Source organism: Lytechinus variegatus, chromosome 1, assembly GCF_018143015.1.
Source record: "Lytechinus variegatus isolate NC3 chromosome 1, Lvar_3.0, whole genome shotgun sequence".
Taxonomy (NCBI): Eukaryota; Metazoa; Echinodermata; class Echinoidea; order Temnopleuroida; family Toxopneustidae; genus Lytechinus; species Lytechinus variegatus.
Window position 1 is genome coordinate 15440713 of NC_054740.1, and position 133833 is coordinate 15574545.

General features: G+C 34.1%; 3 protein-coding genes across 3 annotated transcripts; 1 reads left to right on the forward strand and 2 right to left on the reverse strand.

Annotated features, from left to right (window-relative positions):
* Positions 1-8187: 8187 nt before the first annotated feature.
* Positions 8188-38051, reverse strand: LOC121407120 (C2 domain-containing protein 3-like). Its single transcript, XM_041598053.1, has 29 exons — positions 37926-38051; positions 37335-37436; positions 29571-29657; positions 28659-28763; positions 28134-28213; positions 27404-27450; positions 26874-27032; positions 26323-26451; positions 25612-25706; positions 25008-25145; positions 24395-24544; positions 23583-23687; positions 22735-22924; positions 21955-22104; positions 21439-21714; positions 19915-20061; positions 19301-19412; positions 18737-18901; positions 18004-18115; positions 17261-17457; positions 16731-16881; positions 15799-15841; positions 15183-15310; positions 14663-14728; positions 14007-14199; positions 11176-11332; positions 9041-10426; positions 8767-8878; positions 8188-8388 (listed from the first exon to the last, which is right to left on the reverse strand). Exons 1-29 carry the CDS (start codon positions 37998-38000, stop codon positions 8209-8211), a joined length of 5037 nt encoding a protein of 1678 aa, XP_041453987.1. The 5' UTR covers positions 38001-38051; the 3' UTR covers positions 8188-8208.
* A 637-nt stretch (positions 38052-38688) lies between these two features.
* Positions 38689-58869, reverse strand: LOC121406955 (C2 domain-containing protein 3-like). Its single transcript, XM_041597858.1, has 17 exons — positions 58736-58869; positions 53628-53802; positions 52600-52697; positions 51664-51772; positions 49450-49529; positions 48592-48794; positions 48232-48346; positions 47403-47664; positions 45477-45687; positions 44570-44683; positions 43986-44057; positions 43310-43544; positions 42601-42799; positions 42015-42255; positions 41402-41560; positions 40747-41008; positions 38689-38759 (listed from the first exon to the last, which is right to left on the reverse strand). The coding sequence occupies exons 1-17, from the start codon at positions 58794-58796 to the stop codon at positions 38689-38691; spliced, it is 2667 nt and encodes an 888-aa protein (XP_041453792.1). The 5' UTR covers positions 58797-58869.
* Positions 58870-66498: 7629 nt separating this feature from the next.
* Positions 66499-89837, forward strand: LOC121407129 (homeobox protein Hox-B7-A-like). The gene is made up of 2 exons (XM_041598065.1): positions 66499-67471; positions 88519-89837. The coding sequence occupies exons 1-2, from the start codon at positions 66856-66858 to the stop codon at positions 89073-89075; spliced, it is 1173 nt and encodes a 390-aa protein (XP_041453999.1). The 5' UTR covers positions 66499-66855; the 3' UTR covers positions 89076-89837.
* The last annotated feature ends 43996 nt before the right edge of the window (positions 89838-133833 follow it).

Genomic DNA, 133833 nt, shown 5'->3' on the forward strand with positions numbered 1-133833 from the left:
CAGTTTAAAACTTTTGTCTTTCTTGCACAAATGGTAATACTAAATGATCCTTCAGGAAAATGTTGATTCTACAATAAAAATGGCCCATTCAGGACCAAATGAATTTGGCAATACCCTTCTTGTTTCAAACATAAAATTTATGATTTTGGAGGTATGATAGTATGCTTGATTTTTAAATATTTTCTGATATTTATTATTAAGAGACCAATTGTGAAGAAACTGGGATAGGTTAATCAATATTCAAGAACTTTAGTAAAATGACATGCAACTCCTGAACCAGGACTCAGCATCCAATCAAAATCAAGGTTGCCATGGTAGTTGCCATAATGGCAAAGTTGCAACAGTTGAAACTCTTTATGAAACGGGCCCCAGGAGAGCTAAATTTTGACTTCAGAGTCGCGATGTACTCCAGGGAGTAGAAATTTTGCAGACTTAGTATATTAATTCAAGAAGAGGGTTAATGATATCTCTTTATTTTGTGTTATTTTCAAAATCTTTGTAGAAGCCAACTATTAAGAGGCATACACACCTCAACGATGTACTATACTCCTTATGATATTGAATATGGTAATCCATGTCTTCCATAATAATGTGTCGGTTTTTTTAAAGTCCTTAGTTACTCAAGAAGTGTTGAGTATTTTTGGTTTCTTCTGATATTCGCTACATCTCAAAAGTATCATGTTATCATATGAATGTACATATATATATATTTTTGAAGGCTGCCTTGTACAGTACGTAATTGTCACACAGAGAGACAAAGTATTTATAGTATTAATGTATACATGCATACATCCATAGGCATTCGGATACTGCATTTTTAAAAGATTTATGTACAATTGGCATGAATTCGTTTTGGGACAATCAAGGACCATGTGAATGCTATTTGCTTTCAGAAGTTGAAGTTTATTCATTGTGCTGTGGAATATAATGTAGTCTAATAAATGTAACAATTTTGTCCTAATGAGAGCAAGCCAATCTAATACTTAATGTTTGAAGTCTGAATGTTTGTTTTCTGGTAAACAGAAAAAGAAAGGTTAACTTCCAGGCAACCAAATAAATTACAACTTCCATTTTGTTAGCATACATTAGAGTATTGTTTCATATAACATATTTTCCAAACCTAATTAGTAATGATAATGACATATGGCATTCTTTTGGAGAAGTAACAAGATCCTTTCTTTGTACCGGTGTGTTGGCTCAGTTGGTAGAGCGTCCGTCTCACAACCGGGAGGTCGGGGGTTCAAACCCTGGCTGCGTCATACCAAAAGACATTAAAAGATGGGAGTTGCTGCTACAGTGTTTGGTGTTCAACGATTAAAGGGATAGAGCCTCGTCGATCTGGCGCTGCACAGTGGCTGCCGGGCCCACGATCAATTGGGCAAAGCAAATTTTCGGAGTATTTCATGTCATGTCTGTTTCGAACAATAAATTGTGGATTTTTTCATTTTTTTTTTGGTACAAATCCATGCATAATAAGTGCATGACCATTTCTAGTTTCAAATAGATATACTTGTGATATATGTATATTTGCTTTAATAATAAGGGTCGTCAGGTTTTAATGTTAGGCGTATTTCTATGTTAAATTATCAATAAAGATAGTGATGTTAGCTTTCGTTTGGGACTTAAAGGCAGGGTGAATATGATCTATGTTAAAAGCAAGAAGGCTGCACTACTTAAAATTCAAGATGATCTTGTATATGGATGATCATGATTACGTTGGTGTTACTTGTGAAACAGTGAATCACTGTGTGAAATACTTAATGGTTCTGATAATAGTTATTGTAAAAATGTTATAGACTTTGTGGTGACAGGCTGAAAGTCCAATGTATGATATTATTTTTAAAAAAGTTAAATTAAAACCATGTATGAATATTTGGGTTTAAACTTTGGCAGACCCCCCCAAAAAAAAAAGTTTGATGCACATGTATCTGTGTGCTCTAATATTCATTTTATTTGAATTTTGGGATCAATTGCACACTTCAAATGTTGGTCAATGTGCAAATGCAATAGATGATAAAGATTGATCATATTTTGTGATTGATTGCAAACTTAGTGCTGCATTTATTTATGAAAAGTCAAAGAAAATAAAAAATGTGCTGATTCACAGATAGCTCTTCATACTGGAGTTTGTGAGTGCTGTGCTAAACATTTACCTTTGGGTATGTGTCACAATTGGCTGCCCATACAAAAATCTTGACTTACTCTCTCTTTGAATATTGTATTTTGGAGAATGATATGAATATAGTAATAAAGTTACTATTATTATGTATGAAGTATTTCATAGAGAATGTGCTGGTTGTTTATGTACATGTATTTATGATTCAATATTATCACAAAATGGATTATTTAATTATTTAGCCCTTCCTGTATTGTACAGATTTGTCAATAGTTTATTTATCATGTATAAATTGTAAATTATCTCTGGAATTTACAAATATAATTGAAAGAACATTATTTTTTTAATTGTCACATGTTATCGCACAGTGTATATGTTAATATTTGTATTGACCAATTCATTTTGATTTATCAATTTTATTAACTTAAGATTTGCACAAAAAATGGGCAATCAGGGCATACTAATGTGGAATTTAAAATTTTCTCTTCTGTTGAAAGAAAGAACAAAAAAGATGTTTTGTCACTTGTCTTAGTAAATATGAATAACAGAATGAACAAAATATAATTGACATAATAATCAAAAGAATGATTTGGGAATACAGATTCTGTACAGAATCCATTTTTTTTTCTTCATTTCTTTGTATTATGCATTATCCCAACTAAAATTAATACCAATCATAAGAAATGGTGAAAGCATTATTAGATGAAACTATTCCATGAAAGCTGAGCCTTAGATTTTTGTGTAATGTTCAATTCTGTTTATATTTCAGTAAAGAAGGCATTACCCCAAGAGTCTCACAAAGTGTTCTCTCTATCAAGAGAGGATGTGTGCGTGAGCATTTGTTAATTTGAAAAATAATTTGGCCCATTTGATTTTTTCCAAAAATATATTTGCCTTCTCAATTACAAAGTACAGTGTACTTGTTTTCCCTAGTTGAGATCAATTTGAATAACTGCATATCTTAATGTAGGTTCAAGTTTGGATATTTTTTCATTAAATCTCACCAACAATAGGCAAATGATCATGATTTTTATGATTTTTATTATTCTTTTCCCTCAATGTTTTTTCTCATTTCTGTTGTCAATGCAGGTACTTTGTTTACTATCAAAATAGTATTTTTGTCAAGTGCAATATGCTATTATATTTTGTACCATTATTTTAGTTCATCTCCAGTTATCCAATGCTTGTTTTATCCATTTATTTCAACTGTTTAGTTTTTCTATTTTATGCTTTATTAGTTTTGTGATTTAAATTTTATTTGACCCGAGTGAATCTAATCAAGAAGTAGATTTAAACAGCAGTTTCTTTGTTTCTCAAGGTTTTATCAAGTACTTTTGAACTGTTTTTATGTCCTGCCCAGTATTTTTAACTCAAATGAAGGGGCATCAAGAAAATCACCTTTATTTTCATCTTGGTAGTTACTGGTGATATAATCCAACAGGAGGCACAATAAAACTAGTGAAATTCCATTAAGTATGGCACACATTCATTGTGCAATGCATGTGATTTTTGCTATGAAATATTACTTATAGTGACTCATTTGTGGTCATCAGAGCTGTAAATGAAAAAATGTTGCATGTGATAATATTGTACGATCAACGTTGAGACAGAGTAGTCTTCATTTTGTTCTTGAAATGTCTGAGAATATGATTATCAATAATGCAATGAACTTGAATGGCATAAATGTATGTATAAGATTGAATTAATAGGTCAATATTTCAGGATTTTTTTTCAGTAGTTTTTGTGGCAAGATAGATGAAAGTAGAGAGGGGGAGAAAGAGAAAAGGGAAGGGATAAAGAGTGTAGATTAAGAGGGGTAGGTTGAGGGGGAGGAAGAGAAGAGAGGAGAGAAGGGGTGGAGAGCAGGGAAGAATAATAAAAAGAGAGGGGCAGCAGGAAAAAGCAATTGTGATTTTACATCTATAGGAATAAAAGAATGAAAAATAAAACTTGGTCCCGTCATACAAAGAGTTGCGATTGATCTGATCAACCACAACTAGGGAAAGCCAGCAGCAACATCTAAAATGCAAGTTCAAAATATTTTCTAGATATGCTGTATACCGGTATTCATACATCCATTGACTTCTTGAAAATTTAGTGTGCTTCTCTTTGTTTTAAGGACATTGTGCAAATCACCTGTAGAAAAAAAACTGACATTGATGGATTTTCATACAGTTGAGGTTGATCAAATCAATCGTATCTCTTTGTAAGACAGGGTCCTGGCCTATTGGGATTTTTCTTAGGGTTTCAGCTTGGGTAAACTTAAAGGGCAGAAAGCTAAATGTTGGTAAGTTTCACCAAGTTATCTCGAAAATACATGTCACTTGGATAACATACAAGACATGTATAACGCCACTAGGAACTCGCATGTTTCAATGAATGATAAATTAATATTCTCAATTTATTCAAAATGTTTGTACAGATCATAGGTAAATAGTCTTTTTTTTATACAGCAATTCAATACAAAAAATGGTTTTTACTTGTACAATTAATTGCTTAGCTATAAACATATGATGAACGATACAATTTTTTGTTTAATGGTAATAATAATAATATGCATTCATATAGCGCCATTTATCTAGAAATATTCTATTCCGAGGTGCACTGTTATTAATATCATTACCACTGCTTTAGCTTGAGCTGCCTTTCAGCACTCATGCATTCAAGGAATTAATCCTGCCGGGTACCCATGCACATCACCTGGGTTGAGTGCAGCACAATGTGGATAAATTTCTTGAAGGACGCCATGGCTGGAATTCGAACCCACGGCCCCCTGTTTCAAAGTCAGGAGACTAATCTACTGGGCCACAACGCTCCACATATGGTATATAACTGGGTCTTTTCTAATGGTTTTAAATTAGAAGTGCGACAGTGAAAGTAAGAAGAATAGTACTTAAATTAGACCATTACTAGTAACATAATTTGATGAAAAACTTGGTGAATGTTGACTTTCAAAAAAGTTTTGAAGAGACCTTAAAATAATTTGACGATTTCTTTGTTCTAGCTAGTCATAAGCAAGAAAAAGGCAAACAGTTTTTGTGCTGGTCTAAATGAATAATAATAATAATAAAATAATAATAGTTACATTTATAGTGCTTATAACACTTTGTTTCTAAGCAAATAATCAACAAACGGGGGCATAAAAATGCATTTAATTCCTTCGCACACATACACATTATATGAGATGTTATTGTGTGTACCAGTACAGAGGGATCACACATACTCAATGATCAGGATTAATATCACTAGCATACCTTTTGAAAACCTTTAAGAAATACATTGAAATTCACCCAAGATCAGGAGTAAAATGTGAGGTGATCTTGCACACTGAAGACTTAATATTCAAGGCAGATAATATGACACTATCCAATATAAGTTTCAGATCAATATTCTACTTGCAGCCAGCACTGGCCTCAAGCTTAAATACAGCCCTATTTATAGCTTAGGTGGGTGTTTCATAAAGGTGTTCTTAAAGGACAAGTCCACCCCAACAAAAACTTGATTTGAATAAAAAGAGAAAAATTCAACGAGCATAACACTGAAAATTTCATCAAAATTGGGTGTAAAATAAGAAAGTTATGACATTTTAAAGTTTCGCTTTATTTAACAAAACAGTGATATGCACATCTCGGTCGGTATGCAAATGAGGGAACTGATGACATCACTCACTCACTATTTCTTTTGTATTTTATTATATGAACAAGTGGAATGCCTCTGGCCGTCTCACCTGCATCACGCGGTTCAATATAGCAGCAGTGCTGACTTTGAATACAACTCTAACTCGCACAAGATGTTCAGTGATACATGGTTACTCTTATGTCCACTTTTTATGAACTAGACCAATAAACTTACAGAGATATGATGGTTATTCAACAAAAAACCCCAACATGGCCAAAGTTCATTGACCTTACATGACCTTTGACCTTGATCATGTGACCTGAAACTCGAACAGGATGTTCAGTGATACTTGATTACTCTTATGTACAAGTTTCATGAATCAGATCAATAAACTTTCAAAGTTATGATGGTAATTCAACAGATACACCCAATTCGGCCAAAGTTCATTGACCTTTGACATTGGTCATGTGACCTGAAACGCGCACAGGATGTTCAGTGATACTTGATTACTCTAATGTCCAAGTTTAATGAACTAGACCAATAAACTTTCAAAGTTATGATGGTAATTCAACAGATACCCCCGATTCGGCCAAAGTTTATTGACCCTAAATGACCTTTGACCTTAATCATGAGACCTGAAACTTGCACAAAATGTTCAGTGATGCTTGATTACTATTATGTCCAAGTTTCATGAATCAGATCCATAAACTTTCAAAGTTATGATGGGAATTCAACAGATATCCCCAATTCGGCCAAAGTTCATTGACCCTAAATGACCTTTGACCTTGGTCATGTGACGTGAAACTCATGCAGGATGTTCAGTGATACTTGATTAACCTTATGTCCAAGTTTAATGAACTAGGTCCATATATTTTCTAAGTTATGATGACATTTCAAAAACTTAACCTCAGGTTAAGATTTCGATGTTGATTCCTCCAACATGGTCTAAGTTCATTGACCCTAAATGACCTTTGACCTTGGTCATGTGACATGAAACTCTAATAGGATGTTCAGTAATACTTGATTAACCTTATGGCCAAGTTTTATTAACTAGGTCCATATACTTTCTAAGTTATGACGTCATTTCAAAAACTTAACCTCAGGTTAAGATTTGATGTTGACGCCGCCGCCGCCGCCGCCGTCGGAAAAGCGGCGCCTATAGTCTCACTTTGCTTCGCAGGTGAGACAAAAATGAAATATTTTTATTTTCTCATCATTGTCATGTGAAATGAAGTTTCATTCCTCCCTGAACACATGGAATTCCATTATTTTAACATTTTGTGCTTCAGGCAAGGAGGTCCTCATCATCAAATTTGTAAAAATTGAAATATTGTATAATTCAAACAATAAAAAACAAAAGAAATAGTGAGTGAGTGACGTCATCGACTCTCTCATTTGGATGTAACTGGCTCATTCATAACACTATTTTGTGAAAAATACGCAAAACTTTGAAATGTCATAACTTTCTTATTTTACATCCGATTTTGATGAAATTTTCAGCATTGTGCTTGTCTGATTTTTCTCTATTGATTCAAAGCAACATTTTTCTGAGGTGGACTTGACCTTTAAGTTACAAGTGACTTTATGAATAACAACAGACCCATTATCAGGAACTAAATTGACGCCTGTTAATATCTGGTAAATATCATTTACCACAAGAAAGGATTAACAGTCGATCATAAAGACAATGTATCTTACAAAAATATTTATGACACACCCAACAGGTGCTATTGTGAGAATAATATTTTTCATATCTCTGTTAAAATCAGTGAGAAAATTACTCTGGAAATCTCTAGAAACCAGTACTAGTATCCTCAGATCCATTTATCTTCATCTCATCTAAGCTACACTTGCTTACGAAGCAATATCCAATGATAAAAGCTGTTAAACATCATTCACATCTCATTAAACCAATAAAAATTCTTATAACAAGGTGGTGGGGCAAAATGTTTGTCACCCTTGCTTTAATCATGCTGTATAGCATAAAGTAGTTGGTAATTGGATGACTACAATCATTCACACATGACACAAAGAAATAATACGACAATAGCAGGCTTTTAGTGGGTATGCTACCTACATTCTTCTTGGCATGAAAAGAAGCTGTCAAAAGAGAGCAATTCATAATCTAATTCATTTATCCTTCGTTTTCTTCATTTTCAAACTGAATACTGTGTAAGAAAAAAGATGAAGGAGGAATACAGCAACCTTTGCCAAGATCTTTCCCCAAAATCTGGAAAAACTCAGGGAAAAAAAGGGAAATCAAGTCCGCACACTTCTATCATTGACTTGAACACTGAAAAAAAATCCTGTTACAAAAAGGGGAGAGTTTTCTCTGATAAAATGTTTTCAGCAATGTGACCCTGGGTCCTGAGACGTAGTAGAGATAATGTCATAGTAATCATCTCTGCCTGGTAGAAGAAAAGTAACACCATCTATCTAATTTTATCAATTCAGAAGATCAGCATTTCAGCTTCCTAAAACTTAGCAGAGAAAATCTTAGCGATTCTCTTGGCTTGGTCAGCTGTAGGTTGTTTGTAGGAGAACAGCAGCGGAGTACGAGTTGTGGCTTGTGACCTCTGTTGACCTCCCGAACCAAGGCGTTGTGCCATCTCTTGGGCTGCCTCAAACTTTGCTCTGTCTCTGGCATTCAATTCCTAAAATACATATACCAAATTCCATTTACATAATGTATCAAAACAACACGGCACTATCCTGAGTGATGTTATTATTCATGTGTTTCGCAAACCCTGCTGAACAAGATTACCTTTATAAAATGTTAATTATGCAAGGACTGAATGAAAGAATGAAGGAATGACTATACATAATTGCCGAGTCAAGCTATACAAGGATCATTTACTGTGGATATTTGATGTGGGATGGTACTACAGTCAGACTCAAAACCAAACGCAATTAAAAATGAAAAATGGTACGTCATTGGAAATGATTTGTCGGACTGGATTCGGTTTCTCCAATGTGTCTAGCATGAGACAGTATGATCAGATCATTAGGGAATTCAATGAAAAACCACTTACATGGGACGTTGGACCAGATACAGTATTATAGAGCGCCCTCATTGATGCTTCAAGGTCAGTGGGTGGCAAGAAGAAATCAGGGAGTGTGTTACTAATGGTGTTCGTAAGGTGTCTGGGAGAAATTCAGGTTAAGGAAAAGAAATATATCATATATAGTGTGTACCTGCACCTCCTTCTAATGGTTTGTATGAAGATTTGAATAAATTTCTCTTACTAGTCATCTTCTTAAAACTGAAATAAAAAAGTGTGACGTATATGATTTTAAAAAGGATACTCCTTTGGTCTGACTACTGCTGCTGCTGCTCTTTCAGCATCCTCTAACTCCAGTTGCTGTCTCTGCAGTTCAGCTTCTTGAGCATTCAGTGTCAAAACAATGCCATCCTCCACAGCATCATCATCATCAAGATCACCATCTCCTACTCTCCCACCAATACCATCACTGTCATGGCTAGCGTCTCTCATCCCTCCATCATCAGGGCTACTACCGCTGGTACCGGTAGATGATCTTGTCCTTACCATGTTGGAAGTGACATCTGTATGATCTGATGCACTGGTGGTATGGTCACTTTGTGTTGCCAAATTCTGCAGGTCATTAGTTCTATACCCCTGCAAGACATTATCTTGTTCAGCCTGGCTATCATCAACCATGTCCTTGTCAATCCCATCAGAGCCAGCATGGTGGGTGGGGTCCATGCCTTGATAAGACTGCAAATCTTCATGCTCCTCAACTCCTCCTCTACCATCATGGAATCCATCACTGATTTGGTTGCCATGGTAATTATCTTCCATGGCATTAAAGTTGTTAGAGTATTCCTCTACATCAGTCCTACCACTAAGTCTATCAGTGTTTGTCAAAAGGTCATCTACATTTCTAGATTTGTGTTGACCATCACTATGAGAATGTACCTCATCCTCAACGGTATTACTCTGAGAGGAAGATGGGAGGAAGGGGCGAAGTCTGGATGATGGTGGGCTTATGACATCATCACTGAAACCATTACTGAAGGCTGGTGATGATATGTCATTCAGTGGTCTCACATAGACCATGCTGTCTTCATAATCTCCACCTGCAGCTCCATCCTCCAAGAACTGATGCCTTCCATCACCACCATCTCCATCATCATCACCATCATCTTCTATACCACCATCATCTCTCCTATTGCTATAATCATACTTTAGGTCCATCATTACTCTACCACTACCCCGATGATTGTCTCTATCTTTATTGGTGTGGCCATGCAACACTTCATCCGAGGGATACCCTTCCGTGCTCCAGTTACTAGTTCTATCATCATCATCTCTTGATTCAGTTCTCTCTACTCCATCATCGAGGACAGTTCTATGACCTTCAAGATGATCTTGATCTCGGTATTGCTGGTGATGTTGATACTGATGATCATACTGCTGTTGATGCAGCTGATGGTGATTATTATTGGCATTCCCATGAGACTCTGTGTGGTCGTCAACCACATTATCCAAAGTTCTAAACTCTCCTCCCTGCTTTGCACCTACACCATTACTATCTCCAGAAATCTGCCTCCTCTCTGCATCACTACCAGCATTACCATGATGAGTTGCTGGGGTTTGAGATGATGTCTCTCCTCCTGAAAGTTTGGTCTTGAGATGCTGGTGAAGCTCATCTAATTCTTCCATGTTTTTCCTGAAAAATAAAAAACCTCAAAAAATTAAATTCATTCATCAAACATGACATATTTCCATTCAAATATTAACTGTGTTCTACTGAAAACCACTAGCCAAGCTTTAATCAACATCAGTTGGGAGACACTGATAGTTTGCAGTGAGATTTTGAATTTGCTGGAAAATCTTACCATCATTATATTTCACCATCTTCTCAGAATTCATGCTACACTTAAAGTGATTGGTTAACATTGGTTTGACTTTAACAAAATCTGAGCTAGAAGGTCACACTTGTCACCTGTGTCTGTGATATGTTACAAAAACGAAGCCCAGAAAAAATTGCATTCGAAAATAATTATTTAGTGCTTCAAAAATTGAAATATAAAATGACCGGAAACACCATCTTAATTTCATCCCATACACTTATGTGTACTATTTAGGTGTCTATAAGATGCCTATTTACAAAATCGGGGTTTGCCTTGTAGTTTTAGCTTTTCATTCTCAATAATGGTTGTTTTCAGGGTTTATTAGTTCTAATACATGCACTTGTACACATGTTTCATCTTGGTTTGAGAATTTTTTAAATCGGCTGCTCACAAAGTTAAACAATACCTTTAAGCTCTTTTTGTCACTCAAACCACTCTTTGTAAAGCTTGGATGAATGTACATTGAATATCATGAGTGTGTTCACTATTCAACAAATCAAAGTTTATTTCTGAATCAAATCATTATTTACAAGTCTCTATTGGATATTGAAGAGAGAAAACAAACCTGAAGTTTTCCAAGAGGTATGATGATGATGGTGTCCTTTCTGCAAGATGAGATTGGTAGTCACTCTGTTGTGTTTTTGTCGCTGGATGATCCTGAGTGATTGTGTGTTGGATTCCATCATCTGATGATCCTGTATCTGTCTCCATTCTATGAAGACCTAGGGTGAAATAGGATACATATACTATGGTGTCTTCTAAAAGACAATTCAAATGGGAAAACTGAAAATGTATGAATAAATTGAATTGGAATAGACAGGGCAATTCCATCAGGTATATGCTTTCTAGTTCATATGAAAGGTCTTAATGCTGTCAAACTATTACTAAAGTAGTTCTTGAAGTATGAATGGACATAAATGGGAATTGGATGTACAAAAAAATTATAATTTTAAGGACCGAACAGGTCTACATACATAAAATGATGCAACAACAATGAATGCTGAGAACCAAAGAACATTCATGAAAAATATTTAAAACTATAGATTAATTTAATTAATTAATTTATAATTGAATACTTAAAAACTTAGCATGACTTTCACATATTCCAACGAGAATACTAAATTTAACCATGGTTTAAATCTGTAGTCTAACCACAGGAAACAAGATCTGTAGTAGTCTAACGATGGAATGTGAATAACAAATCTGCAATAGATTACAAGCATATTCAGTCCTCAAACTATTGAAAACTGTCTGGGACTGACAAATAGAAAAGCATTCTTGGCCACCTGACCCTAAAACAAGAAGTCTTGTTACCATTAGAAACATAACAGCAAAGAGAACTGAAAAATTAACACTTCAAATTCACAACATGAATATTGTAGTTTTAAGCAGTTCAAATATATGATAACAAGCTGAAGTTTAGAGATTTAGAGATGGTGAGAGTCAATGGTCAGGAGGAAACAAGTCAAAGATATTCTCATATAACTGATCTGAAAGGCAAAGTATATAAATATAATCAATATGAAAAAGCAAATAAACGAATAGATAATCATGTTCAGAGCCCAATGAAATATACTACTATGACCACTTTGCCACCAAATAGTAACTTCCTAGGAATCCTTGATTTTGATTGGCAGTTGAGCTTTGTTACCACAGGAGTTAGCAATGAATGGCATTATAGTCACTTTTGTGTAACAGAGACCTGGGGACAATTTCATGAAGTATATAGTCAGTGATTTTGTAAGACAACTGTTATAAGCTACCGAAATCCTTGCATCTGATTGGCTCAAAATGAATTTGTTGGTGAAAATCGCTGACAAGATACTTCATGAAGCACTTCCCTGTCCTGTAACACAAAGATTAGCGATTAAACACCAAATGAAGGAGCATACAAATACATATAATTGCATGTGCATTTTCTCAGTAGGCTGATTAGGAACCAATCAAAATTGCTCTTTCAAAATTGTGATTACAGGCTAACCTTCACACTACATGGCCCCAGGAATTGTTTCATCAATAATTTTGTCCCACAAGTTGTCAGATCTGACAACTTTCTTTGATGCTGATTGGCTGAGAAGCACTGTTACTATGGTACATGTCAGATAAAATAGGTCTTGTTGGATTAATCCCTTGAATGCACTGAGCCCTGAAAGGCAGCTCGAGCTAAAGCTGGGGTAATAATAATAATAACAATGCCCTTCGGAATAGATTATTTCTAGATAGATGGCGAAATATAAATGCCTACTATTGTCATCATAAAATGTCTGACATGTCCAGTCAGTCGGCAAGCCCTGAAAAAGTAGCTTCTTTTATCCAAGTGATATTCATGACTATAGGGTTTTTGCATTATTAAGGAGCTTGGTGCGAACCAAAACACCTCTTTTTATTCTGCCATTGCTGCTCTAAATATTAACCAAATTTGATGTTTTGGGTATCTTTGTAAAGAAGAATCATTCTTTCAGGTCATGAGTTTAGAATTTTTAAAAAATGTTGTAATATAGGGAAAACTTTTGATATAAAACATGAAACAAAATGATTTTTTTCATGCAAAAACTGTTGTTTTCACACTTGATTTCTGTTTGAGTACAAATTATTTTTAGATCATAATAAAGCTGAAGATCTACGCTTTAATATGATATAATTTGTATAAGAAGATGTATCTTAGATGGGTCAGCAGCCAGCTTTTCATAGGCCAAGTACATTTAGCAGCTCAAAAACAAGAATACTGCACTCTGATTGGTCACAGAGACCACACACCCACGCAAATTCCAATGTTCCCCCACACTGGGCCTCTGCAAGGTCACTCTCACCATGTGGTAATCTCTTCAAATAACCCGCGCCTGTTGTTGTGAAAACATTATTCAGCCAATCAGAACTCTGGATTTTATGTTACTCAGAAATTTTAGAAATCTCGTCTTGCATCTTGATGGAAAAAGCTGGCTGCTGACCCATCTAAAAGATGCCACATATCAAGAGTGACATTGTAAGAAAGTATAGAGTTTGAGCTTTCTGATGATATAAATAATGTTGGTGCCTAAAACACAAAATGTTGCACAATTTGCAAGTGAAAACAGAGGAAGAAATTTCTGTTTGATGCATCTTTTCTGGTAAAAAAATCACTTATTTATCAAAATATTTTATTCAAAAGAAATAACCAATATGAAAGAGTAACATTCACTCTTTCTAATGGTACAAAAATAATCAATTTTACTCCAGGAGAAAGTGGTTAAATTCTTTGAGAAAGAAAGTCTCACAATTCACGAGATTTTGCAGGGACATGAATTCAGCCACGAGAGGACTTGGATAAATCTGGCCCATTTGCTCATTAACACAGGGGCTTGCCGACTGACTGTGTCCTTTAATGAAATGCTCCCCAGATCTACTGCAAAGACTTACTTCTGAGTCTCTCTTGTAGTTTACCATGGAACTCCCTGACCCCTTGTAGATGCTGTTGGAAGTGATCAAGACTCCTTGCTGCAGGATGAGAGGATGGTAAACCACTGACAGGATGGTTGGAGGATGATGATGGGAGGAGGTATTGAGGAGGAAGGGGTGCACGACTGAAGAGATTGGAACTGTTTGGTGATCCCTGAGGTGGAGAGAAAGTACAAATCAATTATTCATTACAACAATCTATATTGGTGAGATCACAAAGGGACAAGTGTTAATTAGGTAAAATACAGGATATGGAGTACTGGCACTCTATAAAATGGACTTGGTGAAATATTTAGTACTAACCTATAACTTTGGGGGTAAAACAATATTGAGAGTTCTCCATACAACCAAATATATGCCTTCAAAGAAATTTCATTTTTGTGTGATTAATGGCTTAAACCTTAAGGTTGGGTAGACAAACATTGGTTCTTTAGGCAATTGAAGATTATTTTAAAAAGGTGTGTCACTCACTTTTCATTTTGGCTGATTAACAAGAAAATTACCTTTAGGCTAATTTAATGCCAACATAAAAACATGTGTAATATAATAGCACCTATAATGAAATCAACTTGTTTTTTCTTACAAACATACAAAAGACAGAGGTATTGAATGCTTACCAATAATGCTCTTTGTTTTGGAGAATGCCTCAATGGTGATATAGATTCCTTTGGTGTGATTGATATCTGCATATATTACACATATAAACAAGAGGTTACTAAACTCTGAAATTATAAACTATATAGAATCACGAACAGATTTAATCTTAGAAAATTATTGTCATTCACATCACTATTTTCACCACGTCTGATTATCATCAACTTCACAATCATCTTCATTATCATCAACATCATTATCATTATCATCATCATCATCATCATCATCATCATCATCATAATCATTATCATCATCATCACCATCATCATCATCATCATCATCATCATCATCATCATCATCATCATCATCATCATCATCATAATCATCATTATCATTATCATCATCATCACCATCATCATCATCATCATCATCATCAACATCATCATCATCATCATCATCATCATCATCATCATCATCATCATCATCATCATCATTATCATCATCACCCTCACCAACACTATCACACCATCACCATCATCTTACCTTGATCTGTCCCAGTGTCTGGCCTGAGAAGTCCATGATATTATACCAGCCATCTAGAGACCTTATACCTGCCAGCAGGGGTCCTAGATCTACTGATGTGAAACCCAAAACTCGGTCACAAGTTGAATCTAATAGAATGAAGGGAAAATTAAGGGAGTTTAACAATACCTCTATGCTTACTGTAAATCATTCTATCCAATCACTTCCCATGTCTTAAAAATTTCTAGATAAAGATTTCTTCCATGGACACATGACCAAAGCTAAGACTGGTCTCAATTGTCCTTTTGTCACAGTCGAACCAATGAAACTGACTCTAAACTGATCAACTGTAAATCTTTGGGAATAATGAATTATTCATATCATTAATGTATACTGATCATGCCTGTCTTGTCTTGGGTTTGGTTGCCATATGCAGTCTGGTATTATTTTCATTGTGTGAAAGTAGCATTATTGTAGAAAAATATAGACTTGCAAGTAAAAACTAGATTACAACACATTGACCTTAAAGATTTTATATATTAAGAGCAATATGACATATGAGGTACATGTATATGGGAAAAAGCAAAGCTCAGTGAAGATAGATATATCTATTCTAAAGATAATATAGGATTCTTACCTTGCTTGCTTGAGATCTGGTGCCAAATCTTGAAAACCAGACTCTATAAAATAGATAGACAGAATAGCAAAGGATCAATACAGCAATACAATAAAGATGTAGCAAATATGAAGGTTGCTGATGGAAAACTGTCATTGAATGCTTTGAGCAGTATATATGAAAGCTAAGGGAAAACTAATGATTTAGTCAATGAGAGGCAATGCCATTAAATAGTGACCCTTTTCTACTTCCGACCAGTATTCTCCCCCAACCCCCCTCCATTTCTTGTACTTTTATTCATGAACTGCTTCAAACGATTTCAATTTGAGAGCATTGTAAACTTTAATGTGATAATAACATATAGCATAATAGCATAATAAAGTGTTAGTTTTCCTGCAGCCTTTTCAAAGATGCCTTCAATATTACCCTGGCTCTAGTGGCTGTTTCTAGCGATTGGTGCATGAACTAGAAAACAGACAAGAGTCACTTCAGGAAAGTCCCTCATATAGATGGTGGGATGTACATACATGCACTTTTTTTTCATTTCATTTCATTTATTGATTCCACTTTTAAAACAAATATCATAATATACCTATCAAATGTGGTCATAAACATAGTGTATCAATGATAAAATTAAGTATCTAACATAAGTTTTTTTTAAGCATAAGGTACACTACAAATGTAAAAAAAGTGAGGAAACCTAAATAAAAAGCAGAGCTTGTAAAAAATTAGGCTCCCAATGGGGGAAAAAAACTGAATTGCCATGTGATAATATTTTTTCTTTTTCTTTAAGAGAGAGATATCAAATTTGTAAGGGTAAAATAATACTTTTTCTGCAATGGATCTTCCCTGCAATCAGGTAGATTTGAAAGCAGTGAATATAATATCAAAACAGAAAGAAAGTGAATACAAGAAGAAAACAATACACCATGGGTAAATTGCATGAGGCATACCTGATTATCCAGTAGCTGAGGACTGATAGCCACATCTCTGTTATATTTCCACTGAGGATTGTTTGAGTTTGGTACGGTAGGAGTAATGGCAGGAGATGGACCAATGGCTGACTGGAAGGTTACATATGAGCTTGGAGGAATGGATTCAGCCCTAGAAAAAAAAGGTAACCATATTGACATTTACATCAAAACTAAGACTCTATTGTCATTCATGAAACAAATCTAAAAAACTTAAAAAAAAAAAAGATTTATGAACAAATCATAAAACATTATAAATACAAGAGAATTCAAAACTTATTCAGCATATACAAAAAATTTGTTTGGTTACAATGTCCATATATAAGTGAAGATAGTGGACTGGTAAAATTCACAGGAAAAAAAAGGATAGAAAGGCATATGATCCTGCAGTAATAACTTTAAGAAAATTAATGGGGATGGGTAGAGTAATTAACCTATAATGGAAACAATTTATACATGAAAAATAGGAATTAATTTAATGGGTCTGTGATAGGAAGGAATCTAATTTATACCTTGATGGATCAGTAAAGTCACTCAGACGCATGGCTCTTTCCACTATCACTGTCATCCAAACTGGTTGATTCTTCTGTCTATCCCCTTCCTCTTCATTCACTTTCTCCTGCACTCCTTCACTCTCTTTGGTGTCTTGATTGGGTTGTGTTTCTTCATCAATGCTTTCATCATCCCGTATTCTCTTACATAGATCCGTCTAAATGAAGAGGTGAAAAATATTACTGGAATATATCATTTTGGATTTACAACAAAAAAAGTTCTGACTTTATACTAAAATTTAAAGGAAGTCGACAATGTAATCTCATAACAACCAGTATGAATTTCCATGAACACCATAAAGTTTCATTAAATTCGTAAATCTAAATAAACAAATGATTTCTGCCAAGATTGTAAAAACCGAGTTTGCATTTATTTCAGATAAGAAAAAACAGTTCTGTAATTAAGCATACACAAAATACGATGGGGAAACAAAATGAAGAAATCACGATCACGATAAACATATCAAAAAATAAAAAAAATAAATATTGTTTCATGTATTCAACAGTTTGCTTCCATGAAAACACGAACATAAAGAAGAGAATGCAAGATAAAATTTTGTGAAATTTGCAAGAGTAAAATCCTCACAACACTATATTAAGTTTATATAGCGTGTACAATTAAGACTAACATATTCCATACTTGTAGTATTTATATTTGTTCATCATTAATTAATTGCAATGTATGTAGTAGAAAACTCCATTACCTGATGAGTTGTTCCTGGCTTCTGTTCTGATGTGACTCTCATAGTAACATGAGCTCTGAGACATGCCCCTCCCATATCAGCACACCCTGGCTTGTACATAGGAAACACACCACTATTAATATCAAGATGAAAAGTAAGAATGACAATTGAAGAATTTGTAGATCATCAGCATCATAAGATAAGACCATTATAAATGAGAATTCTTCAAACATTCCCTGTATTGGACTATTTCTAATGTAAACACACTTTGAGTTGAACTATACAAAACTTATTTTTATCAAGTATGCAAACCTAAGACCATATCAACTGTGTCAAACAACTTTCTCCTTACATCACTTTTAACAAGAGGACATAAACTTAAAACAAATATTAAGATAAAAACAAGTGGAAGGATAAGATGTCATCATGTAAGTTATCCTTTGTAAGAGGATAAATGATGGTGATGATGATGATGGTGGTAGTGGTGTTCTTGTTGTTGTTGAAGGTGGTTGTGGTGATGATGGTGAAGATGATGAGGCGGATTATGATGATGATGATGAGGAGGAGGAGGAGGATAATGATACTAATTGTTGGAAAGACAGTTTTCCATTCCATTAGTCAGGATTTCTAGCACATAGGAAAACAATATAAGTGGAAAAATACACATAAGCAACCAATATTGGTGGAACTATACTTGGGAGAAACCAGCATATTCAAGATTCTAATATAAAATTCAGATGAAATAATAACTGACCTGACCCGACGCCTCTTGACCCTTTGATGACATAGAGGAGAAAGATCAATGTAAGCACAACCTATCAGTTTGTCTCTATGCCGAGGTCTGGCTTTGCTTTCCTTATGGAGTTCAGTACTGTAGCTCAGCCACAGCTGGACCTCCAATTGTTCCTCACGTAAGTACCTACAAAATAATGGATTTAATCTGGTTACTATCTGACGGTAAGATTAAGCTTTGTTATGAAAGTTCAGATATCACATACCACTATATGGATTTAAAAAAAAAAAATTTAAAATGGGGATTTTTGCACAGAAAACTTGTATGTCTATTGTCTGCAATCTGTAATTAGGTCAGGAATTCATACTTTTGCAAGTGGCCCTCCTGAGTCAACAGCTGGTTTTTAAAATTCAATTTCAATGCTTATCGGTTCACTTTATTTCTGTTATCTGCATCAGAAAAATCAGCAAAAGTCATTTTGAAATGCAGATAGTTGGTCGTCACTTCATATATATCAAAGGAAAAAAGCAGTGGTGAAATGAAATTCCAAGCATACACTGAATAATTAAGAATAGGATTACTTACCAAGCAAATGGTGATGACTGATTGGTATGAAGAACATGACAGTGTTTGAGATCAGCACAGAGTTGACCTTCTCCTGTCTGATCAAGGTAACATAGCTTGGAACATACTGCACCTATATTAGAATGAAAGGGTGAGTCACATTAAAAAAATGAGTGTATATTTTATATTAAGGTCTCATGTCATCAGATCAATGATTTCTTTTTAAATTAAAAATCACACATGACAATCTTGTGTCTGATCCAGGTAACATAGCTTGATATACACTACTCCTATGTGAACAAACAAACAAATAAGTATATGACAATGGAGATGTAAATTCTAAAATATGCAAAAGTCTTTATTAAGGTCATAGGTCAACAAACTTTCATTAACAAATACCACTAACTATACCCAATCTGTTTCATGCTAAAAATCCTGCAGTTACATAGACAAAATAAATAACAATGAAGGCGTAATGTAAAATTTAAAAATAGGGCATATCCATATTTGTGTCACAGGTCAAAGGGTCAATTTCATTTTATATGAAATAAAAATTGAGTTCTGGTATAGCTCCTACAAATTAACATTAATTCCTAATATAACTAGTGGAAAATTGCACAAAGTATGTGACTCACCTTTGTCGTAGAACTTATATCTGATGTAAGCCTTGGTGTGAGGGTCAAGCTGAGATTGACCAGGTCTGAGTGATGACTGGACAGGGAACCAAGCACCATCAACATCAATGGTCACTTCACAGGATAATGAACTAGATGACCCTTGTTCTAGGTGAATGGATTATTAATGATTATAAATGTGTCAGGAAATGTTATCAAGGTAGGTAATTATTCTGACAACTTTATATCATTTTCATTAAGAATTGTTTCTTTGAGATTATTCGCAAGATGTGATCAGATTATATCTGATATATAAGTATGTCTAGTGGGGCAAATTGGGAAGACCTTTTTCACCGCAAAGAAAAATTGCTACACCAATACTCGATGAATTGGATTGGATTAGAATCAAATATAGTTGCAATGAAAGACAGTAAAATGCTAATATAAATTAATACATAAGAAAAATGTGTTTCTCAATAAGGCAAGCAAATTATAAGAATTACCAACTTGTGGGAAGACCTGAGGACCATTTCATAAAGACTTTTTTCAACAATTTTCACAGACTAATTTGCTCGAAGCCGATAAAAATGCATAGATTCCCAGTAGCCAATAACATCTGTCTGTGAAAATCACTGACAAAAATCATCATGGATTGCTCCCCTGTCCACTACAACTGTTTAATTTGGTATTAGCTAAGAGCAAATTTTCTCACATTTTTTTATTGATAGTAATTTGTAAGGAATACAAGTGGAATGCCTCTGGCCGTCTCACCTGCATCACGCAGTTCAATATAGCAGCAGTGCTGACTTTGAAAACTACTCTAACTCGCACAAGATGTTCAGTGATATATGGTTACTCTTATGTCCACTTTTTATGAACTAGACCAATAAACTTACAGAGATATGATGGTTATTCAACAAAAAACCCAACATGGCCAAAGTTCACTGACCTTTGACTTTGATCATGTGACCTGAAACTCGCACAGGATGTTCAGTGGTACTTGATTACTCTTATGTACAAGTTTCATGAATCAGATCCATAAACTTTCAAAGTTATGATGGGAATTCAACAGATACCCCCAATTCGGCCAAAGTTCATTGACCCTAAATGACCTTTGACCTTGGTCATGTGACGTGAAACTCATGCAGGATGTTCAGTGATACTTGATTAACCTTATGTCCAAGTTTCATGAACTAGGTCCATATATTTTCTAAGTTATGATGACATTTCAAAAACTTAACCTCAGGTTAAGATTTTGATGTTGATTCCTCCAACATGGTCTAAGTTCATTGACCCTAAATGACCTTTGACCTTGGTCATGTGACATGAAACTCTAATAGGATGTTCAGTAATACTTGATTAACCTTGTGGCCAAGTTTCATGAACTAGGTCCATATACTTTCTAAGTTATGATGTCATTTCAAAAACTTAACCTCAGGTTAAGATTTGATGTTGACGCCGCCGCCGCCGTCGCCGCCACCGGAAAAGCGGCGCCTATAGTCTCACTCTGCTATGCAGGTGAGACAAAAACCCTGATGCACTCACCCTGGGGTCCATCATCCCAGATCTCTTGGGCATCCTCTAGGACCAGACTATCAGGACTCCATCCAACCTTACGTCCAGCATCAATGACCCTCTCACGATCAGCTTGATGTCCAAACTTGACCGCTAGCTCTACCCCTCCTGCTACCCTGTCAAGCAGCTTGGGGTGGGGCTGGGGTGTGTCATCTGGTGTGTCACTCAGGGGGTCATGCTGCCTAGGGTGGGGTGTGGTGTCCCAACTGATGGGTGGTAGACTGATGGGAAACCAACCTTCAAGACCTGGATGGGGGAATATTTGATGTGTTAGAAATGTATAATTAAATTTCACAGTGAAAAATCCCATCTCTGCACCATAGAGAATTATATTTATCTATTTTTCTGAACTATGTATGGGAACAACAAAAATTAACTGATGCCAATGTGAAGTATAAGTTTAAGCTTTTTTCTTTTACATTTATTTACATTCTAAACTGTCTACAAATGATTATATATTAACATGAAAACATCCCTATTATTTACCAGTTCTGTTTGCTAACAGCTTGACAAGTGGGATAGTAGCTGAACCAATCAGTATATCTCCAGTGTCGGCAATGACCCGATGACCTCTCATACCACCTCCACTTCCTCTAAGTAATGCATCTTCAATATGATGTGGTCTCTCACCATCACCTGTAGGTCAATGTTGAAGATAAAGTAATTACATGAAGTACATATGAAATTGAATGATATGAAAAGACACAAAATGAAAAACAAGAAATTACAAATAGCAATAATGTCATATTTTACCCAGGAAAGCCATTTCAGTTAAAAAAAACTGTTCTACCAGCGGGCCCTGCTTAACATGACAATATTATTACAAATTTCTTGTTCAATGAATTTAATGGAAATGATATTATTGAATTGGTCCCTCTTCCTGTTCCTGCATCTACTTTAAGTATGTTATCATAATATCTGTCTCTGTCATTCAAATTCAGTTTGAGTCTATGGAATTATTCTATCTATCTTTTGGTGACTTTTTGTTTGTGTCTCTACACTTACCCCTCTCTTTCCTCTCCTCCCTCTTTCTCTCTCTCTCTTCATCAATCATCCATCTGCAAGCCTTTCCCACTCTCTGTCTGTCAGTCTCTCTTCCCCTAGTGACCCTTTCCCACTCTCTGTCTGTTTGCCGGTCTCTCTTCCCCTTATGACCCTCTTTTCCATCTCTACAACTTTCTTCCCTCCTCCAAAACATTCCATTTCTTCAAAAATAAAATCATTCCACCTGTTATTTTTCCTTCCTATCACTCTACCACAATTTACCTGCTCTCAAACCAGGTACCTGATGCCAAACTTGTAAGATGAGATCAGCAGATTCTAATGCCTCAGCTAGACTCATCACATCATCATCTTCCCCCTCCCTGGGAGCTAGGAGGAGGGGGCATGGAAGCTCTACATGATGGTTGTAATCTGGACAGAAACTCCTGGCTATGGTTCTTGTTACACGCACCTCCTAAGAAAATGAATGAAATGATGAGTAATACAAAATATAACATATAACATAAATTTTGACAATACTTCTGAATTTGCATCTCTGTACTTACATATCTGATCACTCATTGAATTTTGATATTCAACATTTTCAATTAGTGCATTCTTTTAAGATCAAAGACGGAAATGTAAACTCGAACTACTGTCCATTTTAAAATAAACTAATCGCAAAATTGATAAGTTGATTTCATACAATGAAGATATTGACACAATACTGCATCTCCAATTTTGCAGAAATGTGAAAACTTGTTATGAAATGTATACTTCCCATAATGATTAATGCAGTATTATACTTCCTTCAGTGTGGAGCAAGGAAATTGCAATGAATACTCTATTCAGCACGTCAGACATGTAACACAGGAAAAAGGGAGCAATAAGTTTGAGATGAAAGAGGAAAAAAAAATAGTGTGTAGGTGAACAAAAGAATTTTCAACAACTGACATTGATCTTGAATGGAGCAAGTTTTATCAACACAAACCTATTCTGCCATAAAACAAGAAGAAATTGAATGTAAAGAGCAGTAAACAAGAATCTCTTAACTTTAGAGCCTGATAAATAATGACTTCTTCTATATATGACCATTTCAAATGGAACATTAGTGTATATCCCATGAGACTTACATCCTTAGCCAAGAATGATAGTTGTATCTTGATATATGCATTGACTCCAACCTCACTAGGATACTGCATACCATTGTCATGACGAGCTAGAGATGTTGCTGCAGACTGCACAAAAAAAAATACACGTTATTAAGCTTTCAACTTTAAATATGGGGTTTCCCCCCCCAAAAAAAAAAAAAAGGTTTCAATCATTATATAAATTACATGTGGAAAAACAAAAAATAGGAGCAATTCTAACAAAAGGAAGATAATGGACGTATGCATCTTTATTTGATGATCAAATTCATACAAGTAGGATTAATTTTCAAATGAATATCAGTTTTTACCTGAAAACTCGTTTGATGATAGACAATACAACAACTTGCTCTGTTTCCTAAAGCTTTTTATCAATAACTACAAAATTTCTATAACAAATCAGCTACTAGCCAAAGAAATGCCATGATTTCAGATTTGATATTTATCAAAATCATGACAAGCTCTATTAGAGGGGATCCAGTACTTGCAATACAATATCATAACAACTCTGCCATACTTTGACAAACGGTAGTAAGAAACATATTAACCTTAATTGAGAATTTAATGTGTTTACATTCTATAACTTGATGTCTTCATCCAGGTCAAATTTTTAAAGAAAATGCTGAGCCTGCTATGAGATATGGCTGATTGACCGTCATGCTTATCCATTAAGGTCTATGTAAATGACAGACACATTTTGCCATTATACAGGAAATAGTACTCATTTGACTTGCTTCCTTTTGTCAAAGCAGGGCAGTACAGTATACTGAATGAAATATGGTAATCTAATAACAAACCTTGAGACCACAAGCTCTGTGAATAGTGAGTGCTAAGGATACATGAGGACCCCCAGCTGTAGCACCTATCTCTCTTGATGGATTGGTTCTGTGTTGGATCACAGTCTGTCTATAGCTTACTGTTACATCTAATAGTCCACTGTCATGAAGCTATGGGCATTGACAAATGAAAAAAAAAATCATTATTATTGCAAGTTATTGTGATACAATGGTATTCATTTTAAAATCAAATTTATGTATAAAATGTCAAAGACATTGTAATTTCCTGAAGAATAGACATGATTTGGATACTCATTTGATAAGTTAACTATTTTCATTTTCTATTTCTATTAGTAGAAATCAGCAATTGCCCCCACTTTTCATATGTTACATTTGATTGTGATGGATATTTTCAATGTCGGATTTTTTAAAATGTTTATTAATACCAACTTTCTTCTTTGGTAGACTTGGCCTGTTCTCCTGTTTTACAGATAAATCATATAGAGGAATACAATTTTTTTTTTATATATCCTAAAACAAATTAAATGAATTAATACATTACAAAGTCTGCAATATGAGTTCAAAGTTCAAATTCAAAGTAATTAATTTTCAACAAAAAATCTGATATATTTACCATTGCACCTGTTTCATCTGCTGCCCTCTGTTGGTCATCTTGATGAGTACGAAGAGGCAATGAGAATGTCTGGACACTGGGCTCACCTCTCCTCTGCATGGTAACCATGGCACATAGCTTGGCTAATGGTAGGGTAGCCTGAAAAGACAAATATAGGGAAATATTGACAAGAGCCTCTTGTTTACAACATACTTTAGAATAATGAGTTACATTGTAGAAGTCCATCATTCAAGCTTTGAAGAGTTGTTACTTTTTTAATTCATGAAGTAAAATTTATCATACAACAATGAAATAGAGTAGGAAAAGATGAGCAAAACAACCAGTCATTATCACTCATGATAGGGATTAATCAAGAACAAATATTTTGATGAAATACAAGACATGCTGTGAAGAGCATAGACTTATAGGTCCTGATGAATAAAGGTTTTACCATAAAAAAATTGGGAAGATTAGCATAAAACAGCCAATGACTCTGACACATTAAACAACTTTTATAAAAAATAACTTGAGTTTTCTTCATTGAAAGGTTTTATGCAACAAGGCCTTAGGATTCTTTTCTGTCCATACCCATGAACACCACATTTTTCAGATTAATCTCACAAACCTTAGCAATGACTTGATCCCTGACGTTAGGGTAGTAGAATCGACACCAAACCTCAAATGGTATACCTCCAGCATGGCCTCCTACTCCTGCACAGGCTGTAGGAAAAGATTTATAGAAACAATAAAAAAATTCTTCAGGGTATGGGAACATTAATTGATAATTCATTACGTGTTAAAAATTCATATGAAAAAGGGGTGGTATTTTTTTTAATGTTTTCATTAAATCAAAGTTATCTGGGATTCAAAAGTATTGACAGTTATAGTTAAGTTGCTATGATTATGGTAAATACCATGGAAACCTAGATTTGATTGGCTGCTCAGCCCTGTTACCACAGAAGTAATGGAAAGGTTTTGTAACTATAAGTCCTTAATGAAATAGATTCCAGATAATGTATACACAGACAAACAAATGTTCAAACATGAACTGTAGAGCTATTTTCAAATGGCTTAGCAGAGTATCAGGGGTGTGAGTGGTCACAAATAAAACGATCTGAAAAAAAAGCTAGTGTTGAAAAAGTCTGGAATAGAAAGAGCTCCCATACTTTCTTGTACAGAGGTAAGCCAAAAATAGGCTGAAATTAAGCTGGGAAAAAAGCAGCTAAAAATCAGCTGAAAATCTGAACTCTCACACCCCTGAGAGTATCAAATAGAACAAGAATGCTATAATCAGTATCATTCTTTGGTTGGGTTGAAATGTTATTAGCAGTATTACCTGTGAGAAGTTCCCTTTGTACTGGAGTGCCTTGAACCAAGACTATCCTATGTCTGCATACATCATTGAATACAGGATCAGGAACACATAGAGTAGTAGGAGTACGGTGAGGTCTGAGAGTTAGACTATCTACAGGACACAAAAAGAAAAGGTATTGTGAATACGGTGAATAAACCAAATTTTACCGACAAATTAAACACACAAAGTCATATTTATGTAACATATTAATGATTGAAATTCGAAATGTAATTGATCATTTAGGATACTTGGAACTGATTATGTGTAGATATGATGTTTATTTAAATCTATAATCCTCTTGAGAGTTACATAATAAGAAAACTAGTGTAACACTTGGTTACTTGGTCCTATGTAAAAACTAGCTTACACTTTGCTATGTTTCTAAACATTTTATTTTCAAAGGTCTAATACTGAAAAATCAAGTAAGTATAAAGACATCAGCCTGTTACAAAAAAATTATGTTTTTAACATTCTACCCCAAAATCACAAATTAACTGGAAGCAATACCAAGTAAATTTAAAATGACAACTTACTGTCTTGGAGTAGACCTCCAAACTCCTGCTGTTGCTGTAATTGATGTTGTTGATGAGGAAAGTGATATTGAATGAAACAATCAGCCTCTCCCCATACTGAGTCTTCAAGCTGAGGCAAACCCTGGATGCTTTCAATGACTACCTCAAAGACATGTTCAACTAAAACAGAGAGAGAAAGAACGAATTAATGGAATATGAAAGTCAATATTAATTGACAAATAGTGTAAATCATGTAGAAAATAAGAGACAAGAAGAAATAGTGGAAGAGTGAGGATACAGAATGAGAAGACAGAGGGAGAGAGAGAGAGAAAGGGGATTACAAATAAAATAGAAGATAACAGACAGATATAGAGGATAAGCACAGTATCAGAGGAAGAAACTTGAGAGAGGAGAGAGACAGACAGACATGATAATCACATAACAAATTGGCAAGATAAAGAGACTTTTACAAATCTTGTCAACTTTATATAATTCTTTAAAAAAAAGGCATGATCAATTTATATCAAATTCTGATAATACAATATTCTCACCTGCGCCTGTGTCTTCTACTTCTTGATCGGCAGTGTGAACACTAGCTCTGAAATAAAAAAACAAAAAAATTAAACGTTATATAAATATTCAAATATTCTTAGAACTTTTTCTCCATCTAAAAAATATATTCAAATGATAAATAATAAAAATCTAGATTTGTCACATAAGTATTAATAGGTTAGAATATATCACTGTACACAGTACACCTGAATAGTACAAAGACGTAAGCCCAACAGATAAATTTGCATCATAGATCATATGTCCTTTCTCACTGCTTGTTTATTACACATTCCTCCTTGTTTACAAATTTTGCCAATTAAAATAGTTCATAGTACATTTCTTAAAGGTATCTGGTAGATGTCTTGTAAATTACTAGTAGATTGCAATTTACACATTACTCAGTGAGTGAATTACAGGAACCTCATTGTAAATTACACTCAGAGAATTTCCCGTAATGTACAACCTGTCAATCAATCAAACGCACCTGTGAAGTTGACTGACCTACTTCTCCTCAAAACCAGTCAAAACCGGTTTACAGATGAAGAAGTGAAGTACTATTTTATCCATATTCCAATGCTGTGATAATTTTCAACAGACTTACAATGACTGATATTTTATCTTTAACATAATGAATTAAAAAGAAACAGCTGAATACATCAGATAAGAAGTGTAAGTATCTTTTGCAAGTAAAAGATCTTTATTCAAAAATCAAAGAATAATTGTGTTCACCTCTCTCCATAGTGCACTGGTCTCTCAGGTACATCAGTAGCATCTCGTCTGATAGATTTCAACCTCTGTAAAGCAGAAACCTGAAAAAAGAGAAAATCATTAACCAAATTAAGATTGATTATCAGTTTCAGTTGAATGTAGGGCAGGTGCACAACAAAACTTGTAAAAATAAAGCAATAATAATTATGATGATACTAATTAATAATAATGATAATAAAAATAATAGTAATAATAATAATAACAATCTTTAATCTAATAGCTTTTATATAGGACATATATATCATCAACCATATCAACCATAATACATCAAGACGTCTCTATGCTCTTTACAGATATATTATAATCCCAGTCATCTGGTCCTGGCATGCCCACATACAATGATAATTTCCTATGTGTATTAATTACAAATTTGGGGCACTGCTGTTAATTATTTATGGGACTTTTATGTATTGAATGCATAGTAAATAGGCAAGAATGCTCCAATGGAAATTTATTATGCATATACATTATAACATACATCCTTACCTGTTGCTGTGATCCTAGAGCTAGGAGTATGGTCAGCTGTCCACAGCGCTGACCAGTGAAGGGGTCATTTATTGGTATTTCATTGTCTACAGCTACAACAGGATACTGAACTGGAATAAGGGTTATAATATGAATAAAGGTAAAATCGTCAAAAGAGAAAACATTGGAATTCAAATAATGTTTTTAAGATAAATAAGCAATTTTCATTAACTCTTAATACCCCATTCATATATGCCTAATATATATTTAGCTGCTATATTACTGCTATAGTGTGTATTTTATCCCTAGTCTTAACACTGTTGCAATGAGAGTGTACAAAAAGAGAAAATAAATTTTTAGTTTTACTAGGAAAAGCCTTTCCAATAATACAGTTAATTTTCCTTGCTGACATCAAGCATAGTCCCCTTTTTCCCCTAGGGAAAAGGTGAACTATTTCTTTTTCTGCCCCCCCCCCCCCTCATGCACACTCAAGATGCACGCACTGTACATGGAAGCTCAAGTCATATTGTGTGCATCTCTCACTGATGAGCCAGGTCTGCAAAGCTAGCTATCATATATCCAAACAGTTATAAATCACATTAACAGCTTTCATACAGTTCATGGTTTTCTCATTGCAATATTTTAGCAACATTGTATTATGTCTAAATTTGGATATGCACCATTGTGTCGACAAAACAGCATACTCCTCTTATTTTTTCCAAAGGGACAGTGTATACAATTTCATAATGTAAGATTAAGACATTGACAAATTTACTATACGTTTCATTGAAATGAAAACTATTGCAATTGTTTTTAAAATGGGACCTGGTGACTAATCAAAATATTTTACATTTTAACAGTTTTTTGCTCAGGCAAATTAAAAAAAAATTATATTTTGCTATAACAGATCCCTGATTCGAAGACAAGTCCTACCTGTGACTTGAGCAATGTCTTGCCAATTCTTTGGTCTCTATACGACATGTAAAGCTGATGTAAAGGGAGCTTGGCAATACCTAGTAACTGTGGAAAAGAATACCAAGATTTCATTGAATATGGTGGTATTAAACACAAGCATTCAAAACATGGATGAAATAAAGTTTGGAATGATTAGCAAATGTGAAAGAATTGTTACGATACTGCAACAAATAACAAAGAAGATTTTTAAATATAAAGTTTCAATTTTCCTTTTTTTTTATTACAGGAAATAATTATACATAAATAAAACAAATAATGATCTTACATAAATCTCTTGAAGTGTCCGATGTAAAATCCCGAAGTGATGATACTATATCCAAGTAATAATCCAAATGATAAAATCCCAGTTGACTGGCGAAAATTCACAATGATGGCGATGATGAAACTGATGTTGAAGTCCGATGAATAATAAAAGTCACTGTAACGAGTTGAAATGTCCGTGAAGACGATGTTGATGATGATTAACAGTCAATTTCAGCAATCCATGGGTTGAAGCGTGTTCATTGAACAGGTTGATGATGTTGATGATCTCGATGAGAACTGATAATTTCTCTCTCAAAATAACTGCAAACAGTTCATTGATGCATAAACTGCTCTGATCTGATCTGGTGAAGTGATCTCATATGATGTGATGATCAAGTGATCTAATATGATGTGATGTGATCTCCTGCTCTCATATGATGTGATGGTGTGATGATGTGATGATAATCTTGAAGAATCCGCCAGCTTTATATAGTTTGCAGCTATTCTTCTAGAATTCACTATTAAGGAAGGTTCTAGCATTTTCTTTAAAAAAACTTTCTCCTTTCAGGAGCAGTCAAAATCCAGAACACTCTTGAATGACCTCATTGAAATCAAGAGTGTCAATAGCATAGCTAAGCCTATTGTTCCTAATCTCTATTCAGAAATAACAATACAACTCCTTGGCCTTTTAAATAGGCAAGGCCTGCATAATAAAAAGACATTCTTGAATGTTCTTTACAATTCTTGGCTAACCTTAAAGGGAAATAACTAATAGATGAATGTAATTGCTTTTACAATTCTTCTAAAATTATTCTTATATGTAACACCTCCCCCACCGGGAAAAGAAAGCTTTACCGTAGTAAAGGTTTCTTTATGATTACTTTTTCTTTTAACTGTTCAAAGTCATCTTGATAAATCATTTACATTTATCGTGTACAAAAATATAGTACTTAACGAACATGTTAAAATAAATGAACATCAAAGATGTTTTCTTCAAATGACACACTTGGTCAAAATCATGAATAATTTCACTTTTTATACTCTTGATAGAGCATCAGCAATTACATTATTCTTTCCCTTTATTTGTACAATTTTCAAAGGGAATGGTTGGAGCATTAGGCTCCATCTATACAGTCTTTGATTCTTTGTTTTGAATTTCTCCAAAAACACAAGAGGATTATGATCTGTATAGACTGTAATCTCTCCATTGGTTAGATACACCTCAAACTGCTGAAGGGCTAGTACGAGACTCAGGGCCTCTTTTTCAATAGTTGAGTACTTCTTCTGAAATCTATTGAGTTTCTTAGAGAAGTAGCACACTGGTTTTTCGATGCCTTCTTCATCTTCTTGGAGCAATACTGCTCCTACTCCAACATCACATGCATCAATTGCTACTTTGAATGGCTTTGTGAAGTTTGGAGCTGCCAAAATAGGCTCATTCACCAAAATGGCCTTTAATTTCTCAAATGATCTTTGACATTCGTCAGACCAAACATACTTCACTTTTGCCTTCAGCAGGTTTGTCAGAGGACTAACCACTGTACTGAAATTTGGAACAAATTTCCTGTAGAAGTCGCTCATACCTAAGAATCTGAGCAATTCTTTCTTAGTTGTGGGAATTGGGAAGTCTAAGATAGCTTGTATCTTGGCTTCTCTTGGTAGCACTTGCCCTTGACCAACCACATGACCAAGATATGTGACCTTTGCCTTGGCAAATTCACTTTTCATCAGATTCACTACTAGATTGGCTTTGTCCAGCCTGTCAAACAGTGCTCTCAAATGATTCAGATGATCATTCCAAGTATCACTGTATACTAGGATGTCGTCTATGTATACGACACAATTGTCAAGTCCGGCAATCACTTGATTTGTCAACCTTTGGAAGGTTGCTGGGGCATTTTTCATTCCAAAAGGCATGACTTTGCATTGAAATAAGCCTTCGGGTGTGACAAAGGCTGATATCTCTTTGGCTCGGTCAGTCAGTGGCACTTGCCAATATCCTTTAAGCAAGTCTATCTTTGTGATATAGGCAGAATTTCCAACCCTATCAATACAATCTTCTAACCTAGGAATTGGATACGAGTCAGTCTTAGTTACTGCATTTACCTTCCGGTAATCAATGCAAAATCTCTGAGAGCCGTCTGGCTTTGGAACCATTACAATGGGAGAACTCCAACTACTCTGACTCGGTTCGATTATGTCATTATCTAACATAAACTGTAATTCCTTATTCACCATTTCCAACTTGCTTGGATTGAGCCTATAAGGATTCTGTTTGATAGGTCTTACATCACCTACGTCTACATCATGTACAGTTAAAGGTGTACGACCTGGTTTGTCTTTACATACATTCTCATATTCTCTTAACAGGCCAGATATATCATTTCTCTGATCTTCAGGCAGGTGTTTTAATGCCTCATCCATGTTTCCTAACATCTCTGAGTTAGACAACTTTACACCACATGGTTCGTTCTTAGATACATCTGTATAAGACAATTCATTATCTGTCTTTTCATAGCATTCTTCTTCATGTACATTTACATGTTTTTCTTCTTCTTTGACCTGTGTTGTACCTATTGGCTGACTAGCCTCTCGCTCAAAGTATTCTTTTAACATGTTTACATGACAAATTCTTTGAGACTTTCTTCGATCAGGGGTACTGATCACATAGTTGACATCATTCAATTTCTTTTTGACTATGTAGGGACCACTAAACCTAGCTTTCAAGGGCTCACCTTGCAAAGGCAACAACACTAATACTTTGTCTCCAGGCTTGAAACTTCGCTCTTTTGCATTTTTGTCAGCTTGAGCTTTCATTTTTCCCTGCGACTCTTTCAAGTGTTCCTTAGCCACATCACAAGCTTTTGAGAGCCTTTCTCTAAACTTTGACACATAGTCTAGAAGGTTTACATCATCATTCTGAACCATAAACCTCTCTTTGATAAGCTTTAGGGGACCCCTAACCTCATGACCATAGACCAATTCAAATGGACTGAAACCTGTGGACTCATTCGGGGAATCCCTAGTTGCAAACAGTAGGAATGAGATCCCTTTATCCCAGTCATCGGGATAGTCTTCACAATAAGCCCTAATCATGGTCTTCAAAGTCTGATGATAGCGTTCTAACGCTCCTTGGGACTGTGGGTGATAAGCAGAGGACTTGATCTGCTTTATTCCCAACTCCTTCATAACTTGCTGAAATATTCCTGACATGAAATTTGACCCTTGATCAGATTGAATTTCCTTCGGCAGACCGTACCTAGTGAAAAACTGCACTAACGCCTGCACCACTGTCTTTGCAGTGATACTTCTCAAAGGTATCGCCTCTGGAAACCGTGTAGACAAGTCCATAATCGTCAGGAGAAATCTGTGACCCGACCTCGTTCTGGGTAAGGGTCCAACACAATCAACAAGAACCCTAGTAAAAGGTTCATCAAATGCAGGAATGGGTATCAATGGAGCAGGCTTGATAGAAGGCTGTGCCTTACCAATAATCTGACATGTGTGACATGTCTTACAGAAATGCACAACATCTTTGTGCATCTTAGGCCAATAGAAATGCCTCATAATTCTATCTTCTGCCTTCCGAATACCGACATGACCTGCCATAGGTAACTCATGAGCCATTTTCAGAATATCTGTGCGGTAACAAGGAGGAACTACAACCTGGTGAATTATACACCAATCTTCATCAGCTGGTCTCCGGGGAGGTCTCCATTTCCTCATCAAAATGTCATCTTTGACATAAAAGCACTCAGGAACCTTATCAGCCTCAGCCTCAGAACATGCTTTTTGTGACAAGCTTTTTAATTCTGGGTCTGCCTGTTGTGCCTGTACTAGGGAGGATTTACTAAACAAACTATCATTGTTAGCAACAGAGCCTTCAACACTATCCCCATTCAAATCCTTGAAAAAGGTTTCAGCTAACCAGACATCAGTACTCTCCTCTACATCAGCAGATTCCGCATCATCCTTTTCAGCTCTACGAGTCTGAGACCTAGTAACAACAAAATCCGGGAAAATCCCAGGAAAATCTTCCTGCAACAATTCAGTTTCAGCTACCTCAACGGGCTTTTCCGAAACCACTGGAGATGCAACAACTTTATCTCCAGCCAAGTCGTTACCTAACAAGAAATCAACACCTTTCATGGGTAATTCTGGAACGACACCAACAGTCACAGGACCACTAACTAGGTCACACTTTAAGTCGACCTTATGCAAAGGAACCGACATGAAATTTGGGCCAATACCTTGAACTAAGACGTTGGCATTCTCTGAACTCTCCGGAGGAAGAGCCGAATCCCTGGCACCATCAGGGACTGTGCAGCCCCAGTATCCCTAAGGATCACCACTGACCTACCAGCAGCACCAGTCGAACAAGGGGATACTTCACCATCATGCAAAAAACTTCTAAAAGTTTCATCAACCTGTTTGACTTTATCAGCAAATACTAGAGAAACACTCTCAACATCTCGATTGGGCTCTGATGGAACAAACTCCATCGAGGGAACACTTGTTTGCTTGACAAAACCCATGTCTTTCTTAACTTTGGTTGGCATTCCAACCAATTTCCAACATGATTCTTTCAAATGTCCCGATTTATGACAATGAGTACAAATTTTGGAACTACGAATCTCAGACCTTTTGGTTGATTCTGTGCCCCCACTAGCCTGATTCTTGTTAGCGTCTTTGTCCTTGCTTGCATATTTTCCCTCACTAGGTTTATTGTGGGATTCAAATGACCCTTTACCTTTCTTTTTCCAATAATTCTTGAAAGGAGGCCTATCTCCACTACCCTTATGTGTGACCTCAAATTCATCAGCTACTATGGCTGCTTTACTGACTTCAGTAACTCTATGGTCATCTAAGTGAGATTTAATGCCAAAAGGAAGACTCTTTTTGAATTCTTCTAGGAGGACAACTTCCCTAAGGTGAACAAAATCTTTGTCAACTTTCAGTGATCTGTACCACTTATCGAACATCATTTCTTGTTCCCTAGCAAATTCAACATACGTCTGGCCTGATTGTCTTTGCATGTTCCTAAATTTATGTCTGTACGCTTCTGGTACCAACTCATATGCATTGAGAATTGTTTCTTTTACTGTAGCATAGTCACATGATTGCGTTTCAGAGAGTGAAGAATAGACTTTTGCAGCCTTTCCAACAAAAACACTTTGAAGGAGAAGAGTCCAGTATTCCTCGGGCCAATTCAGTCTCTTGGCCACTTTTTCAAATGACACAAAATATGTATCAACTCCCTCTTCATCAAATTTTGGCACAAGGCGAATGTTTTTCGCCACATCAAAGCCTTGGGGAGGTTTATCTTTAACAGAGTTAGTATTTGCATGAGCTAACTCCATTTCTTTCAACTTTAACTGGTACTCCAATCTCATTTTCTCCATTTCAATGTTTTCTCTCATTTTCATTTCCTCCTTTTCAAGGTTTTCTTTCATTTTCATTTCCATCTCAAACTTTGCCAGTTGAATCTGAGCATCATCTGAAACAGTAACAGAAGTTTCAGACTCCTCTGTAAGCTTCATGTGACTAGATAACAAGTCAATTATCTCTGCCTTCTTTAATCCTGGGGCTAGAGATACACCCAAATGATCACAAACTGTTATCAAATCATCTTTCTTCAGTGACTTCAAATGATCATATGACAATTCTGTCTTTGCAAGAAATTCTTCAACATCAAATGTAGCCATAGTGAATATACACAAATACAAGCAAGTAATAACACAGTACAGTATATTCTAGAACTTTCCAAAATGTTTCCAATTCAAATTGGCTTTTGTTTTAAATTGACTTTCGTCTCAAATTGGTTTTCGTTTCCAGAAAAACTGTTTTTAGTTTCAAATTGTCTTATACAAATTTGGTTTTCGACTCCCGGACAACTGGTTTTAATTTCAAATTGGCTTATACAAATTTGGTTTTCGACTCCCGGACAACTGGTTTTAATTTCAAATTGGCTTATACAAATTTGGTTTTCGTTTCAAATTGCCTTGGCTTGTACAAATTTGGTTTCCGTCTCCCGGACAAGCCCCCAAAATTATTTGTTACGATACTGCAACAAATAACAAAGAAGATTTTTAAATATAAAGTTTCAATTTTCCTTTTTTTTTATTACAGGAAATAATTATACATAAATAAAACAAATAATGATCTTACATAAATCTCTTGAAGTGTCCGATGTAAAATCCCGAAGTGATGATACTATATCCAAGTAATAATCCAAATGATAAAATCCCAGTTGACTGGCGAAAATTCACAATGATGGCGATGATGAAACTGATGTTGAAGTCCGATGAATAATAAAAGTCACTGTAACGAGTTGAAATGTCCGTGAAGACGATGTTGATGATGATTAACAGTCAATTTCAGCAATCCATGGGTTGAAGCGTGTTCATTGAACAGGTTGATGATGTTGATGATCTCGATGAGAACTGATAATTTCTCTCTCAAAATAACTGCAAACAGTTCATTGATGCATAAACTGCTCTGATCTGATCTGGTGAAGTGATCTCATATGATGTGATGATCAAGTGATCTAATATGATGTGATGTGATCTCCTGCTCTCATATGATGTGATGGTGTGATGATGTGATGATAATCTTGAAGAATCCGCCAGCTTTATATAGTTTGCAGCTATTCTTCTAGAATTCACTATTAAGGAAGGTTCTAGCATTTTCTTTAAAAAAACTTTCTCCTTTCAGGAGCAGTCAAAATCCAGAACACTCTTGAATGACCTCATTGAAATCAAGAGTGTCAATAGCATAGCTAAGCCTATTGTTCCTAATCTCTATTCAGAAATAACAATACAACTCCTTGGCCTTTTAAATAGGCAAGGCCTGCATAATAAAAAGACATTCTTGAATGTTCTTTACAATTCTTGGCTAACCTTAAAGGGAAATAACTAATAGATGAATGTAATTGCTTTTACAATTCTAAAATTATTCTTATATGTAACACCTCCCCCACCGGGGAAAAGAAAGCTTTACCGTAGTAAAGGTTTCTTTATGATTACTTTTTCTTTTAACTGTTCAAAGTCATCTTGATAAATCATTTACATTTATCGTGTACAAAAATATAGTACTTAACGAACATGTTAAAATAAATGAACATCAAAGATGTTTTCTTCAAATGACACACTTGGTCAAAATCATGAATAATTTCACTTTTTATACTCTTGATAAAGCATCAGCAATTACATTATTCTTTCCCTTTATTTGTACAATTTTCAAAGGGAATGGTTGGAGCATTAGGCTCCATCTATACAGTCTTTGATTCTTTGTTTTGAATTTCTCCAAAAACACAAGAGGATATGATACTGAGAGCACTTGGCAAAAATTGTATCAAGTGCTAGATACATGGAGCAATTGCATATTGATTTCATATCACTTGAAATTGATTTGAGTTGTAATTTAACCACCCCTCCCCTAGTTTGAGGAAAAAGATAAGTTTGTAGTTCTCTATCTTACCTGGTCGTGTTGAGCAGATGTCTTTTTATCCCAGACTTCAATCACAGTGAAATTATTTCTCATTCTCTCCAGGAGTGACTGGGTCAGAAACACTGGAGATACCTAAGAGAGCGAAGAAAAAAATAAATGTTGCAAATACATCTAGTTCTTCTTATTCATCTGTCTCTGAGCTCCTGCCCCTTTATGATTGATTTACCTTAAACAATTATTTTGCCATTTACTTAGAGAATGTTTCACTTGATTCAAACCCATCCCTACTCTATGTAGTTAAATAAATTGTATTTCATAAATTTAAACTTGATTAGTTTCAAATTAATATTTGATTCGAACCAATTTCTACATATTTTACAGAAACAGTACCTTCTAATTCCATATTCTTTTTTCTTTGTCTTGTTCTTCATTTTCATTATCTTTACATACACATGTTTCATTACTGAATCAGTTAAACAATATCTCCTCTTACTAACGATCTTCAACAGGCTGCAATGTCTTAGTGTTTATTCTCTTTCCTACATTTGAAAATAAACATGAATCAATGAACTTTCGCCCCACATAGAAACAAATAGGGAAGATCAACATGGAATGAATTACCTGCACATAGTCAAAGTTTGGTTGAGTGGTTCCCCAACACACATCAGACCTAGCTGCATCATCCAACCAGAACATACGACCAACCAAGTAGGTATTATGCACCAGTCTGTCTCTTCCTCCTGGGATGTATACATGATATAGGAAGAGCATGTCTGGTAATATCATATCTTTATCAATCATGTTTTTCTTGTTTATGTGATATCAATAAAAAAAATCTTTTTTTAGCTATAACTGAATACATGAACATAAAATATGAATGCTTGTTGCATCTGTCATTATCATTGAAATCTTTCACCAAATATAAATTAAGTGATTCATGCATATCACATTTTTACATAAATGTACCCTAAATAAATATTTTATACATCTTTCTACAAAGCTCTTTCAAACAATAGTCACTTAATCACATCATCCATAAAAAATTTCTCTTTTGAAACAAAATATCTTATGTGACCATTTTCAAATTATATCTTTGGTAAGCTCAGAATATAACAAAACTTTCCTAAAATTATCAGGAGAAAATTGGGGCATCCGATTTAGCACTTCATACTCAAGTTAGTCTGAGGCCCTGTAAAAGAAAGCTTATTGATAAATTAAAGGACTGATTTTCATGATTGATTGCATTGACTTACATGTGTAGTAAAAATACCCTCTGTTAGAAATAAATCTTCACTAAGCACAAATTTCCCCTAAGCAAAAATCCCAATCACAAAATGTACACGAACCTGAAGTATATTGTAAAGTAGGATGAGGTCTTGGCATACTATGTCCTGGTATAATGGGGGTATTTAGATGACCATCTCTTACATACAGCAAAGAATGGAGAGTTAGGGCCTGTGGTGGAGAATGATTACATAAGAATTTATATCGAGGTAAAAAAAGGCCATTAAGAAAATATATGTATAGGGGCAGACGGCAATTGGCTTTTCAAAATCTTTGGAATTGCCTATGAGCCCAAATATATTACAATGATTTTATTTAATATGTACATGGAAATAAACATTAATAAGGTTGAGAAAAGAGAGTCCACCATGTAAAATCAGGAGAATATGTCACCATGTTTGATATTTGTTTTTATTTATGAAGGGCCTCAATGGAAACCAGCTTGTTGTTGATTGGGCTACCCTTCTTTTAAATATTTGAAATAAAGAAATAAATTCTTAGACTATAAAACCAAAGTCATTTTGACCTGAAATATGAATAGCCCACATAAACTGCAATTATCAAATTTTCTGAAAATATGAAGAAAAAAGTTAGTAATAAATGTCACAAGCGGATATATGTATAATACATGTATACTGCATAACTTAATCCCAAGTACCTTCATGCATAAGAGCCTAAAATAGGTAAAAGTGGATGGTACAAATTAAACAAAAATTATATAACACACCTCAAAGCCTTCTTGGTGTTTTGGAGATGTCTCCCTATTCTTCATCTTGGTAGATTGGATAATTTGATCATTGGCATATTCTCCTACTAAGTTGTCAATATCTGGTCCTTTACAGGAGAGAGAGACAGAGAAGGTAATAAATAGTATATTTTAATGGCATAGTAGATGAATACTGTAGGGAAAGGCAGGGTAAGTTGAGCATAGGGGCTTTAACCCCACCACTTTGTTTTCAATTCTGAAACAAAAAGTAATTTTTAGAGGGAAAAATACAAATTTCAGTCAAAAAAGTAAAAAAGGGTGTAAAATAGATAAGTGCTTTTACCCACACATGTCTTCAAATATATTATAGAAATAAGAGCAATATTGTTAGTCCAAGTATGGATTCCCATTCTTGTCATAGTCTTTTACATGATGAATGCATAAGAAATGTGTGGATGTGAAAATATCACAATAAGTTTGGACTGGGGTAATTTAAGCCAAATCAACATGGGGCAAGTTGAGCCATGGTAATTCTTATGGTGATTTATAATAAAAAAAATTTAAAAATGTAAAAGCCATTGATATGCAGGCAGAAAGGAGCTAATTCACATGACAGTTCTTTTACTTTTAGAAGATGTTAGTATTTATAGAGAATTAGCAAGTGAAAATACTTTAAATGAAAAATTGACATCCTGGTTCTTCCCGCATACATTTTTTTTTGTACATAGTTTTTGTGGCTCAACTTACCCCAGACGGTGGCACAACTTACCCCACAGATGGGGCAAGTTGAGCCATTTGACATCGTTTTTTTCAAAGGTCACGATGACTTTCAGTGTGGGGGTAGAAAGTTATATATAGGTGAAAAAGATTTCCCAAGAATCAAATTTAAAGGCAAGGTACTTATTTCTACAATATTACCAGTCATATCAATTCTAACATGCAAAATGCAAAAAGTGTCACAACTTACCCCGCCTTCCCCTACTATCATATTCATTTATTTTGGTTATTTTACTTTTAACTTTTTACATTTGGTTCTATTTGAACTATTTCTTCTGAGATAAGATTTTATCAACCTCTATCGACCCCGGATTGGGTGTATGAGAGTCTTGACATGAATACATTTACATAATGAATATGTGCATAAAAATGAACAGATTTATGATATACTATTGTTTGCATCGTGACAGAATATGTTGCAAAAAAGCTGAATAACAAAAATTAATAACGAAATCTACTATAATCTATCTGTTGTGTTAAGCACAATAATATTGCAAAAACATATTGGGTGCTTATATTCACTTTTTAACATTTTGATACAAAATGTTACAAAAATGTGACTTCATTATTAATATAGAATTATATAAGAGTAGTGCATATTCAAGCAAATATTTTACATTTTACTAGATTTCCAAAGGAAATACTGAAATAATATGATATCACAAGGAAACGAACCTGGATGACCAAATGGAACAGCAGCCGATGACTTCCCAGTTGTTCTATACCGACTTCCATCTTTGGCCTGGTGACTTTTAGGTGAAGTATGCCTGGATGATGGCTGTGATGGTGGTGATGCATGCCCTGTGAGATGTGTTAACCCCATCCTACGGTCAGATGAGGGGAGAGGTACTATCTTAGCACCCTGCATCTCGGCTACTCTGGTCTTAGTGAGAGCAGAGGCAAAGTCCTTACTGTCTGATGCAAGCTCTATACTTACCTATGACAAATTGAATGAAGAAAAAATGATAATATACCCAAAGAAGTGATGCATCTCATACAACTGAAATAGGGAATTTCTACTCAGTAGAAGAAATATATATAATATTCAATTGTATTCATTTGCCATTATAATACAAAACATATTATCATTGGGATTCATTTAAGATAAGGCAATCTACAAGTCTGATATCAGGAGTATAAGGGACTCTAAAGGACTCTCTGGGACACCAGACATTAAGTTTGCATATATACATGCACAATGCCATGTAAAGTTAATTGGCAATTGATGTTTAATGCGATAAATCCCATGTGCTATAGGGATCAATGGAGATTTTTTTCATGACAATTCCCATTTTTCAAACATTAATTTCATCTGTATATATTCACTTACTGAAATAACACCAATCATGTTTCCTTTTGGACTGGTATCCTGATCACTGGTCTCAGATGGAGAGGTCTTATCCTTGACCGGTAGATCTGAGATGGTCACTAGGTCTGGACTTTGGATGAGTGACCTCAGAGGAATACTGGCTACTCCCAATATTGTTGGCTAAAATGAAATGAGAGTAATGAGAAGTAGATTTACAAGCTGTCTCTGAGTACAAAGTGATCTCAATTTTGGTTTTGATTAATGAAAATAAGATATTGTATAGTGCAGCCACTACTCAATTACATGGATACTCTACTGTGCTTTGAAATAAAACTATTTTGTTATACTACAAAATCTGAAACAATCTACTTAACAGTTCCATGCACAGGCGAGTCTTCAATAATGATTTGAAAGCAAGATTAGAATGGGACTTCTATTATGATGGAAATTAGTTCATAGTTTAGGAGCTACAATGTTGAATGCGCAATCTCCAAAAGTTGCTTTTGATTAAGTATATAAGGTAATTTAATTAGAGCATTGTAATTTATATGAGGTTGGCTGTATTTAAAAAGAAAGAAATTCTGGCAGGTAATTAGGAACTTTGACATTAAAGTGATTTATGATTATTGCTTACATGTTTATCTCCTGCAATCTTGGAGAAGACCTTGAAGACAAGGAGTTGCTTCCACCATCGGTCAACTGCTTGACCATCAAACTGGACAGGAAACACTGACCGATGTCCAAAAATTACTTCCTTACCAGATACCTTCTTAGAGACAACTCGCATCAGTTCTGTTGCCATGGCGCCAGTTGCTGTTCCATTCCTACCATTTGATGCCTCACTGACTGGGAACTGGTACTCCACAAAATAAGTTCTAAAATAAAGTGCATATAAGGGCCAAACATGATAAACCCCAATCAACAGTATAATTTTCAATTCCCTTTCACATGGCATATATCTTTCTTGTTCATGTTAATCAAGAACATCTTAGATAATACTTAGAATTATCAATACATGTATCTTAACTAGAGTAGAAGTAAAATATCAGGAACACATGGAAGGGCCATTGCTGTTCATTGCTGGTCCTAAATCGTGGGCCTACTGTCATCAGCATGTTAGTATGGTAAACATTGCCCTTTGGTCCATAGTAATTTAGCATTGGTCAAGTGTCTGCAAGGGATAAGATCATCATGTACATGTATCAAGGATATGTACTTACATCTTTTTCTGTGTTAATGGTCTTGGAGGTTTGCCCTTGATCCCTTTAGATCCTCCCTTCCCTGTCCGAACAGGGATCCGGCTTGTTGGTTCTGATCGGAGAGTAAGCTTATCAAGGGTTACCCTAGCAACATGGACACGTCCAAGAAGTGTCAGTCTCTCTACACTCAGACCAGTGGCAGGATCAGTCTCACTATGACCTTCAAAACAAACCAAGGTATGATATTCAAAGTAGAGCTAATTCCTTTATCTTAATGATTATTTTTAGTTGACTTAACTAATACAGGCTACTGAAATCCTGACTATGATTAAATAAAAGCAAATGCGTTATAAAGCATCTCCTTCAATTAGTCCTGGATGACTCTACAGAGCAGAGGTATACACAAACTCTATATTCGCAATAAACTAAATCTGGGGCCAACTTCAAGCAAAAAATGAAAAAAAAAATAAAATAAAAGATCTCATGTCATTTTAAGGACAAAGTAATGTGGGTTTTACTAAATGAAAACAAGATATTAACTTATTTCTATATATCAACATAAAATCAAGAAAAGATTAAATCACCTGGCTCTATACTTTTTTGCACACTGCCAGAGTAAAATTTATGATAACAAATACTGGAGGATATACAAAAATAACTAAAGTAATAAATAATGACCAAAAGAAATAATAAAGAGGAATAATCTCACACAAATTGGAAACAATATTACCTCCATGATGATGACAACGATCTCGAGATGAAGCAAGGGACCCTGATGTTCTTGATTCACTCAATGATTGGCTGGTATCATCTCTCTCCTCCTCATCTTCCATCTCAATTCTTGATCTCCTTGAGTTATCATCATCTGCTTTATTAGGGTCTAAATAACCATTACTGCTGGCATCTTCCTGTGGCAGTCTTGGTGATGCAGTATCCACGGTCTTCCCTTGTTTGGTTCTCTTTGCCTGTTGTTAAAAAAAATCATTATTCCTCTCTTAAATCAGTAACTAATTACCATTTACTACCCAAAATTACACTTAATAATACATAATTTCAAACAAGCACAGGTAATAAAAACAATTATAGTTGTCAAACATTAGTGTTTTCAATTGATGTATAGGGCAAGCTAGGTTTTTACGAACCTTGCAATAAATCATTAAATAACATAAAGATATTCAAGAAGAATGTAGTAGCTCATTGATTTTGAACTTTGATGATTCAATAACTATGTAAATCATTCACAATCTGATATGCTTGTTCTGCTTGAATTAATCTATGAATAGCAAATTAAATAGCTTTACTATATTTTTCTCCTTACACTTATGTTTTTCAGGATCCATGGGGGATGCAGGATTATGATGTTTGCTTGACATTGAGTAATAAAAAGGATGAAAAGATCATTTTACCTTGTAAGGCTCACTGTCATCACTTGAATCTGAGTCTAATAGATCAGCCAGACTCTCATTACTACTGCTTGCCTACATAGAAATGAATTGCATACAGAAATTACAAATTAAGTTACTTCTTGTAATAGTGAATATGCCGGATAGAATTAAACAGAATTTACAAGGGCATGAAAATTATATTGAGTATTATAGCAAATAAATAATATCTGAAATATAGAATGAAAAAAAAGAAGTTATTTTTCATTTTTTTTACCTATTGCCCACTGGAATCAGCTGATCCCGGTACAAAGTCCATGGGAATCTCAGAATGTAGTAGCAAAAAGGGGATAAGGAGTTTGAGGTGGGCGGCTTTAAGAGGGAATGGCCTAAAAACATGAAAGATGCAACAAAATGAGCAACGTGGACAAAGGGATATGAGCAATTGGTGCAGGTATGAGGTAACTCTTGCCATCCCTGTTCAAAGAAACAAAAACCTATTTCAAACTTTGGTTATTTCTACTATTTCTTTCACTGTTTCTTTTTCTCCTATTCTCCTACTTTCTTTCACCATCAAATTTTCTGATAAGCAACATGTTCATTCTTACGGCTCCTTTGTAGAAGAGTTCTTCCAGGATGCTGTTGTCATGAAGAGGATCCTCCTCCTCACTATAGACATCATCACTGTGAGATGATACACTCCCTGGAGGTGAAACACCCGACTGATATGGGATAGATAATAGATAATAATGATAACAATAATGCATCTTATAAAATGCCCATATCCACAATGGTACTAATTGTCATTATAACCCTGGCCATAGCTGGCTTCTTTCAACATGCCTTGGTGTTTCAAGTACTGAATGTTCCCTCTAGGTACACATTTACTTCACCTGGGTAAAGTGCAGCACTATATGGATATATTTCTTGCTGAAGGAAATAACACAATGACTGGGATTTGAGCTTTTGACCCTCTGAATGAAAGGTGAGAGTAAGAACCACTAGACCACAACACTCCTACAATATTGACTGTTTTATTCACATCCTTTTTATCAAGACATTAATATCAGTTGGTATGACATTGATTTACATGTGCTTCACTCAAAATCCAGGGGAAAAGTGATCCAAGTAGGAATTTATTCCTTGAAATGATTGCAGTATACTGGCACATTCATGCTTTAATGGGCATGTGGTCCCCTTCGAAAGGGTAAATGATGGTACAAATTGCAAATTGAGTAGATTGTTTATATTTCAGTTACCTCCTATAATCAGTGCAATCATGCATGAAGAACTGTTCATGAGATTTGTGTAGGGTACTAAACAGTCTGAAATCCAATTAAAAGTAAAAGAATTTAAATTCCTGGCATGATCACAAGATGATTATTGGAAAATAGATACAAACAGGTAGAGTTAATGCAATATTAATCAATGCCAAACTGTTAACAAGAATTAGTTGCCTACAAATCCCACTTGTGTACATTAAATAGTGAATGTATATATCCTACTACAACTTACATGTAGAGCTTTTAGGTTTTTAAGATCCTTAACATTTAGCACATCTCCCACAAGAAGTTCTACTGCTCTGTTCTCTGTATCAGCATCTTCTTCATCATCCTCTTCATCCACTAGGTTTCCAAGGGCAACAATAGGGTCACCATCCCTGACCGGAACTTCATCTTGCTCTCCGTGAAGGAGCTCACGAAAGAGTTCACCAGTTGAACCTCTCCTAGGATAAGACAGATGAAAAGAATTTTATCATAAGTAATAGGCAAAAGCTACTTCAATAATAATAACAAAGTTCTTGTATAGCACATATCACATTATGGCATAACATCCCTATGCACTTCCAGTGGACTTGGGTCATATTACCCTGGCTTGAGACCCGCAGCCTTTAATACAGCACAGAGCTATTTCAAGGAATAAATTCCTGCAGGTACCCATTCACCTTACCTGAGTGCAGCACAAGGTGGATGAATACCTTGCTAAAGGAAATTACACAATGGCTGGGATTCGAACCCACGATCCTTTTTCAAAGTCAGAAGACTAATCCACTGGGCCACAACGCTCGACAATATAGATTCAGTTTTAATAATCGAGTATAAATTGTGTAAACAGACAAATACATTTGTAGCATTTTCATTGATGTCAATAAATTGATGTATATAATTATATTTTAGAAGGAAAAGGATACAAAATAATTCATATGGGCTTTGCAAAAGTGGTTAAATAGAAACTGGATTTTTAGAGGCATCAATCTCCTGGGAAAAGACAGATATGATAACAATTATAGACAAAAGTTATATACAGTTCTAATAATTGTGAATGAATTATGTAAACATAAAAATACATTAGTAGCATACTTTTAATGGATGTATCATCGATGTATGTAATAATATTTTAAAAGGAAAGGGATACAAGATAATTCATTTTGTCTTCGTGAACAAGGTTAGATAGAAACTGAATTTTTATGGGCATGAATGACAATTTATTTGAGTTCTTTGGACCTGCCATTAACAATCCGAAAGGAATGAACCAGACTCAAATCAAGGTCCAGAGTCAGTCTGATGGTAAAATCATTGGTAAACTACCAATTGGTCTGCACCTTTTGGCCCAAATTCAAAAGGTGGTTTTGAAAACCCACGGCTGACTCCATGGTTTATGTAGATTTCCTGTATAAATTACGCATAATTTGGCGTGTATCGGGCGCGTGTATGAAAAATGTCCAATGCTGATGCGCGCTTTTGTCGCAGTGCGCCAGTTTGACGCCTCTTACCATTTTTAGATATGCTATAGTATTCATGGATCCACTCTTAAAACAGTGGACTCATGAATACTATAGCATATCTAAAAATGGAACAAGGCGTCAAACTGGCGCACTGCGACAAAAGCGCGCATCAGCATTGGAAATTTTTCATACACGCGCCCGATACGCGCCAAATTATGTGTAATTTGTACAGGAAATCTACATAAACCATGGAGTCAACCGTGGGTTTCCAAAACCATGTTTGTGAATTCTGGCCAGTTTGTCTACTTTCCATTCAGTCTCATCCCACATTGTCTAATCCTATCTAACCATTATGACAAATTACCTCTTGGCAAATTAAACATTTTGCCTACTTTTCATTTAAGCTTTACCCATTCTGTCCACTTGGGCTAACACCACTTAGTCTATATGGTTTGATGATTTTTTTATTAAGAAAATGTTAATTTGACAAAGTGCAAAATAACTTACATGACATGGAAATCAGACCATCTCGGCATTAGATGAAATGATTTTTAGAATTTATACCAAGTGAGTATTAGGTCAATTGATGATTTGACCAAAAAGTAATTATACCAAATTGATAGAAGACCAAGTGGGTTTAACCATGATGGTGTCTGACAATCTGATAATTAGACTATCTGCTAGTAGACATAGTGGACACAAAGCAAATCACTTACCTTCTGTATTTCCTCTGCCCCTCAGCAACTCCGCTCCCGTCATTATCCTGTGTCCTCTGGCCTACAGACGCTTGCCTTCTTGTCGAGTGGTGACCTAACTCTTCTTTGATCATAGCATCTCTCAGCTTCTTGCCTCTATCAAGCAAGGCTGATATGAGATCTGGATTCAATTTGTCTGGGACAGTGTTGCCCATTTGATGAGTGGGTAGTGATCTAGTGTTGTTTGTGATTGGTAAGGTTGATAGTGGTTTCCTAGATAGGTCTGTGGAAGAAAAAAATAATAATCTTGGTGGATGTTTCATGTAGCTGTTGAGAAAAATACACATAACTTTCTAAACAGTTGAATTTACTGGATTGTTGCTTTCCTAATTATTTTTTTATGATGTAAACTAAGGCTGCTAGAAAAAAACATGATACTGATAACAATATGACTGCAAGAATAGAAAAAAAAAATACTTTTACATAGCACAAGTATTTACTATCCCCCTCCCCCCCCCCCCAAAAAAAAAAGTAAGAAAAACCTTGAAATCATCTATTCTTTCAACCTACTTGAAGTCATCAGAGGCATTTTATAAGGATATTTGTGAGTTAAGAATAATTTTACACACAACTAGAATATATTTCTTGTAGATAAATCAGATTCACTAAACTAAAGTTAAATTATGATTTTTGTAGATTAAAATTTATTTCATTTATCAAAAAGCATTTGAAGGCAAACGTTACTATTTATGAAAATTTGATGAGGGGCAATATGGAGTTTAAGCCAGGATGATATAGAATATAATATTTGGCACAAGAACATGACCCCCACTCCTGTACGATAATTTACCTTGTTTGGCATCCAATGGCATCATGTGACTACTCTGAGATAATGGTTTTGATAAATGACCAATACCAGTGCTGTAATCAGACTCAAGATCCCTAGATGCTGCATCAGAGTGAACCTGAAAAAGAAATCAGAGTTATCAGGAAAAAAATAAATTGCACCAAGCACAATGGTAGATGACAAGTACAACAGTTATTTGCAAGCTTAAATTTTTGATGAGCAGGTATTGATATATGATGCTCAACATCTGGAGATAATATCAATGCCATCAATCAGTATCAATAATTTTTGTATAGTAGGTGGACCAAATTACAAGAGGATTATTTTCACACCAACTCAAACAGTCAAAGAGAAACAACTAACCTTAGAATTGCCAGATGTGAATGGGCCCTCTGTAGAGCTTGAACCAGGAAATATCTTCTTCTTCATACCTGATCTAGAGGAAGCATGGGATGAGGTGGAACGATGAGATGTCTTAGATCGGACACTGTCCTGATCGGTAGGCCTAGAGGGGGCCATCATACTAGCATCAGTTGTTGGGAGCGAACTGGAACTATCATAAGATGCTATCATCGTGGATGAAGAATTGATAAATGAATAAAATTAGTTACTGCAGGGAATAACATTGCTTCTGAACTTTGATTAGAAATTGGTTACAGAACACAAAATCTACAACATGAAATATATTTTGTGGAGCAGTCTTTAAAAAAAAAAATGTGGAGCAAATTGCAAAACCATACCAGGAATATTATGTTTTGTATTTTGTATTAAGACAATTTTATGTCTTTCAGTCTTCGGTGTGGTTCCACTTATGTAAAAATATTGTTAAATTTCAGATAGATCTTGTTTTTCACCACTTTCTATGCTTATTTATCACATGATTTATTGCTGGCTCCCTATCAGTCAAATATCATCTAATTTCTATTGAAATCAAACTTTTTTCTGCAATTGTCAAGGTTTCCCAAAATCTTACAAACACTCAGGTAGTAATACACCATTATTGACACACTCCTGAATAAAAATTCTTACAATACAAACAATACATAGATATCTACAAATTTTGAGAACGTTTTGTTATTAACCACACAAATACTTATAATACACCTTATATCTTTTCATGCAAGACTCACTAGTTAAGTAGAGCAGTTTTCAAACTGGAGGGCTACTTTAGGTAATTTGACAAATATTATTATTAATGTTATTACTTCCAATGGTACTCACTTATAAGAGGTTCAAACATCATAGCAATCTGTACCTCTGCAATTTTCTGGGAATCTTTCACTGAAAATACTGGATATGTCCTAAAAGGTGAGGATAATTCATTTATATAGGTAATCAGGTGCTGACTTTCATACATGTAGTACTATTCACATTGTCGGTTACTACTTTGGTCTTGAAGTGTGTAGCAGGGTGTAAATGAGACAGTGGGTGATTTCAGGTTCAGTGTTAACCTTTTGGTGTTCAATTTTTACACGATTATAACACCAAACATAAAATGAAGATAGTCCCCAAAAGTCACTCACTAGTTGTTGAGATGTCAATAATGTGATCTGAATCAGTTTTAGAAACTCTAAGTTTTGGAGCTAGGGGAAGCAATCCAAAATTTCAACACCAACACCAAGGCCAACATCGGACTTAAAATCACCCAATGAGATAGAAAGTGTCATAATTAAGAACAAACTGAAGCAGCATGATGCTTTATCCTTTGATAAATATTATTTTTCATATCATGCTGTAAATCAATGTTAAAAAGTATTTGTCTTGTTTCGGCTTGTTTCTCCATTAAAAAATTAGAGTAATCACAAAACTTCTATATTCCTTGCTGCTAAAAAATGCTCACTACTGTAAATGGCTATTGCTGTAAAGAAAACAAACAATAATAATCACGATATTGCTGAAGATGTTGGAATATCTCTTACGCCAGAAAAGTGGCTATTATAGAATGGATGAGAAAATCCCTGCAATCTGATTGGTTGAGAGCTACATGTATGCAAGAATTTTTACTGGGCTGCACAAACGATATCCCGATAATCAAAACGATATCCACTGTAAACACGCTATCGCCCGAAAAGGTCATTGTGATGTCATCGCGCATGTACTGTTACGCTTGTTTACGTCAAAATTTTGAATTTTCGATCAAGGCAGTATGAATCAAATAAAAGATGCAAAATGATATGTAAGTACAACTACAGTACCGTAATTATCATAGGGATTAAAACTGCCCGTACTCGTTAGTTGAGAAGTCCAGACATACGATCTAATGTTAGAATTAGATCTACCGCCCTGGGCTGGATGTGCACAGGCAAATCTCCAGTGCAGGCCCAGGCAGGCGCTGGCCCCTGGCGCGGCCCAGGCATACACTCACAGCTATTGGAGGTCGGAGGCTGCCTCATCTTGTCAATGCAAAGCTGTATCTGGTATTTTGGGTATAATAATGCCTTTGCGCCAACATATTATCCAGTTAAGCCCATATTTATGTCTAGGGTTATCAAAGTGTCTGCATTTCATTTTGGAATTTTCATGCATCTGGTAAAAAAAATAATGCGTCCGGTAATTTTTTTCATGCGACCAGTACATTGAATTTACTGGACGCATGAAATTATCATGCATCCGGTAAATCATTCATTTTTGTGGTTTATTCAATATTTTTTTCCATTCTATAAAACAGATGATGCATGGGTTTCTTTCGTGGGTCAGTGGAACAGTGTGCACGCAGTAACTTTGGCATTATGGTCTAAACCCACGCGGCTGCGCCTTGTGGGTTAAACCATGCCAAAGTTACCTTGTGCACACAATTCCTACTGATCCACTCTAACCAATGCATCATTTGTATACTAGTTCATGGCTTGGGATTGCTTTTAATACATACCCACTGATTGGTTTTTGTGGTGACATGACACTGATCTCATTGACCTGAGCTCTACCTGCAACAACCATAGAAGAACCTCGAAGGACATCTACACTAACACTACCCATATGTACATACACGTCAGTTAAGGATTACAAATATGGCCACCGCACATTATATGATCAGTCTGCAACCCAAATTTGGTGCTAATATTGAGACATAGAATATCTTACGACGTAATGTTATAATTTTGTACTTTGTACAAATACCTATGTTCAAATCTGTGACTATGTTATCATCCTTATTAGAATAAAAGTGAATTTAATATCTAGTCGTAATGACATCACAGCAATCATACTATTGGGTACAAATTTATACTAATTTGGACTTTACTCCAAAATAAAGGCTTGCGATCATTCAAAACTGTTCAAGTATTCTTTCAGTTAATGTGAACCTCAAAAAAAAAAAAAAAATTATGGTCTAAACCATGCCAAAGTTACCTTGTGCACACAGTTCCTACTGACCCACTCTAACCAATGCATCATTTGTATACTAGTTCATGGCTTGGGATTGCTCTTAATACATACCCACTGATTGGTTTTTGTGGTGACATGACACTGATCTCATTGACCTGAGCTCTACCTGCAACAACCATAGAAGAACCTCGAAGGACATCTACACTAACACTACCCATATGTACATACACGTCAGTTAAGGATTACAAATATGGCCACCGCACATTATATGATCAGTCTGCAACCCAAATTTGGTGCTAATATTGAGACATAGAATATCTTACGACGTAATGTTATAATTTTGTACTTTGTACAAATACCTATGTTCAAATCTGTGACTATGTTATCATCCTTATTAGAATAAAAGTGAATTTAATATCTAGTCGTAATGATATCACAGCAATCATACTATTGGGTACAAATTTATACTAATTTGGACTTTACTCCAAAATAAAGGCTTGCAATCATTCAAAACTGTTCAAGTATTCTTTCAGTTAATGTGAACCTCAAATAAGAAGATACTACATGTAATAATTCTTATTTTCAGAAAATGAGTGAAATGCGATTTGCTCCAAAATCAAATCGTGAACCAGTCGTAAGGTGTGCAGTTGCCTTTACAAAGAATAAAATGTGACTGAAGTTGTAATGAAATTGCGAGTTGTTTGTGGTATGTAATGCATCACTGCATTTGGTCATTAGTCACACCCAAGTTACTCCCTTTTTTAACTTGCCCTGTTAATAACAAGTTTAATGTTCATGTTTGAACAGTTAAGTTGGCAATTCCTGGAAAGCCACTGTCAGACTTGCATCAGCTCAAGCAGCACACCTATTGTTCAAGGAGGAGGGGTAGTCTATTGTGTCACACCCCCAACTTGAGTGTTGAATAGTGTAATGTCAAGTATCTACACACCCGTGAAATTATTTGCTACACATGTAAATACTGAAATACTGATAAAATTTATTAGAATTTTGGTGAGATATTGAATATTTCTTAAATCTTAAGGATATCGCTGAGATAAGCTGTAAATTGCTTTGGTCCACATCTTATTGGAAATCGAGCAACAGTCTGACTCTCAGCTTTCCCTTGGTTCTTGCCATCTACAGGCCTGAAAAGATGAGATGCAGAAATAATTTAATAGTAATAAAATAAAAAGATCTTGATGGACTCCTGAAATAAATTGTGTACTTGAAAATTGTACATGAAAATGATATACCAAATAGATGTAAGCAACATTTTTTAGAACTTGCATACCATGAGCCAGGGTTGGGCTAAATTGCCTTCTTCAATTACAATTACATAATTGAAGAAATGTTAAATTACAATTACATTTCAATTAAATTACATCTTTTTTAACTAGAATGACCAATTACTTTTGTCAATTACAACTTCAAGTACTATCTAAAAACGTAAAAACTGAAACCAAGTACCACCTATTTCAACATAATTTTAAGTTACAAGGAAACTGACAAGATGAAGATTTAATAAAGAACACTGATTCTGCCTGTTACTCTCTTTGATGCTGAAGCAGCTGACATGCAACCAAATCATAACTTAAGTTTATTGTTAAGTAATTGAATTTAATAAAAAGTAATTGACAGTAATTGAAGTCAATTACATTTTTTTAATTACAATTACTTTCTTTTTCAAAACTTCAATTACAATTACTAAAAATAGTGTAATTACGTCACTGATAATTTATTTTGTAATTGAGCAAATATATATGCTCAGGCCTCAGTTCCTCCAAAAAATGAAAAAAAAAATGGTGGCAGCTAAATAACACTAAAAGTAGTTTGTAAATACTTATTGGAAACTGGGCCAAAAGGTAAATTCAATAGTGCCCAGTGATACAAGAAAATTTTTTTTTTAAAGTTCTTATAGAATCAGTCAAGAAATTCAATTACCACAATATTTATTTTATCCTCATTTGTTGAAATTTCCCTAATTAGGAAAAGTTGGATTGTGGCATGCAATATGTATATCATTATTTATGCATATTTTCCTATGATCTGTTAAAGATGTAAATAAGCAAGCATACCTGAAAATTGTTCCACTGGATGTTTCTCCCCACCATCTCAACCTGACATGGGTAGATTCAGGAAGCTTGGGCGTGGTCCATGTTACCTTGGTGATGGCTACCCTAAGAAAACATCGGAGTGGACCTTCCACTGCAGGAGGGAGACTGGTTGAGGATTTCACATCTTCCTTAGGACCTACAAAAAATGTCAATATTAAACAAAAAAACTTTTAATGACCACCTTCTTTGCATTCCTACATGTAGAATATCATGAGCTAAAAATCTAACAGTGCATCAACCTCACAGGTTGATGAACTGGTATATCAAAGGAACACTGATGGAAATTCCGAAAGAGGGGTGGTGCCTAAACCTATATCTGAATGCACAGATGCTTTTGAGAACACAGCAGAGTCAAGGCAGTTTTATGTACGATGTAGCAGTGTACTAAATGTACTGTATGTTTCCGTTGATATACTGTAAATGGTAACACAAACATGACTGGCTGGCGTGTTCATACTCTCAGCTGTGTTACATGACAGTGAGCGATAAAAGAAGAACCTGATCCTGAATGTTTGTCAGAAAAATTAAGTATTTCCCTGCATATATTTCAGAAAGGTGGTAAGCTGATTATTTTCACTATTCTTTTCTCTTAATGATTGCGACCTCTTTTGCCCATCAAACGGAGGAATTATGGAGTAATCAAGGAGGGTGCGCTAGCGCACAGTTAAGCATTGCAGTTAAGCGTTGGTTGAACCTCCACCATTACAAGCCCAATGGCAGACATCCGTCTGTGCAGGTGTTTTTTTTAAACAATGCAATGTCTATTAGCCACGGCCCCTCCCCCACTCACACAATTAAAATAATATTCCAACATACTGACAGATCAACTTTTAATTTCGTACGAATTTTCTTCTTCATTACCGTAGGTGATCTGTCAATCAACAGATCCGCAATCAATTAATTCCAGATGTCACTAGTCTCCCAAAATAGGCCCAGTTATGTATAGATTCAAAATAAAATAACAAAATTGTAATTTTTAGGTTTTGAGAGGTACTTCAAATGAAAAATATTTTGCAAAATATTTCTAAAAATGTGGGTGGTGCCACAAGTGGGGTTTGGGACATGGTGTGGTCAATGGACAATTTTTTTTTCAATAAGTAAAAGGCACCACATGTGTGTCTATCTCAAAGAATACTTCATGAATGAGTTGTTTACAGAGACGTAAATTGGACCCAAGACTGTAGGCTGATTTAGTCATATGCAGGGGTGTTGCACTTGGAGGGATGCATTATACAAGCATTGATTTTGGAAAGACTTTTCATTGGAACAATTAAGTGAGAGTTTTAATCTCATTTCATACTAGCATGATTAGTTTCTTTTGAAATAGATATCACAGAGAAGGGGGAATAAAAGGCTTACTCTCATACATGTATGAGGAAGAGACAATACTCTACCTGGATCTTTGTTCAATAATAGAAAACCCTATTGGGAAATCTTCAAAGTAGGCCAACTATTGGCTTAGAAGACATGATTCGCAATGAACAATCAAATGATTCAATTGTTTTTTTCAGGAAATCGAATAGTAAAATTGACATTCGTCCCAGGCCTGTTGTTAATGTTATGAAACCTGATACATTTACACTGACTTGCGCAATTGATTGATGTCAGCACTTGCCAGGTGAATGAACTTTCCTAGATTTCTTGTGTGGATAAATCTTTGAAAACTGAGACAGTCCCTGTACGTAATCTGGGACGATCCCAATTTGCTGACCAGCATCTCGCTTAGACCAAAACTTCGGTCTCTGTTATGTTGGTTGTTCCGCTGAACTACATTGGCTCCACCTACCAAATACAGAGACCGAAGTTCCAGCGCGATCTGTACAGGGGACTCAATGTAGTGTTGTTATCTAGAAAAAAAATCCCGGTCCGAAACCGTCCCGGCAACTTCAAAATTTCCTAATCGGGATCCCGGCTCGTCCCGAATCCCGAAACATATCTCCACGCACAAATGCAATCCAAAAGTGTATACCTACATTTCCAGCCTTAAACACTGCGCACTGGCGGTGCACCAGACAGTCAAAGCATAGAACTAATAACTGTTAGCTCCATGGTCAAAGTGTGCATGCCACCACCGCAAATTGTAAACATTCACTCAAAACGTGGGGAAAATAATGATGAGACAGTCAAAGCGTGCCACCACCGCAAACTGTAAACATTGATGACCACTGACATGACCCGAATTATGTTTGAGTCGATCCAGCTGCTGATCTGACAGTCCAATAACACACGAGTCGGTGCCTCGGTGCGCACGTGGTTGACAGTTATAAGCAAATTGCGTAATGTCTTGTCAGTGCGCCTGTGGCCCAGCCCGGAATATGGATTAACTTTCAGTTTCACTCTCTCTCCCTCTCTCGTAACTCTGAACAGTATGATATCACCAAGGAGATATCTCCTTGATATCACTACTACTGAGAAAAGTGAATACTATCTTATCAGAGAAGCTTATTTGGAAATTTACACAAGATTAGTCCCGGCGGCCGGCACTTCGCATCAAAACAACAAACTCATTTTTTCTTTAATCATGAATTACTTTCGATCAAGAAAACATTATTTGAATAGGTACTCAGACTATTCACAGTAAAAAAAATATTTTGAACAACTATTTAAATATTAAGAAACATTGTTTAAGCCAGTCAATAGACAACTATTTTTTAAACTATTAAACCAATAGAATTTTTTTAAAACTTTAAACAGTTTGTTTTTAAATATTTTTTGCAATTTCCAACGATATCATTTAAAACTGTTAATATCATTGGAAATTTGTTTGATGCATTTAACAACATATTTTTACAACATATAGGGTATGATATGACTTTCAAAACAATGTTGTTTCAAAGTTTAAACAACGCCACTTTAAACATCGCCAATTCTAACAGCGTTTTGGTACAATTTTATAATTTAAGTCGAAATATATCTAGGAGAAATAATTTGACCATAGAGCTATTAACAGCTCCATGATTTGACCATAGAGCTTTGACCGACTGGTTTGCAATTGTAAACATCAAGTCAACAGATGGCAGATGGTCCCCAGTCGTGAACGACCAAGCACTTCCCGTAATCCCCCCCCCTTCTCTCTCTCTCTCTCTCTTCCGGCTCTAACCAGCTGAAACATGATGCGCATTCGTCTAGTTGTTATTTGCAAACCCTTTCGCAAAAAAATACCCCAACAAATACAATCATCACAAAATTAATGGCGACTTTTTTAAATGACTAAATTTGCAAATACTCATAGATCATCATCGTCAATTGTTAGTAAATTATTTCATGATAAATTCACTAGTCCATACATATCGTAGCAGATTCAACTCGAAAGTATGGGGTAGATGAATGACTCAGTAAAACGAACTGAGGCGAAAGAGGTCTGCACATGAGACTATAGAGTAGACGATTGTTGTCTGCGTAGATCTCTCGGAGCCGTGTGCAAAGCTAGATTGCGTGCATGCTCATGCGATCGACGAGTACAGATAGCTATGTAATTGCGTAATATTTCGAGGTGCATGTGCACACAGCCAGTTGAAACTAAATTGTTCTCTCGTATTTCGTAAGTACAATTACTAATTAGGGAAATATTACAACATGAATTTGGCCATTATTGATTTTATTTTCCTGCCGGGATACGGTCTAAGTTGATTGATCCCGGAACCGTCTCGGAGCCTCAGACCGCCGGGAATTCATCCCGATCCCGGACCGACTGACAACACTAACTCAATGGCCATGTTTTATGTACTTAAGTTCGGATAAAACGGGGGATTGAAGTTGCGCGACAGCCGAAGTAAGTCACTGTTTTCCCCTTTTAAGTTTATTTTTCCCCATTTTGGTGCATTTCAGTCCCAAACGGAATAATAATCCCTGTATTTTGGCTCAATAATTCCTTTTCAATATTTTTATGAAATAAAGACAAAAATCGATGTGCCCCGTAGGGGGATTTTGCTTTGTAAACCCCCTAATGGTGGCTGCACAATAGGGAGCTGTCTGTGTATGAGAAATTAAAAAAATAAAAAAAGTTTAAAAACTCCTCGAAACAGATGGCTGCCAGCTGTCTACGCCTCGCTCTACTGTCTAACGTTAGCCATAATTCGCTACAAATTTGTCAGCATAATAATATTGTCAATATTATGCTAACACTACAGATTTAGTGGCCTTATCGTGAAATAAGTCACCTCTCTTCTCGTGCATGTCAGTGAGTGTGCACTCGTTCGTTGACGTTGACCGTTGTTTATATTCAATCACTTGTTCACTGCTACCACCCTGCCTGTGGGGAATCTACAGGTAGGACTATGGTATGCCAATGCTGTATAGAGCACACACTTTAAAAAATCATTAAAATATCACTTTTGTGACCAAAATTACTAATTTCCATATAGTTTTGATTTATTTGTCATTAGTAATGTGGGAATAATTTTTGTATTCCCCAGAGCGCTCAAAAACTTGAATTTTGGGCATATTTTTGTGTACGCCCTCTATTGGTGGAAAGTAATATGGCAAGAAAATTTTCATTTTTTGATCTCTATTTTTAATTAAGAAAAAATAATATAAAGAATCAAATTTTAAATAAGAGCCAAGCAGTATGAATTAACAAGTCTAATGGAAACTGTCAGTGTAAAAAAATCAAGCATTTGCCCCCCAAAAAAGAGAAAATAAGCCAAACATTGCCACCTTTATTTTGTCACATATGGAGATATAACTGAGAACAAGGTTATATTATAACCTTGTTCATTGAATGAGTGTATTCAATGAGACTTGCAGGTTGCAGTTGAAAATGAAGTCAGTCACCAGCGGTGCTGACGAATGAAACTGAAGAACTGGTGACTTAAACCAGGATAATGCCGATTTAGTCATGGACTTCACCACATATTAAAGTTTACAAATCTGTCCATTCAATAACTGTTCATTTCAAAACAAAAATCAAAATGCATAATTTAGATTCCCCATCATTCTACCGGTACACAACGCAAAATTAATGGGATGGGACTGAGGATAGAATCTTTGTTGCTTTCCTATTTATTATGGGATCAAGGAAGTGAGATTATTGGGACTTTGAAAGATAGCATAAAATAAATTGTCATTACCTCTCTTTTTAGATCTCTTTGCCGACCTTGCAGCTTTTCCTTTCTTTTTCGTACTTGGCATTGCGCATTATTTTGTATTTTTAACAGTTGCTGACAAGTGCGAGACCAAACAATCGATGGAAAACAAAATTTAAGCTCCGCGCGAATATTGTTGGCGCCCTCTTGAGTTTCAGACCAAGGAAGCGCGTGGAGAAGAAGGGGGGGGGGGGTGCAGGCTGGGTTTATTTTACAGACTTTTTACCCAAATATTTGAAGATTTTTCATGCATATTTTTTGTCATTGGAATCTATTTCCTTTAACATATCATACAGATTGTAAAGAGGGTAATGATGGTATTAAAAATCATGTAAAATAAAATATGCACGCCTACAAAAGAAAAAATCCCATTATTGTGGTAATCAGGGATGCTTATTTTTCACAAAACATTGATATGCACATTCCAGTGTTTGAATCATACAATATTTACTTTCTTACACATTTCACAATAAGGACCAACTTGACTGAACCATATAGTATTAAAGAATGTTATTTCAAACGTTCAGGGAAGAAATAATCGTTATTTTACTACAATGAAGAAAAAACTAGGTGAGAGGTTATTTCATGTTTCCTATAATAAAATACAAAGAAATAGTGAGTGGATGACGTCATTTGTCTCTTCATTTGCATACCAACAGAAATTTAGAAATTAAGCAAAACTTTAAAATGTCATATCTTTTTTATTTTACATTCGATTTTGATGAAGTTTTTATTGTTTTGCTCGTTAAAATTTTCTCCTCTTTATTCAGGTAAGCTTTTGTGTTGGGGTAGCCTTGTCCTTTAAAATCTTTGTCCGACAAGTTGTCAGACCTGATAACTTTCCTTGATTTTGATTGGCTGAGAAGCACCCTTACTCTGGTAACACACACCAGTGGCGTAACTAAGAGGGGGCACGTACCCTCCCCCATCGGCTGGAAAAAAAATCTGGGGGAAAAGGAGAAGCCAGAAGAGGGAGAAAGAAAGAGACACGTAGTTGAGGACAGAAGCAATCATTTATTTTATGTTTTATATTATGTTTATAATTATGTTATACTGTGGGGGTAGAAAAATAACTTAACATCTCATAAATCCCCAATTTAAGAAAAAAATGTCATCAACGCTTAATCGTTATATATGGCTGGAAAGAGTATCTTCTCCCACATAATTTAATACCATATTTTATGAGGTATGTGTTAACCCTTGGCTGATCAGGAGGCATTCGTTGAAGTGATGTAAATTTTGATTTGCGCCAAACATTGGCATGACTGCAATGAATGAATCCAGATGCCAATGATGTCATAATCTATGAAATAGTATAATATTTGCAAATCCCTTTTTTAATGAAGAATTGATACTAAAAATTAATATTATAAATGTAAATTACTGGGAAAATGTTTTGAAATGGATTTTAATGCAACTCTTCTCGGATTATGACATTATTGACATCGGAATTCATTCATTGCAGTCATAGTTTACTTTGGCGCAAATCGAAATTCACATCACTGCAAACTTTTGCCTCGTGATCATCCCAGTTTTAACACATAATACATCAATATTGTATCAAATTATTTGAGAGACCTTACTCTTTCAAGCTATAAAATTATGTGTTTGTGAGATATTTTTCCTTAGTTTGGAGATTTTTTTTACTCATTTTTTTCATAATCGTTTCTGGTGCTCGCATTGTGTGTTTAATGAGATATATAATCCTGTTGTATTAAAACATCTCGTTTTTAAGTCGATATACATCAATTCCTAAAAAAATATATTCCTTAAAATGTCCTAATTTGGGGTCAATATACAGAGTGAGTCAGAAAAAATGTCCCACTTTTGTAAAGTAGAATTGTTTAAAATATGAATATTTAATCATTAGTTTCATGATATGTCTTGATAGAAGTATCCTCCCAGTACATTCAGGTACCTTTTTCATTTGATCCCCTGCACGCATGACTGAACAGCTGACAATCTTTAGGAGACGGTCAGATCTCACTTGCGCCAAGTTACAGGATGGGGAATAAAACACTCTTTTGAACAAAGACAGTCCGACAGACTGAAACACACACAAACACACACACGTACGCACACCCCAGCACACACACATGCGCACGCACTGGCAGACCCACTCAAACATGCACACACAAGCACACGCACACACACACACACACAAATATCACCTGTACGGTGATATTTCTGAACATTCCGGAGAACAGTCTTTCTGCTGGGACACCGAACATCTGGGTAACAGCGGCGAAACCCTTGCAAAACAACTGCTACACTCTGAGTCCTTGCATACTCGGTGACCATTAATGACCTATGTTGTGGTGTGAATTGAGGACGACCATGATTCGTGTACTTTTGCTACTGTAAAAAAAAAGAGGCTCAAGTGACTGCTGCCAAATCAGGCAAACCCTTTTATAGGCAAGTGCAACAAAAGCACATCCACTGTAAATTTTCATTGTTAACCAACAAAAGACATAACCAGCATATTGTTTTATGCGCACTTGATGATGATGATGAAGATCAAGATCATGATCAAGATGATGACAATGAGGATGATGATGATGATATGATCATAGTAGTGAATATGTTTTAAGGGGAAAGATTGTCAGGAATTACCACTTAAACATTCAGCGATCTTGCTAAAAATCAATGCTTAATCAGAAAAGAGAAAATTATGAACCAGTTATTACCATGTGTGTTGTGTGTGTGAGGGTGCGTGTGTTTGGGTGTGTGTGTGAGCATGCCAGTCTGTCTGTCAGACTGTCTTTGTCTAAAGCACTGTTTTATTCATCACCCAGTAACTTGGCGCAAGTGAGATCTGACAGTCTTCTAAAGATTGTCCGCTGTTCAGTCATGCGTGCACGGGATCAAATTAAAATGGTACCCGAATGTACTTGGAGGATACCTCTATCAAGACATATCATGAAACTAATGAGTAAATATTCATATTTTAAACAATTCAACTTTACAAAAGTGGGACATTTTTTCTGACTCACTCTGTATACCAAAATATCAGCTCGTGCTTCGCGCTCGAATTGTTTGATCAGTAAGACACATATCCGTTTAATGGCACAGTCCTTAAAATGTCTCTATTAGGTCAGTGTACCTGGCCATTTGAGCGCGCCTATCCACTTACCTAAAAAATTAATCAACATTTCGCTGGTGCCCCCCCCCCCATGCCGTGACCCATGGTACTCCACTGCCACACACAAACACCCACACACATACACGCACACACACACAAATGCCCTGGAGGAAAACAAAAAATATTAGAATCGATGATCTCCAATTTCTGGTTCCCATCGCAAATAGCGCCATCTTCGGGTTCTATTTTCAGAAAGCTGCTTCAATGAAATCACAGATTGATGATCGAATGCAATTTCTAATAGCCTTTTAATGTATTTTTAGGATGAAAAATACTACTTCTACCATCAAGTGAACAAGAACGACTATTGTTTGCATATGAGGATCTCGGGGGGTGGGGTGGGGTTGCGGCGGTCCGTCCCGGGTCCTCTTGATAAAATTTGTGTTTGAAAAAAAAACATTTGAAAACTGTATAAATTTTGGGGTCCCCAGAAACATAAAGGAGGTGCTCGTTTTGAATACCTTTTTTGTTCGTTAAAAGAAACTTCAACCGTCAAGTCGAAAAGACGAGGGTCTTCGACCATTTTTGCTTGCTTGCATGAAAAAAATCCTTGATCTGCCACTTTCGAGGGTAGTGGCATAAAAATGATGGCAATTAGGCGAAATGATTTTGGATAGCAAGGCAATGTGGGTGATCAAATCCTCTGTACCTTGCTATGTGCTGTTTGACAGACAACCATCTATGTATTGAAGGCTTTGGAGGCTCTCTTTGTATAGTTCCAATATGATTTATGCTTTCTTCCCTTTCTGTATTTTGCTCTGAAGCGCCTTGAGCATTTTAATAAGAAGGAAAGGGTGCTATAGGAATGACATGTATTATTATTATTTTTTTATTATATCTTACATAGCCTCATGCGTTGATTTAGGGTCAACCATACATGAAGCCTGTTTTGTTAAAGTTATAATTCTAAATAGTCCAATGAGTCAACAAATTAAAAGGGCTAAAGTATTTGTACACCTCTTTAAGACTTTATGGCTCGCAAACCCCCTTTAGATATTAGCAAAAAATATTGATTCTTTCAGAACTTTTTTGTTTTCTTTTTTATCTAATTCACCCACTCTAAAAGAAAATGAGAGTACACTAAAAAACCAAGAGATCCAATGGGCATGATATGATATTAAAACTTTGATTCGGGTTTAGTGTTGAAATATAAAATAAATATAATTTTTCATTGTTGATTTAAATGTTTATCAATTAATTTCATAGTACAATAATTATCATGATTATGATTATCGTCACTATGATCATCATCATCATATATTTTTTATTCTATGATTTTTTTTTTCTTGGGAGGGGGGCTCAGGCAAGGGAATTCCCATCAGCACTCTATTGAAATGTGTTACTTCTGTTTCATGAACAGACATAATAATAATACAAACATTACATCAACTTCTACAATCAACATAAACAAATTATAGTTGACCAAACGTATCATAATCCACGGGGTTTTATGGGACATTGCTGAAAATAGCAAAGTTACAGAAAACAACAAAAAGAAGAAGAAATCAATGCTGCTCCGCAGTTCAAGATAAGGAGAGGGAGAGAGAGAGAATGCCCGTAAGAAAGGCCATGAAAATAAACAAGGGACAAATTGATTGCAAGTGTGTAGGTGTGTGTGTGTGAGGGTGAGTGGGTGGGTGCGCGTGTGCGTTCGTGTGTTTGTGAAGATAGATAAGGGGTGTTGGGTGTGTGCAGGTGTGAGCGTGAGGTGCATAAGGGTGGTTGCGAGGGAGTGTAGGTGTGCATATAACATACACACACTCCCTTACCCTCCCCCACAAACACACCCTCTCTCTCACACACACACAAACACCAACAGTAACTCGCAACAAACAGGGTGTCGCTTATATTATTTTTTTTTCTAAAATTAAAGATTCATTATATAACATGATTTATACCTAAAAAATTAGATGGTCCCTTCCCGAAAGCTGGTACATCAAATTTTGTTCCTCTGATGATATTATCAGACATTGGATACAATAGCATTAACACATTTTAGAAGAAGTTAAATATTTCTTAGTTGACACAAATAAACTATCAAAATAGGTTTAACTCTGAAACTTTCCTTTATGAAAGGTGTATATTATAAGTATTCTCCTTTTGAGAGGTGCCAAATTGCATCTTTAATGTTTGAAAGGTTGAACCTACTTTTCTTATAGTGTAAGATTAATATAAATAAAAATGATACCCTTATTTTTTCAACATCAGGACAAACTTTCTGCTAGCATGTTGACAATTTTATATACACTGGGTAAAAAAAATTGGTTAACATTTATACCACCAAGAGGGTAATTATGAGTCCAAGCATATTGTCCAGTATAAAGTTAAAAAATTAGCAATTACTTTAGAATGATCGAAATTTTCATCACACTGGATAAATAAATAATGCTCCAAAAGAAATGCCTAATGTTGGTTGGATACACAATTACTTTCATGGAGCACTTTTACCCAATATTTGTTAGAGTGTATACATTACAAAGATTAATTAAAGGATCCCGGTCGATTTTTTTATGTGTCCATTCTATAATGTTTATCTCGAACAGTGCTAATCTAGCAAAAGTATATGAATTTGTTTTATTGTGCACTAGATGCACTGGACTGGGAATCTCACCAAACGTTTAATGACGTAAGCACCAACAATGTCAACGTCAAAAATGCCTGCGCTCAAACTCATTGCAAGAAAACAACACAATCTTCCTAATGTTGACATTGTTTTATTTTAATTCCTTCTCATTAGACCTATCATATTCATTCATCTCTTCTTCATTCATTTCGTTTCCCCTAGCTTAGATATTGCTTATATATATATATATATATATATATATATATATACCTTTTCTAAATGAAAGTGAAGTAACTTTCTCCTTTCTCCTAAATTATCAATAGAACAATAAAAAGTAGTGATTTCTAGAACGTGTTATATCAACTTTTTTTGAAAATGGATCTATTCATATCTAATTATCAATGCGTTCTTCATCTACCCGTCAGTCTCTTTTAACATCCATGATAATTTTAATGATGACAAACACCACATATAATTTCTTAAGCTATTTTTTTCTTAAATAACAAAATAGGAGCTGGTGTTCTTTGGAAATGAAAAGATAAGTATTGTAAAATTAGTGATACACGTTGGTCTATTACCAGGCTCTGTTAAAAAAATCAAACAATAACAACAAATAGTATTAAGAATGGACAGGATTTTCATGCGTTTGATGTAAAAGATAAAATACCTTGCTGTATATATAGGGTATAAAGTGTCGTTAAGAGTCGAACCCCGGTCGCATACGTATACATTCCTAAGCACTCACACACAGAATTGTCATATTCCATATGCTTTTTGGCAGTGAATGTTGATTATTTGGTTTTCTGAATTTGCCATACGGCCGTTCCCATGATTTAATATCTTTTCTAATTTTGTTACACGTTATCTATAAAAAAAAAATTCATTGAACATGCATATTTTGGACTGAATCTTGTTTATTTGATTCTCTTTCATTTTGGCATAATCATATTCCAATACTGTATCTCTACTAAAAATAAATTTCTGTATAAATGAATAAATAGGCCTAAATAGATAAATGATAAACATTATTTAGTTATTCAGTCATACAGACTTTTTTAGTGGAGATAAAGTATACAAGCACCCTTACTTTTGTGGATATAATCATAAATATTCCCATCAACAACTCTTCCACACCTCTCTGTCTCACGTACGGCAACACTCACCCACACCCCAAACTCGCATATTCACTCTTACAATTTAGGCCTATCTTGAATTAGATTATATTGTTTTGTAGTGATTATGAAACCGAACCAATGAATCCGACGCGAATCCCGTTCAATAAGGAAGGGTGACATTAATATAGATCACATCCTACAGCTGTCAGAATTGAACCTTCAAACTGCAAATAAAAAGTAAAATTAGTTTAAAACTGCAAATTTAGTTACTACATGAATACACAATAAAACATGATACAACTCAATCAGCCAATAGCGCAAAGAGTTACCATTGAATATGCCCTTTTTTTATAAGCTTTACAGGGTAAAAGATAAGGCCCAAACACTGGTTTGTTACATTTCCATAAGTCGAATAGAAGAGCTATAATGATGAAGTGGTGGATGAATATGGTTTGCTGGGTAGCAGGAGTATGAGATAGTCATCCTGGCAAGAACATATAAAAGAAAGAGGGGATGGAAAGGGGGTGGGGCAGGATAGATAAATGTGTGTGTGGGATGTGGGTGCGAGAGGGAAAGAGAGGGAGTGATACAAACTCTTAATAACCAAAAGAAATAAACCTATACTTTCGCTTTTTCTTAGATCTTTTAACAATTGCACACGCCTGTTTATACAGCCAATCAAAGACGAGCAAAATGTTAAGTGATTGAGTTGTAAAATTGACTTACAAGAAGATGAAAAGGAAAAGTTTGTCCAATTTGCAAATAACTTTTGTGTTCGGCTATCCACCCCTTGGACTGAATAAAACCTCGCGCGAGCGCTCAATGGAGATTAACTATGAAGGGAGGACTATTAACGTTTAACCATTCCTGACTTATTAAGATCTTACATCGCTTGCCGCAAGCAAGGGAACAAGGGAGATTCGTCAAGGAGCTGTGATAGGGCTGTGAGTGTCGATCTGACTAAACTTCGACTTATTAACCTAAAGCAAAAAGGAGGCGTTGTGCGCAGAAGCTCACAATCACGTGTTTGGTTCTCGTTTGTTGATTTATTATTTTTTTTTTACTGAGCGGGTTCAAGGGTGAGCAAAATCTTCCGGAAAACTTTACTCCATCATCACCTGATAGTTAATCGAGGTGTAAGCCGCGTAATTGATGACATTAGATGCGTTAATTGCAATCCAACGACCAGCTTTATACAATTTACCCGTGGCGGAGAAGAGGAAGCTTAGGGCTTGTTTTGAGGGATCATACTGCATCTTGGTGCACGGCCTCAGCTCCTCTAGAGATGGATGGGAACAATCCCGCGTACTATCACTACCTCCCAAAGGGACAGTTCCCGGTACCTATCACCAATGGTGAAGTTAGTAACTTTCCATCCAGCTATAGCCCCCAACCTCCATCTTGTCTATATGAGACCAAACCAACTATCCACAACGAGGATGCCGCAGGGTATGGTCACGCTACCGGTCTACAGGTACCCGATGGTCGGGGAGATGACGGGCTAGCTATTCAGCAACAGTACGTCCAACTTCACGGCGCCACAATGCCAATGCATTCTCAAACGAACCCTCAGGACTTATCTAGGCCGCTGGCTCTGGCCCAGCAAGCCTGTAGCCAGTCGCAACAGTGCGACGGACTCCCTATAAATTCTCTTGCGTCTCAGCAGCCGAATTATGCTCGAATGCATGGGCTTTCGATGGCGGGACACCATGGCGCTGTAAACGGTGGCCAAGGGCAGTGCCACGGGCAACTAGCACACCAACCGCTTTACACAATGGCTTCCGAGTATCCTATGTCCTCAGCTAAGATGTCGAAGAATGCTAATGTTGGTCAGAATCTTCAATTTCCATGGATGAAAACAACAAAATCTCATGCTCATATGTGGAAGGCAAATTGGCCAGGTAAGATTTGGAATTATTTTTCTTTTGTGAATATTGCATTTTAAGTTTTCACCCTACTTAAGATTTTTTTTGGCTAGACCTTTTATAAAAACCTTTTCCCCTGTTTGAAAAAAAAACAACATTTGAAATTAGCGATTTTTCGTGACCCGTTTCTCTTAACCGGAACTGTTTGAATCCCTTTTCAATAATTTCTTGATCTGGTTTATATTATGCAAAATAAAGCCGACCATTTGTAATCTCTTTTAAAGTCAAATTCAAACCCATTATCACAGTTAAGATTTCCTTTTTAAAATTGACCAAAACAGTTATTGTTTCTCGATATAAATACTGCCAATTGATTACAAAATATTCCGAAACTTTCCTTTATTTTCTAATAGATAATTTACAGGTTTACTTTCAAGGATAAACAAAACTATCATAATCATGATTAAAATCATCTCTGTATTGATTTTATGAGACTTTTCCCTTAATTATGATCGAGTATACAAGCCTTTGTCGTCCCTATTTCACATGGTTCCTTACAGTAAAATGTTAAACTAAAATGATTAAAAACAAATTATTGATTACATAGAATAACTTTAATATTACATCATATTACAAATATATGAATACTATTTCATAGCTATTTTTCTGTTTTCCATTTTATATCTGTTCAAGGTTTGCATTTAGTAAGAAAAAAAAACATTTTGAATATAAGATGATCACGTTTCCGCCATTCTCATTAAACTGAAATTAAGACATACATGATAGTTTGAGAAGGAAATTATGCTTTAGTCATATCATTATTAGGTTAGTTCAATGATGTATATAGATATTTGTCACGTCAACCATTATAAGGACAATTCTTGATGAAAATTATTTGTCATTGACTGAAAATTATTAATTTCTGTCCACATGCTTTTAAACTGACCACATACAAGAGAAAATATCATTTCTATGAGGTTGATAGATTGATAGTTCAGTAAATTATCATCTTTAATAAAATTATAATAGGAATACATGTTTTACCTTTACGATATATCTACAAATGAGGCAAAATTACTTTGTTTTCATCCTGCTAAGACAATAAGGTTTTAAAAGGGATTAAAAGAATCGGTGGATCGAGGGTTCAGGCTGAGTATAACAATTGTGATGCCGATAGCTTAGAAAATCTAGTTGGTTTGGAATCACTTCAGGGAAATAGTGAATTTTGGGGAATATCAATTATGTTGTTATAGAGAAAAGACGATTGAGTTGTGTTTTAAATTGCACCTCTTGCGGATGGCCGTTTGTAGTTGAGTGCAATTTGATGGGCGGTCACGGTTAAGTTAATATCTTGAAACGTAATTTCATAACCATTATTTGTATCAGTAATTGGTGGTATGCATGGGAAGGGCTATGTTATCCAATACTGATGTATATTCCTATTAAAATTTGATTTTAGGATATAAGTAAATATGAATGAAATAAAAATCTATAATTAGCTCAGTGATATTTGTAAGATTATGATTTTTTTCTTTATAAAATTTGCAACGGAAATGATTAAAGACGGCTACACATGATAATTTACAGCCCCTGAAATTAAAAACAAGGTATATAGCCTATATAAATGCTGTAAACTTCGCTTTTAGGGGCCTGCATTGGCATATGCACGGTAGCCTGACAGAAGGAAAGATAGTAATATTCGAACAGAAACGGAGAGAGAATAAATGATTAACCCAAAGTACATTCAATGGATTTATTAGTTTAGGCCCGGGAATACGAGGGGCATGAGAACTCATTATGCAGTATATAGTGCGTATATTGAGATTGTAATTAAAACTGAGATTTGCGGCTACTCAACCGGCTATAATAGCATTGCTACTGAAGAGTCCCACTTTTTCTATAATCTTCTGCAAATTGGGATTGGTTTACGTTTCGATATCAAATTAAAATGCATAGTTTTAGCCTTTATGAAATGATAAATAAGTGAAAACTAAAAATGAAACAAGACGGTGTATATTTGCGAATTGTCCTTTTTGTTACGATATTGTGCACGTCATAACTAAGAAATGTTGAAAAAAATGTATTCTTAAAACAAAAAAAAGATAATGCTACCTCGACTATGCACAACAGACTTCGAAATCCTTTTAAAAAATAAATTGATGTGAGCATGTACTAAACAAATTACTGCTGTGTTTTTTCCTAATTCCTTCTACATTTAAATGTTTTTCCCAAATCGCCACATTTACGTTTGAATTTGAAGTGATCATACCATTTATAATGTGCAGTAACAAATAATATATCCAGATCTACATTTTAAATGTATTTGCGCTTCTTAATGATATTCAGATTTATTACATTAATTTAGGGGAAAAACAAAGGGGCCAATATACGATCATAATATGACTTCACGATGAATTTGTCAGAATTAATTAATTCGGCTTTGAATTACTTTTTTATTTACCATCAGATTTTATTTTAATGATTGGTAATGGATTGCGTTACTTCATATCACAAAACATCATAAAGTGCTATAATAAGTAAACTAAACTGAAATGTTAGCAATGATTAGTCTGCGTATTATTAGCCTATAAGCTGTATATTGTCATTAGATTTTGTAAAAGAAAGAATGAATTGACCAAATCGAAGTTTCCTCTTCATGGAAAATTATAACAAACATACAACACTACTTATAGAGAATCTGTTTTAAGCCCACTGTTCTAAACTTGAATACCAGTTATCGCCCATTTACAAAATTTGAATAAAAAGTGATGCCAGTGTCTGTTCCAAAATTATGTACACTGTAACAAATATTGGGTAAAAGTTTAACCAGCACGGGGGTAATTATGTGCCCAGCCAAGTTGGGGCAGTATTTTACCCAATGCGGAAGCATATTGCCCAGTAAGAAGCAGCAATCACATTAGAATGAGCAAAATTGTCATCACACTGTATGAATAAAAATGCCTAATGTTGGTTGAACACATAATTACCCTCATGGAGCATTTTTACCCAATATAGTAAAATTTGAAAACTACTCAAAACTTAGTGTTAAGGCAATATATGTCTCCTGCATAATGAACTAATACACAAAGTTATACTAATCTTAGTGGTAAACACGGTGATTATATCAACAGAAGCATACGAACAAAACATCGAAATTGACGCTTTCTCGCATCATGTCTTCGAGCTACAAAAAATGTATTCTATAAAAGTATTTCAAGTACCGATGTCACTGTGTTGAGTTGTGTGTCTTATTTTGGGCGACGGCTCCGCCAGAACCGTCGACTGTTGCACCTGCAGCGCTCGGGCGGTTAGCGTGCTTTATTGCTGGTTCAGCACACGTCGCCACATTTGTCTATGTAGCTGGTGAACACCACTCGCTAGAGGCAAATCTTGGCTCAAAGGCGCCGTTTTGATATTTTTGGTATTATCCTCTACCGTTTACCACTTTATGACAAAAATTATGATGTCAAGAAATGACACGGGGTATGAATGGATTCAGGGGTGATTGAGTCCTGTTCCGTTGTCTCAATGCTGATAATACATTTTGCAATTGACCCGGGGAAAGATTTTTTTTGTCACTTTCGCATAAAGCTTAATCATTAATGTAGAAATATAATTCTAAGTAAGATCTAATTCTCACTCTCGGCACAGATACGAAAATAAGACATTTAAAGTGTATTATCATTCACATCATATTTTCAAAATTGCAAGTTATTACCAAACACACGGTTGATATATTTAACTTAAAAGCTCTACTTTTATAATCAATTAATTGAACATTAATTTAGTACGCATTTCTATCATCTTAAAATATATATTATATCGCGTTTAACGGAAATAAGAAGGGCTTTAGATTAAACAGAATGATGGAATGATGATATCGTTGATTTTGATATGTTTACATGTAAGCTATTGGATGACCTGGAAGTACTTAGGGACCAAACTTGTAACCTTGGACCCCTCATGCTCTTAGAGCGACTGAACATGAATGAGTACACACCACTTCAAATTGATAAATGATATCACATTTTATTCTCATTAAAAACGCCTCTCACACTGTTAAATGGGGGTAGATGATTACAATTAATCGCCCCTGTTCATTGTGTACGCTGAAAGCTGGGAGGGAAATCAACTCATTGCTGCACCAAAACAGTTAATACTACAACTGAAGTTAGTGATGAGATTTTTAGCAGGTGTCCCGTCAATATTAGAGATGTTTTTGCTATGTTTTATAAGTTGTTCTTCCCCTTTGGTCTAGCATTAGTGTGCACCCCAGTTTTAGTCATATTTTGGTAATTATTTTGAACCGGCTTTTTTTTGGGGGGGGGGTTAGCATAGGGATAGCGAGAAGAGGGACACGGTATCATTTGATCTATTATGATATTATTTATGACTTAATAATAATAATAATATTCCGCATTTATAAGAAAAAATTTCATAACAGAAAGTAAACAAAATTTACATCGTAAATTTCAAATTAAAGTTTACATTTATTCATTGCCAATAGAAAAATACATAAAATTACTCCATTGTTACCATTATAATAAAAAAATATCATTACACTCTTGGAAGTAATGATGGCTTGCATATCATATTTATTGAATTATGCACTATAGTGATCAAGGGCAGATGAATTCTGTGATTATTAAATCTCACGATATAAGATTGTTACGGAGATGAAGGTATTTCATAACTGCTTTTATAGATAAATTTTGAGCCCTTCACATACTGTTTGTAATCATAAATCACAATCAAAATGAGATCACTAATAATCATTGAGTACTGTAGAACTTACACCCTTTTCACTATTTTCTAAACACACAAATCTGTCATAACTAATGGAATAGTGATATGTATAAGAACAACAATTTTATTACTCCTTCTGCTACCACAATACTATACTACTAATATATGTATAAGAAGTAGTACTGCTATTACTACTAGTACTAAAGAGAGTAATAATGACAAAAATAATAATTGATAATAATATTTATTGTTTTTGTTATTATTATTATATCAAAGATAACACAGCTACTGCTAATATAATGATAATAACATAAATGATAATGGTAATAATGATAATACAAACGATATTGATGATGGCAGGACTAATAATGACATTAATGGTCATGATGATAATAATATAACATACAAGTTACGACGTAAAAATTTATTCACCAGTTTATTTCAAAATCCTCGTGATTTTGAGTGTGATTGTTTCACAAAACATACTGTAGTGCTGTATATAACGATGTAATATCAAGTTTTATTGGTAAAGACTAATTCAAATTCAAATAAATCGATTATGCACACTCGAATTTTTCATAAAAATGTAACAAAAATGTTAAAGCTCTGAATAATAAACGAAAATGTGACAGGGCTAAACCTATCACAGTGAGGATTGACTTTTAATCCGACATCAATATTTACCCGACATTAAGAATACAATTCAATTAGCATGATTAAGATTTTTTTTCATTTAATCATATATTATCACATATTTTGAGATATCATGAAAATGGATAATTAAATAAAAATGTACAGTGTGAATATTGGTATCATTTCTTGTCTAAATCGTAGAGCATTAAATCAATATACTCAAATGGTAAATTTGGGATTTATATAAGCCTGTTTGAATTTATTTTTAGTTCTGTTTAGCTCATAATTTATGTTTTGCTGAGCGTATGTAGCATATAATTTATTTTCGTCATGTGAATTAAAAAGTATATGGTCTTACCTTACTATAATTTCAAGTCTATTCCTTTTCTTCTTGTAAAATAGATCAGTCACTCTCACTGTACTGTATATTCTAATTTTCATATGTTATACCTTGATAAGAATATGGTTATATCGTGTCCACTTTATTTCAGTTGTCTTTTTCCCTTTATTTCTTTTCTAATATCACATCTTAACTGAACGTAATATATTTTACTGATTCTGTATATACAGGTTCATAGGATAAAAGTAACATCCAAATGTTTTAGTTGGGTGATATTCTTTTGTGTTTTTTTTTCTGTTTTCTAAATTTGAGATAGGGTATGCTAATGTATTTTTTAAACTGAACAGGCTTTACAATTAAGTGATATTCAAAGATTACTAATTTATTTCATCGCATAGTCCCTTTCAAACCATATCGTATAGAATTATGAAATTAAGAATTAGGAATGAAATTTTCCTAATATACAAAATATTCAGAATAATTGAATCTATTCATTTTGACAAGAATTTTGTAATTTTTTAAATATTTTAAACAATATCTTTTACCTCTCTAGATGTTATTTTTTCACATTGAAATACACATATAAAATACATTCAAATTCTAACATACCATCAACAATAGATAAAGAAAAAACAATGTAGGAAATCGTCTTCGAAACTTACTCGAGCTCATCATCTGACGAGTCTATTATTTTTAATAAAAATTCTAATATAAATTCCTTTGACATATCTCTACAAAAAGAATAGATTGTTTGTAGAGTGTGTACCGTACACATGATATAGTCTTAGGAAATGAAATTAAAGATTTATTTTATAATGATCCACTTTCCTTTTATTACGTGTTAACATATAGCTCAGAACCAAGTAACTTTCCAACACTTTTGTTAGAATGTTTTCGTTTAATGCCCCTTCCTATAACCACATAATATACTACGACTTTGCTTTCTACTACTAAGAGTAATAAATGAGGTTCAGTATATTGCCTGCATATTAATTTCAAACAGAACTGTAGAATAAAGATAAAATATTTTTAAATGTGGGTTTGTAAACTTCGTTGCCCCATCGTTTGTCTCATACAGTATATGCCCTGTACATTGTACAACCAATAAAAAATCTCATCCATGATGTGAGCAATAGTTAAAAATTACCGTTTTAAGATTGGTTGTAGCTGATCAATTTACAGGGCAAGCATTTGAAGTTATTGAATTGAATGAATAAATTTTTTATTGTCTTCAAAAATATTATAATGAAGATATATAAAGGTTGAAAGGTGTAAAAAGGAACGAACATAAGATAAAATGAATTTTTTCATTGTTGGGGGGAAGATACATGTATACGGGCGAATGAATTATTTTGCTCTGGTTTCCCTTCATAGTATGACTCAAATTATTTTAGCAAAATATGAAGCGAATAATATCAAATTAAGTTTTAGAATTCTTCATAATCATAATGATTAAAGGAAATTGAAACTTGAACAGTTTCATTGAATTGCCGGAAACGACTGCCCGATAATATTTTTTTTTCATTCGCTTCGTTCTTTAACTAATTGATTTTTACCTCGTTTTCTATGAGGAATTATTATTTTTTTAAGTCCAACCGTCAACACGTTTCATTAAATAATTTTTATTTGATTAAATATGCTTTCTGAAACCCCCTTCCCACCTTAAACTTCCGAATGATGCAAACTTCCTAATTACATTTTAAGCAAATTTTAGTATCATTATGAGTAACCGCGACACACGTCAAAATAATGCTTTGCCCGAAAATGTCAGGAATCGGATGAAAAAATTGATTGATCTTAAACTCGTGATACTTTTCGTTTTTACTTCGTTTTCTTTCCTAATCAATTCATATTTTCATTTTCGTATTCTTCACCCTCTTCGTTTTATCATTCGTCTTCCTTTTATCATAAAGTTTTCATTTGTATTCGCATTCTTATATGTTGCAAAGAAGCTAAAGAGAATCTAATAAAATAAAGAATGGGCATGGGCAACGATGGGACCAGTACATATTTATTTTTTTATCTTTCCGATACTCGTAAGGATACAAAAGCAAGCTCAACATTAGGCCTAAATCTCACGGTCGTCTCTTTGTTAGACAAATTATAGTCATATCAAGTTCGCAAAATATTGAAATGTAAAACTATTTTAGTAATACAAATCGTCAGTGTTTCGGCGTCAAAACTGTTTAACACTCGGCATAATAGCTAAAAATTTGAAGTAAATTGCTCAATTATTCCATACATTTAAAATTGTAAAATTGGCAGAAGACTATATAGCCTTGTTATACATCTCGGTAAATATGTTAAGCTGTAATTATGTGGTTTGTTATTAGTGCTTCTCGTCAAATCACTGCGGACACTTTTAGCAATTATGGCATTATCTTTGACAACATCGCTACTCATCATGGGCAGTTTCATGGTAGAGTGGTGTGTAGCAGAAAAGGAATATTTTATTCTATGCTCAGAATTTGGTCTTAAAGCTTCTTCGTGATGCTTGGTTGGTTGTCATGATTAGAGTATTATCTTGAGGTGAGAAGGCAACAAATGAAAATAAAAATATCCCCTAATTCTCACGTAGGTGCCAGAGACAAATTCTTTGCTTGATACATAATTTCACCCCGAGCGTTGCGGAGACTGCTTGTCTTCAACTCGTAGCAAATAGGCCTTACACTCGGGGATGATTTAAGAACGGATGTGCAAAATACACCAATAGCTATAATAAATAACTATACCTTCTAACAAATTATTTCAAATTTATACAATGTTCTTAAATTTATGAAATTATTTTATAATATTATTATTTTTCTTTTTAGCCATTTTCTGACTTGTTAATATCGAACTTTTGCGAGGCATGCAAGGAAAATGATTAATCATTGCAAAACTTTTGTTCTTCATCGTTTTCCCCCATTGGTGTATAAAATAAAAGTCAGAATTCCTTTTGGAAATCTGAGAAATAAATGACGGTTTGAAATTTCATTTAACTTGCTAATATAAACTTTCATTTAAGTCATGGGAATATTAATTTGGTCGATGATGGTTTTACAAATATAGTTTTAATGTTTCATACTCTTAACAGTTCTTGGCGTTTCTGTTAATTTACATATTGAACTAAATTTAAAGCATACATATCCTAAAGTGTATAAAAGTACAAGAAGTAAATATATATATATTTTTCGATAAATGATGCCATTTATTTTAAGAGGTTAAATTGAAGAGATTCAATTCTGTTTCATGATATTTTGTAGATCTGCGGATTCATTTTTGTTTCAACGTAAATCAAGAACTTTTAGCGCAATTTGTTGAATGTCAATTTTAATTTATCAAAGAATGGCAATAATCCAAAATAAGTATGACAATAAAACCCTCACCCTTAGACACCACATTCACTAGTTTACTTCATAATTCATAATTACTTTGATAATATTTCAAAAATAATAATCAAAGAACAAAATACGAGACGATGAAAGCAAAGAATATGCATAAGCAATTTAAATTTATATTCAAATTTTGAAGGCGATTGTTGGTAAAAATATTTTCTTCTCCAAGACTGCGGTCATTGACATTCTTTTGGATGTCCTATGCATTTTTTTTTAAATCATGGCCCTGAAGATGATGAGCTTAAATGTTTAATCCAAAAATAAAATACCTGGCGTCAGTTTCTACCTGACTCTACTTTAGTATATAATATACATATAGGCGTATGTGAGATTAGCATAAGACCTTCCTTTGGTTTTGGAGGATAATTATGGTTAGAAATGAGATCAGTCAGTGGGATAAGATCGGCTTTTTGATGGAATTCGCAAACTTTCCAAAATAGCACTAGAGAGTGGGCGGTAAGGAAATGTCGAAACAGGTTGTGTCGTGAACTGGATTTTTGTGGTAGATTTTTTGGCGGAGTCCGGTAGCTCGCGGCCTCGGTTAAGTATGTGTTTTGTGGATGTGGATTGGGTCATCAGCTTCGTTTCGTTTTAGTTCTTGACCGTATATCCATCTATGATCTACGGCGTCCTTCCACCACTTAAACTGTATAGGGGATAAAGCTCACAGAGAAAACAAATATTTTAGCTTTAACCCCCCCCCCCCAAAAAAAAAAAGGGGGGATGCGTCTGATTTTTTTTTTGCTGATGTCAATGAGATAGATTTTTGTTGAAATTAATATGCATTTGGTATATCGGTAGTTTTTGGTTAAACCGTATCGATGCTTGCTCTCCATTTTTTATATATGATTTTCTTCAGTTACAAACTTTTCTTGCGAAAATAAATGCTAACGATTTGTAGATAGATTTCATTGAATATTTTATCAAGGATTTGTTTTTTGTCGATTAATATAGTTACAAAGCTGAATAAACGTTTAATGTTCCTTACTACGTTTAACTTAACAACATAATTAGGACAAGCATTTACTTATGAACATGTAGTCCATGTTTAATCTTATATCATTGTATTCTAATAATAGGAAAAAATCATGCTACTTCAAATTCATTTGGGATCACATTTGTTAAAGTATTGATGACAAACGATACTAAAAAAATAAAGAGAGTTGAGCATAAATACTGTGAATGATGAAGAAAATAAATTCAGTCTTAATGATTTGTCTTTTATAAACCATGATATCTTTGTTCAATAAAAATAACAATATTTCCAGACACGATGAGTATTTAACGGTTAAAAACATCATGTAATACCTTGGAAGAAGTTACTGTTTTTACTTTTCTGTACAGAGTCCAATGTAAAGAATGGGGGAGGGATAAAAGTGAAGAGAGGAAGGGAGAGAGAGGAAAAAAACAGCGGCATGTAGTAAGGGAAGAGAAGGGGGGGGGGGGCATCTTTTAAAAATGGGTATGTAGACTGCGTTGATTGTGTTCAAAGAAGAAAGCTTTAGAGACGCGACATTTTCAAGGACATTAGAAATAAATTGCTCTCTTCTTAAGACAGACTTGGATGGTGGGAAAAAATAAAGCATTTGACAACTAAGAGAAAAAAAATACGAAAAGTGTGACGTTTTGCGATGTGCTTCACACATTGAACAAGATTCTGTGAATTCGCTCTCGTAACCGTTTGCATTTCATTAACCGGTAATTAGTAGAGTTATTTCTGGAGGTTTGTTTGAACATGTTTTCAGACTCTAAATCGGTAACATTAAAGGAAATGGATTTTCACTTTTGACTTTAAGTTTCTGTAAATGGGATCTTCCGTGAAAGTCCTTTACAACATAAATACTTTGAGTGTATTTCTATTTCAAACTTATTGACGGGATTTGTTAACTTTAGTCGCTCTGTAGGCCTAAATCCCCTTTTCAAAATGTCAAATGAAATTATGAATAGAAGTAAAAGGATTTCAAATCAAATTATTTTGGCAGCAGTTGCAAAGTCATACATATGATATCTCAGTAAGGAGGACAATAATCACAGGAGGAAAGAAGTATATATCTTCTGAAATATATTGTGATAAAAATAAAAAGCTTCAATTTTAAATGATTGGAGTGGTGGTTTTATGCAAAAGCATCGCTTTCCAAATACAAGAGACTGCTGCCCATAATCATTTTCTTTCCCACGTATAGATAGACCTTTGTAAATGTATAGTAGCCCCTTTCTTGTATGATAGATAAAACAACCGGAATTAATTTACATTAATTATCACGGCTAAGGCGGTTAATCGTCTCAAGAATTAATAAGTCCTTATTGTTTCTCTTTCTCCTCTTATGCAAAATCTTCTCATTTCTCGACCCTCTTCAAACCAATTGGTGTCATTTTGATTTAACTCATTGCAACGAAGGCCTAAATTTGTTTCTTTCAATTATAGAATTGGCAGTGGGATTTGTTTTAAGGGTTTTTCATTAGTTGCTTGTGGGTTGAATGCTCTGAGAGTTCGTTCAATTGAAATTTGGAAAGATACAGGGGTACTTAAAATACACGTTGCTTGTAATTACTGAAGCATCGAATGTAATCTTGTTAAGATGTTTAAACCGTAACTGATGCCTCTTATCTGCGTTTAATTATACCCCTCCCTCAATCAAATTATTTGGATTCATTGATGTATATTCACGTGTTGACAATATCTACTAATATATAAATTATATTATTGAATTTGCATCAAAGTAAAATACGAAACTGTATGAAATGTTTTTTATTATTATCACACGTTTATTTTTATTACTTCAATCATTTTTATTACGAATATAACAGTGCAATTTAAAAAACTATATGTTTGAATAAGAAATCAAATAAGATTGTGTATATAGTACCTCCAACTTTCGTTGCCTTTGCCTAATAAACCAAATTATTTAAGTTAAAAAGGGAAAAATATGCAATTTGCAGTTTACTCCATATAGATTTAATAACATTTTCCCTGTTATTCATATCCTTGTTTTGATCATAAACTATTAAAAATGTAGGGCAACATACTGTCCACACAATTGGTTAAACTTTATACAATTCTGGGTAGTTTGAAACCAATAAAGTGTACTTTGGATGAATATTACCCAGAGTTGGATAAATTTTTTTACAAATTTTTATGTATGTACTATGTTGCCCAACATTTTAATAGTGTACACTGTGGCATCCTTATTTTTTTAAATTATCATTGTAATTAATTTATCTATATTTATCAAAATGCGAGACTGCCTGATTGCACGACACTAATCCTTATTATCTTTCAGTATATGATGTATTACCCATTTAGTCTATATATTTTATCTATATGTTTCGTTATGAAACAACACTTTCTTTAGATTTTAACTTTATCGTTTCACAACTGTCTATATTCTATTAACTTTGAAACGGACATGTAAGCCCATTTTTTAAACTAAAATACGTTTCGAATGCTGATAACTTTGTAGATATTAACTATGTTTGGCCATTCAACATATTTCCACATGATCCCGTAGTAAAAAAAAAGAGTACACAGCAAAAACTGGTGTTAACCGGTGTACATAGAGGACCACACCAGTTATTTTACACCGGTGTTAACTTGGTGGTGTTAGTTTTACACCTATAGGTGTTATTACAACACCTATGGTTGTTACATTTACACTCTTTGGTGTTATATTCAATCTGTAGGGTGTAATTTTAACACCTCAAGGTGTGGTCCTCTATTAACACCAATTGGTGTCAGTTTTAACACCACAGTTTTTATAGTGTATTGTGTGCTTTTTCCCCTCGCAAGAAACCCAATTTCTGATCAACTTTCCTCCAGAGTTACATAATGGCGTTGATCAGTGTTCTTTTTTTCCGTCAACATTTCTATGTTTCGTAGCAACTTTAGAGAAGGCGCCGGAAGCAACGATAAGAATATAGTATCATCGCTCTTCATCTGAGCATGCCGACTTTATCATAATCCTTAAAGTATATTTGGAACATGTCTATCCACGGCCAAACCAATGACATACAGATACAAAATATTGACTTGTGGTTGAAGATTCTGTTCCATGCATTTCCATTTAGAAGTTTTAGAAATTTGACATTTTTTCTTTGTATTTGTAGTATTGATCTTCTAATCACCAAGCAGTTCATTTTAATGTCTTGATCACAATCAAATAGGAAGTAATCCTGTTAAAAAAGTACAAATTTGGAGATTTCATATATCAATTAACACCAATTGGTATGTTTGGTGTTATGTTAAAAATCTCTGCTGTATTTTAACACCGAAGGGTATGGTCCTCTCTGAAAACTGACTACCTTATTTAACACCACATCTTGTACAGCGTATGGATTATGGTTTGCAAGTTTTCTGTCCTAATGCAGATAGCATTAGCGGTCTTATGCAAAAAGAAGACTGGCAATGCACCAGGGAAAATGAAGTTAAAGTCACTTTTGCCATTAGGTTTATCTCATATTGAGACAAAGCATTTGACAGATATTGAGTGAGATATTAAAAAAAGACGATGTACGCATGACACTTTTTTATGTGTTTTATAGTTTAATTCTAGTTACATGCCGTAAACTTTGCTACCACTTAACTGTATTTTACCGGTAACTCTAAGAAGGAATCTGAAAGTGGGTTAAGCATCCTAATTGTTTTACGAGTTCTTTATTAACTATACGAGTTTTGTATGTACGGGTTGTACGTGTAAAAAAGGTGAATTCTAACGCGCCATTGCAGCTTTAGCACTGAAACCATAAAATAGCTCATGATGACATTGTACTGTCATTGTAATTTTATTGTCACATTTAAACATATCAATATGGAATTAATATCTAATTGATGACTTCATGTAATTAACATGGTTGTAAAACATAAGAATTCCTTTGAATCAACATAAAACCGTCCCATTTTTAAAAACTTTTTTGATCAATTTTCAAATGATTCTAATAATATGCAATATTTTTTAAAAGTAAAGTAGAGCCATTTTAACAGTGACCTTTTTTCTTAATGATGAGAAATTTGAGAGAAAAAGAGGGAGACATTTGTAAGTAATATGATGTTCGGTAACTGCTCAATTAGTTAGGGTATTCCCTGGTGCTTTTTTTATATTCTTCTTACTGTCTTTATTATTAATGACACATCATCAATTTAACTTAATTTCTCTTTTATTTTTGCCGAAAAGGGCAAGTTTACTTTAGCAGTCTGTCATTATTTCTGGATTTTTCTCTTCCCAATCTTCATTATCATTACGACTATAGTACTTTCTTCATGTTCTTTTGAGTATTTATCCCTCTTGGGAAAGTATTCACATATCGTTGTAGTTGTATAATTGTGGCTTAAAATGTTTAAATTTGGTAAATCGAATTGGATCTCCTTAACGGGTTCCGCTCCTGTTCGCTCCGTTAAGTAACAATGCTCTATCTAAATTCTCTTGAATACTTTGAATACAAACACAGTCCCCGAGTCGTGCTTTCTGTAATTAGGATGTTAAAGAATGTAATAATACATTGGCGGTTTGAAGATTTTCTTTTCTTTCTTCCACAAACATGACAAAAGGCGCCGTCCGTACGGTGGGCTGAGCTGGCTTCATCACCGCGACGAGATCCCGGGCTGATTTTCGGACCATTTCGCATATAGGCCTATACATCTTGGTGGCGGTGGCCCCTTTATGCACAAAATAATTCGTTCTTTTTAATTATAGGATTACGAAATAAAGCCTTTTGTACTGTAATGAGACAAGTCTTGGATTTCATACTGCGGCTATTAGTGACTATTAAGAAGAAAAACACCCTTTTGGATTGAAGCTAGACATGCTTGGAGCATGACTTAAGAAATCAAAGTTCGCCACTATTCATAATCAAGCATACATATGTGAACCTCAAGGAATAATTTATTAATGTATTTATGATTTTCAATTATTGGATGTTTTAGATCCATTCCTGAGGCGATCGAGTCTTTGCTCATACCGGACCAGCCCTGTGGAATTCACTACCACAGGTACTAGGTTTGACGACAGACATTTTTCCTCTATCATGTATATTGTAATGTGTTTTTTCTTGTACTGAACTTAATTTTTTTGTTTTTGCTGTTTTCTAAGCGCCTTTAATTTTAATCAAAATGGAAAAGACGCTAAATAAATCATATGTATCATTGTTACCATCATTAGCATTTTATTTAGTCAGAAGAAAATAATGCTCAAATGACATGGCGTCATCAAAAGGAACGCAAATTTTAAATAATTTCATAAGTGATCTTCAGTGTACATGTGTTGCAAACCCTACATGCCCTAAGAGGAGTTTTATTTAAATGCCTTCTTGTACATGTATTTAATTACACTCGTGTTTTTTTTTCGAATTAAGCCCTTAATATTGCATCCACTTTAAGATGTCGAAATAAACAGTCCTTATACATGTATGTACATTTTCAACAATTATTATAAAAAAAAAAACAGTTAAATGATCAACAATTCGACAGCAAGATTTTAGAGAAACATTCGATGATGACTACTTTGCATATTAAAAATGTGTTATATCACCAGATATCCTGAGTTTCATTAGGAGTATAACATGTATAAATACTGGGTGATAAGAGGTATGTGCCTTTTGCAAATGATTATAATATTTAAAACAATTAAATGATCTATGAACTTATTTTTCATCCATTTTCAACGACCATAGCATAAACTAATGAACATTATATTTCAGGTTAGTAAATATATACTTGTAGAATATAATCTAATATTTTTTTAAAATTCATTAAAGGGCCGAAGCCGAATATCTATTTTGCTGATATGAAATGGAATTGAAAAGATTTTTTTTCTGTTGGAAAGAAATTCAATTTTTCTGGATAAAAATGGCAAAGTACATTTTTTTAAAATCACTTTTTGATTTCTGATCATCAATTCATCTACCCAATATTTACAAGTCATACTTAACTATTTTGTGGATTAAATTCATAATTTAAGTATAAGTTTTAACAGGCGTTGGTAAAAATTGGTAATTTACCAGCACGTCGAAATTTTGAAAAGTATACTGACATGGGATAAAATTTAGCGCAAGGCCCTTTTAATACATGACGTTAAGATTACAATAAAACATTTTCTGTTTATAATGTATGACGGGCAAACAAGAGCTACATTTATGTAGTATGTTCCAGATATCCATAAACTCTTAAAATGATGGCAACATATTGTCCACACAAAAATTGGTCTTAAAAATTATCCAACTCTGGGTAGTTTGTCAACTATTACTGTGTAATTTTTACCCAAAGCACACAATATTGGTTTTAAACTAACCAGAATTGGATAAAGCTTTAACCAATTGTTGTGTGGACAGTATGTTGCCCAACATTTTTATGTATATCAATAGCTCTTGCAAGATTGGCTCAAGCACCATTATGACCTATGGGTTTACGGCATAAACTAGAACGTATTTACCAAATGCAGGGTTCATAATTTGGTAATACCATGGTCTGCTCATACATTTTGACATCGATGGGAGAGAAAATGAAATAATGGATACGACCCAAATATTTATCTTATCAATTTTAATCATTTGTGATTAATAAAGGTTTTAATAGCACTTATCTTTCACAGGAACTTAAGTTCTTGTGAAAGTGCGTATGATTTGTACTCTTGAATGTATTTTGCTATTTTGTGATCCATAAAGTAACTATAATTGGACTGTTCAAATTTACGTAATTTATAGAGGTTAAACGTAAAATTTTAGGAATACTTAAAGGGATGGTCTAGGCTGAACATATTTATATCTAAATAAATAGATAAAAATTCACAGAGCAAAATGCTGGAAATTTCATCAAAATCGAATAACAAATAATGAAGTTATTGAATTTTAAAGTTTATTATCAAGAGTTTGTGAAAATAGGTATATGCACACTGTCATCAATATTCACTAGGGGGTTGATGATGTCACATCCCCACTTTCCTTTTTCTTATGTTATTACATGAATTCATAAATATTTCATTTTTTTCATACATGTGTAAATGATGTGTCTACATTATGATGAAAAAAAGTTGCGGCGATAGATAATGCACTTAATCAGTTGTCAATCCAATTGTTTTAGTTTTTGGTAGAAAATTTTGAATAAACCTAATTTCATAAAGCAAAATACAACAGAACAAGTGGGGATATGACATCATCAGCCTACCTAATGAATATTCATAAAGACATGCGTAGAACTGTTTCACCGGAAAAATGCAAATCTTTAAAATTCAATAAATTTGTTATTTACTATCAGATTTCAATCAAATTTTCATTATTTTGCTCTGTGAACTTTACTCTATTTATTGAGATAGAAATATTTCCAGCATGGACCATCCCTTTAAACATGCTTTTTATCCTCTCGCTTTCTTACTGTTTTCGCTTGAGAAAAGCTGAATACACGATGTGAATTATGACGTCCTCATATACCTGCACTTTTTCTCCTTCATATCATGCGAACTAAACTTAAAATATTGATATCGCTGTCTATAACCTATCTAATTTGCTTTACATTTTATATAAGTAGTGAGTTTTTCTTTTTAAAGGTATAGTCTATTTTTTACATTTAGAATTAAATACTGGGAATTTATTTTGATTCCGTTCCAGATTAAAATGAAAAATATACATGCCAATGTAATTAGACGAATAAATGAATTGATAAGTACTAACTATAAGCAAATAAAAAAATACAGCTAATTAGATGAAAGTGTTACTGCATAACTGGGCGTTGTGGCGTGTGCCTGTAATCCAAGCTATGTGGGGAAGTTACAAATTGATGCAGAGGTTCGAGTCCTGGTCACGTCTTTCGGATGGTGACGTTAAAGGTCGGTCCCAGACGTAAATAATCATATCTGATTGATACACGTCTGACAAAACTCAAATACACACACACACACACGCATGTCCCACTTGTTGATGTATGTTTTCGTTTTAGTGCATACTTTTTCTTACATATATACATGCTGATACGTTGAGGACTATACTACTCCAGACAGAGGATTTTCATTTATTTCAGGACTGAAATTAATCATTCTTTAAATGTTTCTGAAGAATCAGTGAGAAAATTGATTCCAAAACTTAGATTAAGCCAGGTAGTTTACCTTTAACTTTGGTAGAAGTCCTAAAATAGGACTATCTAGTGCATCACCGTAACATCAAAGTAAGACCGCCATCGGATTAAGATGTCCCCTAATGCCATAATCAAACAAAAAATGTGTATAGAAGTGTTGTACTCAGTGACTTCAACATGGATTCTCGACTCCAAGATGACTGATCGTTGTATTGTATGCTGTATCTTGAAAAGGCAGACAAGAACACAGAACTAGTCATGTCATATTAAGTCCTTCCACGCCACATTGGATTCAGTCATTATGAATCCTTGAGAGATCAGCCAGACTTGTAGAATTTGGGTTAAACCTTTATAAGGAGAAGTCGGACTCTCCTCTTGGGAAAAGGGGTTAGAGTTGTAACACTTAAACGCTAGGGACAGTTAACATTTGTATGTAATTGTTCTATTTAGAGAGTATCGTTTAAAAGAAACCTTTCCAAGTTAAATGCACTTATAGTCCGTTTTCGTAACGTGTATTCAACTAATAGGTGATCATTAGAAAAGCCTGGTTGTACAAAGAAGAAAGATATAAATGAGATCAATTGAATAATGGAGCGGTTTTCCGGCTTTTTTTTGTAGAGTCAAGAAGGTAAAAATGTTGATGTCAATAGTTTTTGTTCCTGAAGCAATTGCGCGCCGTGGCGACGCCATTTGCAAGCCATAAGTATACCGGACTCGTCCAATTTAAACGGGACTAATGGCAGTGGCCAGGCCAATGCTGAAGGTACTACAACCTCAATCTTATGGACCTCTTGGCTACTGGCTTTTCTTTCAATCAGTGTTGTGATAAGATTAAACCTCTCCACAACAGATAGACAGACATGATACCCCTATCATCACCCTACCGTTACAATTTTTTGTTGAGAGCTTAGTAAAATACACAATGATTGCAACAGTAACTATAATTCGGCGGCCTTCTTTGTGTCGTGTATTATAACGGACTCGTTCTCCCCCTTCAATTCAGCAATTTCCAATTAATTGGGTTCTTGCTCGGTCCTTCCACCCGATTCAAACCAGTCATTATTGCCCATTCGCGTTCCATAAAGAAAGGACTGGCTAGCCATGATACTAATTCTTACACAAATAACATAAAGGCCTTGTTAGAATAGGATGAGGGTCGTTAGTCTGATGATATGGTTCTCGCCATTTAGACATTATTTGAAGATCAGATAGTGTTTGGTTCACTGACCGTTATAAGATACTCTAGAGAGATATCATCATAAACAGACCATATACTGCAAATATCAGTTGCACAATCATAAGACTGGTCAATGTATATAACACTCTGAGAATGTAAAGTTTTAAATATGAAACTAGAACAATTATGTGATAATCTTGTCGCCTTATTATCATGTAGTTTTTTATTCAAATCAGAAATTTATAATGATAATGTTGATACAAACAGCATTAATAATAACACAAGATGTAAGCCCCAATCAGTATTGAGATGTGTACTTGCAAATGTCTGCTTTAATATACGACATGAATTGATTTTGGGTCTATAAAAGAGCTTTCTATTTCATTGACCAAAAATAGCTCTTAAACTTGATATATAAGAGTAAAAGCCAGTAATTAGACTATCTGCATACTTTAAAATGAATCCAACCAAAATGGCGAGTTGTTTGAATAGAAAAACGTCAATCTGAAAAGTAGATATGTGAAGGTTTGAAAAACTCTAACAATGGTGAGAAAATAATGAATATCAAAAGTCGTAAGATTGTTCACTCATATAGGAATTTCAAATTTTAAATTGGCCTCCTATGTAATGTTGTAGTAACAGCTCCTCAATTTATCCCAACACAGGGCAAATGGGAAAGTTTTCCATACCATTTGTCATAATCTACTCACCAATTTCGCAATAGGACATTTACATACTCTTACTCTTAGTGATGTGTATTGAAGTATTTTCAAACAGCAATAACTTTCTTTTTCTTTCTTGATCGATTTCTTTTCAGTTCAAGCACCCTTTCCATACTATTATGAGTGATTTAATTTGTGACAGCGCATATCATGCAGTTAGTGAACCGTCACGAAATAATTGAATAATCATTTTCACCCTTAATTGAGTCCACCATAATGTGACAATTTAACTTCTTATATCATTATCATATTTTTCCTTAATAAATTTAGTTACTCACCGTGTTTATAAGTATAAGTTTGGATTTTTTTAACTTAGAGGGGTACTCCATGCTGAAAGTAATAAGATTTGAACAGATCAGAAAAATCAGAATTACAAAACACTGAATAAGAAAGTTATAACATTTTAAAGATTTCCATTATTTCAGTGAAACAATGCTATGTATGTCTTCATGAATATTCAAAGCAAATTCAATCAATCATAAAAATACAGGTATATACAAAGTAGGTAAAACATGGGATTGGGAGCCCCTAGAAGTTTTCATTAAAAAAAACTTGTGGGTGGGGCACCACCATGGTACAATCAAATACCTATTCTTTTTTTATTTGATAATGTGAGATTGTGTTTATTCAAAATTTGTCCGACGTGAATTAAAAAAAAATGGATAGACAAAGGATTTAATGCATTAGATATTCATAGCTGCAATTTTTTTCAGTATAAGGGTTACATTATCATACATACATGTATGAAATATGAAATAATTGTGATTTCATGTAATAACTTTAGAAATGGGAAAGTGGGGATATGACATCATTGGCCCATCTTGTGAATATTCTTGACAACGTGCACATAACTGTTTTACTGACCAAAATATTGTTAAAATTAAACTGAAAAATACAATAATTTCGTAATTTGTTATCTGATTTTGATGATTTTTTAGCACTATACTTTTCAGCCCGGAGTGTCCCTTTAAACTTGAACCGTAAAACTCTTCATGCTTTCTAAATCAACCATTGTACTGTTTCTTTGTTGTAGGTGCTTCCTTTGCTGATTTCGATGAAAACAAACGAACAAGGACAGCCTACACCCGTGGACAACTTCTAGAACTGGAGAAAGAATTCCACTTCAATAAATATATTTCTCGTCCCCGACGAATCGAACTCGCCGCCATGTTGAATTTAACGGAACGTCACATCAAGATTTGGTTCCAGAACAGGAGAATGAAGTGGAAGAAAGAGGAAGCAAAGAGGAAACCATTGAAACAGGATGCTGATGGGAGTGAAGTTGGTAGTCAGAGTGACATCATGGCAAATGATGAGAAGATTTTACCTGATTCAAGGACTGATCACGAGAATATGAACACGTTGGTAGGTGAACGCGGTATGGAACGCGCAGCGCAGGTACAAACGCAACGCCATCTGACGAACCACAACTCAACGTTAGAAAGACAGGACAATTCACCGTCACAGCGAGGATGCGCGTCGCCAAGTAGTGAAGACAGTTTAGAATTAACGAAGAACATAAACTCACTGTCATCGAATCTAAGACCAACACAGGTGAAGACACAAATTATTGATGCTCAGGCCTTTTGATCTAGTCTGTGACTGAGTTTTATTTATAGCAATTTCAGGTACTATATCTATATCTTTACTGCAGTATGAAATGAAGGCACCTTTATGAGTCCCTCATCATGATGTCTGAAATCTCAAGGTTGATTAGAGATAAAAGTACCACATTCCTATCTGATTCGCGCACCATATTTTTGAAAATTCTAAATTGAAGTTATCAAAATGTTTGACAGGAAATCATCTTATTGTCATGTCTAGCATTGTTTCGAATGATTAAATGTTAAGTCATATTTATGCCAAGTATATAGTATCACGTAATCAACAGTGCAAGACCAGCATTCTTTGGATTGTTTAAATATTACAATATCAATATTAAAAGAAATATAATTCAGCGACTGATAATCACATGAGGTTTGGAGAAGATAGCGTATGAAAACAGTCTTTCTTTTCTTTTTAAGATTTGGGTATACTCACATTATCGCATCTTTAACACAGCAGTGTGTAGTTCAACAGGCGAATACAAGTAATGGTATTTAAGATTTTAAAGCCAGAGAAGATTTATCGTGTGGATTCTTTTGCTTTCCAGAGTTTCATATCTGACACGAACAAAGCATCGCTGTTACGAAATTGCAACTATTTGTGCTCATAAGGAATAATCAATTAAACCAATTTACTTTCATGTTATTGGAAATTGATGAAAAGCTAATGAGTACATGACAATTTTTTTTTCATAGGTCCATGGAGCTATTACAGAGTAAAAAATGAAGTGCTAATTTAGCACTTACAGTGCTTGTATAGAGACTGCACTACGAGTGCTGATTTTCTAGTTCAAAATTAAACTAGAAAATCAGCACTCGTAGTGCAGTCACTATACAAGCACTGCAAGTGCTAAATTAGCACTTCATTTTTTACAGTGATATAGCTCTGTGATAGGACCGTCTATAGCAGTTCACAATTAAATCATAGATAATGATAAAGTAACGCTTGATTTTTGACAAATATACCAAATAGCATGATAATGTCTTGCTCTCCATTGGATTATAATAATTACCATGACTACTCAAATACCTCTCATCAATCTCTAAAATAAGCTATTTTAAACTACCTTTCTTCCTTTGAATTAATAACTTTGACTACATGGGCTTAGTGAAAACTTTTGGTTGCTATATGCACAAACTTTGTTTATGTGATCGATGGAAATGACGTTAGATAAAAAAATTAAAAAAAAATTACTAAAAACCCTAGCTACCTCAAAATGTCGTTCTTCTGTTTGAATGAGTTTATATATTCACGAGCGATAATGTAAATATTGTGTACAGTTATAGACCCCTTTTCAAGTCTATCAAGATTACAATGTATACCGTCTGTTACATAATACTCTCATTTTCATGTTTTTCCCAGCGTCATTTCATTACAATAATAGCAATAGAAGTAATGATAGATGTAGTCATAATGTAATATTGATAATAGCAAACAAAATAATAAAAATGATGATGACAATAGTAATAATAATACTTATGATAATAATAATAACAATAATGATAACGATAACAATAATAATAATGATAATTATAACGATGATTGTACTGATTATGATGATTTCATTCCATTACCATTATCATTATTATTATGGTTTATTAAAATATTGAAATTGATCATGATAACACCAATGAAAATACTTGCTTAAAGCATACCTTTTCGTTTAAATATTTCTTAATACACCATAAGCGTAAATTTGCTCACACTTTCCGCCATATGAATTCAGTATTAAATAATACCATTAGACTACTTGTGTAAAATTCAGTGAAGTTAAACATTCATACCTATATATCTTATATTGATACTCGTTGTATAGAGATGATTAACGGTTTATAATGTTATTGAAATTTTGTTCCTTATACTTAAACCAGACATGATTATATGATTCTATTGTTTGCAATGTGCTTCTTGTACTGAAATCCTTTTACCTATTACCATTCTCTCTACTTTATTAGAATCTTGAACATATTCCTCGCCAGCGTCACCAAAGCAACAATTCCGTTCTTTATTCATGCTTAGATATAGATATCTATCACATATATATTGGTCTGTATGGTTCGGCGATTTCACGAAATATTACCGAGGAGATATATGATATTGGATTTATCTGTACATATTCGCAATTAAATTGTGACGATGCAAAACAGATAGATATAATTTTCGGTGTTTTACTTTTCCTTGTCCATGTATTTCATGAATGTAGAATTTACTTTCTCTCTTAACTGTACTACTTACTACATACACGTTACAGTTATACATCTACACTAACATCATTCACTACATAAGTCACAATTAGTGCCTTAAGACTACACATTCACGCCACTACTCTCGAGAGAAAGAGGTTTTCGAAAAACTTTATTGTTCAAAACAAATGCATACACATACACACACTAACGCACACACACCCTCTATCCGTACACTCCCACCACCCCACACACGCACGCATACGCATAAATAAACAGTAATGAGGGTCGTGTTTGTGGAGAACGAAATGTAGCACAATTTCTGTGGATGTGATGTGGAGTGTGTGTGTCTGGATTTGAGGGTGGGCGCGCGTGTGTATGTGTATCTTGAAATGAACATTCCATATACTAATATAGCATCATTAAATGCAACGCGTACAACTTTAAATTTATTTCTTTGTCTAAGATTCTATTTAGTATACCTATCTTTTTTTTTCTTCTCAAAATTTTGATTAAAAACATACCATGTACTAGAAGAACTAGAAATGTTGATCAGATTTGTGCTGAGGGCTTACAAAAATACGTTCATGAAATCCACGCATTTTCCTTTCCCTTAACCTTACTAGAATACATAACTGAATGGACGAAGTTGCTTTCATTGACGTCTCCATATATTTTGACACGAAGAAGTCTGCAAGATTGGTAGTTGAAAACTGGCGACTAATAATTCGACGTTATTTTGGGGTGTGGCTTACTATCCCACTGCTCCTATCACGGCAAGTTTCACCGGACATTCAACTCGATCGTAATATATTCTCATCAATCATTACCAAATTAATGTTGATAAGTCGTATGATTGACATTTCATACGCATCAAGTGAACCGCTAGCTCAAACATTGGATAAGATTATGTTCAGGATTTGTCGGACTTCTGCCTAAAGATAAGTGATATGCTAGGAATGCATTTTTTCAATATGTATATATGTAAGGACAGACCACTTGTTAAGTATTCAAGATAAAGAAGAGATAAAATGACGATAGACCAATGCTTCAAGGAGGGGGGGGGGTCGTTAACACAATCCTAAGTTAAAAACTGGAAATGAAGGCAAAATAATGTCTAGTTAAACCAGCGTAAGCGACCGTAGACCGACCAAAGTTACGTTATTTTTTAATAATTCACCATTGGAGTCGACTTCAATGTAGTGACTGCTTTGCATTTAAATGGATGTGGCATGTTTTCTTTGAAGTGACTAATAACTTAATCAGAACAAATAAATGATAGAGGGGAAGGGTGATGTGGAATTGTAACATGTAAATACTAATTCTCGACATGCTTTAGAGCTTTCTTGACTTGGGGTGAGCTAACTTTTAAATAATACAACATCAGATTTTCCCATTTCAATTTGAAGTTATGAAAGGCCAAGTTTTTGATATCGTGCCAACTCATCCTGCCGTAAACTTCTTATCTAATTTCAAAAATCCTTCCATTAAGTTCTCTTTCTTTCTTCCAGCATTTCATAGTACACCAGGCAAATGTAAGTCAACAATCTTTTCTTTGATAAAACCCGAGCTTCAGACAGCGATAAGAAAATGTCGATAAGTGTATAGCAGTAGAGTTAGCAGTAATGCAAACATTTTATTATTTGTTTTTATTTCTGCAGTATTATAGTAAAAAGTTTGATTAAATTTGTAACTGGGTCACGATACTTCATGGTTTTAGGAGAGGTCAAATGTCATTCTTGTAGTTATTCAATGTTTGACACTGAATGTCATTTTATCAATATGTTTAGATACACTTTCCAAAGCAAACCATTTGAGATCAGTCTATTTCATTTATGAATTTTAAACAAATTGTTTTCATCAACACACCCTTTAACCTTAGGGAACGGTCGCTTTGTGTCAGACCGCCCGATAGGCATGATAACGATAAACATTACAAATATAAATGTAAATTTGGGTTACAATTCACACATTTTGAGACATATTTATCTCATTCAATAGAACCAGGCGCCACTAGTGTCATGATAGTTGGTGTTTATCAAACTCTACCAGGTAAACAGAGAGATGTAGGGACACCCACCCCAATTTCAACCATAGAACTCTAAAAGATATACAAAGGCCCTATATAAATTTCGAAAGTGGATATTAATATTGTAATACATGTTTAAATTCTAATGAAATCATTTTAAAAAGCTTATCGTATCACCAAGGAGAAACATCAGTCAAAATTGAATCGATTTTGGTTGTAAGATAGCAAGGATTTTACAAGATGACAGAAAATTTATACTGTACTTGTATATTCAAGTAAATTTAATTATTAAACAAGTGATCTCTATGAATTCCGTTCATTTTTAGTGTAGTAAAGTTTCGTATTTCTTGCAAAAATGCAGTAATTTTCTATTTTGATTTTTTTTCTTACTATGTAAATGCATTACGACCGCCCATCCGGCCCTTACAAATAATTTTTGTTCCAACCTTTGAAAAGGCGTATACGTGCGCGTAGCTAGCAGTCAAAGTTATTTATAAAATACTTGAAAATTCTTGATTTTCGAGCCCTTTTGTTCCATCCCGCACTTATTGCCGAGTTCAAAGTTCGTTTTTCAGTCGGCATGCAGTCCTCCTTTGCAATACCCATCTACATGCTGTATGGCTCTTATAAGACAAAGAATATCATGTATAATTATTTACATTATGCGCGCGACACCATGTCAAACAAGAAATTTAACTCTTTATTCTCCGAGAGATTTCAGTAGCATTGTTACGTCACCACCTCGGTACTCGGGGGTGGGGCAAGACTTCAAGTAGCCTACAAAAGATTGCTACAAGTTTTGGAATGGGAAAACGTCAAATAAACTAGGAAACGTGTCTCTATCGTTAGGCAAATAAGTTTGATGAGAATAAGAGGGATGTTGCATGAAGCGGACTGTGATATGGTTAGGATATAGTGTGAGATGATTGGGAACTTTTCAGACGCGGACGGATTGGAATGGGTTCTAAAAAACTTTGAGACTATGAATAATCTATTAATCAGTAAATGTGCCAAAGTTTTCTAAAACCGCCCCCATCCCCCCATCCTATTTTAAAGGATATCATGGGATACGCCCCTGGGAGTGGAGCAAATTAATTCTTTATGCGGGGGATCATTGTAAAATAGGAGAGCACTGTGACTTTTAAATTCAAAATATCACAATATTTAGCAGTACGTATTGAAAAGTCGAAACATAAATGTGTAAACTTCAGAGGCTGACTAAGAATTTCCATTGGTCGGAGGCCTTTTCATTTAAATTAATTTCAATTATTCATTCCTGTAAGGCGAAACTAGAAACTGTTAACCTTTCGTGATATTCACTCAGTATTCTTTTATCTCCGAAAATGTTCACAAATATTAATTTTCCCTTCACTTCACGAACTATTCCTGATAGAAGAGGTGGGATGCAAGGGTGCACACTGTTATGGGAAAAGAAATGAAAGAGCTTGTATGAAATAGTCAAGGAGCAAAGAAAAGATTGGCAATTTACGAGAGAATTGTGAAGCAATTTAAATGAATTGGTAGGCCTACTAAAATAACCCATGGGTTGGCAAATACCAAGCGCAACAAAATAAGCAGTCAAAAACGATCCTGCTTTCGTACATTATTTTAACCCTGTCTAGGCCGGTGGGGGGCCTCAGAGCCCCCCCCCCCCTCAACCACTATTCGCGCAATATTTTCGCCGCGCGAATTTTTTTTGACTTCGCTGCTTAATTTCAAGTCTTGCGCAACTTTTGAGACCAATTTTGCGACGCCCGGGTACGCGTTTCCGAAATCACACAACATTTTGTAAGTGCTTCAGTGTCAGACCATATATTATTTTGGTGGTCTAAATGAGTTTGTTTTATAATGTTTATGATCTCAAAAGATTCCCCGACAAAATTCATCGAAAAAAACCACAATGAAAAACAAAAGGTTCAATAAACAAAGAAATACATAAGAAATCGCAAAAAATAATGACACATAAGAAATTGATGTGGTATCGCATTTTGTTTGTTTGTTTGTTTTATTTCCGTCATAAAAAATACATAACAATATACATACAAGAGATACAAGGAGTAACATATACATACATAATGATTCTAAGCATTGATTAAAAAAAAAATGATTGATTGAAACATGTTAAGAAAGTTAAAAGATCAAACTTAAGACAAGAGACGGTTGGATAACCCATATTCAGCTGCACCAATTATATGTGCGGCTGGTCTTCCATGGGGACCAAGTAAAAAAGAAAGAACAGAAAAGAAAAGACAAAAGAGGGAAATGAAGGAAGAGAGAAAAGAAAAGGTAGAAAAAGAAAGAAAGGAGAGAAGAGGGGGGGAAAATCACTATCAGTTTGCTTACTCCTACACTACTACCCCATCCCCGGGCCCCATCCCCCTCCCCCAAAAAAGAAATCTTACTTTAATAAAAACTTACTTTAATAAAAACTTAGCACTTTTGGAGTTTTATTTAGGGAATTAGAGGAAAAAGTATGATTTTACATATCAATTACGCATAAACTAGCATAATGGTTTAATAGTGATTTGCATGAAAAAATACGATACAGTTTTGTAGACTATGTCCCTGACAAAGTGCGTGTCAACTGCGAGCCCCCCCCCCCCGGCCATAATGATCTGCCCCCCAAAAAACCGGCCTAGATAGGGTTAAACAAGTTGGCTACCATTTACTAATATGGCCTGTTGGACATATTCACCAACACGTTGGTTATTGTGACCAATCTCTTTTTTAAGTGATGATGGCATGAAAGGGAAAAGGCTGGGGTAAAGGGAAGGAAGAGAGAGAGAGGGGGGGGGGCAGGAATTAAAACAAGTCTCCTACTAATACTTCAGTCACTTTATCAGTCACACTGGAAAAACATACTCCTCACCACTGATCAGTGCTCCACATTGACAAAAGCTATTAGGGTTATGATATTGCCAAAACATAGGCTCCCATTTGTCGGTTTGGATTCTGTTCCATATTGTGTGACTGAAAGAGAGCATTAGTCATTTTAACCAATCCAAACTTTTTTCTACTTACTAACTACTTCTTCTTCAGAATGATTCGTATCTTTTTTTCCCCTTTCTCTCTATTTTGACTTCTTGATGATTGTGTTGTCAAAGAAAAGAATGCTCGAAATTGTCACAGCAACATTCAGACATTAGGAATATAACATTTACGCCCTCTGTTGGGTATCTGCTAATGATGCTTGATACATTGGTGTGAAAGCCGGGACACCGCGGAACACCAAACCACAGCTTTTACCACACGCACAAACTCACCCACACCCACGCTGTCACGCACATTAGGTGTGTGTTACCACTCCCGGCCGGTAGTTTTCACCCAAAGCACACATCATTGGTTTAAAACAACCCAGAATTAGATAAGTTTTAACCAATTGTTGTGTGGGCAATATGTTGCCCAACATTTTTAAGAGTGTATCATTTCAAAAGCACAGATGTGCAAACTGGGAGTATATTTTTAGAAAAAAGGTCCAATATTCTTTAAAAACCTAAAAGAAAAAGGATCAGTGATTTGTTGAATATTTCAGTATAATCTCGTCTGAGAACTTAGGAAATAACTTCGGGAAATAAGAAACGGTGATTAGACATACATAAGATACTTTAAAAATCTGAAAAAAATGTGAACCCTTTGAACATAACGTTCTCCTATTCATGTCAAGATTTCAATATTTCTATTGTTTTATCGATTAAAAGATCATCAAACAATTATGTGCAAAGCACAAACTAAATATTTTTATATTAAAAAGTTCATTAACCAACATTATTTTGCCCTTTTAAATCGTCTTAGTTTAAATTTAAGTTTACCTTTATAATTTAACGTAAAATTTATATATATTAATATTAAGAGTAGGTTCACCTTTACATAGCCTTTTCATGACAGCCTGCATGGTATTTAATGAATATTGTAGCATTTACTGCATTTGCAGGTTTTCTTCCAACAAACCTTGAAGATGGCGACAGTATTCTTGCCACCATTCATGTTTATTTCTAACAGCTGACCTGTAGGGAACATAGAAGTATTCTCCAATCTTATCAAGTAAGACTGGGCTATATCATTCTACCATCAATGCCCGTCCTCTAACATACTTAATCAGACTTAGTGACAATTCGAATTTGGAATGATTATAGGATACTTTCATTTCAAAGCATGGAGGACACACATAAAATGAGGCTAGCATTTATAAGATTTTCTATTCTTCTTCACCTTTTATATGACCTGTCAAGATTGAGCATCCAAGATCTGATTGAATATTCTACTTATTTTTTTTCTTCTAAAAGAAGTATGTTGACTTTTCACCCCGTATCGTCATTAATGTTGTTACAGTAATATTCTCTCATCTTTAGTTATATATTGTAATGCTCTGTTGGGTTTCAAAAGATTCAGAATACCTCTTCGTGTGTAGGTATTTCTCTTAAAGCCCCTTCAGGGATCGTAAATCTGGTGATGATCAGTTCGCAGTTTTTTTTTACGGCATCACTATATTGTGTCTCATTTAATGTTAGATTGTAATTTGTAACATTTTCTTCTTTCCTTTATCGTACTCGATTTCATTAAAAGTCGACTTTGACTGTATCTCTCCTCGACAGAGAGTAATTGTATCCAAATCATTGTCAAAGAAATTAACGGTGCATTAACTAAAATGGCTTAATCATGACCCTAATGCCAGTACGACAAGTTGAGCTATCACGTCACTTCTCATTCATTTCTTTCACGGAAAGTTAAAAACTCGAAAAATAGATATTATAAATAAAAAGAAAAAAAGCATTCTAAACAAGGTCAGTGCCTGCACCTAAATTAATGTAAGATTTTTTTTACTATTATGAGTACGCGTGATACCGCGATTCGAACTACAGTATTCAATAAAAGAGACCACATTAATTACAAACAGAAATTCCTTTAAATCACCATGGATAAATAATGCTGTTAACTAATTCTCAACAGCTTTCAACCACTGGCAGAAGCTTAAAGTATATTACCATGATTATTCCTGATCTATTAATTTCTTCCAGAACAACAACGATTACTTTTTAAGAAGAAAATATTTTGATAATAATAACCTAGGCTTATATCAACCAATTTGGCTGGGGTTAGACATCCCTGAATCAAACTGCGAAGCGACGCCCCTATCACCTTCAGCCGACGAGAATTAGTTTGCATTTTCAAAGAAAAGAACCTCGTGACAGCCAAACAAAAATGAATCGATATCACTTTTATATTCTATTATTTGAGGATTATCAATACTCATCAGATGAAATCCCCAAATGTTTACTTTTACTCCAAACACAACGCACTAACGACCAAGAGACACCATAGCCATAATTATGTCGGAACATCTTTCTTTATGTAATCACTTTACCAGAGCGGGTGTGAAAACCGTAAGTTGAATCTTTCATGCCCCATTACGGACATTTATCACCAAAATGTCGCCTTTTCTGCCTCACAATATCCATGGTCTAGACAAAATTTACAATCTTCACTTGCAAATCCTGATAAATAAATGCCCTTAAATGAACGGGTTTTTATTGTCATTAAAAAGGCTCATTCTTCTTAACTTAGTTGGTTTCATTATGTGAAAATATTCAAAGTTTTGAAGGTCTTTGTGCGGTGTTTAGATTTTATATTGCAAAATTTCAGGTTCTAAACTGCTGGGAAAACCAAAATATTAAATGATTCGTATTCTGCATTGCATATACAAGTCTTTATTCAACAGTGATAGATTCTTTATTCTTGTCATCACAACTATATTCTATTTCGTATATTAAATGTTAAAGATATTGATTATTAGCAGCCAGGTCTGCAGGTGAAAGCCGGGTATACTACATTTGTGTGCTCATTGTTTTTATCGAAATTTTCCTTTACTTTTTAAGCTAAAAGCGACTACTAGAAATATTAATGAATGATACATTAAAGCAGACAACAGACTGGTATAATTATAACTATCGATATTATTGTTATGATTAGTATTGTTATAATCATTATCATTACCGTCATGATTCTTATATTAAGTATCATTAACGTTCTTCATTGTTTTGCCGTTTTAATGCTGTAATCTCCTTTATTATAGAGTAATAAGAAAAATATATGTGACACATCCAATATTCACTTTATTTTTATAACAATGAATGAAGTGATGATTACAGACGGGGGCTATTTTTTTCTACGCACAATCCATGAATTTAGAGCGCTCCTTGCATAATAAAACATGTTTAAACGATTGTCGTCATCTCTTCCTTACAGTTATTGGTTAAAATTCATTAAATGGGTATGTTGGGCTGGAAGCAATTATACTAAATAGATAGAGCAAAAGTCACGGAGCAGAATGCTGAAAATTCCATCAAAATGTGATATATAATATGAAAGTTATCGAATTTTAAAGCTAAGCGATATTTTGTGGAAATACTTATATGTACGTCGTGATGAATATTCATTAGGTGGGGGTGATGATATAACATCCCCACTTTCCTTTTTCTTATTACATGAAATCATAATTATTTCATATATATTTTTATTCACGTGTGTATGATATGTCCCTGTTAATAAGTTGCAGTAATGAATATCTAACGCATTAAATCATTTGTCAATACATTTTTTTTTAGTTTTTGGACGAAAAAAATTGAATAAACATAGATGTAATTTCATGTGATAAAATACAAAGAACAAAAGCTAATATGACATCACTTTGCTCATTCCTATTCATGAAAATATTTACAGGACTGCTTAACCAAAATAATGCGAATCTTTAAAATGTCATTACTTAGTTGTTCCAAGTGCGGTTTCGATGATTTTTTTTCTAATATTTCTCTGTCTGTTCAAATCATATTATTTTCCGCCTTGAGTACCCCTTTAAGTTGGAGATTTATTATTGAATAAGTGGCCGGAGAATGAAATTCCCTCCCCCCCAAAAAAAAAAAAATGCTTACTAAACCCTATTGGTAACATTAGTGATGGGGAATGATAAATCGGGACACAACATTTGAGAAAAAAAATATTTTGAATAATTCGCTATTTCTTTCTCAAATGAAAGTGCTCTTCGAAAATGTTCAAATGCAACATCACGGGAAAAATATTAGGAATTCGTACGTGTTTAAGTTATTTCTAGCGAACGTGCGATTAACTACGTTAATCAGACTAAAAATAGATGACGAGGACGAGGGTGGTGTGTTTTACCGGCCGAGGGTTTGGATGAGATAAACGAGTTTTATGGCTCTAAAACAAATCTTAGAACTGCTCCTTGCTCCCTTTATGAGGTTGTTATTATCGGAGTCATGACGCCAAACTTTACAACCTAATGACCTGGATCTCAAAAGAAGAAGAAAAAAATGATAACACACTGAAGAGAATTAATCGAATGATTCTTTTGTTTGCCAATATTTGGATTATTCTTTGTCTTTTTTTTTATTGGATAATTTTTAATTACACGCGTTTAAGAAATGATCCTTAAAATAGAATCACGTAATACCCCCAGTAAGAGTCACATAAGGGCGGGGTTTTGAAATCGAATGTTTATATGTTGTGTGATAATTGGATACTGCGAATTGTATTATTTGGTTGCCATTACTATTATCTGGAGTAGTAGTAGTAGTGGTGGTAGAAGTCGAAGTAGTAGTATAAGAAGTATTATTCTGGTCATCTGTACGATTTTTTTATCGTTTGTATCCTCAAAAATCAGATTAAAATTGATTTTAAATTATTCAAACTTGTTACATCCGGTAAAATAAAGTAACATAGCTAAATGAATACTGAATAACATACACGAGATTCATGGCATCCCTAAGTCAAGGGGATTGTATCAGAATAAAAAAATAGGATTTTCAGTCATTCATATAAGTTAAATGGTGCAGATTAATAAAAGATGACATTTAGAATATTAGCAATAACCTAAAGTAAACCAATAAAGAGATTGTTAAAACACTTTGAATTTGTTTGGATTGATGATTTTGACTCAATTTGGAAATGGTGCATATTATGTAAAAACATTATCTTGAATGAACTTTCGACTAATTACATGGGCAAATTCAGCACAATTTTAAGGCATCATTTATCCATCATCCAAATATGTCAATAAGAACTAAAGTTTGGGAGTTAAATGAAAACCAGTAACCAATAATAAAAATGTAATAATACTTCATTCTTCCAATAACAATAAAAAAAAATTCAAAATCGTCTGTCAATATCAAACGCGAATCAGGTTTTGTAAGAAACCTTTTAATCACTATATTTGTTAAAAAGATGTAAGCGCCGAACCAAACACACACAATAAATGGCAGTAACCTCTTGTTATTGGTTTCAACTTTGATTCCAATTTGCAAAATTAATAAAAAGGTAGTGAAGGGGTTTTAAAAAAGAGTGATGGTTCAGGTAATGCTGGTAGTGGTAGTTCCATCTCGCATGTTTTCAGAGACGATGTCACAAGCCTCCGAGCTGGTTCCTCCATTAGTCTCTCCATAGATCCGATACTAGTAACCCGTACTTCCATTTTCAGTATGCAGAAATCCAGTTTTCATGAAGTGAATGTTCAGAAATTTGCCACCCCTTACACACCAGTGAATTGCTTCACTTTCTCATTTTCTACCCCCCCCCCCCAAAAAAATGTTCTAAAGAGCGACCCAACATGCCGGATGATGCACTGTAAAAAAATTGAACGTTGTTTTAAGTCAGTCACTCTAACAGCAGGTTGTTTAAAGTTTTAGATATTTGAAAACTTTTAAAACTTGTTAAAACAACTTGTTTGAATTCTTAGGCAGTCATTGATAGAGCGACTAGTTTAAACAACGCGCTTAAATATTCAAACGACGTTTTTGCAGTGTGGACCGTGCCACAGAAGTAAACATAACTGTTCGTATATAGGGTAGCGTAGATTTAATATATTTATAAATTTAATTAAAATTCTTCATTGCTTACAATCTAACAAAACAGTTAGATCAAATGCATTACTTTGTTAATTTATTTTTCTTTTTACATAGTCCTAAACAATTGCTTGAATACTAATGTCATAATGACATTTTCAAATGATATATTATATTGGTGAAATAAATTAGTTCAAAATGGAAACGTTATTGTTTTTTGTTGGTTTTTAGTGGAAGTTATAGATTTGACTTTCACACTATGTTCGAAAGGTTATGGGACTACGAAAATATATTAATAGACCTGCTCAAATAAAGATCAATGATTGTTTTGTAAGCACCCATAACATCGGAAAAATAGGTAAAGTAAATTTGCCAGAAAGGAGTAAATCTAAATACAATGAAAACCGTGCGTATGATTTAGTGTGTTATAAAGATATATAAATGCCAGATAAAATTAATTTGCCATGCAGTGTCATGGGAAACGCATTCACCTTTTCGGTGACTTATAAATGAATCATTGCCGTGATCAAATTTTAACAATCACATAACGGGAATATAACCCTTTTTATTACTTTCATATGGACAATTGAATGAGGAGATACAAAGTACAATGTGTACAAGGTTGCCATCATCTGCCCCAATAGCTGAAAGTTGGATAAACGTTACTTTTGTCATATTTAACTTATTTTGCTTTTCTGACCTCGTCAATGAGAGACTAATATCCCACGAAGCCATTGATTATACTCTTCACTGCGATTTGTAGATGTATCTTTATACTTGTTAAACTGATACTGGATAATGAATATCAAAATCATGTCACTAGATAATCATCTCAATTTATGTAATAGATATGTTCAAAAGGCAATTCGTATTTTCGTGCTCTGAAGGAGGTTATAGATCCCACCTGCGACGAAAAATCTATTCAAAACCCACTCTTTTAATTGCAAATTAAAATAAAAACAACATTCTATCCATAAGTATTTGTGTGCCTATATACTTCCATTTTAGTCGGTACCATGACTATGACTATATTGCTCCGAACATGCATTATAAGCAAATAGTTTGAATTTTTTTTTTTTTCAAATTCAAAGAAGGAAATATTTTTTGTAGACAATTCCAATCTTGACTATTTACCCGATCAAGTCGATAATTTTTTTTTCTTTGACAGTATTCACAATTTTGAAATTGAAATACTCTGTACAGCAGCCAATTAACGTTTTACATCCTACAATAAAAAAGAGATTCCTACATTTTCAATACAAGGAGTTTTTGAAGAAAGATATTTTTGTAATAATACTAAAGCACTCTTTATATAAAATCAATGCTAGCAGATAGAAAAAATTGAATTAAATAAGGGTCAGCCACAAAATTGTGTAACAAAAAGAGAACGTCCAGTCGATACTGCTTTTCAAATTTCGTTTAAAAATCACAGAAAGGCAATGAGAATTTCTAGAGGATGTTAGAGTTAATAAAAAAGGCAAAAAATCCTATGCTAATTGGAACTCTGCATAAAGATATCATTCTAACGTCAAAGGTGTACAAAATATATTTGACACACGTGAGTCATATTATTTGACCAGGAATGGCCCCACGACAAACAAGGTCCATTTTGACGACCAAAAAATGGCCAACAAAACCGTCAGGTGGAAGATTTATGGATGGGTTCTAATAGCACGACGACCGAATTCAAAGCAATAATCGGAGGAGATGTTTTTACTCTACCTTTGTTGCCCGCCTTCTAAGTTATAAAGCACTTGTTTGGAATCATAAAACTTATTAGCGATTCGATGTTAGTGCATTGAGGAAATGCTGTGGTTTCATAGCTAACATCAAATTGTGTATCCATGGTGGTATTGGATTGTAAAGCAAAAGTAAATTTGTCGCCATCCATGTTTGTCAAAATTCTAAATTTCAGATTTTTGTAAAATTATAGTCCATTTAAGCATGATTATCAGACTGATTTTATTTTTTTCTGTATCGTCACAAATCGTTAAGATGATTAAAAATAGACGTTGGTCCCACAGTATATTTCTAAATTTGTACAAAGTCGATAGTTACATTATACAGTTTTGTAAGGAAACTTGAACATAAATGTACCTACATACATATCTGAAGTAATAAAAAATTCTTGAAATATTCTTTATGTACTTGGTAAAGCAAAATTGAGGGTCACTAGGTGAGTAATTGTGTAAAATAATCGGAAATATCGTGTAGATCGGGTGATAAAAGCAAAAAGAAAATCCCTGGCAATCAATTTGGCAAATGATTTCTGACATGAAACTTTTAACCATCAAATCAAGGCGAAGTCCCCCCCCCCCTTTGATTTCCGCGTTGTTTGAAAAAAAAGGCTGCTTTAGCATATTACCGGTAATGGGAACATAATTTAGAACTGTATATGCCTAAACTTTCTTCTACTTGCAAACATATTGTTTTGTGTAAAAAAAATCGAAGTTTGCTTATCGAAAGTTTCCCAAGAAAGTCATTTTTAATTGTGATTAACGAGATAATAATTATTTGCTCATTTTGAATTAATCAACAAGGTCATTTTCAGTTTTCCATAATTAAAGTCATTAAACTGTCTAAGAAACGAGATCTATTATTTATGATTAATATATGAATGATATTAGGATTCCCTATGGCTGTAATAATTGCAGATAATTATGGCCTTATCAATTTCAAGAATAATGAATCAAGGTTTTAAGGAAATTAATATTGTCCCATTTGGGTACAGCTCTCCCTGGATAATTCTATGACAATCCCGGGGCTATCCCTAAGAAAAAAAAAACCTTCGGCAATCGATCAAAGAGGTTTGTTTCAATTTCAACTCGACAACCATTAAAAAAGGGCATTTTATTCATATTTTTCATAACGTAGGTTTTGTAATCATTGTCATGAAGTATATTTAATCCATAATTGGCAATTATTTTTACGCTCCCTTCAAAAAAATGATTGGATGATCCCTCCATGACAAATTAACAAAAATGAAAATCCAGCCTGGCATAAAGTTTATTACAATGAATAGAGTAGACTCATACAAGCATAATGATAATAATATTATAAAATTGGGTGAGAATAAAGTGATAACGCGTTGGAATTTACTATTTTTCAAGCTCAAAATTTAAGTGTTATGCAATAATAACTATCCATATTATGTTAATGAGGCAACTGATATCATAAGCTCACATTTCAAAGACTCTTATTATGGTAACTGCATTTGAGTTTCTGTAAATGTGCATAAAGCAACGATCATATTAGAAATTTATAAGAAACAGAGACTTTAACGTTTAAGAAGAGTTGAGAAGGTTGGCTTGTGACATGACCATTGCACTTATTTCGACATAGGAAAAGAAGAAAGTACTAATTAAAATATTCTAGAAATGTAACAAAAAATTACAAAATCAATATATAAAAGAGGCAAATGAAATCACTAGCAAACGAATAAAGATAAGTATAATGACGAGAATTTTCTAATTGATTGATTGATTGCATTTATTCTTTTAATAAGGTAAGGTAAACAAACAATGGCATTTAAAATAGGCTGAAATTGTGGTTCTTGACTATCAATATGCAGGTCTCCCACATTTCAAAATGTATTATGTCGATATACGTATATATATATATATTTTCCTGCTATATGTTTTAATAATATAAGAAATTATCATATGTAATTATATTTCATTTCGAATGATAGAATGTATGCATGCATATGTTATTCAGTATGTCATTTGCATATTGTTATGTTATGCTGAGAAAAATTATTACACTTGTATATACTTTTGTTATTTGAATGTGTGAATAAATAAATCAAGTCAAATATTTTGTAAAAGATAGCATGGAAATTATGATGGTGATGGTAATGACGGTGGTTGTGATGATGATTGTGGTGGTGGTGGTGGCAGTGGTGATAGTGGAGGGGTGGTAAAAAGGGTGATGGTTCAGGTAATGCTGGTAATGGTGGTTGCAATGCTGATGGAATTGGTGATAATGGTGTCACTGCTACCCCCCCCCCCCGTAACACAAAGGTTAGCGATTGATTACAAAATATATGAAACAGCACGTATTCTCATTCGGCACTGGTTAGTTAACCTACTGGACAATTAACAATAAAAATGGCATTGATTAATTATTGGAAGTTTCGAAATCAATAGCTATTTTCGTGCAGAGGGACCTATTTGTCATAAAGGGGTACAGGTCTTATATCATCAAGTTATAGACTACTTTTATTGCGCAGGTAGAATAAGCCAGTTCGTAGTTCCTTTCTGCGCATGATCAAAAGATTCTACGCATGATCAGAAGAAGGTCATTTGTACTTAAGTGACATGGTGCTTTAAAATCTAATGAGATAAGCACCAACTTTGATGTCTTGATTATTCATATATTCTTTTGAATTGTCGTTTTAATTTACATCCACAAAAAACAACAATGCTTCCACGAACGACTGGTGTTTCACAGTTTGTCAAGTACATTGTGCAACATGCTAAGATATGCATTCAAAGTAGGAATGCAACAAATACCTTCATTAAGTGTTCATTGGTGTGCTATTCTAGTCACCTGGTCTATTCAATTTCTTCATCCTGCTATGTAAGGCAAGCTTACGTAATATCGTGCTTTGAAATCTGCCTATCATGATGAAAGAAATGAAAGGTCATTTGACCAAAATTGTCCATGGAATAACTACGAAATGGTCTATACAGGATCAGACACATTCAAGATTCGAAGTTTAATATTATACAACTTTTCCAAACGACGGAAAATAATAAAACAATTACCTTTGAATTTATACATATTAAGAAGAAACAAATTACATAAACAAAATGCTCAGTTCTAAAGATTAAGAAATGTTCGGAAAAGAGATGATGTGCAACTTGATTTAATCGATATCTGTTTTATAATGCTCTTTGTCCACCTTATTTCACATTGTCTCCTATGTCTTATAGGAGTTCAAAATGTATCTCCTCAAAATGTAGAAAACGAATGTTGCCTTTTTCCCCTCAGCATTAAATTTTTGACCAATACAATTTAATTTAAAAAGATAGAACTCTCAATACACTTTATGTCTCGAAAATATATGTAAAACAACCATATCTACAAATAAAAATATCTACTTATTCATCCTTGTTAGGATGTTTTGGTGTCTGTTTGTTATACAGATAGTACTATCAGACTAATGAATTGAACAATATCTGGTTGTCATATCTGTTGCTCATTAAGAGATCTAGAAGTAGCCACTTGTTAACAGCTTTCTCACGACTGATGACTTTTAATTGCTCTTTAATCAATTTTCAAAAATCCAATTTCACCTCCATATAGCTTTCATGAATGGTTATATTCCTTATCGTATGATAAAAGCAATAGTTGCAATGAATACAGGGGTCAATATACATTAGTAATTATCCTTACTACAAAAGAAAACAAACACACCATTGTACAAGTATTAGATATAGGGGCTTAAAATTTTGTAAACTGACACGGAGAGTATTTATGATGAAAATCAACAAAAATTATCAAATTAAAATAACAATACATTCATGTATCCAAATTTTTGAATTTCTTTAAGATGGAAATTTCTGTAGGAAATTTACAATGTCCATGTCCAATCAAAGAAGGACTTTTACCCATACGCCCTCCTCTTCTCCCATCCCCCTCTTCTTATTTCTTATTTCATTAATTCTTTTTAACTTTTTATATTTTATACGATACTTTATAGAGAGTCAATTGTCTCTTTCCACTACTGTACCACTATTGTTTACATTTACATATATGTTTAAAGTCAGTCCCATTGGCTTGAGTTTTATACATACATTTTGCTTTTCAGCAATTAACTCCGTATAATTATTATTTTTGGATACTAAGCAGAAATATATTTTTAGTTTTAGTTACCTTTTTCCTGAAATTTTATGAATAATTATAAACATTTATAATTATAAACATTTCCTGTGTTGTGTTATTTTCATTTTGTTAACGAAAATATTATAATACCCAGACTTCATTTACATACCTCGTTTATATTATAATACCCAGACTTGATTTACATACCACGTTATATTAAAAAGTGAAAAGGTGAAACAATCCATTTTCGGGGGTGAAATATTGCAGTGATTTGAAGAGATAGTTGTATGTTTAATTATATCAGGGTATGGAAAAGAAATGGATCAGCGTAAGTCATTTGAAAATTACAAAAAGAATTTCGAAACGTTTACTGAAATGTATTTTTCCGAAATAAGTTGTGGATCGATAAAGGAACTGTTAATACTTCATTAACATCTTTTCATTGTAAATAAAACAATGAGACTAATCGCTGTGTCCCAATCCACTTAACAGAAGGATATTTGGATGGTGATATCTACATCCCTGATATGACACTGTTCCCGGGCTATTCTTGAGGTAACACCGAATCGTCTCCTTCAAAATGGTTGCAAGGTATGGTGGAATATCCTTTGCTATTTCAATATGTAAAAGCTCTATAGAGTTAGGATACGTTGTAATTAAAATCTGCGTAGGCTTGGCGCAATTTTACTAAAGGAATTTTTCATGTTTCATTCAATGGAAACTTCCGAACGGCCTTCAACTATAGACTTATGTAATGAAGGAATGTTAAAATTACAGTTTTTAATTTTGGAACAAATGAATTCAATCCATATCCAAACTAAATGAATTAACTGATTTACCTTATATCTAATTTCCTTAACACACATAACTTAGCTACTCATCAGGGCCTTGGGAACGCTTTTTTTAAGTGGGGGTGCTGATGTCAATTTGAAAAAAAAAGGTTTCCGATGAAAAATGGAAGTCAAAATGGTCCCGAGAAATCTGAAAAGCCAAAAAAAAAACAAGTTTCAGTACAAACTGAAGGTCTTGGGGTGATGAAGCACCCCGTTTCCCAGGGCCGTGCTTGTCATTATGTGCTCTCATACGGATTTAATCTGCATTTGGTAAACTTCTATAGATTTCTGAATTAATATTAAGTTAAAAAGTAACTCTGATACTATCAATAGAGATTTAAGAATACAATTTGAAATACTGGGTCAGTAAAACTTGCTATTAAGTCGCTAACAAATCTAGGTAATAAGAATGAGTAAAACAATTTTAGATCGTGGACAATATTTTCAACCGTTTATGCAAGTCATAATCTAATTTATTTTACGTTTTAAATGACAATTCCTTCTTCTTTAAATGTTAAGTGAATGTTATATAAATTGTTTACCAGAAATCAGAAAAATAACTCGAAAATGAAACAAAATATCTATCACAATAAAAATGTATGGAAAAATATAAGTGAATTCGTTTTCCTACAGTGCTGTAATCAATTTTCGTATTCAAAGACCCATTTTTTAAAGTCTAATTTATCAATTATGATCATTCACAAGAAATGTGAACGTAATATTTCGATGACACTTCTTCACCAGTTGATTCCTCCATGGACTTACCAAACGAATTGAATTAAATCATAAAATTATTTTAAAAAGTATCTATTTAAGTTTACAGGGAATACTTTACCGAGACCGATTATTCTATGTCTAAAGTGATGACCGCAAAAGGTATCATTATCTGGCAGTGTTGGATAGTAAATATTACATTTAATAGAATAGGTTGTCATGTCATCTGCGACAAAACTTATTATTAAATCACATATCATCACGGTTAAGAATTATACACCTATATATCACTAGGCCTATATGCACAAGCCTAAGATGCGTGAAATTTTGCTTTTAGAAGAACGGAGGGCTAATGGTTAGATGACGGAGAAGACGGGCGATGTACATCGGTGTCTTTTCGTTATGTACCTCACTGGTGCTTTGAACTATACCTCTAGTAAAAAAATTTTTAAAAAATCCCAGTTCATAGGTTCTTTCATGTAATTTCATGAATTATACGATATGTTATGACAGTGAATTATCTCTACTGGAAAGCTCTTTGTTATATTCCTTCTCCTCCTTCCATTCTATTTTTATCCTTACTTTAACTCGATTTTTCCTTCATCTTTAGAGCAGTTCATTTGTTAAAATCTGCATGCAATCAAGAGTCAATAATTTGTCTGGAACCCAAAGACTCGACAAGCTTTGCTTGTTATGCAAGGTTCTATACGAGTTTTCTTCATATTTCGAATGTCTTCCTTGATATATACGAATGTTAACGCCATATTGCCCCTTTATTTGCTGTTAAATTGTTCAATTTTTATGCTCTGTCAATTGAAAAAATATAATCAAATTCAAAGTCGTAATCAATTAAAACGACTTTAAATTAGCAATATTCCGTCAATGAAGAATTTTGAGCTTTTTCACGATTATGCTTTACGACTATTCATTACGAAAGCCAACTTCATACAAGTCAATATTCCATGGATTAAATCAACTCTTTACATCGTGAATAGGGACACGTAATTAGACTGAGTGAAAATGATATCATCGCATCAAAATATCAATGAAATTTTAAGTATAAATTCACAAAAGTTGTGTAAAATCATCAATCCAAAAGGTCAAAGATATAGAAAGGAAAAATTGTAGTAGAACATAATGACATAAATTAAAGTTATTGATAATTTATAACAAAAGTTGATTTCATTCATTAGTTGCGAAAAGACGAATGAGGATTGAATCAACTTATTACAGAAGGGAAAGAAAAAAAAACATAATCGATGGAGATGGATGAAGATTAGTATAAGAGAAGTGATGAGTTTTCGAAAGATACATTGACTGATGGGGATGATATACTGGATAAACAAGAAGAGGGTATATGGATGGAGACAGATCGACCACCACTACATGCACTTGGAGACGCAAGAAGCGTTACTCGCGATTTTGCTATTTTCTCTTAACTTTAGCATGAGAAGTTTTTTCCTGTTCAAGATTACGAGAGGGAGAACCCGAAGTAAAGGTGATAACCAAATGAAGGGGGTTGTAGAGACAGTGGTCATAAAGCACACTCCTCTCTTCCTTTGCCGTTGGTAAAATGACTGCAATTATTCGATTTGTTTTGAAGTTGACATGTTTCTGCTGCTCCAGATTCACAAATAAATGAAATGAAAATACATTTTTCATGTTATCATGCAGAATTAAAATCAAGATGATGCTATGGAGATATTTCAGCTTTGACAGTCTCATCAATGGACACGTTGAAGTTATCAAATAACGCCTTATTAAACGGTTCAATGTAACTATGAATGTTTATTATGAGGAAGAAGAAATAGGACGTGAACATATCAAGACACACAATTTATAATTCATTTTAATGGCACTTACGGAAGATCTTAAATCAAGTCTGGGTATATACGGAAGATCTCTTACACACGTTGTAGAACGAAATATGGAGAAGTGAGGGAGGGGGCAAGGTGGCACAGTGTCCCATTACAGAATCTGACAATATTGAGAATCCCGAGTAAAATGTCGACGTTTGGGGAGTTGAAAATGTTTTCTTTACTTAAAAATGTTGAATTAAAAACTAGTTTCAAATTTTATTTTTCTTTTACTTAAAAGGTAAAAGACCACAGCACAGGTGCTTGTATAGCCTGACGAAGTCTGTTAGGTATAAGTCACTGATACAGTATTTGCATGAAATAAAGCAAAATATGTATAAAATGAAAGTTAGAGATTTTAGTTTGAAATATGAATTTACGAAACGATTTAAGAGAATATCTAATGACAGTGATGGCATTTTCCTATAATGTCGAGCAGATTACTTATATAGGAATGTGCATAAAATATTAATTTCCATACAAAGGTGAATGTGTATTGGGACATACATGTACTTCATATCACTTCCTTGTTTTGAAATTAATATTCCTTCTCAAACAATGCTTTTTAAATGATTTATGATAAGTCCTCTTTAAAGGTTGAAGAATTGTACGTGATGAAAGTGACAATAGAAACATATTTATCAAACTTTCTCCTTGCTTAAACTTATATTCCTGTCTGAAATCTACGAATGAATAATTAGTTTTGTACATCATTTATCACTTCTCAATTGTTTCAGATGATCGGTTGAATGCCTTACTTGCCTTTGGGTGTAAACCTTAACACTTGAAACAGAAAACAACTAATTCATCACCAGTTAGTTTCATTGTTTCAACGGAAAGGGTTGTCTTAAATAATTCGTGATTAAATGTTCGAACGCTTTGTTTAGAAGCCCTTACTATCCAGTAATAAAACAAGGTGATAAAGATATTAAATGCAAATTCCGGTCTCCAATGTCTTCTACAATAAGAAATTACAATTATCTTATTTTACTACCACCTGAATGAATTCAATCAGTCCTCTCCAAATCTGATTATGAGGAAAATATTGGCAGACTTAATAAGTCTATATAGGTTTTCTATCTCGGAACCTGTTTAATATTGAAACGATTTATTTTTGCCATAAGGGGCATCCACAGTACTTATTTGCAAATTTGTTTGCTCATGCTCATACAAATAATACATGACATGCGGTGATACTTAGTAGTTTTTATTTAACGTAAATATTTTCTTGAGGTTTCCTAACTGGTTTCATCTTTTGATTGTTTTGATTGGCCCATTGTTTTAGATCTGAATGCTTGACAAGCATGCTTCTGTCACGCGAACCAATTATTACATTTCATGATCTTGATTCAAATTGACTGATTTTCATTTGTGAGTTATATGTTCTTCAAAGATCAACAAAAACCATATGTGGATTGAAAAGGGGAAATGAGAAAGGTGAAAATAAAAAAGTGGGTTTGGGTGTGCGTAAATGAGAACTAAGGGAGCTGGGAGGGTGTGTGTGTGTTGCAATTACATGGGCATTTTAACCTCATGCTATAGTATTGATAGTCTTGTTGCTCATGTAACTGATATTCTTCTGAGATTATCTCATTCTTTCTCTCCTCATCACTCTTTACTTTCCTACTTTCTAACGAAGACACATACACCTATCCTTCCATTCAGATAACCCAAGCAGGGCTGCTGAAAAACACCTCAAACACACGCACCTATACGCACACATTCGCACAGATACCATCATTCACCCGCACACACCCTCTCATTATCCCTCACTGCTAAACAGTCCAGTCATGACATGCATATCCACACACCCTAACCAGCATCTTTCGTACACACACACAGACACACACACACTCGCACATACACACACACATACTTACTTGTACGTCAATTTGCAGGCATTGTCATTTTTAATTTTCAAGTTATTTTCATGACAACCATGACACATATGAATATCAACTTAAAACTAAATATGTTTATTTATACAAATGTGCGATGTCTTCTGTTCATTTTCTTGACAAAATATTGATTCGGCATAATTATGTTAAATAAAGAGATACAATAGATCAAATAAAATAATGAACACGAAGTATTAAGAAAGAATAATTATCTCCATCGTCATGTCAATTTCTTTCAAATTACTATCTATAAACTATTATTTTACTCTAAATAATGACCCATGAAACAGTGTGTACTACTTTCGTGATTTCATTGATCAAACATAGTTTGATTATTCATTCAATATATGACAATGAATTTGATATTATAGCATCTCAATGAAAAACGTGCAGGATTGTAGCGGTTATATGTAAGTACTAATAGGACAAACTTTCTTAAATAACACCGTAACCTTTTTAACAGAGAGCGTTTTTAGGAAAATGAATATTTTTACAATTTTCTTCTAAAGATCAAACATTCTCGTTAAATTTCTCTGTTTTAATATGTCACGTTGTGACTGTGTATAATCGGAACACATGAAAATATTGAAAGTTGTAACTTCTATATCAAATTAACCAAAAAATTAATCAGTTCATAACATTTCGTGGCTAATTGTGATATTATGCTAATATCTGTTCATAAAAGCTATACTCTCCAATATTGATTTGACCAATGTAAAATTTAGGGAAGTCGAACATCCTCAAGATGTGGTCACTAAACTATGGAATGCCATAAGGACGTGTGAGAGCATTAACCTATATTGAATAATAATTGAAACAGGCGCCAATGTGCCGTGATACGGTGGCAGGGGCGATCACCACTTATGAAATTTCAAATAATGAACAAAAAAATGAAAAAAAGGGAGGAAAATAGGAAGAAAATAAGAAGAAAAAGGAGAGAACAAAGAAGATTTAAAAAGGTGTTCTGGGTCGTGCAACTCTATAACCCCCTCCTAGACATATTTTAGCATGGGGGAAAAAAGGCACTTTTATGTATAAATGTCATTTTGGTGTAAACGGATATTTTCATCATGAAATTTTCCTCTGCGTTAACTAGTTGTGCGTTTTGTAGTAATTAAGTTGAGCAAAGCATTTCTGAAGTGATTTCTGGTTGATAAGATATATATATTTAGGCTTTTTTTCCGAGAGAGAGAGAGAGAGAGAGAGAGCGTAGCAGCCGAGTGGTGTGGAAAAATTGTCAAATATTAAGCTGTAAAACTCGATTTTTGGTAAATTATGGCGCTAATTACTGTTAAAATGGCATCCTTGTGAATGTTGGGAGAGCGAATCTCAAGTCAAGCTTTTGAACATTTCATGTATAACAAGACATAAAAAATAAACATTCCGAGTAGTTTTGTAACCAGGAAATAAATGTGTACCTAGACTCAAAAACACTGAATAGAATTTTACCCAATATTGGATAGAAAGGGAACATGCATGTTTGCTGTGTTTTTTTTTTACCCCATAGTAGGTTATTTCAACGCAACATTGCGTAAAATTTAAAAAAATATTGGGTATCTTTATATCCAACCAACGTGCATGTTCCCATTTTACCCAATATTGCGTAAATCATTTTGATAAATGTAACTAAAGAATTAACGCGAGAGCGAAGCGCGAGCTGAAACTTTTAATATACTGACCAGAAAAAGAACCTGGTAAGGACTACATTTAGTGACTCATGAATAGGCTACATATCTCTCTAATTGAATAATGCGAGCGCGAAACGCGAGCCCAAATATGTTGATATTCAAACCTCGAAACTGAACATTCTAATCATTTTTGTAACCATGAACAGAATGAGTACAATGCTAAACAATAATTGATGCGAGTGCGAAGCGTGAGCCAACAATTTTCTTACCTAAAATATGTTTCACTTCAAAAAGGGTATTTCATTTTGAAAAAAAGGCAAGGCTGCGGGGAATTATTTGTGGGCAATTGCCCACCCCCCCCCCCCCCTTCCCCCCGTTCCGCCTGACTCCCTTGTGATCTGATAAAAAAAGGTATATTAGGCCACGAACTCGAGTTTCAAATGCAAACGCTAGTCCAAATATTGTTTTGTTGAAATCCTTTCAAATTCAATCTCTTATTGTGAATTAGAATACATGAGAATCATCCTGTTTAGTTCTACATATTGACCAATATGAATATGCCTGTCTTTATCATGTTTATAGAATTACGACAGATGTATAGCTGGAGGCATGTACAACACAAGTGCATCAAAAAACGATTTATATGTTAGTTTAATTCTTTGTACAATTGTTTTATGAAAACCAATAATGCTTTAATTTGAGTTGCTCTGTTCATTGCGAATTGTCTTATAGTGCTTTTATTTTGTTTGTTCGTTTCTCCTTTATTTTCATTTGTATCTGTCATCATTTTTCTTTCGTCTAAACAAATTAATGGTACACATGTTTTTAGTTCAGCATGCATCCATATTTTGCATATTGAATAAAAAAAACATGAATTCACATGTGACCAAAATCTTGACAGCTATTTCTGAAAAGATCTTGAACATTTACTTCTTTTGAAATAACAAAGGATTTCTTGATTGGGGGAATGGGCACTCACGCACAAAATTGTTAAATATTGTTGATAAATTATACAGGGGCCCAGTGACGGAGTTATAAAAAGGGTTGATTGGCCGAACATGGCATAGGCTTGTAAGGTAAGTTTTCCTTATAATGCCAGCTTGCCAAAATTGAGATATTTTTCAAACGAAAATTTCATTCTGTGATAGAATTGACCATAACATTCAGAAGGATGATATCTTATTTCACGTTTGTTTCAATTTCCTTATCTCATTCCTTTTCTTTTTTTTAAAACCACGTTGATTTTTTTTTTTTTGGGGGGGGGGGTCAAGTGCCCCTTATCTGTCTGGCACTGATAGGGCTTATATTATTTCTTTCCTTACATTAGTCGATTTAATACCACAAGTACATTACAAAATCAAATTTTGTGATAAATCCAATTATAACATTTATTGAAGTTTAAATCATCTAGGCATCTTATTATTATTTACCGCATCTCGTTTGCGCGTTTTACATGTCTTGATTGTTTGTCTGTTTGTTTATTGATAATCGTTTGTCCTTTATTTGTGGGTGTTACTCAATTTAGCAGTTTCCCACAATACGAAAATAGCTGAGGTCGCAAAGAGGGCAGAACAAGATGGCCGTCCCCTGAACATATAGACTAACTGACAAACAAACATGTAAGTTACACTGCATTATCAGAGTCTTGTTTTTCTCGCCTTTCTCCAGATAACGGGCCTTGTTTCGTCGGGTAGTTGTTTGACGGGTCGGCCGCATCACACGGACCGCATGTCTGATAAGAGCCCGTAGAAACTCTAGTCTTGGCGGTCTCTACGTTCAGTGGATATTCATTCAAGGTGAACAAATAAAGTCTTTCTGGCATCTCAAACCATGAGATCATCAAATATCAAACATTTTATCTCCTTTTTTCTTCTTCTTATGGGGTTTTTGAGGGGGAGTTGTCACGCCGGAAATCGCATGATTTACAACTTTGCAGTGTGATTAGACAACTAACCATTTTATAGGTGGTTTGATCCGGGGTTTAATTAGCTAGGGCTGTTAACATGTAATTAGTAATGAATTACAGTCCTATTTTTGCATAATAGTTACTTGTTGGACCTATTATGTAGACATTAACATTAATGTATAAGCTTTAAACGTATCCTTCGTGGTTGGAGTTAATTATGTAGGTTTTTTATAGTAAGTTTACGACTCTTGACCAAAGTGTTGATAAAAGGTAACGTATATTACAATACCTGCATGATTCCTCTGAAATATGTTATATATTATTATTTCATACATGATAACCAAAGAGATGATATCAATACCATTATCTTTTAATCGTCCTGCCACTTTTTTATTCGTGTAACTTCCTAAATTACATTTGTAATCTATTGTCATAGTCTATTAAAAATGCAATTTTATCTTTCAAATTTAAAAATACGTCCATAGTTATAGGACTAAAAATGAAACAAGACATGCTTCAGTTTGATGAAAATGATTGTGGTTATGCATCGTATACGTCTGACTAAAAATGCACTCGAGAAAGATGTAAATTTAAAAAAATGCATTCACTATTCAAAAAAAAAAAAACATCGATGTTCCAAAAAAAAAGTTTTGTAAAGAGAGAAATATACACAATTGATCACAATATCAATTGTAAATTTGCTTATAGTGCTTGATAGATTACCATATGATTGGTTAACTGACATGAATACCTTTAGAAAGCATCTATAAAACGAGTGCTTCTAATAAAAGATGGCTCAATATAGGATTTAAATGGTCTGGTAAAGGTTTCGATGCAAGAGCTTTTATTTTCTATTCATTTTCATCTGTATCCATGTTCTTAGTTTAAAAAGATAATTGTGATAAAATAATTTGAAACATTATTGTATATTTTTCTGTTAAAGTTGTATTAAATGCAAAGCAAGTGCTTAGCCCCCCCCCCAAAAAAAAAGGGAAAAACGTAAAATGGAGGATTTGTAATTATTATGGCTTGCGGACGTGTAAGAGGATGTGTGTGTGTGCGGTTTTTTTTTTACATATTCGTTCAACATCTTTGTAGATATGAACGAAATAGACGTTAAATTTAAATAAACATGAACAAAGTAAGACCAGTTTGTTTCCTCTTTCATAGATAGATTTAAATCATGTCACTTGCAAGTATATAACTGGCTTTCATTATTATATTTTATCGGCACATAATTACACTTGCTAAATAAATTGAGAAAGGGGTAACGAATATATATATATATTAAAGGCATAATTCAAACTTTGTATTCTTAAGATCTTGAATATGGTCTTGTTTTCTTGTTTTACGAAATTATTGTTATCTGGTATTGTTGTCAAGCAGTGGTATTATGTTTAACATTATGATTGTTTAATCTACACTCTTAAAAATATTGGGCAACATAAACTGTCCACACAACAATTGGTTAAAACTTTATCCAATTCTGGGTAGTTTTAAACCAATAATGTGTGCTTTGAGTGAAACTACCCAAAGTTGGATAATTTTTTAACCAATTGTTGTGTGGAAAGTATGTTGCCCAACATTTTAAGAATGTATAACGATTTTGACCCAAGTCGAATGCAACAGACTTTCACAAGTAAAGCTGGTGATACCAGATGCTACCTTTTCATGCTCCGGGAAGGTTAGGGGTGATATTGCTTCAAGATGCACCCCACTTTCCTCAGCCATTCGAGATTTCATTGGTTCAACTTTGTTTCATTGTAGAGAACAAGCCTATCTCGGGACTGAGACTTTCCATCAATATCACTGTTTTGATACAAAATTATAGGTTACGACAGTTGGTTATGAAATTTAACACTTATCTATCACACATAATAAAAGAAGGTTTACCCAATATTGGGTAAAATGGGAACATGCATGTTGGTTGGGTAAAAAGTTACCCAATATTTTGTAAATTTTACGGAATGTTACGTTAAAATTGCCCAATATAGGGTTAAACAAATACGCAGCAAACATGCATGTTCCATTTTTCTACCCAATATTTGGTAAAATTTTACTCAGTGTTTTTAGAGTGCAAAATCTATGCATGATTTTCATAACATACTATATCTCTGTAGCATGATGTTATTCCTGTTTTTCATGTTATATACCCAAGCTCTTGAGAGCTTTAAAATCATAAATGAAAGCCTTTTTATGATCTACAATTACGCAGGGACTCAACTTGGGCCAGCAAGGATCAGTATATTAATTCAACTTGTGCAATTCATATTGTTTAGTTTTCCTTCTACAATCTCATGATTTCGACACGAACTTTCAATATTTCGAATGATACCCGTTTCATAAGCCAATGCCATAATATAAATTATTGATAAGTCCGAAATAGTACAACTTATTCCCAGTGAATACACTTTTATTTTTCATTGATAATTGTTATAAAAAGTACTACTTTCAATTGTGCATACATGTAACTATCTCATTTACTATTTATTTCTCGAATCAAATGTTTGATTTTATTATTTATTTTATCTTGTACATACATTGTTACCATTGCAATTCAGTCTTTGGACTATGAGAATGGATATTTTCAATAAAATCCTTCAATCAATCAGCATTGCATGAAACAAGATTGAAAATATGTACCAGTGAAAAATGATATGAAAATAGATTACAAAAAATATCTTTCTGCTTTTTTTCAATTATTATGTTATGCTCAATAAATGACAAAAATGACGAAAACTTAATAACTTCTAGCTTAGGACTAGCAGGCAAAGAAGTATGAGCCTGAAGTTGAGATGGGGATATTACAAAACATAGAATCTCCTATATTCGATACCCTATTTTAATCGTCTTTAACTAAAAAAAAAAAAAAAACATGAAATTCATGAGACATGTCATCTTTAAATAACTGTTGAAGTTAAAGAAGTATTTTTCCGATACGTATTTTTTTGACAAATAAACATGTCATTTTGCACCAATATAGCCAGGTTACTAAACTTCCGATGATTACCGATGACAAAAACAAAATAAATCCCTCATTACGCAAGAGATTAGAACTTGAATATATAGAATTTACAAGCCAAAAGTATTTATAAATCTTAATGTTAATTATACACAGACTCGGAAGTTATTCAAGGCGGTAAATCAATTCATTATCTGTGGCATTTGATGTGTTTTGCCAAACGTTTGTGACCTAATTGTACACGCTCATAGTCTGCTTTTCTTTGAACAATATTTTGTGTAAATTGCTTATTAAAAATTATCATTCTATATTACTATAAAATTTATTTTCCATGTCTGCAAATTTGATAAAAGAAAGCATTTTTATCATATTCCGGATAATAAATCGATAGAAAATGTGTGATTCCCAGATATTATATCTGATTTGAGACTCTCTCATGTTCTTAGTGTTGAATTAATCCAAACACCTGAAAATAAAATCATTTATCGTACTAGTATCAATAAGTTTTGTTTTTCAGCCAACAGCGAGTGAATAATTTTTACTCGTTGTTTTTAAGTTAATTAGTGACACTTTTCTGTCTAGACTGTTGAAAATTCATAGTTGGGATTATGAGCAGTCTTTCGTTCGTTTAATAATATTGTTAAAAAATGAAATATGATATATTTATCATAACTAATATTACAAATATGATACAAAATAGAATAATGATCCAAAGTGTATAATGCTTTTGTGGGATTCATAACTAGTTGTCTTTCATTGCTTTACATATATGCACTCTCCAGATAAAAATGAAAAAAAAAGTAAAATCTTCAGTTTTATTGGAGAAAACAATGGGTAACTTTCATAAATATTATACAACATATATTTGAGTGGTTGTAATAAACTTTTGTTATCAAATAATATCTAGGGAAATGGAATAAATAACATGTATGGTGAGCAATTGGTCTAATATAGGAATTCGATCAAGTTAGTTTTACGATAACATTTAATGGGGGGGGGTGAGAACAGACAGCTACATGTTCAGTTGCGTTTAAAGGTGATTTTGTTCTTTTCTAAAAAAATATTTTCTTCAATTTTCAATGTAAATCCAATTTGAACTCACTTTTCACAAAAGAAAGGATAACATAAGTCTGCATGTAAGGAAGTAGGCTTATATTGATCTGCATTCGAAATCAAGTTGACTGTTTTATATGGTGAAGATCGATCCTAGCAGTACAGAGTTAATCCCGATTCATCTTCTTGCTTAGTGTTTAAGTTCTTATAATGAATATTATAAAAAATGATATATTGCTATTGCAATTTCCATCATTGTATAATAATAAAAAAAATACTCGTTACGCAAAATACGATAAAATTGGAGAATGACACTGTAACAACTTCCCTGCACCATCATAATCGCACAGTTCACTTGTTTGGGTCCGATAACAATAAAGCCCAGATCAGTCGTAAATGTATAACAATAACCAATATCAATGTAATTTTGTATTGCATAGGCCTATGTTGTTCTGAATTAATGGTAACCAATAAGAAATTTTGTTTCAAAATTGCAATCAATAATATTCTGAACCACTGTGTTATAAAAGGACCTATTTACATAGAAAGTACACTGTTAGAAAAAATAAAAGAAGTTCCTGCAGCAGAGTCTCGAGAACACCTGTAATCTTACCGAATTGCGTAATAATCATTCTGTAAATTCATAAAACAAGAATTTTTCTGCAATTTAACAGAACAGGTCTGTTTAAAAAGGGGAAAAGGGTGTTTTATTCAAGGAAATTTGTAAGATTCTATACATCAAATACCAATTTCCTGTAAGATTACGCAATTCGGTAAGATTACAGGTGTTCTCAAGACTCTGCTGCAGGAACTTCTTTTATTTTTACAAAAAGTGTAGAAGCGGTTTAATACATTTTTTTTTTCAAATATCGTATAAAAATTATCAGGTAATTCGCCCCCAAATAAAAAAAAACATATAGTCACCAATCAAACCACTTGTAATATTCAAACATCTTTTATACATATGTTATTTTGAACTCAACATCTGAAAACTCAAGAAAGAGTGGAACCATATTAGGTAATTGCAATTTCGTGGTGGTGCTGTGCAGGGGGCGATTGTCTTCTATAATTTTCCTTCGATGAATTAAAAAGAAATGAAAGAAAGATCATCGAAATATAAATACAAATTTCCAAAGTTATACGAGAATAAATCAAATTCACTTTAGGGTCAGTTTACCTCCATAAAAACACCACACGTATGAACACAAATCAGAGCTTCCAAACGATTTACACCCTTCGTTGTTTTATCAATATTTCAATATGACTTAAATGAGTAGGTTTTCGTCAAAGAAAAAAACAGTGGACAAAAATTAAGGCATTATACTTCCAAAGGTATCAAGCGTTTGTCCGAAGTGTCTAACTTCCCGGAAAAAAATCGGGACGATGACTTTAGATTTTTTTTTCGGTCGGACATGAATTCCAAAGCAAGAAAGCGGTCGTAAAAATGAAATCGAATGGCTGATGAGATATACCTTTTTCTGTTTTTAATTGCCTTTCTTAACCTTGCAATTATGTACCATCATGCATCGAAATGATACCACGGTGCTTTATTTCAGTAAAACCATCGAAAGTAAGATCACTCCTGACATGTCTTTATGAATATTTCAGCATAAACATTGGGAAATAAAAATCTATTCCGAAAAGAGAAAATCCTCAAGTCATCTGTTAGCGATCAATAGGAATATACATACAGTCCGAGAGAGAGAGAGAGAGAGGGGGGGGGGGGGACTAATTATATCTATTGTTTTTAATATGATGGCAAAATGATAGAAATTGATTCCCTTTTGTTATTCAATATTGCATTCATTCATATAACTATCCTGTCGACTAGACAAAAATTAATCTGTAAACTAATCACATTTTATTTTTTATTATTGTAATTATTTTCATTGATTTATAAAGTATGTTTTTTCATGGAGGGTGTCATGTCTTTTCATTATCATGACCATTTTTTTTGTTTACATCATATTGTAATGAAGCGCTTTGCTGTGTTAGTCTTGCTCCATTACTAACAAGAATACATTTAAATGCCATAATAGGCCTACCTCTACTCATTATTCAATTCGATAACAGTTAAGTATGGTCCTTACATCCTGGTCTTGATAATTCATCAAAACAAAAACAAGCTATATTCGTTTTAATAGTCAAAATGTTCAAACTCAGAGTTTCGAACAATACTCAAACATTTACTTTCATTCTCCTTGCAAGATCAAATCAAAGTATTTTCATCATGTCATTAATAAAATGTTTGCAGGGAAAATGAAGGTGGATGTTAGAGTATTACTCAAAACTCGAATATTGAGAAGTTTTACATGAACCAAAAATATGTTGCTTTTGTTTTAAATAATATATCACATCTTTGTCAATGGGGTGTATGTTTACCTAAGTAATATATGATAAATGCAATTATTATTATTATGTCCTATCGATATTTCATTTTGTATGACAGCAGTTTTAATTCTGGTTTCAATCGGTCCATTGAAGTCTTAAAGATGTTCAGAGTTTTTAAGTGTGTAACGCTTCCAATGAATTGATGAATTAAAAATGTCTTTAACCCACACCAGGGGAGCGTTTCATGAAAGGACTTGTCGGACGTTTTATCCGACAAGTCCTGTTTTATCCGACAGTTACTATAGTAACAGTGCTTTTCAACCAATCAGAATCCAGGAAAGTTGTCAGATCTGACAACTTGTCGGACGAAAATATTGATGAAACGCCCCCCTGTACATGATTTGGGGCCAGAAAGTGTTGAACATGTCCTGGAAAATATTTGAAAAAACGTTTTCAGTAGTCTGCAAACATACAACAAGCATATATTATTGATATTGCATGGAATATATACACAAAAACACTGTTCTGGTCAGATATATATCTAAACATGATAGATTCTATTCATACTGACAAGATCCCTTATGCCTATGTTCTCATTGGACTACTATCTAAATGCAAAGGGAGTTAATTCATAGTCACTCTCGTCTCAGAGCGAGATGAGGGACATGTCCTGCATGATGGAATGAGATTCCAATCTTTCAAGAGTGAAAGTGTGCCTTTTTCAATAAATATTTTTTTAAACCTTTTTTGAGTGAAAGTGTGCATCTTTTTTTACACTTTCACTCCGAAAAGGGTAAAAATTCACTCTTGAAAGATTGAAATCTCATTCCATCAGGACCGGTCCCTTATCTCACTCTGAGAGGAGTGTGATTAGAGACCAGATTAGCTCTTTTGCATTTAGAGAGTAGATTTTCCAGTATACCACAATTTCCTGTAATTTCAAGAAGAACTGTGTTAATCATGATCAAAATAAGATTATGTGATCTATATTGAATCTTTCCATCCTGAGCTGTATTTCGTCAGTTTTATCGAGAATATAGTTCTTTTCCATTATTAAAAAGAGTGCACACATAGTTACCTAGAACGATGCTATGGCATTTCCATTTCTGTTTATGGTAACTCCCGTAGGAACTCGACAGGACAGCTTTGACTTGTAAATGCCAAGATGGTATTTAACCAATTACCTAGAAAACATTTTACGTCAGGTTAATCAGTCATATAGTGGCTGATGTTATAGATGACAGATATTACTCTCGTTTTTTTAAGTGGAGACAATGGCAAAGTTGGGATTCGAACTCACAACCTTGCGATTATGAGTCCAATACTCTACCATGTACTGGACCACACGACCCATATTTGTTTGAATGTGTGATAAAAGAGCACTGTCGATTAAATGCCTTGCTTACAGACATAGGAGTTATTACCCCGGACTTTCAAATGTCTCGTCAGACGCCTTAGACCACAGGCCTCCACAGTGGTCACTTGAATCAATATTTTGGTTATTTAGAAGAAAGTTGTGCCAATTTGTACTCCATTCGAGTTGGACTTAATAGAAATATGTCAATCTAAAAAGTAGGCCAATTTGTCAATTTTTTTGTAGAATTATTTTCTTAATTAATGGTGTCAACTATTTTATTGAAAAGTTTTCAATTTTGATGAGCCAATAATAAGTGTACTTTGACATTGAATAGTGTCAAACTTTAGTAAATTCATATATTAATTTGATTTACAATGGTGTCATTTTTAAAATTTGAATCCTGTCAATTTTAGTTAGAATCGTGAGGAGCCTGGGAACGATTTTTGAAGAGGGGGTATTTGTTTCGTAAAAAATGCCGCCCCAAAATGAAGGCGATTCGGTCAGAAATATTTGACAAGCCCCCCCCCAAAAAAAAAAAAAAAAAAAAAACGAAAAAAAAGTTTTGCTAATAGTGAAATTTTCCAGCAAAATCTTTTAAATCTTTATTACAATAGAGTCAATTTCAACTAAAATTTTGTTTATTTTAGTTAATCGTGTCTTTTGTAAACTACAATTCTATTGGAGCCAGACAGATCTGTGACTTTTCGACTAAAACATGATCTTGGCTACTTGATCGGATATCCGGTTTGATGCTCATTATTTTAAATTAAATTAAGATCGTCTTAGATCTAAATTATTCTTTTAATTAATCAATCCAGTTGATATACTACAATTTGACAGCACTTATAATTAAGGTTATAAAAAAAGAATCAGTCCTCTTGTTAAAAACAGTTAAAAGCTTTGTTTTTCTTATACGGGACCAGGTGATCTGAGTGATTTATAAAAAAAGTTCGTAAGTTACGATCGACTGGCATGACTGGTATCCTTTCTTCAGAACTACGTCATCACCAGTGAAAGTCTAGTGTATCTTTTACCACACAAGAAAGGATCACCAGTCTTGCCAGTTGATTGTAAAATCGCCCGTAACTTACGAACAGCTTTGTGAATCTTCCACCAGAACCGGTTTTGCTCGTGCACAAAGTGGTGCATAACTTTTACGAGTAGCTATAAGAAACACACCATCATGCCGACGATATAGTATATTTAATAGCTCAACAGCTCATCAATAATTATGATAAATGATAAAGTCTATTTTCACTCTTGAGTTTCACACCAACAAGATAAAGCAATTAATTTCTTAAAATGAAATACAGTGATCGGTGTTAGTGAACTTCATAAGCCCTCGTTCAAAATAATCACATCGGTGTTTTATAGACACGCAAACAATTTTGTCAAACAAATGACACATTGAATTAAAAAAATCTTATACTCTCTCTAACAAAAAAGTACCCGGGAAGAGGTATTATAATGATGATGGTGATGATGATAATAATGATAATAATCATAATCATAATGATAATAATAATTATAATAAAAATAATAATAATTATAATGATAACAATATTAATTGAAAATAGTCCTCAAACGTTGCTGACTTAATCAGGCATGCCTTTCAGTTCCTCTGCCAACATCTTGAAAAACATAAACCAATTTAATATTATTAAAAAGAATGATCAGAATCGTGTAAGTTTTATCTGTTGACTTTCATGTGTCTCTGATGCGTGAAAAGGAAACTTAAAATGAATACACCCATATGTCTTTGTCAAAGTATATATCAACTAAGAAAATTATAAGAAAGTTCTGTTATACCGTAGCATGCTATGTGGAAGATGGGCATGAATTATTTTTTTAAGGTCATGTTGCACGGTGAGGTTCGCCCCATGCAGCCGAAACTCTGGCGGTGGGGCTTATTAAGGTGCCGCTCGAGACCCATTATCTCCGTAGTGAGTTTAGTATACTAATAGTACATTTTCATTCCTCTTTTGATCCAGAAATATTTGCATTTTCACTCGATGTTTTTTCCCAAAATATCAAATTACTTGACTTTTAGACATGTTATAATAGTCAGTTTAGCTTAAGGATCTCGAACAGGCTGTATGGCGCAATTGTTATCATTATTGCTTTCGAATTCTAATCTTGTTAAACGAGATAAAACATTCAACAGCAAAATCATTTTGAAAAAAAAAAACGACTGAGATGAATAAGCTCTGAAAAAAAAATGAAATGAGAAAATGTTGGGTAAATGAGGTATTCGTATGTGATGGGTAAATATTATCGGTCGAGAGTATGCATGCTTCAGGGGTAAATTTTCGCTAAAAATTGCATGACATATCATTTGATGTTGTTTCACCCAACGGACAGGCATTTTTCCTCTCATCGCGACATTGCAATATCTAGAAATAAAGCTTGGGTTTATTCAAGTTATTGATGAGAAAAGGCCACAAATATGCTTTTCATTTTTACCTCTTGATATGAATATAATCACGTAAGTTAATCACGATAATAATGGCTATTTCCCGACAGATTTTTCGAAAGGAAAAACATTTAAAATAATTCCAAAGAGGTATTTATTATACCTTTGAGAGATATATACTTATACTAAAGCATATTGATCGACACAATTGATTAGATTTTGTTATAAACTGGGTAGAAATTGGAGCATTCATTTTCCCATTTATGATTATGGGAAATTCATTTCCCAGTCACTTTGCAAAATGGAATTACAAATGCATTTACTTAAACACTGTAAAAACTGTGGTGTAACTGACACCAGTTGGTGTTAATAGAGGACCACACCCTGAGGTGTTAAAACTACACCCTAGAGATTGAACATAACACCAAAGAGTGTAAATATAACAACCTAAGGTGTTGTAATAACACCTATGGGTGTAAAACTAACACCACCAATTTAACACCTGTGTAAAACAACTGGTGTGGTCCTCTATGTACACCGGTTAACACCACAGTTTTGCTGTTTATGTGGTAAAGAACTGCCAGATGTAGGCACATAATTGTTAACTATTATTTCATGTGAAAAAACTATTGTTCAGGTATGAATCAACCCTTTCCACTTTCATAATGGCAGGTTTAAAATAAAATGAATGTTGAATAGTAACTTCGTTAAACACTTCTGATTGGGACTTCAGGCAGCATACATTTTATGTTACCGAAATTCGCACACTTTTATTTATAGCTTGCAAGCCTAGAACTTGTCCCAGGATACTTCATTAAGTTTGTGAAATATTCCCAGGATAGATTTGTTTTTAAAAATCTCCAAATAAATAATAAAAAAGGTAAAGGTAATTATTAAAAAAAATGTTTTTAAGAAACGTTTAATACAAGAACGGACTAGCATCTAGTATTTTTGTTGTTGTTGAACCCCGAATGTCACATTAAGAATTAATTAATTTCAATGCAGTTTATGGAAAGGGTTTTTGTTCAAAATGTTCAAGCATCTTTCCTACTTTTAAAAAATTTGGATATACCATGGCCAGTCAACCGACTGAATCCTCAGTATTTTTTAATTATAATACTTATTTGTATTGATATGGATTAGGTATAAAGAAAATAATATTTTGTGTTGATTATGTTCTATTATCCTTTTTTGTGTCTTTTTATAATCATTTATATTACACGAATAAAACAAGAAATGATGTCAAACAAAACTGAAGAGGACAAGCTCCTAATTTTCTAAAATTTATATTTTACATGCACTATCATTTGCCTCCTGAAAAGGAACATTGTCCATTTTTATAATTATTCGTTTTCATTTGCATTCAAAACGTACACAAATCTTAAACTGATTCATCCTTATGCGAAAGGGGTTGAATTTAAATATTTCAAATTAGTCAATTCGTTTACACAATGAAGCATTGCAATAATATTCAAGTTTCTAATTGTGAAAGTGAAATAAAGCAAATCAAATCAACTGCCGTGAAGAAAACGAATGAATGTTAAGCGCGGGAATGAAAACTCGAATTTTGCTTCCGACGCCAAAAGAATCTAGCTTATGACGCTGGTGGTTATTATAGCCGTATATTTCCTCGTGATCAAAGCCAAGCTCGACCCGAACGCTGCAAAGGTATAAGGGCCTATTATCAGTCAACTTGCTTCATGCACAAACAGGGGCCGCGGAACGGTTTTCAAAGTGGGGGGCTAAGCCAAAAGTGTGGGGGGCTGACCATGCAAAAAATCACAATCATATGGTCATTTTTACGTTTTTGTACACGTTTTTGGAAAAAAGTGGGCGGCTGAAGCCCCCAGCCCCCCCCCCCGCTTCCGCGACCCCTGACAAAGATTATTCATGTATATATGTATATACATGTATATCAAGACTACATCATGATTTCGTGGACATTAATGTGAATAACTAAATGTCGCTTCCACCTTATGATTTTGATGCATGTCATTATTAATTAGTTTGGAGTGAATTAGTTTATTTTTCACAAAAGTTTTTATAACATTCCTAACAAAAACATGTAATCCTTTGTGTTTCAAATATCAATTCATCTTCAATAATTAAACATGTTTTCGCATCTAGTGGCATAGATTACGTAATATGAAACCCTTGTAAATAGAAAAGTTAGTTTTACCAGGCATGTTTTAACCCTATTATCATTGCAGATTCGCGGTGTTGTTCAATGTAGTTGCGATGCAGGAGAAGTTTGATCGCAATGATTTTGATGAATTCAGTAGATCAACCTCATCAATGAACTTATGCTGACTTAATGACTTTTCTTAAATTGGTTTCAAAGTGACAAAGTGTAATGGTCGAAAAATAATAATTGAAATATGTACATGACGCGGGGATAGGACTGCGCAGGTGCAACTTTGTAAGAAAATAAATTCAGAGAGTTTATCAATCTTAATAGATAAGATATCATCACTTTTGATGAGGTCATTCTTTTTTCTTATTGTACTAGTCTTTCAATATCAATCAACAAAATACAACCCATTATTCATTCCCGTCGCAAAGTTTAAACAACCAATTAGGAATAATCGTTCGACGACTATTGTATGTTCATGATAAAAAGAAATTAGTTTTGTAATCTCAAGACCCCCTCGGTGATGATTTAGTCATTTATGAATTATCTTTTTAAATGAAGTTCAAAATTTTCCATCACGGCGCTGAATCATTTTCCCGTGAAGCTTTTAATTTTTGTTTTTATGTGATATTTGAAATGAGCATACTTTACTTGCTTTTCTCGTATGATTTCACTCAATGCACTCTTACCCTTTAACCTTTCACCATAGTTCGTCTGTATCCATGTTCGTAATTTCTTTACCTTTGTAATTTATCTTTTCCCATTGTTTTACCAATCTCCTCCCCCCCTCTCTCTCTCTCACACACACACACACCCTCACCCAAACACCCTCACACACATACACTCACAGTACAGACCCACACCTTCTCTAACCACCCATCTCTATCTCATACAGGGTCAAACCTGTCGTGGATTTATCTTCTACTGAGTTTGCAAACCCAGACTTCAGTTACCACCTTCAAGGGCAACCTGAAACATATTTGTATAAGAGTGTTTTTGACATGTTTTGCAATTTGTTTTTGTTGTTGTTCTGCTCTGAAGCGCCTTGAGCATCTAATCAAGATGAAAAGTGTGCTATACAAGTTGTATGTATTATTTTTATTATTATTACATGTGTCACTAGATAGTTGATCTCATGCATATTTAGTAGTGGATATCGTACAATTAATTCAACTGCATTAGTTAATACAGTGACTGAAATCGATGTTCTGGTCAGATAAAGTAATAACATCGAATATAAACAGAAGAAAAAAAAATTAGCCTTTGTTTCATTCAGTGAAAGCCATATGAAATATTGGATTTTTTTTACTCAGATTATATTCAAATACTGTTCACACCATCAAATGATGGCGATACTGATGGTTATTATTATGTGTAATGACAATGTTTTCTATTATTATCTAAAAAAAAAATCATATTATTGAAAAAGAATATACGGCGTCGCATCGATTCGACTCACCCTTATAAAATATAAGCTTTTCTCGGTCGCTTTTTATAAAGGCTTGTGATAACAAATAGACAATTTCTATTAGTAACAAGTTTATTGTCAACCCATCAAATTGGATAATTTCAATAGCTTGTAACTCATATCGCAAATTAATTTTATAACAAGTTGCATGATAAGGGTCCCCGGCTTAATGCTAAATGATATTACGACGATGACAAGAATTGTAAATACACATTGTCTTACTTTTAAAAAACTTTAGGTTATATTTGTTATTGTTCCATCATTAACCTCCTGGCTAGCTATACACAGTGGTCATAAATACCAGTATCTTGATTTTTGTACAATACAAATTGATATTTCTGCGGTCAATTACTTACCATAATAGATTGTGAAATAAGAAACAAATCAAATGCATTCCTGATAGAGTTACGTCCACAAGCCTCCATTTCTAAGCCACAAAATAAATTAAGCTTCAGAGAATCAAACGTTTATAATAGTAACATTTATAATTATATTGCTAATAGGTAGTGTAGTTAAGAAGTACAGTAGATTTGTAAACTTAATCGTGATACTGTCTATTGTGAATGGATGTTTTCAAGTCTGAGCAAATATAATTTTCTCACATATCGGCATGTCATTAACTGCTAATGAGTGTTCATCGAGGTTCTTTTCGAGTGATCAAGAGGCGAGACTGGCCGGGCCAACATCGCTGCAAAGCAGACGAATCCATGCTCAAAATTTTGATGACGATTAAACAAAGCCGTGTACGGCATGTACGCCGGATGAACTATTCAAATTGACCCGACAAATTTTTTGTATGAAAATGATACCAAGACGCAAGTTTGTTTTATTAACATATGATAAACCATAAACGAGGTACAAATCACTGGGAATGATTTTTTTTTGCCTGGGGGTGATGTAAATTTTAAAAGAATAAAAAATTTCGCTACAAAATGGAGGTGAAATGTTCCCGAGAAATTTGAAACGCATCAAAGAAAGAGAGAGAGAGAAAAGGTTTCATTACAAAATAAAGGTTATTTTGTTACATTTTCCCCATTCTAACACATCTTCCAAAATACCTGGGGTGTTGCCTATGGAGGATAATGCACCCCCGCTTCCCGAAGGGCCATGGCGGAGAATAGAAATCTAGATTTCATATGAACTTCGTCACCCGAAAACGGCTAGGCAATTTAATTTCTTCTATAAATAAAAACCTGTACAGTTTCAAGCAAATTAATGTAACGTAACAGAACAAAGGCGTGATATCCCGTAATAACTATTTATCGTCATGTTTGTGATCAGGATATGAATTCTGACAAAGTTTATTTCATTCGTTGTATTTCTAATTACGTTGAATAAGTACTCATAGCTTGATCTTTTCATGACACGTCATACGAAAATACAAACCAAACAAACAACCGAGTGGCGTCCATTTTGAATGTTATCAACTCTGATTGGTTTATTTGGGAACTATAAAGTTCCTACTTAGCGATAGAACGATAAAATACTTATGGTGTTGAGTAAGTGATTAGTAGAGAGTGAGAAAGAGAGGGCTAGAGGGAAAGAGAGAGCGAGAGGGGGGATCGAGGCGGAGAGGGGGGGAGGGGTGGAAAGGGATAGTCGAAATGGATACTACGAGGGCGCTATAAAAGTTCAAATGACAGCATTGTCTCCTTACATATACAGTTGAACATTAAATAGTTGCACACAGTATTCGACTCATATTTCATAATTCATAATTGTTATGACTAATTTCGACAACATCTTTGGAGTCTAGTCTTTACTCTAGACCGATTATTGGTTAACGTGTCAAATATGAGTCTGTGCTTGTAGACTAGGGGTGAGGAGAGAGAGGGGGGGTGCGTGGGGTCACTGGAGTGTGTGGGTGGGTGTGTGTGAGAAAGAGGGAGAGGGGGTGAGAGAGATCACTTTATTTCTAACTCATTAATTTTTTAAACTCAAAATTCATTTTTACGACGGGTGAAATTGGAAGGTTCTTTTTTAAATATATTAAATGCATTTTTTTTTTGGGGGGGGGGGGGCTGAAAATCATCATGCGGAAAGATGTGTTTCATGCCACCCTTAAATACATTTTTTTATTCCCTAACATGTACTAAATAATTGACTACAGTGTCTTATCAATTAAAATATTCCTAACACCTCTAAGCTTCGCATAACATGTCTAATCTTATGCCAATCACAAAAAGGACAAAGATAATGATAAATGAAGCCAACTTCAACCACCAAAACTTCATAGTTTTGAGATCTTTGGCTGATAATAAAAAGGCCATGCTTGCTTGAAGTTCAAGACGCGATAAGAAATAAAACTGACCGACTGATTATCTGTGGACGCCCTTGATGCAAAAACTGGAAAGAAATTGCAAAAATGAACGATAAATATTTGATTTTCGGGTAACTTCAATGCTTTCAAGAGCTTGTCATTTGACCACATAGCAAACACGGGCTAGTTTGTTTAGCGGCAACAATCAGAGAGACTTGAGTGTGAGATGCCCATTAACTAAAATTGGCGCGGATTAATATTGTTAAAAGGAGTTTAACCATTATTCATTTGTTACTGTTACAATTGCAGTGTTGAATAATCTTGATTTGTCGATAAAATGAATGGGAAACAAAAGAAATGCATTTCAAAGTATAACAACGATTTTCTTTTGTTTAAAATTGAAACCTTCCATTAGATCAGCGCTTCTCAACCGGTGGGCCGCGAAGCTCTCTCAGGTGGGCCGCGAGAAGCTCCAGAGTAGAAAAAATAGGGGGAAAATTATAGTATATTTATTTGAACAGTCTCCGTGGGTCAAACAAAGGTGAAGGCATGCACGCCTACAGGGTGAATGTTGTGATATATACATACACATTGTATGATGGTTTCGATCCAACTTTGATGTGAACCTCAGGCGTCATTCGCATGCATATTGTGTATGTAGTTAATTATCGCCCATTCACCGTCCTTTGCAAATGCATTTATTTCTCAAACTGATTGCTTTAATAAGAGCTTTATGTTCAAATTTCACAAAACATACTTTCATCAAAATGGACCGTTTTAAAAAGAAGGGGTGAGGGAGGAAACAAATCTACTGTTGAAAAGTCGCAAAAGGTAACTGCAAGAAAATATGACCCTGAATATATTAAATTTGGATTTATCATAACTGCGCAGTGATGCAAAACCAAAAGCAATGTGTGTCGAATGTGCTGAAGTTATTGTCAAATAACGCGTTTAAACCGTCAGAGCTTCATAGTTGCCTAAACTTAAAACATCCGAAAAGTGCAGGATCAAAGCCGAAAGAGTGTTTCCGAGAGGAAAAA

What these genes read in the sequence shown, in the direction of transcription:
- LOC121407120 (XM_041598053.1), bottom strand. Translation starts at nt 38,000, where the DNA reads ATGTTCTGGTTGGATGATGCAGCTAGGTCTGATGTGTGTTGGGGAACC. An exon ending in ACAAAGGGAACTTCTCACAG is followed by an intron (nt 25,707 to 26,322) that starts GTAATACTGCTA and finishes CTTTTCCTACAG; the next exon opens with CCTGTGCAGGAGTAGGAGGC. An exon ending in TATCTGGTCCAACGTCCCAT is followed by an intron (nt 8,389 to 8,766) that starts GTAAGTGGTTTT and finishes TATGTATTTTAG; the next exon opens with GAATTGAATGCCAGAGACAG.
- LOC121406955 (XM_041597858.1), bottom strand. Translation starts at nt 58,796, where the DNA reads ATGCCAAGTACGAAAAAGAAAGGAAAAGCTGCAAGGTCGGCAAAGAGA. An exon ending in ATGACAGTGAGCCTTACAAG is followed by an intron (nt 43,545 to 43,985) that starts GTAAAATGATCT and finishes TTTTAACAACAG; the next exon opens with GCAAAGAGAACCAAACAAGG. An exon ending in TCGTTGTCATCATCATGGAG is followed by an intron (nt 42,800 to 43,309) that starts GTAATATTGTTT and finishes TTTGTTTTGAAG; the next exon opens with GTCATAGTGAGACTGATCCT.
- LOC121407129 (XM_041598065.1), top strand. Translation starts at nt 66,856, where the DNA reads ATGGATGGGAACAATCCCGCGTACTATCACTACCTCCCAAAGGGACAG. An exon ending in GTGGAAGGCAAATTGGCCAG is followed by an intron (nt 67,472 to 88,518) that starts GTAAGATTTGGA and finishes TCTTTGTTGTAG; the next exon opens with GTGCTTCCTTTGCTGATTTC.